This window comes from Cervus elaphus, chromosome 12 (genome assembly GCF_910594005.1).
Source record: "Cervus elaphus chromosome 12, mCerEla1.1, whole genome shotgun sequence".
NCBI lineage: Eukaryota > Metazoa > Chordata > Mammalia > Artiodactyla > Cervidae > Cervus > Cervus elaphus.
In genome coordinates this window covers 76,213,384-76,357,562 of record NC_057826.1, presented here as the reverse complement: position 1 = coordinate 76,357,562, position 144,179 = coordinate 76,213,384, and the positions used below count along the sequence as shown (strand labels likewise).

Genomic DNA, 144,179 nt, shown 5'->3' with positions numbered 1-144,179 from the left:
AAAAACCCTACATGAGTCTTAATATACCCCACATTGAGAGTACAGCAGAAACTGCTATTTGCCTATAGAATGCTCATTTTCTACTACTTCTAATAGAACTACAATTTTTTTTCTCATTTTTATTTTATGTTGGAGTATAGTTGATTGACAGTGTCATGTTAGTTTCAAGTGAGCAGTAAAGTAATTCAGTTACATAAACATGGACCTATTCTTTCTCAAACCTTTTCCCACTTAGTTATTACAGAACATGGAGCAGTCTTCCCTGTGCTCTACAGTGGGTCCTTGTTGATTATATACTTTATCTTTTTATTTTTTTATTGGAGGATAATTACTTTATACTCTAGCGATGGTTTCTGCCATACATCAACATGAATCAGCCACAGGCGTACACATGTCCCCTCCCTCTTAAACCTCACTCCCACCTCCCTCCCGCTTCCACCCCTCTAGGTTGTTAGAAGAGCACCAGCTTTGAGTTCCCTGCGTGATACAGCAAATTCCCACTGGCTCTCTGTTTTACATATAGTAATGTATATATTTCAGTACTACCCTCTCAAGTCTTCCCACCCTCTCCCTTCCTCACTGTGACCAAAAGTCTGTTCTTTATGTCTGTGTCTCCTTTGCTGCCCTGCAAATAGGTCATCATCACCACCTTTCTAGATTCCATATATATGCATTAATACATGATACTTGTCTTTCTCTTTCTGGCTTACTTCACCCTGTGCAATAGGCTTTAAGTTCATCCACCTCATTAGACCTGACTCAAATGTGTTCCTTTTTATAGCTGAGTGATACTCCATTGTGCATATGTACCACAACTTCTTTACCCACTCATCTGTCAATGGACGTCTAGGTTGCTTCCTTGTCCTAGCTATTGTAAATAGTGCTTAAATAAACTGGGGTACATGTGTTTTTTCAATTATGGTAGAATCAAAATTTTTTTGTGAGTGACAGCATGCTGAGATTGAAAAGATCCTGATATCCCAACCTAGACAGCATATTAAAAAGCAGAGACAATACTTTGCCAACAAAAGTCCATATAGTGAAACCTATGATTTTTCCAGTAGTCATGTATGATGTGAGAGTTGGACCACGAAGAAAGCTGAGCACCAAAGAACTGATGCTTTTGAACTGTGGTGTTGGAGAAGACTCTCGAGAGTCTCTTGGACAGCAAGGAGATCAAACCAGTCAATCCTGAAGGAAATCAGTCCTGAATAGTCATTGGAAGGTTGATGCTAAAATTGAAGCTCCAATACTTTGGCCACCTGATGTGAAGAACTCATTCACTGGAAAAGACCCTGATGCTGGGAAAGATTGAAGGCGGAAGGAGAGGGGGATTACAGAGGATGAGATGGTTAGATGGCATCACAGGCTCAATGGACATCAATTTGAGCAAATTTTGGGAACTGGTGATGGACAAGGAAGCCTGGCATGCTGCAGTCCACAGGATCGCAAAGAGTCAGACACAACTGAGTGACTAAACTGAATTGAACTGAGAACAACAATTTTGTTGTGAGCGACAACATGCAGAGACTGAAAAAATCCTGATATCCCAGGCTCCTATGCCGATGGAAGAAATGTGCAGACACGGACTAACACTCGTGAGTGAAATGCAAGTAGGAGCTGCAGGGTGAAGCTTCTGAAAATGGTTGATGTGGCCAGCATGTGCTCAGTTGCCTCTTGACGTTCTTCCTGGAAGGTGGATGAAATGGATAGACTTCTTGCTGTTTTGGCAAAGTATATAAACCAAAGTGACAATTTAAGGACAAGAAACAGCCAGAAAGAAGACCCTTGATTCCTCACAAAATTATGAAGCTAGTATACCAGTCCTGGACTGCACATGGTCCATGCGATAGAGCTTCTTTATATGAGAGGGAAGTGAATTCCAGCTTGTTAAAAACGTTATCTGAGTTTTTTGTGATGTGAAACTGAACCAATATCTGATATAAATGATGTTCATTAAAAATACATCACTGCATCAGTCTGATTGAGTAAGCTCCTAATAACCCAGATCTTCAAAGGTGTTCTAGGTGATTCTGATATAGATGATGGTGGTGGTTTAAGGTCTGGAATGTGGGAACCACAGTCCTACCAACCTTTCCCCTGCCCTCCTACCTTTTCCACCAAGTGTCACATAAATACAAATGCCCTTTGTCCACAAATATATTTTCAGTAGCATCAAAACTGTTTCAAGAAAACTATTCTTACCAGGAACAAGAATACAGTGGGTGGAAAACTGTTATATATGTGATAATAAACAGAAGTATCCACTTTCAAAAAACAATACTTTAGGGGCTGATAGAAGAAAACATACACCTCTCACTTGTAAGAGGAAAAATTCTGACTTTCGGATAAATTCCCATCTCTTTAATGGAGAAATTGAAGCTTAGAAATCATACAAATCATAAATGGCAGAATCAGATGCACATCTTTGTCTCTTTTACTCCAAAGACTGAGATCTTTGTGTCTATTATTACATAACATTTCCCTCCTCAGTTTTAAACTGAAAAGTTTCATTGAAACAGTCCTAAATCCTTTTTATTTCTAATGCCTGATGAATCTACTGTTTCCATACAGGAATTAGAGAAATACTAAAATCATCTCAGGCATCTTAAAGCCCTCCCTAGGTGTTGAGGGGGCTGCACATATAACAGATGAGCCCTTCTATACTGAGAAGTCCTTCTTCATCCTCCAGAGGTGACCTGGTAAAATTAGAACTTGAAGGGTCTTTAGGCTCATCCAGTCTAAATCCTTTGTTTAAACTGAGGAAACTGAAGGCTGCTACACCGATGATACGGCTAAAGACACAGCCAGGATGGGCAGAGCTGAATCTGGCATTTCAGTTTCCTGTTCTAAACCTCACGCCCTTAGCTACAGTCTGACATGCTACCGAAAATATCGAATTTGAGAGGAGCTCCCTTTCGTGTTGCTAGCCGTTTGCAGACTCTCCTTTGTCGGAAGACAAAACCACCAACTCTGCACACTGTTGCGGCTTCTGAGAGACAGCTCTGGCAGGTTTGTGCTGGGGCTGCGGGTGCCCGCGGAGCACTGTGGGTCTGCAGCACAGAGGTAAGTAGCAGCGTCCTCAGCCTGGGAAGCCGTGATGGACAAGGAACTGCTTTTGATGGAGTTGTCAAGTGTGAAGTGTAGTCTCCCACTATATTTCTGTCTCTCATTTGAATGCATTAAAATCAGATGAACAAAGCCTCGCCTTGAATCCTGTCTGTACCACTGTAAGGCAGTTATAGTAATACTTTTATAACTGCAGTTCATGGTGACATTTTCACCCTCCTGGATGCTCAGGGTCTGAAGATTCTGTTCTCCTTGCTGGCTATTCACCTCTAGGCAGAAACACAAGGACAGAGGCCAGGAGTCAGTCACTGCATTTTCACTCCCTAGTGTTTGCATTTCCTTCCATAAAATGAGGGTACATTTCCCAATTAACAGGCTTTCCTGGTGGCACAGTGGTAAAGAATCTGCCTCCAGTGCAGGAGATGTGGGTTTGATCCCTGGGTCAGGATGATCTCCTGGGGCAGGGAATGGCAACCCACTCCAGTATTGTTGCCTGGAAAATTCCACAGACAGAGGAGCCTGGCGGCTACAGTCCATTGGGTCTCAAAGAGTTAGACAGGGCTGAGTGACTAACACTTTCACTTTTCACTTTTCCCAATTAAAGAGATTTTGCGCCTCAGTCTTGTAGGCTCTGAACTTTGGTCACCCTCTTCCCATCACCAAGAGCCCCAACTCACTGGCCAGCTGAAGCCACAGAATCACCAAAGACAGAACCAGAAGCTTCTCCATTCTTCTTCTTTATGGGGGAGAAGACGCAGCTCTCGTCCTGAAATAATGCCAGGTTCCTCAGTCTAGTTCTTTTCTTGGGTGTACTCATCTAGTCCCTCTGAGGCCCAGGGAGAGTCTCAGGTTTCTTACCCAGCCAGTCAAAGGAAGCTTAATCTTCTGCTTTCAATACAAACATGCTGATTTCAAACAAAGTGAGTCTGAGGAGAGAGGCAATGCCATCTTGTGGGGGCAACATCATCCTGCAAAGAGAACCACTCGAGGAAGATGAAGTGTGTTAGGGCTGGGTCAGAGGAAATCGCAAAGCTGTTCTGTTATCTGCCTTTGTCGAACTCCAGTCCCAGCCTAGAGTGAGAACAGCTACAATCTTATGCACTAAAAACTCAATTAAGAAAGAACATTGATGCCCAGTATTTACAGAACACCTCTGAGGAGCACCGTTAGACTTCTTACAGTCACTTCTGATACCATGTCCTTCTTCTTTTTTCCTAACTTGCCTAATGCTGGAATGAGATTGTGTATCAGTCAAGGTTCTTATTTATGAGTAACAGAAACTGACTCTGGCTGAATTAAATAGAAAAGGAATAAGTTAATTAATATTGGGTTTGCCTCAGAATCTCCAATACGGTCAGAGAACTGGACTCCAAAACTATAGAGTCAGTCTACCAAACATTTAAGGAAGAGTTAACACTGATCCTTCTCAAACTACTCTCAAAAGTTGCAGAGATTGCAGGGGAAGGAACACCTCAGTGCAACCTGCTTCATCACTTTGGTCTCATGACTTCATGATCCGGCCTTGCTAGCAGTCTGAAAGTTATGCCTGAGCTCAAAAGCACTGATTTGCAGTTACCAAGTTTGACCTAGCTAATGCTATTGCTCAGGGCCTAGTCTGTCAATGACACGAACTCATACTGAGTCCCTGATGTGGTGTCATTCCCAGAGAGACTCCCCAGATACCTGGTGATGACTGGATTACATTAGATATCGCCTATGATGGAGACGGCTGAGATTTGTTCTCACTGGAATAGACACTTATACCTGCTGTTGTACTCTGCCAGGGTCATCCTTATAAACTCACAGAATGCCTAATTTCAGCAAGATATTCCCCACAGCATTTCTTCTGAGGAAGAAACGATTTTCACAGCAAAAGATTACAGCCATGGACACACGCCCACAGGATTATTTTTCTTACCACATACCCTATCATCCAGAAATGACTGACCTGATTAAATTTAGAATGCTTATTGATTCCATGGGCTTCCCAGGTGGCACAGTGGTAAAGGATGCACCTGCCAATACAGGAAATGCAAGAAACAGGTTTGAACCCTGGGTCAGTAAGATCCCTTGGGGTAGGAAATGGCAACCCACTCCAGTATTCTTGCCTGAAAAATCCCAGGGACAGAGGACCGTGGTGGACCATAGTCCATGGGGTCCCAAAGGGGAATGAATGACTGAGCACTCTCACACACAATGATTTTGTAATAGCACCGGTTGAAAAACAACTCTGAAAAGACGGCACTCTGTCTCATCGGCTGCAATGTGTGCTTTACAGTAGAGATAAGTAATGGTGTTGTCTCCCCCATCGCCAGAATGCGTGATTCCAGAAATCAAGGAGGTGGCACTGGGAGTGGATCCTTCACTGTTATTTTCAGTAACTCACTAGCAAGATTTTTGCATGTAATGTTTGTAACTTTGAGTTGTATTAGTCTTATTCTCTAAAAGAAATAATGCTTTCCCCAGGGAACACAGCAATGGTTTCACTGAACTGGAAGATAAGACTTCCATGTGGCTATTTGGGCTACATACGTCTTACAACCAATGAATAGAAAATGAGGTTACTTTACTGACTAGGGTGGTTGATACAAGTTACCAAGGAGAAATGGGGTTGTTGCTACATATCAAATAAAAAGAGGACTATGTCTGGAACCCAGGAGATTTCCTAGGGGAGCCTCTTGGCACTTCCATGCCCAATACTAAAGGTCCTCTGCAGTCTTCTAGAGGTTAACAAATAAATTTGGACACCTACCTTAGCATCTGTTATTAAATAAATTCTAAATATAGATAATTAATATTTTAAGTAATAGCTATTTTTTGATAAATTTAGGATAGTCATGAATTTTCTAAGCATGAAAGCCAGAAAGAGTATAGGAAAATATTAGCAGATCAGACCTCACAGAAATTTAAGCTTCTGTATAGGTTTGTTAATGAAATGCTTAAGCATTACCATACCGAATTATTTTCCATTCATCATTGATTCTGACCTTCCTCACACCAGGAATGGGCCCTTAGAATTTTAGAACTACATTCTTTTTTTAAATAGTTCATTAACAAAGTAACAAGCATTTGAACTAAAAAGAAGGCAATTCTAGAAACAGTGTAGATTAAAAATGTTCCTGATCCCCTGTGTTTAGCCAAGGAGCTTTCTGTTGAAGCCGGCCAATGCTGTGCCAACAGAGCTCAAGTGAGTTCTTCCACTGGAGCTCGTAATAAATCTGGGGTCAGTAGCAAGGAACTTCAGGATGAAGAGCAGAAAACTATAGGTGGTAAAGAAAGCTTTGCATGCAGAGATCAGTGGACCTCTAAGGAAGCTAGTTCTTTTGAGAAAGTCTTTTCTCTAGCTCCCAAATAGCTGAGAAGGAAGTAGCAGATTGAGTCCCATCTGTCCTAAATGGAGAGGAGTACAACGAAATCAGAGAGCAAAGACATGTCTTTCTAGTTTTTCAGCAAGATACTGGCATTGCTGCTGAGACCAGTGCCCTACTGCCTAAGACATTGCTGATTACAGGTAGAGAAGTATCTAGACATTTCACTGTCATGACGTTGCTTCCACTTAAAGTGCCCCAGCAACCAGACAGGTCAGAAAGGAGTAAAGAAAGGGAAAGGATAGTTCAGAGAAAAATAAGGGCTTCATCTGGGGAAAATAAAGTCTAAAAAATGATCAGGGTCAGTGACCCAATTCCCCTAGCCAAAAATCAGGACACAAAGTTTTCAGTGATTGAGAATTCATTTACAAGGAAGCTCTCACAAAGAAGGAATATCTCACTGAATGCATTGCTTATTTATTGAATCCTCTTGAGGGAATAAGTGCAATTAAATAAAATTAGGATAATTATGTAAACCTCAGATATAATTATCATGAAAAAAATACAGTGTCTCCAACAAGATTTTGATTGATGGAAGGGAAACAGGACATGTACATGATGACCACCTGACCTCAATCCCACCGCCCTTCTGCTCCTATCCAGCACTTTCCCCACGCACCTTGAAAGTGCATCTGACTGATTCTGCTCTGTGACTATGAAGTAGGGGCCACAATTCAAGTAACTGTCTCCTATTTCTTTCTCCCCAATCTCTCTTTTCTCTTTTCTGTGCACTACTTCTCTTCTGTTTCATCTTCTCATCTCCTTTTTACCTTTTTTTTTTTTTTTTTTTTTTTGGTCTCTGAAAGAAATGGATGTGTAATAGAAGGTAGAAATCATTGGAATAATTGTGAAATGACAGCAAGGCTCCTATTTTAGGATTTTTAGTCATGAATATCAAAACTCTAGATAGGTAATGCATGTCTTTTCTTCTTGAACTTTTAGTTTTACCATGGCCCTAATCTGATGCTCAATTCTGTTGGGGAATCATCGATTTACACCACTCAAAGCAACAGATCTTCCTCACAGATGAGTATATGGAGATGCCCCAGTTCCGCATCTGACTAGTTCAGATGTTTTCCTAACTGCCAGAAACCCTCACTCAAATGTTCACCAAGATTCATTTCAAACCTTGAGAAAAAAATTTGTCATTTGGAGTAGCTTAGAGTGCCCCCTAGTGGTCTAAAATTGTAGGGGTCAACTAGCTCATCAGCAGCCACTAGCGGGCTCCCCCCCCCGCCACCCCGATCTCTCCTGAGGATCATCTAGAAATTATCAGGAACAAAAGAACTGTAGGCTTGGGTGGGGATTTTTTAAGTAAACTTATTCCTTCTTCAAAATGTCAGTTAATGGAAACTACTATCTTAAACTATTTTGTCAACTTGCATCTTCAAAGCTGAATGTGATTTTTCCAATCTATTTCAGAGTAAGTCCACAACAAATTATCAAAGGTTTTCTATGAGTGAGATCTTGTTCTAAGTCTTTAAAACTTAAAAACTGAATTCAGCTTTGTATACTTACAAGACATTGCAACATAATAGGAAAGACAAGGACATGTGTGTGTGTGTGTGTGTGTATTCATGTACAAAGTGGCACATGAGATAGTACAAAATGAATCCAGAAATAAGGAGAGATTTCTTATAACAGAGAACAGTCAAACAAAAATTAATGAGAACAAAATTGCCTTGTCTTTTTCCTGGAAATGACGGAAAGGAATGTTATCAGAGGTTAAGTAGAGATATTGGGTTGGGAGTAGACTGAAGACTACCCTTTCTAGATGAAAATGAAAGAGTAGGAGATGGACAGACAGGGGGAAGTAATGTGGGAGATATGAGGTAAAGTGTTCTATTCTATTGTGCATTTCAAAATTTTAAAGGACATATGGATATATTATTAACCTATCTCTCCTCTCTACATGTAATAGTATACAGTTTGCAACTTGAGTTATGGAACTCCGTTATACATCCTGATGATCTATTGATGCTAACACCCCGCTTCATGATAATGAAGTCCCCTATATATGAACCTTCAAGTTTCAAACTTTCAAAGATGCAAACATGCATTCTCATGTCCAGTCATGTAAGTTAGTTCACATATCTGGTGTAATTTTCAAGGTACTATAATTTTATTTTGTTTTCTTTATTTTTGTATTCATCTTTTATGTGTCATTTGTGTGAAAAGTATTATAAGCCTATTACAGTACAGTATTATATAACCAGCTGTGTTAGTAGGACAAAGCTAACATTGTTGGACTTGCAAACAAATTGGAGTTGTGTATACGCTCTCAGAATGAAACTCACTTGTATGTAGGGGGCCTAATGTAGAATAGATTTGTAATACAGCTTTTGAACTCATTTTCTGAGAAACATTTTGTATTTCTTTTTTCCAACTATTACCACTCTCAAGTGCTGCAATAAATGTTTCAAGCATGTCTCAGAGCAGAGGCCAGAATGAAGTGAGAGAGTAAGCTAGGTGGCTACCTGGAGGAAAAGCACTCAGGTCCAGGAAGAAGAGCTGCAGAAACCCCAGGGCAAGAAAGCAGGTATCAGGTCAGAGCAGCATCCAATGTGGTGAAGGGGAGAGAGTGAGGAGGAGACAGTGCCTGATGGCAGAGAGGGGGCAGGGAGCCAGGTGGAACAGTCTTACAGGTTGTAGTAAGAATCTGCTTTTCATCTCAATGGATGAAAAACCACAGCAGAGTTGTGAGCACAGAAGCCACATGATCTGAGTTATGTTCTCAGAAGCTCACTCCCCTGGGTGGAGACCAGACTGAAGAGGGCAAGAAGGAAAGAAGAGATTAGGGAGGGTTATTATTGCCACCCCCAGGCAGAGATGAGAGTGGCTTGGATCAGGTAAGAGCAGAGTAGGGGGTGAAAAGTGATCAATTCTGGGCCTGCTTTGAAGAAAGATCTAATTGACTTTCCTAACAGATCAAATGGTGATATGAGAAAAATTGAGGAGATAAGGGCATCTTCAAGGTTTCTGACCAAGGTGATTAGAGAATTTCAGAGACAGAGCTGCCTTTTGCCTAAATGAGGATGAGTTCACAAAAAGCAGGTGGGAGGTCTGGAGGGTGAAGTAGCTGGAGTGGTGGAAATCAGGAGATCACCTGGAGATACACCAAGAAGAAGATGCCCAAATACGGATGTCAGATAGAGCATTTAATATACAAGTTCAGAAATCAGAGGAGCCATGTGGGTTTCATATATAAATGGTGATATTTAAATAGTTTTTAAAACCAAGAGAATGGATACAATTAGCTGGAAACAAATTGTTGGTAGAAAGTAAAGAGTTCTAAGAATAAAGTCTTGAGGCATTCTAACATTTAGAGGTCAGGGGGATGAAGGAAAAACCCTCAAAAGAGACTGAGAAGGAGCAACTGAAAACAGGATGAGAACCAAGAAAGTGCTCTGGCTCTAAATCTAAATAAAGAATTTCAAGAAGGGAGTGTTCTATAATCCTAAAATGTCATCATTATTTGCTATGAAATTCGTATGTTGAAACTCTAATCCCCCAATGTCATTGCATTTGAAGGTGGGGTCTTTGAGAGGAAATTAGGGTGGAGCCCTCACTGTGGGATTTGTGCCTTTATAAGAGATGCAAGACAGGCTGTTTCCCTCTCTGCTCTCCACGTGAAGATACAATAAGAGGTGAGCAGTCTGTAAACCACAGAAGGGATCTCACCAGCAACTCACCATGCTGGCACCCTGACCTCAGACTTCCAGCCTCCAGAATGGTGAGAAACAAATAAACCCATGTTGTTTATAATCCCCGGCATATTGTACTTTGGTCCAAACAAAGACACTGCTTCAAATAGTTAAAAATACTAGTTGGAACAATAAATGCATGTAAACACAAATATAAATAGGCAAATTCTCCTATTAAGTTACAGAGACAATCTGAATGATATTCAAATCTTGCTTAGGAGACATAAAAATAATGCAATGAAGTGACAGAAATGTTAAAACTCTGTGATTGCGCTCCCTGCTGGACTCAGGTGGTTCAGCAAGCATCATATTCAAAAAAGGAAGGATGGATATGAGTGTCATAGCAGGTGGGGGATGGAGAGAAATTATTCCTTTGTTTGGTGCTAAAAGGGGAAGAGTAAATTAGATCAAAGACTTTTACTTAACATCAGAATGGAACATGTAACGTTAATTATTTAATCAATGCAAATTAATAAAAAAAAAACAACGATTTTCTTTGTCAGTCAGAAAGTCTAAATATGACTCGGTCTCAGGTGAACAACTCTGATATTTGCTAAAGCCATGAAAAAAAAAATGGCGTGGGCACCACATGTTTATGTGCAGAAAGGGAGAGTCCCATTCCAATTGTCGATGGTCAGAACAGACAGGTATACTGCGCCAAATTAAGGGGACCTCACACTAAGGAGAATGTCAAGAGGCGTATCTGCAGAGAAACCTGAGCTACATTCTAGCAGTAAAGAAAATATAGCACACAAATAAATGATTCTGGAAAGAACTGTGAGAAAAAGAAGAGTACACTTACATAAACTCAATAAAGCTGGAAGGAGTGAAACCAGGAGAGCAGAAATGAGAAGAACTTCTGTAGGTACAGAGGACATGGCAGTAAATTGACACAGACACTCAACATAGCAAAGCAATTAGCATCCCATGCGGGTAGGAGAGAGGGTCTGTTCACGGAACACTCCTTCTGTGGTCTAATGATAAGATGCAACTCTAAAGGGAAAAGACTTCCCTACCCAACTTATTTTAGCATAGAGAACACTGAAACCTAATGTTGAAAATATTAAGCAGAGAAATCTCAGCTGAAATGAAAGTCTGGTCAGCGGGGGTCCTTTTGACAAGGTCAAATCAACTTCCTTCTTTCTGAGCACTCCATTGACTTGTACCAGTTTGAAATAAATTCTCCCTTGTGCTTCTATTTACTTCTTGATCCTGTTGATAGATTTTCTTTCACATGTAAGACCAAATCATATGGTCAGTTTGAAATTCTATATGATTCAAAATATCTGATCAAATACATGTACTCTCCTCCTTTCTCACCAAACTTCCCACTGGGATGAAATTTACAAGTATAAATAGGATGATACCAAATCCATAATGTGAAAATAATAAAAAGATGAAAGATATGAACAGTTCCCATAAGACAAAAAATAGATGTGAGCATTCTGATGGGTGAAACAGAGAGGGAGAAAGCACAGCCCAGAATGAACTATGAGAAGATTTTATTGGATATGCAAGTGAAGGAAACTTACTCCCTAGGAACCTATAGAGATTCTGGACTGAGAAAGGATAAGTGTGATGGAGGGCAGGATGGACAGCACGTGGGGACCAATTGAAGGTCAATATGTGGAATAGTTATACTAGTCTCCTTGCTACTGGGCTTGTATGTGAGAAGCATAGGAGGCTAGCCTGTATGTGGGCACCTGATGTTCACTAAAGTTGAAATAAAGCACCTGGAATGCTATTTTTTCCTATGAGCACTTAACAGAGCTAAGCCACCTTCAAACTGATATTAGGTGGAAAGGAGAGGAAGAAACAAGTTAATAACCAGTTCCCTGCTCATTCATCCTAAAAAGAAGCCTTCCAAGTAACACGGTAAGTCCACATGGCCAGAATACTGGCCAAGAATCCCATTCAGGAAGAAACTTTGTGGCGAACAGGGACACGATCACATAAGCAGTCCATTCCACTACCCAGTTCTTCATTCTTAAATATAAAGCAAGAATAAATTAACACTAGTCATTAATAAGTACAGATGGTATCTCTTTCTATATCTTGAAGCATCAAGTCATCAACTGTGAATAGAGAGTCATTATACCTAGGACCAAGGTGGTGGCAGAATGTCATGCTTTACGGTTTCATATGGAAATGCATATTTGGAGAATGACCAAAAGATCTAAGAGAATAATATAATGGTTCCTTGGTCACTACTCTCAAAAAATCTGGAGTCTTAGCTTTAAATAATAATTCTTTACATTTTTAAATTTTTCTCTTTTAAGTTCTTTACCGTACATTATTTTAATTTTTCCAGATTGGTAAGAAATAGAAAGGGCTTCCTGGTCGCTCAGATGGTAAAGAATCCACCTGCAATTTGGAAGACCTGGCTTCAATCCCTGCAATTTAGGAGACCTTGGGAAGATCCCCCAGAGAAGGGAATGGCTACCCACTGCAGTACTCTGACCTGGAGAATTCCATGAGCAGAGGAGCCTGGCAGGCTACAGTTCATGGGGTCGCAAAGAGTTGGACACAACTGAGCAGCTAACACTTTGACTTTTCACTTTTCCCAATTAACTGGAAGATTCTGGCCTGGAGAACTCCATGGGTTGTATAGTCCATGAGGTCACAAAGAGTTGGACATGACTGAGTGACTCGCTTTCACTTTCAAGAAATAGAGAAAGAAATTAACTTTTTAAATACAATAATTTTCAAGTTTACCATTTATTGAATGCACCCACATGACAAGAGAGTTCCATGCTAGTAGTAGACACTGCTGGTGCTCAACCTAAACCCCCTTTTCCAGGCCAGTGGACCCAATTCCCAGCTGCTGCAAGCATTGGCTATGCTTGGGTCATAGCTGCCCTCTTTCCCAGAAAACTGATCTACACCAATTTGCATCACCTTTCTCCAGTAGAGTATACCCATGCTCCAATGAGTGCCTTATTCTAAGATCAGCTGTATGACCCCCTTGGCTCAAGGTGGGAGGGACCAATTCTGTGGGGCATTTCATGCTCCAGAGACCCCCAGGAAGTCAGGCTGGATCAAGAGTTCAGCTCAGCCACATTCATTTTTACCCTCTTCCCCTCCCCACTTGCTTTTCTCAAAATAAGATGGGTGTCAGAAATCCCAACTTTGGCTTTGTTAAGGAAGTCAACCTAAGACAATATGCTACCTCTCTTAACCATAAACATATCCTGAAATATATATGAGTATAGCCTGAAATCAAGTCTCTCATTAGCAACAAAAGATAATCAGACCAGCACCACAAACCAGGTTCTTTCCAGTGGCACCAGAAGTGGAAAGGGAATTAAAGTATCTTGAGCTCAATACATTTCATGCTCTTTCTCACTGCCTTTCAAGTGCTTTTTCCATGATTTGGAACTATTTCTGAGTCATAAGTTTCCAGACTGAGAATTTGAAGCAAATTCCAATTCGATTACATCCTTCTTTGCATGCTAAGTTGCTTCAGTTGTGTCTGATTCTGTGCAACCTCCTGGGTTGTAGCCTTTTATACTTTTACATCCTTTTAGTCAGTGACTATGTGAACAAAACTGAGTAAAAATCTTAACTAGTCATTCCCAGCTTTTCCTGCTCTTTGGACTAAACAAACAATGTCATGTCTAACAGACCACGACTCCAGCTTTGTGACGACTGTGACTTCTAATTTTTCCCTGGATCTATTTGTTGTTGTTCAGTCACTCAGTCATGTCTGGCTCTTTGCAACCCCATGGACTGTAGCATACCAGGCTTCCCTGTCATTCACCATCTCCTGGATCTTGCACAAACTCTTGTCTATTGAGCGATGATGTCATCTGACCATCTCGTCTTCTGCCATCCCTTTCTCCCCTGCCTTCAATCTTTCCCAGCATCAGGGTCTTCCAATGAGTCAACTCTTTGCATCAGGTGACCAAAGTGTTGAAGCTTCAGCATCAGTCCTTCCAGTGAATATTCAGGGTTAATTTCCTTTAGCATTGACTGGTTTAATCTCTTTGGAGTCCAAGGAACTCTCAAGAGTCTTCAACACCACAGTTCAAAAGCATCAATTGATTTCCATCAGATCACAAACATTTTCCCCGGACTTTGGCATAAGTTATAGGACAATTCCACAGCACCAGTGAGTCAGGTGAGGGTGGATATTCATATTCTTGTTGGTATTCCCAGCTCCCCTCACCAACATTTTCTAAAGCATCCTCAATACCATATGGTCTTTGACAACCGATCCATGTAGGTCTTTAATCACCATAACATTGGTTACTCAGAGATCCTTCTCAGGAAATCTATACCCCTACACCCTGCTGTGGGAATGGGACATTCTATGGCTGTAGTTTATTCTCTCTACCATCCCCAGCCACACTCAAATACATAGGAATCAATGCACTCTCCCACAAGGCTCACACCTTGAACTTTGAGTTCTATTCAGCCTTTACTAAAAAATGGTAACATAAACCTCTGATCTGAATTCCTGCAACTGTCTAGGCTTTTTGTTTCAACCAGTTCTCACCTTTTGATGCTAGTCCTTCCATCCATCCATCAAATGTATCCTTATCTAATCCATCAATGTGGTTGCAGTTGAAGGTGACGATGAGGTGGCAGACCTATAACTAAAATAATTCATGACTTACAACATTTTCAAAATAGTTGCTTAAGACTCCTTTCTGGGACTTCCCTGGAGGTCCAGTGGTTAAGACCTGGCCTTCAAATGCAGGGGGACTTTCCAATTCTCATTCCACTTGTGTGCCTTCCAATCCCTGGTCTGGGGACTAAGATCCCACATGCTTCACAGCCAAAAAGCAAAAAACATAAAGTAGAAACAATATTGTAACAAATTCAATAAAAGCTTTAAAAATGGTCCACATTAAAAAAAAAAAAACTTTAAAAAAAGACTTCTGCATTTATGTTTTTCCATTATTTTCTAAAGCAATGCATATCAAACACCTTGAATAACTACATGGGGAAAGATCAAATGTACCAGGAACTATGAGGGAGTATCTCAGTTATCATATTAAAATATTGTTGTCATATATAAAAGCATCATAATACCAATTCCAGTGAGTAAATTTATGGTACAAAACTAGAGTACAATGAGAAGATTGAAAAAATTTCAGTCATTCAGACCAAACTGTGTCTTTAATTTCCCTTCAGAATCAACTGTTTCAGAATTATGAAAATACTTCCCTAATCAATCAAACCTTCTTCACTGTTCAGTTCAGTTCAGTTCAGTTCAGCCACTCAGTCATGTCCGACTCTTTGCGACCCAATGAATCGCAGCACACCAGGCCTCCCTGTCCATCACCAACTCCCGGAGTTTACTCAAACTCATGCCCATCAAGTTGGTGATGCCATCCAGCCATCTCATTTTCTGTTGTCCCCTTCTCCTCCTGCCCCCAATCCCTCCCAGCATCAGGGTGTTTTCCAATGAGTCAACTCGTCGCATGAGGTGGCCAAAGTATTGGAGTTTCAGCTTCAGCATCAGTCCTTCCAATGAACACTCAGGACTGATCTCCTTTAGTTACTCTACTCTTAACCTCATTTACATCTAGAGAGACAACAGGATGTCTGCGCCCTGCAGCCTCAGCTCTCCAAGAGGCCCTGCTGGGGCCCCAGCAGGTTTGGGCACAGGCTGCAGGTGCCTGGGGAGCACTGTGTGCTCGCTGCACAGAGGTAGGTGGCGGAGTCGCTGGGCTCGGAGTCTCTGATAAGCAGGGAGACATGCTTGTTGGCTTTGTTGGCCTGCACTGTAAATTTTCCTTCCTCTTTGTCTTTGTCGGCATATACATACAGCAGAAACTCAGGGCCTTTCCCAGGGTACTGTCTGTACCATGTGAAGTACTGAGAAGCACTGTCAGAGTAAGTGCAGCTGAGAGAGGCGACGGCTCCCTCCGGGACAGGCAGAGATGCAGGACTCTGCTCCACTGTGTTCTCTGGGCTGCTCACCGCTGTGCAGAAAGACAGTGAATGGTCAGTCAAAGAAGATTGGTTAGGTAGTGGATGCTTCCTCTCCAGAATTCAAGTTATCTTTTCACAGACCTCCCACCTCTAGCATCCCTTATTTAAGGGAAATAGTGTTCATGTTTCTCCATGAGTCTAGAAGGGACAATGACTCCAAATACTATATTTTATGGTCCCATAGAAATGCCCCAAACTTACAGATTAACTGAAGCCACAGGATCACTAATAAAACTCTTGAGGATTTCATCATTCTTGCCTCCTCTGGTTCATTGAGGATTCAAATTTTAAGCCCTAAAAAAAAAAAAAAAAAAAAAAAGTCGAGCTCAGACATTTCAATTCTTCTGCTCTAGAAATCATAAAAAGAGCCTGTTCTACCAAAGGAAAAAGAGACTTTTTTCACTATGCATGCAGCACACCACTGAGCTCCCCCTCTCTCCTCCCACTTTCTCCCTCCCTCTCTCGCTCTTGCTCTCTCTCTCAGTCTCTTGCTCTCTCTCTCTCTCTGTCTCTCTCTCACTCTCTCTCTCTCTCACTCTCTCTCTCAGTCTCTTGCTCTCTCCCTCTCTCTTTCCCTCTCTCTCTCTCTCACACACACACACACACACACATAGGAAGGAATACATGAGTAGGGTCCCTGAGAAGACACTGCCATCTTGTGGACTCAAGACCCTGATCAAGGAAATATTCGAAACATAGATCCTTACTATGGGAACTGATGAAAATAAAAATTTGCCAGTTTAGTTAAATTAAAAATTTGAGAAGCATATGGTCCAAGTCTATGTGTGTGGGGATAGATTGATGTGTACATGTGTGTTTTACATCAAATGGCAACACTTGTCTGATTAGAAGCAATTTTATCAAATGGCCACTCTCTCACACTGACAAAAAGGTATTCTAATGATAGAAGTCTGGGTGAGGCTCTCATTATTCAGGGGATCTGTGTAGTTCTTCTTCATATCAGGCCAGACACTTCCTATCTTATTTCCCCACCTCTATTTTTAAAGAAATCTAATCTAACTCAAAAGAATCCTCTTAAAACACAATGGGATAACAAACACAGGGAAAGATGTCCAACATTACTCATTATCAGAGAAATGCAAATCAAAACCACAATGAGGTACCATTACACGCCAATCAGAATGTCTGCTATCCAAAAGTCTACAAGCAATAAATGCTGGAGAGGGTGTGGAGAAAAGGAAACCCTCTTACACTGTTGGTGGGAATGCAAACTAGTACAGCCACTATGTAGAACAGTGTGGAGATTCCTTTTAAAACTGGAAATAGAACTGCCATATGACCCAGCAATCCCACTGCTGGGCATACACACTGAGGAAACCAGAACTGAAACAGACATGTGTACCCCAATGTTCATCACAGCACTGTTTGTAATAGCCAGGACATGGAAGCAACCAAATGCCCATCAGCAGACGAATGGATAAGTAAGCTGTGGTACATATACACAATGGAATATTACTCAGCCATTAAAAGGAATTCATTTGAAACAGTTCTAATGAGATGGATGAAACTGGAGCCCATTATACAGAGTGAAGTAAGCCAGAAAGATAAAGAACATTACAGCATACTAACACATATATATGGAATTTAAAAAGATGGTAATGATAACCCTATATGCAAAACAGAAAAAGAGACACAGATGTACAGAACAGACTTTTGGACTCTGTGGGAGAAGGCGAGGGTGGGATGTTTCGAGAGAACAGCATGTATATTATCTATAGTGAAACAGATCACCAGCCCAGGTGGGATGCATGAGACAAGTGCTCGGGCGTGGTGCACTGGGAAGACCCAGAAGAATCGGGTGGAGAAGGAGGTGGGAGGGGGGATCGGGATGTAACTCCATGGCTGATTCATGTCAATGTATGACAAAACCCACTGCAATGTTGTGAAGTAATTAGCCTCCAACTAATAAAAAGAAAAGAAAAGAAAAAAAAAAAAAGATGTAAAAGAGTGATGTGGCTCTCAGCATGATGGCAAAGGAGGAAGCCATATATCCCTCTCCTGCACAGACATGGATGCAACAACGGTATTAATGACAATATGCCTTGAAGGACAAGGCAGAACCAGCTAAAAGTAAACGTGCTCCCGGAAGAACAAGCTGAGAGCAGTCACATTTACAGGGGGGAGAAGAGCAACTTCACTTCATCCGCATCAGTCCCTCAGATGGGTTCAGCTCAGTACCAAGAAGATAGCCTGTGCCCATCATGTCCCCCATGGGGGAGAGGAGTGATAGTGGAGCTTGCACCCGACCTTCAGTCCTCTCAGGGCACCCTCTGTGGGCTGGTTTTCTATCTCACCTCCCGCCCAGTATGACAGGCAGAGAGCAATCCCTTGGGACAGTGAGCAACAAAGGAAAATGCAGGACGTCTCTTTTGCTGCCAGTCCTGCTCTGTGAACTTGGGAGAGCAGAACTGAGGTTCTTCCACCAAAGGGGAAAAGAGAGCAAATGGTGGGAGGAGAAAGAGCTGGCCTTACTCCTAGCATTTCAGAGTAGGAGTGGTTTCTATCTCCCCCTATTCAGGATGGAGCAGAGCCTGGTCCCTTGGGATAGTAAGGAACAAGGAAAGGGAGAGTGTGGTTCTCCAACTAGCACTGCCCTGCAAGACTGGGAATCAGTGCAGAACTGGTTTTAACCCCACACAGAGTGAAGGGGGCCTTATGCCAGATAATGCAAAGCACCCTCCACGGAGCCAGTTTCTACTTGCTTCAGGTCATACTTGGCACTGAATGACTGACAGGGCTTGGTCACTGGAACAGCTAGCAGCAAAGGGAAAAAGAATGGTGTGGTATTACAGCTAGTACTGATCTGCAAGGTGGAGGAAGGATAGAACTGAGGTGTTTCCTTCAAAGGAAAGGACTGGAAACCAACGGGTCCTTGTCCAAATTTACTCAGGAGTACACTCCCAAAGGGACTGGTCTCTATCTTGCCTCATATTTAGCACTGCTGACTGAGGAAGGTCTCTTCTAGTTAAGACCAGACCATAAATACCAGGAGAGGTACCTGCTGCTTCAAAAGCTCACACAACAAAGCAAATGTACAAGATGCATAAAGAATCAAGAAAACATGATACAATCAAAGGCAGGAAATAAATTTCCAGTAACCAACTGAAAGAAATGGAAATCTGTGAATTACCTTAGAAAGTGCTAAGTGTAGGAGCTTGTGAAAATTTTCTTATTGCTTCTATTTTCTCAGTGAAATAGAAAGCCAACCAACACTTGAGAATGTGGATATCTGAAGATTTATTACAAACTTGAAATATAATGCCCAAAGATTTTGAAAGCAAAAGAATGGCAAAAGATATATCATATAAACACTTACCTTAAAAAGCTAACATATTATGCCCTTGTATAACAAACTAGGCCTTCAGAATAGGATTATTAGAGATGAAGACACATGCACATTGAATTAATCCTATTGATTCTGTTTCTATGGGGAACCCTAATACAGAGAACTTTTAAAATTCATAAAGAAATTTCACAAGCAAAAAACCATAGTCTCAAATTTGTATATACCTAAATAATATATATTGTGGGTTTTACATACTTTTGTGAACATTTGCTATATTTCACAATAAAATTATTTTTAAACATTGATGGCTCAAAGAAATGGTTGATTAGAAATGCTTAATTCAGAGAAGGATGAAAACAGAATCAGTCCAGGAAAATCAAGAGCAGAAGAGCTGAGAGAAGACAAGAGAGGAGAGAGGTGAAGGGAGCAGGAGAGGAAGAAGAGAGAGAAGAGAAGAACCTTAGACCACAGAGCTGCCCATACCTGTTCTGCTTAAACTAGTGGCAAGATGTTTGAAATACAGTAATCAATTTTCAACTACACCCTCAACAGAAGCAAGGATAGTTACTAAAGTAAATTTTTACAAACTTCATCAAAAATCAATGTGGCAACAGAAAAAAAAGTTCAAAAATGTCCTACAAAGCGATGACAGAGTTCAAAACACTGAGGCAGCTGCAGATTTCAAATCATTTCAAGTAGATGTGACTCTAAATCCCAGTCCTCATTATTTAAATCCTCTTCTTCAAGAAGACAGATGACACAAGATTGTTCTTGTTCTCCAGTGTTGATTGTCTACCTCCCAGCCTTGTGTGGACTAATTGTGAACATGTTTTTAGCGACTTTGCCTGGGTCCCCAACTGACAGAGCTGGGAACACAGGTAGATAGTTTCCATTGCCTGAGATGACACTTCATACACATCTTTTGATGCAATGGAGTGGATTTATCTCTCTTTACTTCTCCAATGGCATCTCTCCCAGTCACATTTTTTTCTCTATATTTCTAGCACTGGCTTGAAGTTGACTGGACATGTATTCCTTATGTAACCAGTAAGCAACTGGCAAAAAGCATTGTGAATATTGAAATATAAATATTGAACAGAAAAGAATGCCTAGGTTGAAATTTTTAATAAGGAAAAATGAAAGAGATAGGAAAAAAGACAAATATAACATTTAAAAATCAGAAGAAAAATGAGCCATTTAAGATCAAAGACAAAACTAATCTGAGAGAAATTAAAGAAAATATGAGATAAAATGTTACCAGTTAAGGTGCTACATATTATGAAGCATGAAATATATAGCTCAGAATCCATAAAAGAAATTTTTCAAAAATTTACTACATACTATTTTTAAAATTCTGCATAGCAAACATGAACAAAGTCAAAAAGATTGTATTAAACTTTTTTAAAGACATATATATGACAGTTTTACGACAACTTTCTTAACAGAGAATGTTCTTTCAAATATATATTTAAATGACTCCAACACAGGCGCTGTTTTAGTTGCTAAGTCACATCCGACTCTCAGGCACCCCGTGGACTGCAGCCCACCGGGCTCCTCTGTCCAGGGGTTTCCCAGGCAGGAATGTTGGAGTGGCCGCCATGTCCGTCTCCAGGGCCTCTTCTGGACTCAGAGACTGAGCCCTCATCTCCTTCCCACCTAACCAGCTGGGAAGCCCCATAACCCAGTAGGGAAAGGTAAGACACGTGAATAGAAAATTTACACAAAAACATATAAATGACTTTTAAATGAAATTAAGTTCTGCCTCATTCATAAACTTTAAATAATTTAAAAAAAATTTAAAGCCTAGCTGATAAGCAAAAGTCCAAAACCTCAGTAATACACAAAGTTTAGGAAAATAAGTATTCTGCCTAATCGTGACTATTGGTGGTAAAACTTATCTAGGAGAAAATTTAGTTGAATCATAAAGACTATGGGTATGTTACTATCTTCAATAATATTTTATTTCCCTAAAATGAATACTTAATTATTATATTTTAAATTTTTAATTATTTTGGCTTTCTTACTTACATGTGCCATTGCTCAATTCATCAATGGCTAACTTCCAATTTTCTGCTGGGTTCGGAAAGTGATCACTGCTTATTAAACAGGCACTGGTAGAGAACATATGTAGTCTCTGCTTATATATTTTTAGTCTTCCTATTTTCAACCTTCACTCTCTGAATGACCTCGGAACACACAAACACACACAACGCTTCAATCCACCCTAATTATTCAAATGTAATTGATGTTTCTGGTCTCTAAATTTTTCCACAAGGGTACAGCAGCATCCCAATGCTTCTTGTTCATTTTTTGAATGGCCCCCAAGTATCACTATTTATGTGACTTTACCCTGAAATTACTTTAATCCTGGACAAGGAACTATTGGTGTCATACTCTTTTGCCAAATTCACTAATGAGAGTTGGGTATGGGGAATCTTCACTTCTTGTTCTCATGCCCTAGTTATTTGTATGAGTTTTGTATCAGCCAGAGACAGAGTCAGAACACCACAGAGTGTGCCCAGAGTGGATCAGTCAGGCGCTCCACATCCAAGCCCCGCTGCTGCTCAGAGTGAGCGTCAGCTCCCCCTGCAGTTCCCTTCTCTGTGTCTCTCAGACCACAGTAGTACACAACCGAGTCTGACTCTTGGACTGAGGCTTTCTTCAAGTGGAAGGATGTTGATTTTCTGTGGTATGTGGCTTCAAACTCTTTGCTGATTTCCTTCTCCTTGTCCTTCGTGGCTTTCAGGAGGAGCTGTGGACCTTCTCTTAAATAGTGAACATATCAAAAAAGAGTCGGGTACCCGGTGGCTGAGTAAGTACAACTGATGGTCAGAGCAGCCTTTTCTGGAAGAGTCACTTGGCCGCCTAACTGGGTCACTGAGTCTCCACGGGTTTGTCCTGGGGAAAAATAAAAGAGTTCTGTGTGATCTCAGGCATAAAGCTCTGGAATAAAATTATGATTAAAGGTTTTGTTGACATAACAGAAGAAAGAATCCACATTTTTAGAAGCATTTTGCTTACCCAGCAGGAAGAGTATTATGGTCACTAAGCCTGAAGAAGCATTCATCTCTAGAGTATCTCCTGAATAACGTTCTTGACTCTTAAGATGAAGAAATGTTGAAGTCACAGTGAAATTTAGTTCCACGCAGAAAATGTGTCTGTGTTAGGAATCTGCACCCTCTGGTGGACAGGGACAGAAAAATGATGCATGTATCCTGGTCTCTGCTGCAAATCAGAAAAATGTTATCCTTGACAGTATCCATAAGGCACATGTCAGTCTTCAGGTGAGGCTTGGAAATCTGATCAACAGCTGTCAACACCTGTCAGGTCTGTTTTGTTTTTAGGATACTACCTGACATGGAAGTTCTTTAACAGAGCGTCCCAGGTATTTCTGTAGTTAAGAAGATAATCAATTTTCTTAAGCACTTTAACATAGTGCTTTATAGTCACATGCATCCATGTGGGCCAACCTATAATCCACTGACTGTCAGAAAAGGGTTTTGTGGCTGATGACAGAGAAAGTAATAAGAAGTCAAGTCAGTATTGAATGAATCTCTATTTCTCAGCATTATACCCCAATTTATAGAACAGTGACTTACATTTATTACATGCTCACTAAGTATTTGCTATACCAAACATAAATAATGAATAAAGGGTCTTTGATTGAGGAATCACTACTACTTGAAATATAGTATTTTATCATTCCTAAAATAATACCATTTGTAAGAAATGCTAACTTTTTAATAAATATTTTCAGGGGGGAAACTTCACACTATCCTATCAATAGTCAAATAACCTTGAATTTCAAAACCATTAAAATATGAAAACAAAAGAATTATCATAACTGAATTTATCAAATCCTTATAGAATGATCTGACATCAATATCTTATTCTACTATTTCCCTGATTTCAAGATAAGATGGCTAATCTATCTGAATCAGCCAAGATGAACCCCATACTCTTAATGAAAATCTAGCTTCAGGATTGATTCTCTCAACACCCATCTGCCACATTTTGTTGCCAAACTTTAATCAAATAGTTTTCCTCCATTGGGTTGGGAACCCTAAAAATGTGGATTTCTGTCAAAAGCCTGGAGCATGAGTTAGGACTCTGTTCTTTCCCAGCTTTTCAAATTATTAAAAACATAGCTGATATGTATACAACAGCAAATAATAGAATCAATGTGTGACTGATCTTAAATGACAGATTCAGGAATTCCAACTATAACTTCATGAATTGTACTTTTCAGGATTGAGACCAAGAAGTGTAATTTTTTCCTTGACCCCACTGCACAGCTTGTAGAATCTTAGTTCCCCGCCCAGGGATGGAACCAGGGCCCTTGGCAGTGAAAGAACAGACTCCCAGCTGCTGGACAACCAGAGAATTCCCAGAAATTCATAACTTTTAAAACTCCCAGATGGTTTTGTTGCAGCTAGTTCAATACTGGTTTATAAGATTTCTTTTGTAATCAGTGTCCTAAAGCAAGATGGTCATCAATGATCAGGCAGAAATGCCATTTTTTAAACTGGTCTTTTGCTATGAAGTAAATGGCAACCCACTCCAGTGTTCTTGCCTGGAGAATCCCAGGGATGGGGGAGCCTGGTGGGCTGCTGTCTATGGGGTCGCACAGAGTCGGACACGGCTGAAGAGACTTAGCAGCAGAAGCAGCAGCAAAAACAAGCACTTCTTTAGCTTACTTTTTATGAATATTCATCTTTGAAAAAATAAAATAAACAAAACATCCTCAAGGATGAAGTTCTGGAGTGGAGCGCACCTTTTGTAAAACCCTGTAACCGTGCATCCCTAGACAAACGTGGATGGGTGCTCAGCCGCTTCAGTCATGTCCAATTCTTTGCAATTCTATGAACTGCAGCCTGCCAGGCTCCTCTGTCCATGGCATTCTCCAGGCAAGGGTTGTCATGCACTCCTCCAAGGGACCTTCCTGACCCAGCAATCGAACCCACAACTCCTGAATCTCCTGCATCGCAGGAAGATTCTTTACCACTAAGCCACAGGGGAAGCCCCATGCTAGACTCAAAGATGGAAGTTTAGCTCAGCCTGATTCCTGGAGATCACTCTCCACAGATTTGTATCAAGCAGCTTCATCAGTCCAAAGTAAACATACAGATAATTTCCCTGATCTAGATTTAAGTAATAAAATCAGGCTCAGATTCTCTTTTGGGTTCACATATTCCTTCCTTTCTCCTTTATTTTCCAACTCCGTTGTCAAAAATGGCCTCAAAACTATGCTAGGAAGGAATTCTGAAAAAATTTGACACATTAAACAGAAAGCGAAAAATAAGTTTGGAGGATGCTGGGTTGAAAATAAATGTATAACACATGGACACAGAAAGCTACTATCCACACCTTTAAAAAACTATATAGGACAATGGGAACACAGAGGAGAAATATTTAGAATTGGCGTCACATTAGAAGACTCATGCAACATTGAAGAAATACATTTGCTAAACTTGGATTTTTAATTGTTTTATAAATACACAACATTCACAAAACTATACTGCACTTATTTTAAATAAACAAATTAATAAGATTTGACATGTGTACACATTTGTGAAGCTATTATTCCAAGCAAGATAATGAACAGTGCATCACCCAAAAGAGTTTCCTCACATCTCTTTATAATCTTCTCTCAATCCTCTCCCCCCTCACTCCAATTTTCATGCAGCACTTCCATCAAGAACTAGTTTGCATATTTTATACGATATAAATGGAATCATGTGTACTCTTTGGTCTATTTTCTTTCTCTCAGCATAATTAAGATTCTTTCATGGTTGTAAGTATCAATGGTTCATTCCTTTGTATTGATGAAAAGTCTTCCGTTACATAGATATAAAACAATTTGTTAATCTAGTCACCTATTAGCAAACATTTCTGTTAGTTCTAGTTGGAGGCTGCTACAAACAAAGTTGCTTTGAGCTTTTTTGTGTCACATTTTTAGTAGACATGTGCTTTCATTTTTCTCTTGGGTGAATATCTGAAAGTGGAATCCCTGGAGCATATGGTAGGTGTTTATTTGACTTTAACTTTCTTATTTTTCTAGTGGTTTTTTATAGATTCCCTTGGATTTTATACTAAGATAACTATGCTGTCTGTGACTAAAGACAGGTTCATGTCTTCCTTTTCAAATTATGTTTTTTTGCTTCTTTCTCTTGCCTTTTTACACTGGCTAGAATCCCTAGTAAAACACTAAATACAAACAGTGAGAGCAAAAATTCTTCCCCTAGTGCTGAAATTAGGGGGGAAGCATTCATTCTTTCACCATCAAGTATGATGTTTGATGTAGTTTTTGTAGAGGCTTTTTATTAAGTTGAGGAAATTCCTTAGGTCCTAATTTGCTGGAAGTGTTTAAACACGAATGAATGCTGAATTTTCTCAAATGCTTTTTCTGCATCTATTGAGGTTATTCTCATTAATTAATCAACTGCTACTTGTCAGCCCCTGTAACTACACTATTGATAACTTGCCACAATAAAATATCAAAGAATATATCAGTCTCCCATTTTATATAATGAAACAAGGCTCACAAGTGTCTAGAAAGTTTGTGGCCAAGCTAATAATTTTGAATAGAAATCTCATTGATAGCAAACCTGATTCCCTGTTTTTTATACTATTGATCATTTTCAGGGGCTTCCCTGGTGGCTCAGAGGTAAAGAACCCACCTGCAATGCAGAAGCTGCAGGTTGGATCCCCGAGTTGGGAAGATCCCCTGGAGGAGGAAATGGCAACCCACTGCAGTATTCTTGCCAGGATAATCCCCTGGACAGAGGAGCCTGGCAGGCTACAGTCCACGGGGTCACAGGGGGCTGGACGTGACTGAAGCAGCAGAGCGCACACGCACACAGTACAGTCTGTGAACCGCTTTCTTCTTTATTTCTGCACATTGAGCAATAAAAAGTGACTAAATCATCGCAGATTTGACCCTTTCACCAGAGGAGGACAGCAACACATTGGAAAGAATATCCAAGCTGCAGTTCAGGGGCTGACCACCAGGTAATGGCTTGGCCACTCCTTTCAGATCAATTGTTAGGCACCTGAGGAGCAGTGCACTATGACAAAGATGACAAATTCTTCTAGGTTTAGGTGAACCCCCAGAGTACCACAATTTCCTTCACAGCTCCTGATCACTCGCTTTCTCTAGTCCTTGAAACTGGCTTGTGATAAAGTAGTCTAGAGGATGGCTGTTCAAATTAACTAAGATAAATATTTCTCAAAAATTTAAAAACAGAAGTGTCATATGATTCAAGAATTCCACTTCTAATTATGTCAAAAAATTGAAATTTTGGTATGTGCCCAAAACACTGAGATATTTATATATCTATGTTTCTGTCAAAAAGTGGAAGCAACCCAAATATCACCAAATGAATGGATAGATGAAATGTGATCTATACTTACCCTAGAATATTATTCAATCTTAAAAAGGAAAGAAATTCTAAAACATGTGACAACATAGATGAAACTTGAGTACATCATGATAAATGAAATAAGACACAAAATGACCTGTGGTGCATGATTCCACTTCTACAGGATGTCTAAAGTAGTCAAACTCAGAGAGAGTAGAAGAGTAGTGGTCAGGAGCTAGAGGAACAGGGGAATGGGGAGCTACTCTTTAATGAGTACAAATTTTCAGTTTTTCAACATGAAAAGAGTTCTAGAGATGAATAATGTTTCTGTTTAATGATAATGTAAATATATTTAATATCACTATATTCAGTTCAGTTCAGTTCAGTCACTCAGTCGTATCCGACTCTTTGCGACCCCATGAATTGCAGCACGCCAAGCCTCCCTGTCCATCACCAACTCCCAGAGTTTACTCAAACTCATGTCCATCGAGTCAGTGACACCATCCAGCCATCTCATCCTCTGTCGTCCCCTTCTCCTCCTGCCCCCAATCCCTCCCAGCATCAGGGTCTTTTCCAATGAGTCAACTCTTCGCATGAGGTGGCCAAAGTATTGGAGTTTCAGCTTTAGCATCAGTCCTTCCAATGAACAGCCAGGACTGATCTCCTTTAGAATGGACTGGTTGGACCTCCTTGCAGTCCAAGGGACTCTCAAGAGTCTTCTCCAGCACCACAGTTCAAAAGCATCAATTCTTTGGTGCTCAGCTTTCTTCACAGTCCAACTCTCACATCCATACATGACCACTGAAATGATCACTGTGTTATACACTTAAACTTATTAATATGGAAAAAAAAATATCTGTTAGGATGGTATGATTTTTTGAGTTAAACAAATTTAAGACTTTTTAAAATTAACTTTTACTGGAGTACAGTTGATTTACTGTGTCATTTTCCGCTGTACAGCAAAGTGAATCAGTTGTGCACACACAGCACACCCAGTCTGTTTAGAATTATATTCCCATGTAGGTCCTTACAAAGTATTAAGCAGAGTTCCCTGTGCCCTTCAGTAGGTTTCTTATTAGTTATCTGTCTATATTATATATGTAGTAGTGTGTATATGACAATCCCAGCCTCCTAATTTATCCCTCCCCTACTTCCCCCTTGGTAACCATAAATTTGTTTCCTATATCTGTGGCTCTACTTCTGTTTTGGAATTAGGTTCATTTGTACCATTTTTTAAAATTCCACATATAAGTAATATATGATATTTGTCTTTGTTTGACTTCAGTCAGTGTGACAATCTCCAGGTCCATCCATGTTGCTGCAAATGGCATTACCTCATTGTTTTTATGGCTGAGTAATATTGCATAGTATACATGTACCACACCTTCTTTATCCATTCTTTCCATAGACATATAGGTTGCTTCCATGTCCTTGGTATTGTAAATAGTGCTGCAGTGAACATTAGGGTGCATGTATTTTTTCAAATTATGGTTTTCTCCAGATTTATGCTCAGGAGTGGAATTGCTGGGTCATATGGTAGCACTCTTTTTAGTTTTTTAAGGAGCTTCCATGCTGTTCTCCATAGTGGCTATACCAATTTACATTTCCACCAACAGTGTAGGAGTGTTCCCTTTTCTTCTTTTCTCCACACCTTCTCCAGCATTTATTGCTTGTAGATTCTTTGATGATGGCCATTCTGATCAGTGTGAGTGAAAGTGAAAGTCACTCAGTCATGTCCGACATTTTGTGATCCCATGGACTATACAGTCCATGGAATTTTCCAGGCCAGAGTACTGGAGTGGGTAGCCTTTCACTTCTCCAGGGGATCTTCCCAATCCAGGAATCAAACCCAGGTTTCCCACATTGCAAGCAGATTTTTTGCCAGCTGAGCCACCAGGGAAGCCCAAGATTTTGTACCAACTGAGCCACCAGGGAAGCCCAAAGATCAGTGTGAAGTGACATCTCATTGTAGTTTTGATTTGCATTTGTCTAGTAATTAGTGGTGTTGAGCATCTTTTCATATGCCTCTTGGTCACCTGTACATGTTCTTTGGAGAAGTGTCTATTGGATCGTCCCCTCATTTTTATTTGAATTGTTTTGGTTTTTTTTTAATATGGATCTGCATGAGCTGTTTGTATATTTTGGAGACTAATCCCTTGTCAATTCGGTTGTGAATATTTTCTCTCTCTGTGAATTTTCTTTCTGTTTTGTTTATGATTTCCTTTGCTATCCAAAAGCTTTTAAGTTTAGTTAGGTTCCATTTGTTTCTTTTTATTTTTATTTTCATTACTCTAGGAGGTAGACCAAGGAAAGATTCTAGTGTGATTTATGTCAAAGAGTGTTCTGCCTATGTTATCCTCTAACAGTTTTATAGTATCCAGTCTTACATTTAGGCCTTTAAACCATTTTGAGTCTATTTTTGTGTATGATGTTAGAGAGTGTTCTGATTTCATTCTTTTACATTTAGCTGTCCAGTTTTTCCAGCCTCACTTATTGTAAAGAATGTAAGACATTCCTTTTAAGATTTCTACTCTACACAATTGCTTTCCAAATACAAAAATAAGAAGCAGCTACCATACAAGATCACTTAGCAACCACCCATTACCATTCAACTTTTAAAACACTGACAAAAATGGGATTCAAGTTAGAAGGAAGAAGTTGCAGAGAAGGAATATTTGGGATTGTGTAACAATGATTGAATGAGAGAGCCTAGCAGGGTGCAAAATCAGCCACATGATAGCAAAAATGCTTTTGGAAGAGCGTGCAGTGAAAGGCAAGACCAGAGACAGAACATAATTCATACAGTACTTTGCAAAATGTCCTTCTAAGAGCCACTAATTATTGATCTTTTTGTGGATAAGACTGAAGAGAGGCAGGAAAAACTTACATTATGGAAATTGAGCCATTCAGTGATAGAGGTGTTAATAAGAAGCAATGAGTATTAGCACAAAGTAGGCACCTTAGAATGTAAATAAAGGTACTATTAACTCAGCTAACAAAACTAAAATGAATGAATTTATTAAATGGTGAAAAACAACATGATATTCAAAAGAAGGAAAATCACACAGAGATTTCATGACAAAACAATGCCTGTAACATAACATATAGTCAATTAATATTTAATGATTTGCTAGGAAAATTAAATAACCAGTCTTGTTTAGGCTTCAGAGACAAAGCAGAACAGGCCTCTGACCTTGCTTCTAAACTTCCTGGACAGTGCCCTGACTGTGAGTAACTGCCTGCTGTGAGTGCAAGACTTCCAGCACAATGGATAAAATGGGGAAGGAATCTTGAGATTGTTGAGCTCCTAGAGGGATCCCCTAGCCGGAGCAACATTCCAAGTTTTACATGACTAAATGAACAGCATTAACATGAAACCAGAGCTGCAACTGGGTCACAGATTGATGATGATATCAGTTTGCAACTGCCCTGCGATTGTAAATGAGAGCCCTGAACTGTAATCTTTGAAGTCTTACCCATGGAAAGGACTCTTTTCATAACTGGGACTCCAGAAGTGCTGTGACCTGGGACTTCCCAGTGCTGGAAACTCTCAAGTCTGGATGTTGGTCAAAACCCAATTTGTTGATGTATCATCTACTCTTTCTATTTTCTTTTAATATTAGTGTGTTTAATGCTAATATATTAAAAGTAAACTAGATAATTCTCCAATAAACATCTATATTATTTATTTGTATATAACAAGTGGCTTATTTTGTTAACAAATCCTTTGAACCTGAGACAAAAGTGAAAACTTTTGGTGAAACATGAATAAATTGAAATGAAAATCCAACAATTCACACATATTTTTACTGATTTATAATTCAGACATTTCTGAATTTCCTTAGTCAATTCTTCTAGCTCATATGAATCACTGCATGGCAAGGATTTTATGTGGCTAATTTCTGTCCTCAGTACATAATTTTACATTTTTAATAAATAAATAATTTAAACCTAAATTTTTAGGGATAAGGATTTTTTTTAATGAATGATGGCTCTGAATATGGCCTCTGAACCTAGAGAACTATTTTCGTAGAATGAGTATCTTCTCTCTAACCTTATACCTGTGCAACAGTAATCACTTCCTGTCTGTGCTGGCAACTCCCTGCCCTGGTCCCTACGGCAGGTGGAGCAGGGCCCTGGGTTTTGGTGCAGGTCCCTCCTCCACACGTCTCACTGTGGGCTCTCTCTCAGCGCACAGAAATACACTGCAGAGTCCTCCAGCTGTGAAGCTGAGATGACAAGTGTGATAGATTTTCTTGCTTTCTGGAAATTCAATGAGTAGCGACCTTCTGTGGCATTTTGCTGGTTATGAGAATCCTGACGAATAAGGAGAATCATCCCCCCACTGCTGGGCTGCTTGTACCAGAATAAACTATACTGTGAATCCCTGGTGTCATACTTGCAGTCCAGGGTCACAGCTTCCTTCTCCTGCACTAATACTTGTGGTTGTTGTTCTTGAGTTACCTTCTGGGCAATAATGGATCCTAAAGGAAAAAAAAAAAAGAATCAGAACTTTAGGAATAAGTGGTGTGGAATAAAGAAATCCTATTTTAGACCCTACTACCACCCCTTCTTCCCAGGGTTCCCATAAGACTGCTTGTTCCTCCAGTCCTTAGGTCACAGAGGAGGTACAGTTCCACCGGGACCATCCTTACCTAAACACAGTGAAGCCATGACCACCTTCAGAAGGCTGGAGAGAAGCATGTTTCAGCTCTCCGCTAGATGGAAAATATCTTCTTCTTCAATGTCAAGGCTTTGCAAGGTGAGATGAGCCTGACAGGGTGAGGGAAGGATTGCTGGGTGTGTGCTGCTGCTGCCCCACAACAGGAAACAGGGGTTTCCTGGAGTAGCACGTTGATGCGGCTCATGTCAACATCTCTATGGACCAGGTGAGTGTCTCACTCACCCCAAACTTCCTTTTGCATTAACCAGCTCTTCAGTTCAGTTCGGTTCAGTTCAGTCACTCAGTTGGGTCCAATTCTTTGTGACCCCATGAACCACAGCACGCCCGGCTTCCCTGTCCATCACCAACTCCCGGAGTCCACCCAAACCCATTTTCAGTTGATACCAATTACATCTGAAAATTAACACAAGTCAAATTTGATATTGAAAGGAAGAGTGATAATTTGACTAACTACTGTGTTCAGCTGTTGCATCTATGATGGGACTTGTTTCAAGATACTGCATGTAATGGATTATGGAAACAACATAAGATGTAGTGATCGGTTTCACCCTAGATAATATACATGTTTCAATGCTGTTCTCTTGAAACATCCCACCCTCGCCTTCTCCCACAGAGTCAGGAAAAACAATAAAGAATAATAGTGGTAATAATTCTTCAGAGATCTGAAAGGTGTCCAAGAAGATCAAAACTACTTACAATAGAAATTCCAGAAGAATGATAAAAAAGCAAAAATCAATGAAATCAATCTCCCCAAATTTATTAAATACCTGAGAATATATTAATAGGTTTAAATGCTCAGGATCTCCCCAAAATGAAACAATAGAGAGTAACATTTTTAACACAGTAAGTTTTTTGAATTTCAAGGTGAAAGGAAAATCTCTCCACTTATCTATGTTTGAAATAAAGAGAAGGTTTACCTAAAAAAAAAAAAAAAAAAAAAAAGATGTAGTGATCTTTTATCCTCATACCTACATATGCTTTCTTTCATTTAAGATAGAAATAAATTGCTTTATGAAAAGAAGACAAATCCGTTTGTGTTAATTACTGCAGCTTTCTCAACCTACATATCAATATAGCAATCACTATAATTCTTCACCACCACATCTGCTCAGTTACCTAACTTGGGACCTAATAGTAGGAGAAAAGATAATCCCCCTTTACAGAAAGCTAGAATGAATCTCACAGACATGGAGTCCTGTCACAGTGGTCCCTTTCTCTTCTCTATTTGTTCTGACAGCCCAGGTCTGTTCAGAGAGGTCAAATAGATGCTAGATAATTGGTCATCAGGTTATCAAACCTTTGAATTTATGTTGTTACCATTAATTCAGTTGGAACCCTCTCAGTCAGGTCCAACTCTCTGTGACCCCAGACCTGCCAGGCTCCTCTGTCCATGTCATTCTCCAGGCAAGAATACTGGAGTGGGTAGCCATTCCCTCCTCCAGTGGATCTTTCCAACCCCAGGATTGAACCCAGGTCTCCTGCATTGTAGGCAGGTTCTTGACCATCTGAGCCACCAGGGAAGCCCAAAAGAGCCAGAAAAAGCCTCTATATTCTGTGCACCTAGTTCTAAAGGAATATACCACAAGAGACCTCCATAAGACAGTTGATCATGAAACTACTACTGATTATAATATTTGTGTAAGAATGTAAAAGGAAAGCCATGCCTAAGGTTAAACAACATGGTGTCAACTACAAATTGGCACTTGCCAAGAGTATTTGTCAGCAACTGAACAACAGCAAGGGCATTTGTCTTCCACCTCGACAGAGACTGAACCCTGCACTGCTGTAGCTGCTGACCTTCAAAACCCTCTGAGGGTAATGCAGGTTGGACAGTGAGGCACTCTGTGCTCCCGGGAAACTGGTGAAACATGTCTTTACATAGTTAGATATTTTCAGGAACTGATTTCATGATCCCAATCCTTGCATCTCTTCATATCTAGAAAAGCACTAAATCCTTTCATGGTGACATGAGCTCCTTGGGACTAGCAGAAAATCTTTCATAAAGTAAACACTTGATTGTGTTGAATTCCCCCTTTGCCAAAATCTTATATGTTGACATTCCCCCACTACCTCTTTGGAGCAGTCTCTCCGGGCTATCTGAGCTTCGGTCTCCCCGGCTGCAGTCCTCATTTTGCCCCAAGTAAAACTTAGCTCACAGCTCTCACATTGTGCATCTTTTTAGTCAACAAGGACAAACAGCAGAGAGCTGTTACCTACAATGGCCTACCTCTTAAAGTTGAACAGAATTTACCTTCTTATCTAGAAGTAATTACAGCCTCAGCTAAACTGATTGAAGTTTCAGATCCTGCCCTGGCATCTCCATTAAATCTGATGGTACCACACATAGCACAAATTGTTCTCCAACCTAAAGCACCCACCTTTTTCTACCAATCAATTTACTAATATAAAACATTAATTTCCCCTCAGGTTATTCAACTTTGTTACCCTTCTCAGTGAAAAGTTCTCCTGATAGTACCTTTGCTATTCAAAATGCCTTCATGTCCAGAGCAGATTTTTTTAACACTCTCATACCAAATGTGAATTAATGTGTTTTAAATTAATCTTATCTTAAATATTGAAAAGAAACAATACCAGGCTGTCTATGCAATAACTATTCTAAACTCCTTTTTAAACCAATCATTAGCAAAAACAAAATTAACTGAGTATCTGAACATGTGAATCTATCTTGGATACATTAAATTACAAAAAGTATACATACAGTGGTAGTTATAGGTTTTTAACACAGTTCACATACCATGTATGCCTGTTAAAATGAAAGTGAAAGTTGCTCATTGTGTCTGATTCTTTGTAACCACATGGACTATACAGCCCATGGAATTCTCCAGGCCACAATACTGGAGTGGGTAGCCTTTCCCTTCTCCAGGGAATCTTCTCAACCCAGGGGTTGATTCCAACTCTCCCACATTGCAGGCAGATTCTTTACCAGCTGAGCCACAAGGGAAGCCCAAGAATACTGGAGTGGGTAACCTACTCCTTCTCCAGCAGATCTTCCCAACCCAGGAATCAAACCAGAGTCTCCTGCATTGCAGGATTCACCCTTTCTTATTTCTTTAACAAACATCTACTGATAATTAACTATGTGAATGGGGAATGCTCAATTCAACATATAATAGTAAGTGAAAAACATTATAAGCCTACTGTAACAATAATTTATTGAAAAGGTAAGCTGAATATTCACAATATTATGTGATTGCAGAATTATCAATATCATATTTATTGGATATCACACATTTCCCTATAATTGGCATGCAATATATAATCAGAAAAATAATAAATGTTGTTTTCAAAACACAGTATTAAAAAAAATCCATTCATGATAAGGATTATAAATTGATACCAAGGGGTTATTTAGAGAAAAGGAGTCTGAGTAGCAAATGTAAAGGCAATCTTACAATTTTGAAACAAAACAATGCTAACTCCCTTCAAGAAATCAATAAGCAGCAATTATCCATCAAATGTGTCATACTTTCTGGGTCATCTTGAACCTAACCTTCTTATTCTATGCTTGTCTAACACATCAGTTTCCACTTGCAGACAAACAATATGACAAATGCTACTTTGAAGGTTGCACCAGAGAAGGGGGCTGCCCGTTACAAGTATGAGTACAGGTAGTGGCTGCCTGGGCAGCACTGTGTCCTTGCTGCACAGAAGTAGGCAGCTGAGTCTCCAGGCTGGATGGTTGCAATGTGCAGGGAGAGACGTTTGGAGGTCTTATTCAAGAAAACAGTCAGTCTCTGGTCTTTTTTTTCACCCATATTTGAATGAATAGCTACAAGGAGCTGGGGACCTTTTCCAGGTTCTTGCTTATACCAAGGGAAATACTCTGAAGCAGTGTCTGTATAAGTGCAGGTGATAACAGCGGTGTTTCCCTCCTGCACACTCAGGGTAGAAGGACTCTGCTCCACCTCGTTTCCAAGACTGACACCTATGGAGAAAGTAGAAGTCAGAGAAAGGAGAAGGTTGTCAGATTATTAAGTTCCACAATTTACTTTCCCTTTTCTACAATAACTAGAAGAAACCTGAATAAAGTCAGTCTCGGTGTCTAACAAATATCTACTAATACACTGTTTCTCTTTTTTTTTTTTTTAATTTATTTATTTATTTTACTGTTTCCCTTAAACCCTCAACTCACAGTCCAGCTGTAGCCATAAGAATGTGATTAAAGCTCCAATGGGTGTCTTCATTGTTTTTCCCATTTAAGATCAATTGTGGACCTGCAGTCTCCAGCCAGGAGACCTGCTTCTGTTACCAAGTGTCCCCTTCTTTTCTCTAGTGGTTTCTTTCACTGCCTACCCAGCCAATAAGAAAAAGGCTCTGCTTCTGCCCTAAGCCTATTCATTCAGAATCCACTCAAAGGAGCCCTCCACATATTCTGATCAGCAGAGGTGCACCCCCATCTGGTGGTCACATCTCTAACTACTGAATTCTGGTTAAATGTCCTTTTCATGGCTATGCCTACGAGGGACATGCATAAAAGCAGCAAAGGTCAAACAAATTATGTCTCAGATTGAAGTAATCTAATGCACAGTAAGAATATAGAGATAGAGAATTTGACTGTTTATAAGCTGAAAAGAGGTAGATGCGGTTGCTCTTTATTCAATGATGGGCCTGATATATAATTTTTAAATTATAAAAGCACCATGATTCACTCTCCTAAACAAACAAGCAAACATATATATATATATATATATGAAACTATCAAGTTCAGCCAATATACCATTTTCATTTGCCTGTTATGGAGGAAAACTCTGTAAAAGAAACTTGTAAGCCAATGATCAGAGTAACAGAGAGAAGATCATTTGACATTTCAACTGCCTGTTATCTCAGACTGTCTCCTCTAACCTGGTTTTCAGTGGGCCCTTGCTTTCTCAGAGAATTGACAGTAGAAACAGTTGAAATGTATCCTAAAATGTAATTACTAAATGGCAGAGATCTAATGTTGCAGTTTGCATTAGACAGCTTTTCTTTGCTCAGCAACAAGGGTCTGGAATAAGGAGATAGGAAAAGAACATTAAGGGGGAGGTGAGGATATCCAGCTTATCCTCTACTTTCTGCTGCTAGCTCATTTGATATATTTTTTAATTATATAATTTTTCATTCTGCCATCTTGGATCTAATTTCTGTTTTGTAAAATGAGGTGAACTAAACCCTGTCTAAGGGCTCATCTAGCTCTAAATTCTTTTATACTATTTAGCAGAACAAATCTTTATTGAGGCCTGCTCATATACAATGTAGAGTGATGAGAGAGAGTGGGGAGAGACCCCTTGCACTCTGGAACCCCAACACCATTTGTGCATTTCATGCAGTCTTCGAGGGCTGTGGTTGCCACTAATTAACCCTAGGTCTTCTTCTGAAGCAGAGGTAGGGTCCGTGGAGTGAATCCCTATCTGTGATTTCATTTCTCCTATAAGATCAAGGAGAATATAAATCCAGAGTAAAATGGCATAAAATGGGGCAGGGCTCACTGAATGTGAGCGTCATCACAGACAGTGAGGTCAAAGGGGCTTTGTGACTGAATCGGTAAGGAGATGTTCTTCTGGTGATTCATTCTGTAAGTCTTATTTCATCTTGTAGGAATAAAAGAAAAACCATCTGCACGACTGGAGGACCCGGAGGAAGTCGCTGAGTTGCCAACAGGTAAAGCAAGAGACTCTTTCTAAAGCTACCAAATTGCTTTCTGGCTTCTGTCTCTCCGTGCAAGTGTAGGTGGGGATCACCTGTCATTTTTAGAACCAGTGCAAAATGGAAATTTGGCATCTTCTTTGCAAGAAGCAGGGTAAAGTCTCATTAAGTAATGTTTCTAGTGGCTTCCCTGGTGGCTCAGATGGTAAAGAACTTGCCTGCAATGCGGGAGACCTGAGTTCGATCCCTGGGTCTGACCCCTGGGTCGGGAAGATCCCTTGGAGTAGGAAATGGCAACCCACTCCAGTATTCTTGCCCAGAGAATTCCGTGGAACGAGGAGCCTGACAGGCTGTAGTCCATGGGCTCGCATAGAGTAGGACAGGATGGAGCGACTAACACTTTCACTTTCAACGTTTCTAGTGGCACCATTTTTCTAAAATGCTTTAACTCTTCATACAAATTAGTTTCATGTATCTGAATCTAATTTTTTGAGACTTTCGATCATTTTAGGTTCACAGAAAAATTAAAGAGAAGATGCAGAGGTTTCCAATATACCTCTCACTCCCACACTTGCATAACCTCTCTTGCTATCAACTTCCACACGAGACTGGTCTATTTCTCACAACTGATGAGCCCATATTAACACATTATAATCGCCCAAAGTCTATAGTTTACTAGGATTCACTCTTGGTGTTGTACATTCTATGGGTTTACACAAATGTACAGTGGCACGTGTTCATCATCATAGTATCACAGAGAGTAGTTTCACTCCTAAACATCCTTTGTGCTCTGCCCATTCATCCCTCCACTCCCCTCAATCCCTGCAATCAGTGGTTTTCACTCTCTTTATAATTTTGCCTTTCCCAGAATGTCACATAGTTGGAATCATATAGTAGGCGGCCTTTTAGATTGACTTCTTTCACTTAGTATTATGCATTTAAGTTTCCTTTGTATTTTTATGGCTTGACAGCCCATTTCTTTTTAACACTGAATAATATTCCATTGTTTGGATGTACCACAATTTACTTATCCATCCACTTGCTGAAGGACATCTTGGTTAGTCCCAAATGTCGGTACCTGTGGATGAGCCGCTGTAGACCCGTGCCTTTCTCTCAGCCTGTGGCAGCTGCCCTCAGTGTTTGGTGCTCCTTGGCTTTCAGACACAGCGCTCCAGTCTCTGCCTTGTCTTCACATAAAAAATTATTTTTCTTATATTTGTTATTACCAGGACTCAAAACTCTGAATACAAACTTTAAAAACATTGCACACATTTAATTCCCTTTTCACTTTGAAGGAACACACACGTGCAGTTAACCAAAAAATTGAGTCATCTCTTTCTGTTTGTTGATCACCATATATTTTTTCAAGCATTTTCCATCAGAGAAATTTATATATAGCTTATATTTTGTCTGTCAGGAGCAGTAGACTTTTTTAGCAGGACATTGAATATTGGCATCTACATCAGTTATGACAATGGCTCCATATTAGAGCTTTATATACACGGGAGATTTCTGGGATAAGAAGGGCAAAAAAAAAAAAAAGTGAAATGACAGTCCTAAAGGATCTGATCTTCGGAAGAAAAAAGTGCTGAACTATGAATCTGGACTCCCAAAGAGGTAACAAGGTACTTGCATGGTGTAGCCCTGCGGAGGGGCGGGGCTGAGGCAGCTGCAGTTTGGGCACAGGCTGCAGATCACCGGGGAGCACTGTGCCTCCACCGCACAGAGGTAGGTGGCTGCGTCTTCCAGCTGGGAGGCTGCGATGTGTAGGGTGCTATACCGTTCCTTAAAATTCACTGTGGAACTCAGCCTTTCTTTCTGCTTCGTCCCTGAAGTTACGGAAAACAGCGTGGTGAGGCTGCCTCCGGGATTCTGCTGGAACCACTGCACACTGCTCACTGTGTCAGAAAAATTGCACCTCAGAGTAGAGTTGGCTCCTTCCTGGAGCTTCAAGACTGAAGGGCTCTGCTCCACCTTCACTCCTCTCACCCCTGCTCGGAAAGAGAAAAGCAAACACATATGATGTCACTGAGGGGTCGCGGATGGGGTTTCCAGACCAGGAAACCCTCTCAGGAAGCACCTGAGGATGAAGGAGCATCTAGGATCCCCAGGTCATCTCTCCCCCTCCTGCCCACTGACGGCTGTGGACTCTCCTCAGCCCCCTCTCTGGGGTGACCCCGACTCACAGCAAATCTGGACCCACAGAAGCCCCAGCAGGGCTCCCCATTGTCTCTTCATGATCCCTTGCCCAGATACTGAGGTGCCTTTGCCCCTACTCTGAAGGATATAGAGTCCTGGGGCCAGAGAAATGTTGTTCTTACTATCAGTGTGTTCCACCAGAATCGCTGAGTACCATTCATATCTGAGGTATGTCAGTTCACTTAACAGGAAACTCCACCCAGAGTGGCCTAGTGAGACTGCAGTAAGGTCAGCAATTTCTCCAAAATTGAGGTTTGGGGGGACACTGCAGAGAGGTAAAAGCAATATTTCTGATGTATATAGTCATAAAGAATTTTTTTTTCTTAAAAGACTATATGTAAGAGAAGATTGTGGGATAGTGTGTGAGGAAAAGTAGATGATATTTCTAGAAGAATTGTGTCATGATGGATTACATAGAACCTTTAGGAATTATAGGGAAGAATGACCCACTTTTCAAATTGCATAGTTTGGCAGAGATTTTGATAATTCAGTTATGTGAAAATTCTCATCAAGGAAAACTATCTGATACATGCATTGTTTATTGCAGAAGTAAATACAATTCTTGAAATCGTTTAGAAGCCAAGATATATAGTCAGCCTCTGCACAAAAATGATTCCAATAAGAATTTCGTTGTTGAAAATCAGGACATGTGTATAATGTTCATCTGCCTTAATTTCCACCTCTCCCTTCCTACTGTCCAGCTCTTGGGCACCCTCTTGACCCACAGCTGATTCTGATCTGAGCCACACTTTGAGCCACACTTTTTTGCTCAAATTCAATGTTGTCTTTCTCCTTTCCTTCTATTTTTGTTCCTTATTTTTTCCTCTTTTTATTCTTGTTCTTTCTACTCTCAAGGAAATATATGAAAAGGTAGGAGGTCTGGGGTATTGGAATCATTTCTGGGTCAGTGGGTTTAGGGAATTCAGTCATAACAATTTTAAAAATGAATACAGGTAACGCAGGTGTTTTCTGTTGAGCTTCCATGCTCTCAGAACTCAGTAGTATCCCTATGTCGCTACCTCTGCTCAGAGAATCATCCTCACCATGGATATACAGAGGTAAGGGCTACAGCTTTCCAAACCTTATATAGAATGACAAAGCTGAAATCTGAGATGAACTTCACACAAACACTGTTCCCCTCTCCCCACCTTTGCTGTCTCTAATTTGACTGTTCCCCATGCTCTCTAGGCTCCTCTCTTAACTGTTCCATCTTTGGAATCATCAGAAAATGTCTTCATGTCTTGTAAAGCCTACAGTGCCCCCTAGTGGACTGAAACCATCAACAAAGACCCCTTCAGACCAACAACTGCAGCATCACAGAACCCCAGTCCCATTCACTGCATGCTTTCTGATGAAGAAAGTCGCCAGAAAAAAAAAAAAAAGTCACTGCCTAGATTGAATGGAGACTAAAAATAAACTCTTACTCTTAAAATGCCATTTCATGGAAATTTATGCCTTAAAAAATTGACAAGTTTCATTTTGTGCTTTCTTTTCATTACTTTAGTTCAAAATAAATCCTTATTTATAGAAGTTGTGCTGTAAATATGCTAATTTATTAGAAAGAACAAAATTTTGCCATTTGCAACAACAGGGATGGACTTGGAGGGCATTATGCTAAGTAAAATATGTCAGAGAAAGACAAATACTGTATGATATCATCTGTGTATAGAATCTAACAAACACAATAAACTAGTGAATATAACAATAAAAGCAGACTCACAGATATAGAGAACAAACTGGTGGTTTTTAGCGGGGGCAGGGCCAGTAGAGGGGTGTGGGTGTGGGAGACCCAAACAGTTGGGTATAAGAGAGGCTTAAGGATGTATTGTTATAACATGGAGAAGATAGCCAATATTTTGTAATAACTGCAAATGGAAAGTAACCTTTAAAAGTGTTACATAGCCATTGTTATGGCTACAGTCCATAGGGTCACAAAGAGTCAGACAGGACTGAAGTAACTGAGCACACATATACACAAGTGAAAGAAACCAGTCTGAGAAAGCCACACACCATATGATCCCGACTATATAATGTTCTGGACGAAGCAAAACTATGGAGACAGTAAAAAGATCAGTGTTTGCAAGGGGTTACAGGGAAGAAGGGAAAAATTTTTACAGAACATTTTTAAGAAAAGAAAGGCTAACCAATGAGTAAAAGTCAAAAGCTTAATAGTATACAACCTTGGGTAGCTCAGCTGGTAAAGAATCCCCCTGCAATGCAGAAGACCCCCGTTTGATTCCTCAGTCGGAAAGTTCCCCTCTAGAAGGGACAGGCTACCCTCTCCAATATTATTGGTCTTCCCTGTGGCTCATACAGTAAAGAATCTACCTGACCTGGGCTCGATTCCTGAGTTGGGAAGGTCCCCTGGAGAAGGAAATGGCAACCCACTCCAGTATTCGTGCCTGGAGAATCCCAAGGACTGAGGAGCCTGGGGCAGAGGAGCTATGGACAGAGGAGTCCACGGGGTTGCAAAGAGAAGGACACAGCTGAAGTGACGAAGCCCAGCACGGCACATACAAAGTCTGGGGGAATTTTTTGTGTTGTTCTCAGTTCATTAAAGACTAACTTCCACTTTTATGCTGAGTTTGCTGCTGCTGCTGCTGCTGCTAAGTCACTTCAGTCGTGTCCAGCTCTGTGTGACCCCATAGGCTGCGGCCTACCAGGCTCCTCCATCCCTGGGATTCTCCAGGCAGGAATGCTGGAGTGGGTTGCCATTTCCTTCTCCAATGCATGAAACTGAAGTCGCTCAGGCATGTCCGACTCTTCGCAACCCCATAGACTGTAGCCTACCAGGCTCCTCCATCCATGGGGGTCTCCAGGTAAGAGGACTGGAGTGGGTTGCCATTGCCTTCTCTGTATGCTGTATAGAAAGTCATCACTGCTTGTCATAAAGAACTGTGGAGAGCACGGCTATTCTTTGCTTACAAATGACCTCACTCGGGCCTCCTGTTTTAGTGCTCCCCAAAACCCTCAACACTCACACATGTGCACTTATGAGGGCAACACCATCTTTCCCAATTATTCAATGATGATTGGTGCCGTGTTTTCTTAACCTTTGCACAGGTGCTCAGGACACATTCTGATGCGTCTCACACGAGGTCTAGGTTCCTTCTTCAACTATTCTACGAGACGAGTCTTCGTTCTTCCTTACACTTCTCATCCTCTGAAATCTGTTGATAGCACTCTGCGCTGCTAACTCCTTTTCTGTTCTCTCTGTATTTTCAAGCGTATACCCTTTCTAATTTCTTAGACTTCCAGGGGGATAAAGAGATAAATGTGAATAAAATCCTTTCCTCTCTTTCCACTGTTTCATTATGTATGAGATTCTGTTCCTCCTCCTTTCATCCCTTCTTTCTCTATTAAGAATGATAATTTCTGGAGGCTGTGGCTCTCCTATCACCTCTCATGCCCTGCTCTGTCAGGAAGACATTGTGCAGACCACACCTCATCTGGCACACTTTGGTTCTTTGAAAGTATAGTGAGGCATAGCAATACCCACCTGGGTGACTTGGAACAACTTGTGGAAGCAGGACTTTGCAAGAATATGCAAAACACCACTTCTTTGCTTATGTGGTTTTACCTTGAAATTACTTTGACCCTGGAAAAGGAACTCTTGGTGTCAGAGAGTTTTCAGTTTCACTAGTAAAGAGCTGGGTATGGGGAATATTCTCTTCTTACTCTTATGCTTTAACCATTTGTACGTTTTTAGTATCAACCAGAGACTAAGAGACAAACAACCACAGGCTCTGTGGGAACCACAGTGCATCCAGGCCCCGCTGCTGCTCAGAGTTTGTGTTCAGCTCCCCCTGCAGTTTCCGTCACTGTGTCACCCAGAGCGCAGTAGTACACAGCCGAGTCTGACTCCTGGACCGAGGCTTTCTCCAAGTGGAAGGAGGTGGTTTTTGCATTGTATGTGGCTTCAAAACCTTTGTTGGTCCTCTTGTCGTTGACCTTCGTGGCTTTCAGGAGGAGTTCTGGACCTTCTCCAGGATACTGGACATACCAGAAAAGAGTGGGGTACCCAGTGGCTGAATAAGTACAGTTCACAGTCAAGGTAGCCCCTTGCAAAAGGGTCACTTGGCCGTCCATCTGGCTCACTGAGTCTCCACGGGTTTGTCCTAGGGGAAAACAAGAGAGTTCTCTGTGATCTTGGGCATAAAACTCTGGGATAAAATCACGCTTAAAGTTTTTGTTGACATAACAGAAGAACGGATCCAAATTTTTACAGGCGCTTTGCTTACCCTGCAGGAAGAGTATCACAGCCACTAATCCTGGAGAAGAGATCATCTCTAGAGTGTCTCCTGAAGAACGTTCTTGACTCTTAACATGAAGAAATGTTGAAGTCACAGTGAGGTTTAGTTTCAGTGAAGTTTAGACTCACAGGAAATGTGTCTGCGTTAGGAAACTGCATCCTCTGGTGGACAGGGAAAAAAATGCGATGCATGTATGAAATAAAGTGAAAGTGAAAGTGAAGTCGTGTCCAACTCTTTGCGACCCTGTGAACTATAGCCTGCCAGCCTCCTCTGTCTATGGGATTCTCCAGGCAAGAACACTGGAGTTGGTTGCCATTTCCTTCTCCAGGGGATCTTCCTGACCCAGGGATCGAACACAGGTCTTCCGCATTGCAGACAGACGTTTTACCCTCTGAGCCACCAGGCAGCTTGATGCATGTATACTGGAAAGAAAGTGAAGTCGCTCAGTCGTGTCCAGCTCTTTGCAACCCCATGGACTATAGCCTGCCAGGCTCCTCCATCCATGGGATTTTCCAGGTAAGAGTACTGGAGTGTGTTGCCATTTCCTTCTCCAATGCATGAAACTTTCCTTCTCAAATGCATGAAACATGCATAAAAAGTGAAAGTGAAATCCCTCAGTCATGCCCAACCCCATGGACTGCAGCCCACCAGGCTCCTCGGTCCATGGGATTTTCCAGGCAAGAGTACTGGAGTAGGTTGCCATTGCCTTCTCTGGTATCCATTGTGGGCCAACCTATAATCCACTGACTGTCAGAAGAGTTTGTGGCTGTTTACAGAGGAAGTAATAAGAAGCAGGTCATTACTGAGTGAATCTCTGTTTTTCAGCATTGTGCCCCAATTTATAGAAGAGCAACTGACAACTATTTGTTGTTTAGTCACTGAATCAGTCATGTCTGACTCTTTTGCAACCCTAAGGACTGTAGCCTGCTAGACTCCTTTGTCTGTGGGATTTCCCAGTCAAGAATGCTGAAGTGAGTTGCCATTTTCTTCCCCAGGGGATGGAATCGAACCTGAGTCTCCTGCACTGGCAGGTAGATTCTTTACCACTGAGTCACCAGGGAAGCCCTGACCGATGTTTATTACATGCTCACTGAATATTTACTATACCAAAAAAAAGTAATGAATAAAGGGTCTTTGATTGTGGAATCACTGCTGCTTGAAATAAAATATTTTCTCAGTCCTAAAATAATATCATTTGTAAGAAATGATATCTTTCTAATAAAATTTTTTTCAAGGAAAAAAGTCACAGTGTCTCATCAATAGTCAAATAATCCTGAATTTCAGAATCATTAAAATGTGAAAACAAAAGATATATCATAATTGAAATTATCAAATCCTTGTAGAATTATCTAAGAGCAATATCTTATTTTCCTACTTCTTCCTTGACTCTAAGATAAAAGGGTTGGCCTATGTATATCAGACAAGTACTAATCCCATTGTATATTCTTAGTTGATATCTAGCCTCAAAGATACTTTCTATTCTATCTGCCACATTTTGTTGCCAAGCTTTAACAAAATAATTTTCCCCCAGTGTTTGAAACCCTGAAGATGTGGATTTGTGTCAAAAGCTCAGAGCATGAGTTAGGTCACTCTTTCCCAGCTTTTGAAATTGTTAAAGACCTCTCAGCCAATATTCACATGACAGCTGAAAGTAGAATTAATGAGTGAATGACTTAAAATTACAGATTCTGGGCCCACCAATAACTTCATGAATCACATTATCCAGAGTTGAGACCCATGAACCTGTAATTTTTGAAAGCTCCTCAAGAAGTTGGGTCGCAGGTTGGATGCATGAGACAAGTGCTCAGGGCTGGTGCACTGGGAAGATCCAGAGGGATGGGATGGGGAGGGAGGCGGGAGGGGGGATCGGGATGGGGAACACATGTAAATCCATGGCTGATTCATGTCAATGTATGGCAAAAACCACTACAATATTGTAAAGTAATTAGCCTCCAACTAATAAAAATAAATTAAAAAAAAAAAAAAGAAGTTGGGTTGCAGCTAGTCTGATGTTGGTTTACAAGTTTTCATTTGGGACAGATGTCCTAGATCAAGGTAGTTGTCAAAGATCAGTGGGCAACAGGATGTTCCCAGGACTACGTACATACTCAAAACTTCTCTTCTTGAGTGAAGGCAATGGCAACCCACTCCAGTACTCTTGCCTGGAGGATCCCATGGACGGAGGAGCCTGGTGGGCTACAGTCCATGGGGTCTCGAAGAGTCGGACACGACTGAGTGACTTCACTTTCACTTTTCACTTTCATGCATTGGAGAAGGAAATGGCAACCCACTCCAGTGTTCTTGCCTGGAGAATCCCAGGGACGGGGGAGCCTGGTGGGCTGCCATCTCAGGGGTCTTGAAGAGTCGGACATGACTAAAGTAACTTAGTGCAGCAGCAAAAACAAGCACTTCTTTAGCTCTCTCTTTATGACCGTTCATTTTATAAAACAAAACCTCTGAGGAGTATCAAGATGAAGTTCTAATAGGCATTCACCTTCTGTAAAGCCCTGTAACCATAGATCCCTAAACACACAGATGGAAGCTTAGCCCATTCTGTTTCTGGGAGTTCACTCTTCTCAGATTCACATCAAGGAATTTCATGAGTCCAGAGTCAGCACATGAATCGTTTCCTAAATCCAGATTTAAATTTAAAAAACCAGGCTCAGATACTGCTTGGATTCACATATCCTTTCCTTTCTTCTCCACCTTCCAAATCACATAGTAAGAAACTGCCTCAAAAATACGCCAGAAAGAAATTCTGGAAAATCAGTTACAAACTCCTTCTCTGGTAGGTGGGTTTCCCTGGTGGCTCAGATGGTAAAGAATCCGCTGGCAATTCTGGTGTATAGAAAGGATGCAAAATAGGTTGTAATGGTGTAGGACTGAAAATAAACGTATAGCACATGGAGACAGATAGTTGTTATCTCTATTTTCAAAAAACATAGTTTAAGGCTAATGAGTACATATAGGAGAAGTATTTTTGCATTTCGGGGTCATAAAAGAAGACTTGTACAACACTGAAGAAAAGTATTTGCTATATTTGGATTTTAATGGCTTTATTAATACATAGTTCTCTTTAAAATAAATTGCACCTCCTTAACTTAATAAGATTGACATATGTATATACTCGTGAAACCATCTCCACAATCAAGATAATGAATAATGCATCACCCCAAAAGTTTCCTCTTGTCTCTTTTTAGTCCTTTCAGCCCTCTCTTCACTTTTTACTCCCATTTTCAAGCAACATTTCTCTCATAGTTTGCATATTCAGTAATTTCAAATAAATAGTATGATATGTGCCTTTGATAGGTTCTTTCATTCAGCATAATTATATATATTCCATGGTTATTATAATCATGTTTTATTCCTTTGTATTGCTGAGTAGTATTCCATCATATAGATGTGATTTATCTATAGATATGTTTATCTATTCACTTACTGATGGACATTTAGGTTAGTCCTAGTTTGTGGCTGTTACAAACAAAGCTGCTATGAACATGTGTGAATAAGATTTTTTATAGTTATACTTTCATTTCTCTTGTGTCAATATCTGGGAGTAGAATGACTGGAGCCTATGTTAGGTATATATTTGACTTTATTTAACTTTCTTCTTTTTTCTAGTAGCTTTTTTGTTAATTCCCTTGGATTTGACGCTCAGATAATTATGCTGTCTGTGACTAAAGATAGATTCACTTATTCTTTTCTAAAATGTATGATTTTTGTTTCTTTCTCCTGCTTTATTGCACTGGCTATAGTACAATATTCAATAGGACAACTATAGGACCCATAGTACAATATTCAATACAAAAGGTAAGAGTCAAAATTCTTCCCTTATTCCTGAAATTTGAAGGAAAGCATTCAGTCTTTTGCTATCAAGTGTATTTGATGTAGATTTGTTGTAGAGAACCTTTATTAACTTAATGAATTCCCTTAAGTCTTAATTAATTTGCTGGGAGTTCTTAATCAAGAATAGATACTGAGTTTTGTCCAATGGTTTTTCTGTAGCTATAGAGGTTACTGTCATTAATCTTCTATGACTTGTTAATCTCTGTGGATACATTACTAATAAATCGTCTTACAAATAGTAAAACAAAGCTATCTGGAAACTTAATTTTAGAGTTAATAGTTTTGAACACAGACCTATCTAATAGCAAAAATCTGTTTCCTTTTTTCCCCTATAGATTATTTTCAGAGAAACTTTGAGAGAGAAAGGGCAGCAAAATTACTACTCAAATCTTTGAAATATTTTAAGACAGTCTTTTAATAGGTTCTTTACTTATTCAAATTGGACTAATTAAATAATTATAGATTTGGCCCTTTAGCCAAAAGAGGAAAGAAACATGAAGAATACTCATGAACTTGTTTACAAAACAGAAACAGACTCACAGACATAGAGAACGAACTCATGGTTGCCAAAGGGGAAGGATGGGGGGGAGAGATCGATAGGGAGTTTGGGATGGACATGTACACACTGCTCTATTTAAAATGGATAACCAACAAGGACCTATGTCTAGCACAGGAAACTCTGCCTAATGATACGTGGCACCTTGGATGGGATGGGAGCTTGGGGGAGAATGGATACAAGTACCTGTATGGCTGAATTCCTTTGCTGTCCCCCTGAAACTATCACAACATTGTTAATCAGCTATACTCCAATATAACATAAAATTAAAAAAAAAAAAAAAAAAATTCAAGCTGCAATTCAGGAGATGACCACCAGGTAGTGCTTTGACCATCCCCTTCAGACTCCTACTTACTAGGCACCCGAGGAGCGATGCTTCATACCAGTGCACCAAACTCTTCTAGGTTTCTGTAAATCACTAGAATCCTGAAACCTCGTTCATGACTACTGGTCACTATTTCTCTTTCCCTTTAAATTGGCATGTGATAAAGTAGTCTAGAGCATAGTTTTTCAGACTAACCAGGATAAATGTTTCTCAAAAATTTAAAAACTGTACTGCCATGTGATCCAGCAATTCTACTTCTGATTATATTATATTCAAAACACTTGAAAGAATTTGGATATATACCCCAAATACTGAGATATTCATATATCCATGTTTCTACCAAAAGATGGAAGGAACCCAAATGTTCATCAACAGATGAATGAGTAGACAAAAAATAGTGTATGTGTACAATGGAATATTATTCACCTTTAGAAAGGTATAAAAAAAATCTACAACATGGATGAAATTTGAGGACATTATAATCAAAGAAATGTCACAAAATGAACAATATTTTGTAATTTGACTTATATGAGTTATCTAAAGTAGTCAAACTCATAGAAAGAGAAAGTAGAACAGTAGTGGCCATGGGTTGGAGGGACAAGGGAATGAGGAGTTAGTCTTTTTTTTTTTTTTAATTTACATTTTTGTCTGCACGTTGAGGCATGGGGAATATCAGTTCCTTGACCAGGGATCAAACCTGTGTCCCCTGCATTGTAAGCATGGAGTCTTAATCACTGGACTACTAGGGAAGTCCTGAGGAGTTTGTCTTTAATGAGTATAAATTTTCAATTTTTCAAGATGCAAAGAGTACTAGAGATGGATGGTGCTTGCTGAACAACAAGGCAAATGTATTTAGTATCACTGTACTGAACACTTAAAATAGTTAAAATAGTAAAAATGAATGTCAAAATGATAAAAATTTAATTTAAAAAATTTAAGGGAGTATTTTAAGAATTCTACTTTACACATCTGCTTTCAAATGCAAATATAAGAGGGAGTCATAATACAAGACCGCTTATCAATCATCCATTACCATTCAGATTTTAAGGCACTGAGAAAATGAGGTTAGAGGTAGGAGGAAATTGGAGACAAGGAGTATTTTGGACTGTGTTAACACTGATTGAAAAACAGGCCCTACAGGGTTGCAAAATCAGTCACATGATGGTAAAAATGCTTTTTGAAGAGTGGTACAGCAAAGGGCAAAAGCAGAGAAAGAAGACAATTCATACTCTTCTCCTTCACAATGTCCTTCTAAGAGCAGCTAATTATTAATCACTTTGTGAATAAGATTGATGGGAGGCAGTTAAACTATATTATAGAAATTGAACTATTTCATGCTAGAGGTGTTAATAATGCAGAATGAGTATTAGCATAAAGTTTGTGACATATTAAACATTTTGGAAAGTAAATGAGAGTACATTGATTCCATTAATAAATCTAAAATAAATTTATTCATTAAATGGTATAAAACTGTATTCAAACAGATATTCAAAAAGAGGACTACCACAGAGAGATTTCACCACCTTCCTCATTCCAAGTAATGTTGGTAATATAATATAAATACAATAAATATTTATTGAACAAATTGATCTGTGGAAAATTCTTAAAGAGATGGGAATACCAGACCACCTGACCCACCTCTTGAGAAATCTGTTTGCAGGTCAGGAAGCAACAGTTAGAACTGGACATGGAACAACAGACTGGTTCCAAATCGGGAAAGGAGTATGTCAAGGCTATATATTGTCATCCTGCTTATTTAACTTATATGCAGAGTACATCATGAGAAATGCTGGGCCAGATGAAGCACAAGCAGGAATCAAGATTGCTGGGAGAAATATCAATAACCTCAGATACCCAGATGACACCACCCTTATGGAAGAAAGTGAAGAACTAAAGAGCCTCTTGAAGAAAGTGAAAGAAGAGAGTGAAAAAGTTGACTTAAAGCTCAACATTCAGAAAACTAAGATCAGGGCATCTGGTCCCATTACTTCATGACAAATAGATGGGGGAACAGTGGAAACATTGTCAGACTTTATTTTGGGGGGCTCGAAAATCACTACAGATGGTGACTGCAGCCATGAAATTAAAGGACACTTACTCCTTGGAAGAAAAGTTTCTACCAACCTAGACAACATATTAAAAAGCAGAGACATTACTCTGCCAACAAAGGTCCATCTAGTCAAGGCTATGGTTTTTCCAGCAGTCATGTATGGATGTGAGTGTTGGATTATAAAGAAAGCTGAGTGCCGAAGAATTGATGCTTTTGAACAGTGGTGTTGGAGAAGACTCTTGAGGGTCTCTTGGACTGCAAGGAGATCCAACCAGTCCATCCTAAAGGAAATCGGTCCTGAATATTCACTGGAAGGACTGATGTTGAAGCTGAAACTCCAATACTTTGGCCACCTGATGTGAAGAACTGACTCATTGGAAAAGACTCTGATTCTGGGAAAGACAGAAGGTGGGAGAAGAAGGGGACAACAGAAGATGAGATGCTTGGATGGCATCACCGACTCAGTGGACATGAATTTGAGTAGACTCTGGGAGTTGATGATAGACAGGGAGGCCTGGTGTGCTGCAGTCTGTGGGCTCGCAAAGAGCTGGACATGGGTGAGCAACTGAACTGAACTGAACTGATCTGAAAGACCAATAATTCACACATATTTTTAACTGATTTTTAATTCAGACATTTTTGAATTTCCTTAGTCAATTCTTCTAGTTTTATCTAATCACCATACGGTAAAGATTTTGGTGGTTATATTTGTCTTCGATAAGAAATTTAAATCCAAATTTTCAGGGATAAGAATGTTTTTGATGAGTGATAGCTCTAGACATGGTCTATGAACCTAGAGAAATACTTTCTTAGAGTGAGTGTTTCCCCTCTAAACCTACACCTGTGCTGCCACAGTACTAACCACTCCTGTCTGTGAAGGCAATTCCCCACCCTGGTCCTACCGCAGGTGGGTGTATCATTAGAACTCTGGGTTTTGGTGCAGGTCCCTCCTGCACGCCTCTCACTGTGGGCTCCCTCGGTGCACAGAAATACACTGCAGAGTCCTCCAGCTGTGAGGCTGAGATGGTAAGTTTGATGAATCTGCTTGCCTCCTGGAAATTCAATGAGCAGCAGCCTTCCGTGGCATTTTGCTTGTTATGAGAGTCCTGGCGAATGAGGAAGGTCATTGCCCCACTGCTGGGCTTCTTGTACCAGAACAGACTGTGAGCTGTACCACTGGTGTCGTATGTGCAATCCAGGGTCACAGTTTCTTTCTCCTGCACTGACATTGGTGGTTGGTCTTGAGTTACTTTCTGGGCAATACTGGATCCTAGAGGGAAAAAACAGATAGAAGTAGACTGCAGCCATGAAATTAAAATTTGGAAGGAAAGCTACGAATAACCTAGACAGTGTATTAAAAAACAGAGACATCACTTTGCCAGTAAAGATCTGTATAGTCAAAGCTATGGGTCTTCCAATAGTCATGTTTGGATGTGAGAGTTGGACCACAAAGGAGGCGGAGTGCTGAAGAATTGATGCTTTCAAATTGTGGTGCTGGAGCAGACTCTTGAGAGTCCCTTGGACTGTAAGGAGATCAAACTAGTCAATCCTAAAGGAAATAAACCCTGAATATTCACTGAAAGGACTGATGCTGAAGCTGAAGCTCCAATAATTTGGCCACCGGAGGCAAAGAGCAGACATATTGGAAAAGACCCTGATAGTGGGAAAGATTGAAGAGAAAAGAAGGGTGCAGCAGAAGATTGGGTGAGTAGATAGTATCACTGACTCAATGGACGTGAATTTGAGGAAACTCTGAGAGATAGAGAGGAGCAGGGGAACCTGGCGTTCTGCAGTCCATGGGGTTGCAAAGAGTCAGACACAACTTAGCTACTGAACAAAAACAACAGAGATTTAGGAATAAATGGTGTAGAATAAAGAAATTCTACTTTACACTCGGCTAGGCTTCCTTCCCAGGGTACCCTTAAGACTGCCTGTTCCCTTGGTCCTTAGGTCACAGAGGAGGCACAGTCCCACTGGGGCCGTCCTTACTGAAACACAGTGAAGCCACGACCACCTTCAGAAGGCTGGAGAGAAGCATGTTTCAGCTCATCCACTAGATGGAAAATATCTTCTTCTTCAATGTCAAGGCTTTGCAAGGTGAGGTGAGCCTGAGAGGGTGAGGGAAGAACTGCTGGGTATGTGCTGCTGCTGCCCCACAACAGGAAACAGGGGTTAGTGATGTAGCAAGTTGATGTAGTTAGTTGAGTAGCAAGTTGATGTGGGTTACATCAACTTCTCTATAAACCAGTTGAGAGTCCTACTCACCCCAAACTTCCTTTTGTATTAACCAGCTCTTCGACTGGTAGCAATTACATCTTAAAATAAACACAAGTTAAATTTGATATTGCAAGGAAGACCCCCACACAGACAAACACACAATGCTGTGTTGGGTCATTGCTTCTGTGAAGGAAATGAGTGAGCAGCTCTTATTTAAAACTATTATCGGTAATGTATTATGGAAATAATATAAGACACACTAACCATGCAATCTCACATCCGTGTTCTGTTCTTCTACCTAAGGTAGAAATAAATCACTTTATGGTAAGAAGACAAAGCACTTTAGCTCTTCTATTCTGCCTCAGTTCAGTTCAGTTCAGTTGCTCAGTCATGTCCAACTCTTTGCGACCCCATGAATCACAGCACGCCAGACCTCCCTGTCCATCACAAACACCCGGAGTTTACTCAAACCCATGTCCATCAAGTTGGTGGTACCATCCAGCCATTTCATCCTCTGTCATCCCCTTCTCCTCCTGCCCCCAATCCCTCCCAGAATCAGGGTCTTTTCCAATGAGTCAACTCTTTGCATGAGGTGGCCAAAGTATTGGAGTTTCAGCTTCAACATCAATCCTTCCAATGAACACCCAGGACTGATCTCCTTTAGGATGGACTGGTTGGATCTCCTTGCAGTCCAAGGGACTCTCAAGAGTCTTCTCCAACACCACAGTTCAAAAGCATCAATTCTTCAGCGCTCGGTTTTCTTCATAGTCCAACTCTTACATCTGCACATGACCACTGGAAAAACCAAAGCCTTGACTAGACAGACCTTTGTTGGCAAAGTAATGTCTCTGCTTTTTAATATGCTATCTAGGTTGGTCATAACTTTCCTTCCAAGCAGTAAGCATTTCATGGCTGCAATCACCATCTGCAGTGATTTTGGAGCCCCCCAAAATAAAGCCAGCCACTGTTTCCACTGTTTCCCCATGTATTTCCCATGAAGTGATGGGACCAGATGCCATGATGTTAGTTTTCTGAATGTTGAGCTTTAAGCCAACTTTTTCACTCTCCTCTTTCACTAAGAGGCTTTTTAGTGCCTCTTCACTTTCTGCCTATTGTTACCATAATGCTTCTCCTCACTATCAATATTTTCAGTTGCCCATCTTGGGGCCAAAGCAGGAAAATCTAATCACCCTTTGCTAAAGAGTTTAGGCTGAGGTTGCAGAGACCGACTCCTGTCACAGCAATCCCCTTTTATTCTCTACTAATTTTGACAGTCCAGCTCTGTTCATGAAAGCCAGATTAGATACCTTAGTTTTGTCATTAGGTTATCAAGCCTTTGAACTTATATTCATCCCATTAACTCAACTGGGACCATAAACAAGCCATACCAAACTGTTATATATCCTGTATGCCCAGCTCTAAAGGAAATACATAGCAGGTGATCTCATACACCTCCATAAGACAGCTAACCATAAGATCAACACTGATTCCACCCCCAACCCTACACCTGTGCTACCACAGCCCTAACCACTTCCTGTCTGTAATAAATCTTTGTTTGTATATGAATATAACAGGAAAGCCATGCCTAGGGATATGACTCAACACCATGGCAAACAACAGAGACCCACTGCCTATCACAGCCTATTTCTTGATACACTAGTCAAAACTTATCTTCCCCTGATAGCTCAGTTGGTAAAGAATCCACTTGCAATGCAGGAGAGCCCAATTAGATTCCTGGGTTGGGAAGATCCGCTAAAAAAGGGATAGACTACCCACTCCAGTATTCTTGGGCTTCTCCTGTGGCTCAGCTGGTAAAGAATATGCCTGCAATGCGGGATCCCTGGGTTGGGAAGATCCCCTGGAGAAGGGAAAGGTTACCCACTCCAGTATTCTGGCCTGGAGAAATCCATGGACAGTATAGTCCACGGGGTTGCAAGGAGTCAGACATGACTGAGTGACTTTCACTTCACTATTCACTTCACATCTTCCTCTCACAGTAATGACAGCCTCAGCGAAATTGTTTGAAGCATCTTTAGATCTTGCAGTGGAATCTCCATTAAGTTTAATGGAACTACATAGAGTAGGAATTGTTCTCTAATTTAAAAACAACTTTTTTCTAACAACTGGTTGACTAAATATGAAGTATCATTAATTTCTCTTCATATTATTTAAGTCCTTTAAACTTCTCAATTTAAGGATCTCATGATTGTACTCTGTTACTCAAAGTACATCCATACCCAGAACAATTTTTTGGACAGTCTCACATCAAACTCTGAATTTATATATATATATTTTTATTTTTGAAATGAGTTAGGCATGGGCAGGGGGTGCTTCCCTTGTAGCTCAGCTGGTAAAGAATCTGCCTGCAATGCTGGGGACCCCAGTTCAATTCCTGGGTTGGGAAGATGCCCTGGAGAAGGGATAGGCTACCCTTTCCAGTATTCATGGGCTTCCCTGGTAGTTCAGTCAATAAAGAATCTGCCTGCAATGTGGGAAATCTGAATTTGATCCCTAGGTTGGAAAGATCCCCTTTAGGAGGGCATGACAACCCTCTCCAATATTCTTGCCTGGAGAATCCCTGTGGACAGAGGAGCCTGGGTAGGCTACGGTCAGTGGAGTCAAGAAGAGTCGGACACAGCTGAGTGACTAAGCACAGCACAGCACAGGAATCGGGCAGTTTGTCTTCACAAAAGGGGAGCACGGGGCGTTCTGGGGAGCAGTGAGGCTGTTCTGTGTCAGGAACTTGTGATGGCTACATCATCTCCACAGTGGATTAAAATTCAAAATAAACAGAAATATAAATAAAAAATAGTCCATTTTTCTATGTAATTACTTAGGAATTAAGATTTCAAATACTGAATTCAAAATAGCAAAAGAGGAATCTTCTACCATCTTTTCACCCCGCCAAAAAACGCCAATTTTCACAGTTATACTCCAAGGGAGCTCTGAGAAGTCCAGAAATCCAGCAGAGAAGTTCCAGCACACCGTCTGATGTCAGACACACTGCAGAGGGTTAGGGGAACAATTTCCCATTACCTTCATCACCCCTCCCCTCACAGCACACAGCTGGGCTCCAGGAGAAACATTCTTGACCTGCGATTTCTCCACAGAGGAAAGTGAGAGCCTGTGAGTGAGCATCTGCTCTCCAGCTTTGGGAGAACCTACAGAGAAGACTCGCCCCTTTCTCTCCTCACCCAGAACACTTAGGTGTGCTGCTCAGCTGGAGAGTGGGGAGCCCCTGGGAACGGCAGCCAGGTCTCCAGGAGGGCATTAAAGTGGACAAGTTTCCTACTACCAGGGCACTGGCTCCCTCAGGACTGCCCACCAGTCGCCGGGGATGCCTTGCCTGCCAATCATCAAAAGTGGCCCAGGGGTACCAGCCATCCCACAACGTCTGACTCAAACACCACCCCACCCTGTCGCTGCTCCAGGGGCGCAAAGAGCAGCCAGAGTGAGGCTCTGCAGATGCCTCCTGAGCATGGGCAGTGGCGGCCCCACCCTGCTGGCCTGGAGGAAACAAGACAGATGTGAGCAGCCAGCCTCCCCCTAAGGAAAGGAAGAAACATGGGGGCTATCAACACCCAGACTGGCCTCCTAACAGCAAGAGAAGGCCATGAAGTTCGCAGTAAATTGTCCAGAGACAGGAGAAGGCAAATACACCATTTGATTTGCAATCATTTGAACATGACATTTTCAAATCACTTTCTATCTTACTTTTCCTCAAACACACAAAAAATATATACTGTTACTGGACACTAAAGGAAAACACAAGTCACATTTTCTCAATAAGAAGGTGGTCAATGCACATAAAAGGGATGTCAGACAATGTAAAATTGTAATTTATTAATATTTCTCATAGAGCTATTTTAAAGCTGATGTTTGGGAACAAGAAAATGAAATGAGGAATGCTCAGTTCAATATTTAATATTAAGTGGAAAAAGATACTAATTAAGATAGGAATTTATAAAAAGAGTAAACAATATTAGCGACATTGTGTGATCATAGAATTGTCAATATCATATTAATTATATAAAGCATTTTGTTATATTTGGCATGCAATTTGTATAATCAGAAAAATATGCTGTTTTCAAAGCACAATATTTTAAAAACTCATTCATAATAAGGATTGTGATATGGATAACAGGGGGAGTATTTATAGAACAGTAGTCTGAATGGCAAAATGTAAAGTCGGTCTTACAATTTCAAAATAAATCAGTAAATTACTAACTCTCTTCAAGAATTCAGTAAGCAACAGGTATCCAACAACATGTTTTAACCCTTTCTAGCTGCTCTTGAGCCTAATATTCTTATCCAATGCTTTTTATGGCTTCCCTGATAGCTCAGTTGGTAAAGAATCACCTGCAATGCTGGAGACCCCGGGTTGATTCCTGGGTCTGGAAGGTCCCCTGGAGAAGGGATAGGCTACCCATTCCAGTATTCTTGGGCTTCCTCTGTGGCTCAGCTGGTAAAGAATCTGCCTGCAATGCAGGAGACCTGGGTTTGGTCCCTGGATTGGGAAGATCCCCTTGAGAAGGGAAAGGCTACCCATTCCAGTATCCTGGCCTGGAGAATCCCATGGACTGTATAGTCCATAGTGTAGCAAAGAGTTGGACACAACTGAGTGACTTTCACTTTCTTTCACATGCTTTTTATGACTAGCACATCAGTTTCCACCTGCAGACAAACAATATAACATTTGTCATATTTGAAGTTTGCACCAAAGGAAGGGGGCTGCCCCAGTCACAGGTTTGAGTACAGACAGAAGATGCCTGGGGAGCACTGTGTGCTTGCTGCACAGAAGTAGACAGCTGAGTCTCCAGGTTCAGTGGTTGCGATGTGCAGGGAGAGATGTTTGGCTGTAGTATTCAATAAAACAGTCAGTCTCTGGTCTTCCTTTTTGTCCTTATTTGAACGAATAGCTATAAGGAGCTGGGGCCCTTTCCCAGGTTCTTGCTTATACCAAGGGAAATACTCTGAGTTACCATCTGTATAAGTGCAGGTGATAACAGAGCTGTTTCCCTCCTGGACACTCAGGGTAGAAGGACTCTGCTCCACCTTGTTTCCCAGGCTGACACCTATGGAGAAAGAAGTCAGAGAAAGGAAAAGGGTTGTCAGATTATTTAGCTCTAGACTTTACTTTTCCTTTTCTACAATAACTAGAAGAAACCTGAATAAAGCCAGTCTTGGCATCTAAAGAATATCTACAAATACACTCTATTTCCCTTAAACCCTCAACTCACAGTCCAGCCACAGCCACAAGAATGTGATTAAAGCTCCAATGGGTGCCTTCATTGTTTTCCCCATTTAGGATCAATTGTGGACCGGCAGTCTCCGGCCAGGAGAGTGGCTTCTGTTACCAAGTGATCCCTTCTTTTCTCTAGTGGTTTCTTTCATTGTCTACCCAGCCAATAAGGAAAAGGTTCTGCCTCTGCCCCAAGTCTACCTATCCATTCAGAATCCACTCAAATGAACCCTCCACAGGCTCTGATCAGCAGAGGTGCACCACCCTCTGGTGGTTACATCTCTCACTACTGAACTCTCTGGTTAAATGTCCTTCTCATACCTGTGCCTATGAGGGACTCTGATGCATAGAAACAGCAAAGATTAAGCAAATTACATCTTAGGTTGTAAATTTAAATGCACAGTAAGGATGTAGAGATTAAGATTTACACCTCTGCACAAAACTGAGTCATTTTTAGTAAGTTAGAAGGAGGTAGATGCTGTTGCTCTTTATCCAATGATGGGCCTGATATTAGTTTTGAAATTAGAAAAGCACCATGATTCACTCTTAAACATAAAAGTATAAAACCTTCCTTTTCAGCCTATTTACCATGCTCTTTCTACCATGGGGAGAAAATCTTTCTAAAAGGAACATGTAAGCCAAATAAGAGTAAAAGAGAAAAAAGATCACTTGATATCCCAAATGCCTATTATCTTAGATTGTGTTCCTCTAAGCTGGTCTTGCCTGTTAACTGTGACTATTGTTAACAATACGGTACTTTTCATTTGAGAGTGGCTGGGAGTACAGACCTTAAATATACTCACCATAATAACAACAAGACAAAAACCCTGGTAATTATGTGCAGTGAAAGATGTGTTCACTAACCTTATCAGTGTTATCACTTCAAAATATATACATATATCAAATCATTATATTAGACACCTTAAACTCACACATGTCTTAAAAGCAGTGAATGACTCAGAGCCTTAGTGGAATTTCCTCCAGAGGATGAGTCAGTTCTACTGGCATGCCTCTGCTGCCTTGGCCATCGCTGGCTCGGAGTCTATATTCGATTATTTTTCTTCCAAACTCCACTACAGTGTTCTTTGCCCAAGACTGACATTGACATTTCCCCAATAAAATGTTCTTTACCCAAGACACTTCCCCTTAACTGCTGTGAGTTTCCAGAATTATCTTCCTCTGCCAAAACCACTTTTATTACTTAGAATTTTCTGTTTACCTCTGTGAGGATAAACCTAAGAAAGCCTCAATATTGCCTGTGTCTTCTAGAGAAATAGTGCAAATAGAAGATTAACCCTAAAGAACCTGTTGTAAGAAATGGTCCCTGGGCAACCAAGACTACTTCATTTCCAGAGGTAGAAGCCCCTCTCCTGTGATTTGGATTCTCTGGCCCTGTGGATTACAAATCTCATTACCATATCTCATATCTTTAAAAATTTACACAGCTATGGTGAAGAATATCTACTCAATATATAAATATGTATATTTATTAAAATGTTCTGGTTTCATGTGTGTTAAACTTCTTGCATTGCAGGCAGATTATTTACCATCTGAGCCACCAGGGAAGCCCAGGTAATACACAAAGTTTGGAACAATTTTGTATGTGAAGTTCTTAATTCATCAAAGACTAACTTCCAATTTTCTTCTGGATTTAGAAAGCAATTATTGCTTGTTATAAATCCCCTGGTGGCTCAAACAGTAAAGAATCTGCCTGCAATGCAGCAGACCCAGGTTTGAGCCCTGGGTCAGAAAGATCCCCTGGAGAAGGGAATGGCAACCCACTCCAGTATTCTTGCCTGGAAAAATCCCATGGACAGAGGAGCCTGGCAGGCTACAGTCCATGGGATAGCAAAGAGTCAGACACGACTGAACGACTAACACTCCTATAAAGAACTATGGAGAGCATTGGTGTTCTTTACTTACAAGTAATCTCACTCAGGCCTCCTATTTTAGCACCCGTCACAAACCTTCAACCCACACATACACAGGCACTCGCGAGAGCAACACCATCTTTCTCAACTATTCAAAGGTAACTGGTCCTTCTTTTTTAAAGTCTTCTGCAGCTCACATTGTGACACCTCTCGCACTGAACCTAGGTTTCTTCTTTGTCTAGTCTGTAACACAAGCTTTAATTCTTCCTTACACTTCTCACCTTCTGACATTTTGTTGACATCACTATGTGCTGTGATCTCCTTATCTATTCTTTTTGTGTTTGCAGGTTTATACCCTTTCTGATTTCTTTACTATCTTAGAGATAAATGTGTATTATTAATCTACTATGTTTATACAAATTTCAGAGAAAACATTTTATTGCACAACATTTTGTATTATTTAAAGTATACTTTGACATGCATTTTATTTACAGAACTTTAAAAATAAAATTGGCATTTAAACCAATCTAATAAAAAATTTAACTAGATTTAAATCAATAATGCATAGCTAATACATACTAGATTTAAACCAACAGTGCATAACAAAAATATATTAATGTTATGACTATAGCTCATTCACAAATCCTACAAATATAGCCTTTGAAAAAAGTAGAAGAAAATTTTCATGAAGGTGGAAGAATGAAGCCAAGAAAAATATTTTAGAAGCAGCAGGTATTTCAAGGGCAATAATATTTTTAGTCATTGTTACCATAATAGCCACTGCAGAACCAGAAAACATATGTTGTTCACGTCTGTGCTTAAAACTTTCTCCCAAGCAGCGAAAGTACTCCTAGTGTGCCAATAAAAGATGTTGATTAAATAGGATTGCACCAATATTTGCGAAGACCAGCAGTATATTTGCAGTGCAATACAGAGATTGATTGCTCTATTATTCTTTTCAATACACCATCTTCTCTTACTTCCTTATCTCTCACAGTTTCAAGATTATGACAAAATCCTCAATATTTTGCAGTAACCTATAAGGGAGAATCTGAGAAAGAACCCATACACCACGTGTGTCACACACTACACTCGTGCACGTGACGGTGACTCTGCTGTGCACCTGACACTGACACAACGCTGTGTGTCAGCTCTACTTCAATCTAAAAATAACAGTTTTTCAAAGTCATCGTTTTTGGAGGCTGTAGCTCTCCTATTACTTCTCCTGCATGCTCTGTCAGGAAGACACTATGCAAATGACACCTTCTCTGGTGCACTCTGGCTCTCTAAAAGTATATTGTATACTAAAAGTATGATAAAACTCAGTAAAGCAAAACCCATCAAGTTGGCCTGGAACAACCTGCAGGGCATGGATTTGACTGCAAGGATGAGCAAGGGACTATTGCATTGTTTATGTGGTTTAACCTTGAAATTACTTTGGTCTTTGATAAGGAACCATTGGTGTCAGACAGTTTTTAGCTTCACTAATAAGAGGCTGGGTAAAGGAAAAGTTTCCCAGTGATACAGTAGTAAAGAATCCGCCTGCAATGCAGCAGACCCAGGTTCGATCCCTGGGTCGGGAAGATCCCCTGGAGGAGGGTATGGCAAACCACTCCACTATTCTTGCCTGAAGAATTCCATGGACAGAGGAGCCTGGCAGGCTACAGTCCATGGGATGCCAAAGAGTCGGACACGACTGAAGTGACTGAGCACTCACACAAGGGGATGTTTACTTCTTGTTCTTATGCTCTAGACGTTGGTATCATGTTTGTATCAACCAGAGACTGAGCGACAAACCACCATCAACTCTGCTGGGACCAGAGGGGATCAGAGACACTCAGCATCCAGGCCCCGCTGCTGCTCAGAGTTTGTGCTCAGCTCCCCCTGCAGTTTTGGTCACTGTGTCACTCAGAGCACAGTAGTACACAGCTGAGTCTGACTCTTGGACTGAGGCTTTCTCCAAGTGGAAGGAGGTGGTTTTTGCATTGTATCTGGCTTCAAAACCTTTGTGGCTTTGCTTCTCGTTGGCCTTCGTGGCTTTTAGGAGGAGCTGTGGACCTTCTCCAGGATACTGGACATACCAGAAAAGAGCAGGGTACCCAGAGTTGAATAAGTGCAGTTTATAGTCACAGAAGTCCCTTCTGAAAGAGTCACTTGGCCATCCATCTGGGTCACTGAGTTTCCATGGGTTTGTCCTGGGCAAATTATAAATAAAAATTCTGTGTCACCTTGGGCATATGTTTCTGGGATAAAATTATGGTTAAAGATTTTGCTGACAGAAGGAAGAATCCGTGTTTTTTTTTTTCTTTTTTTCTTTTTTTTTTTTTATTAGTTGGAGGCTAATTACTTCACAACATTTCAGTGGGTTTTGTCATACATTGATATGAATCAGCCATAGATTTACACATATTCCCCATCCCGATCACCCCTCCCACCTCCCTCTCCACCCGATTCCTCTGGGTCTTCCCAGTGCACCGGGCCGGAGCACTTGTCTCATGCATCCCACCTGGGCTGGTGATCTGTTTCACCATAGATAGTATACATGCTGTTCTTTTGAAATATCCCACCCTCACATTCTCCCACAGAGTTCAAAAGTCTGTTCTGTATTTCTGTGTCTCTTTTTCTGTTTTGCATATATCGTTACCATCTTTCTAAATTCCATATATATGTGTTAGTATGCTGTAATGTTCTTTATCTTTCTGGCTTACTTCACTCTGTATAAGGGGCTCCAGTTTCATCCATCTCATTAGGACTGATTCAAATGAATTCTTTTTAATGGCTGAGTAATATTCCATGGTGTATATGTACCACAGCTTCCTTATCCATTCGTCTGCTGATGGGCATCTAGGTTGCTTCCATGTCCTGGCTATTATAAACAGTGCTGCAATGAACATTGGGGTGCACGTGTCTCTTTCAGATCTGGTTTCCTCAGTGTGTATGCCCAGAAGTGGGATTGCTGGGTCATATGGCAGTTCTATTTCCAGTTTTTTAAGAAATCTCCACACTGTTCTCCATAGCAGCTGTACTAGTTTGCATTCCCACCAACAGTGTAAGAGGGTTCCCTTTTCTCCACACCCTCTCCAGCATTTATTGCTTGTAGACTTTTGGATAGCAGCCATCCTGACTGACGTGCAATGGTACCTCATTGTGGTTTTGATTTGCATTTCTCTAATAATGAGTGATGTTGAGCATCTTTTCATGTGTTTGTTAGCCATCTGTATGTCTTCTTTGGAGAAATGTCTGTTTAGTTCTTTGGCCCATTTTCCGATTGGGTCATTTATTTTTCTGGAATTGAGCTGTAGGAGTTGCTTGTATATTTTTGAGATTAATCCTTTGTCTGTTTCTTCATTTGCTATTATTTTCTCCCAATCTGAGGGCTGTCTTTTCACCTTACTTATAGTTTCCTTTGTAGTGCAAAAGCTTTTAAGTTTCATTAGGTCCCATTTGTTTAGTTTTGCTTTTATTTCCAATATTCTGGGAGGTGGGTCATAGAGGATCTTGCTGTGATTTATGTCAGAGAGTGTTTTGCCTATGTTCTCCTCTAGGAGTTTTATAGTTTCTGGTCTTACATTTAGATCTTTAATCCATTTTGAGTTTATTTTTGTGTATGGTGTTAGAAAGTGTTCTAGTTTCATTCTTTTACAAGTGGTTGACCAGTTTTCCCAGCACCACTTGTTAAAGAGGTTGTCTTTTCCATTGTATATCCTTGCCTCCTTTATCAAAAATAAGGTGTCCATAGGTTCGTGGATTTATCTCTGGGCTTTCTATTCTGTTCCATTGATCTATATTTCTGTCTTTGTGCCAGTACCATACTGTCTTGATGACTGTGGCTTTGTAGTAGAGTCTGAAGTCAGGCAGGTTGATTCCTCCAGTTCCATTCTTCTTTCTCAAGATACTTTGGCTATTCGAGGTTTTTTGTATTTCCATACAAATTGTGAAATTCTTTGGTCTAGTTCTGTGAAAAATACCGTTGGTAGCTTGATAGAGATTGCATTGAATCTATAGATTGCTTTGGGTAGAATAGCCATTTTGACAATATTGATTCTTCCAATCCATGAACACGGTATGTTTCTCCATCTGTTTGTGTCCTCTTTGATTTCTTTCATCAGTGTTTTATAGTTTTCTATGTATAGGTCTTTTGTTTCTTTAGGTAGGTATACTCCTAAGTATTTTATTCTTTTTGTTGCAATGGTGAATGGTATTGTTTCCTTAATTTCTCTTTCTGTTTTTTCATTGTTAGTATATAGGAATGCAAGGAATTTCTGTGTGTTAATTTTATATCCTGCAACTTTACTATATTCATTGATTAGCTCTAGCAATTTTCTGGTAGAGTCTTAAAGGGTTTTCTATGTAGAGGATCATGTCATCTGCAAACAGTGAGAGTTTCACTTCTTCTTTTCCTATCTGGATTCCTTTTACTTCTTTTTCTGCTCTGATTGCTGTGGCCAAAACTTCCAACACTATGTTGAATAATAGTGGTGAGAATGGGCACCCTTGTCTTGTTCCTGATTTCAGGGGAAAGGCTTTCAATTTTTCACCATTGAGGGTGATGCTTGCTATGGGTTTGTCATATATAGCTTTAATTATGTTGAGGTATGTTCCTTCTATGCCTGCTTTCTGGAGAGTTTTAATCATAAATGAGTGTTGAATTTTGTCAAAGGCTTCCTCTGCATCTATTGAGATAATCATATGGTTTTTATCTTTCAATTTGTTAATGTGGTGTATTACATTGATTGATTTGCGGATATTGAAGAATCCTTGCATTCCTGGGATAAAGCCCACTTGGTCGTGGTGTATGATTTTTTTTAATATGTTGTTGGATTCTGTTTGCTAGAATTTTGTTAAGGATTTTGGCATCTATGTTCATCAGTGATATTGGCCTGTAGTTTTCTTTTTTTGTGGCATCTTTGTCTGGTTTTGGAATTAGGGTGATGGTGGCCTCATAGAATGAGTTTGGAAGCTTACCTTCATCTGCAATTTTCTGGAAGAGTTTGAGTAAGATAGGTGTTAGCTCTTCTCTAAAATTTTGGTAGAATTCAGCTGTGAAGCCATCTGGTCCTGGGCTTTTGTTTGCTGGAAGATTTTTGATTACAGCTTCGACTTCCTTGCTTGTGATGGGTCTGTTAAGATCTTCTATTTCTTCCTGGTTCAGTTTTGGAAAGTTATACTTTTCTAAGAATTTGTCCATTTCTTCCAAGTTGTCCATTTTATTGGCATAGAGCTGCTGGTAGTAATCTCTTATGATCCTTTGTATTTCAGTGTTGTCTGTTGTGATCTCTCCATTTTCATTTCTAATTTTGTTAATTTGGTTCTTCTCTCTTTGTTTCTTAATGAGTCTTGCTAATGGTTTGTCAATTTTGTTTATTTTTTCAAAAAACCAGCTTTTAGCTTTGTTGATTTTTGCTATGGTCTCTTTAGTTTCTTTTGCATTTATTTCTGCCCTGATTTTTAAGATTTCTTTCCTTCTTCTAACCCTGGGGTTCTTCATTTCTTCCTTCTCTAATTGCTTTAGGTGTAGAGTTAGGTTATTTATTTGGCTTTTTTCTTGTTTCTTGATGTAAGCCTGTAATGCTATGAACCTTCCCCTTAGCACTGCTTTTACAGTGTCCCATAGGTTTTGGGTTGTTGTGTTTTCATTTTCATTCATTTCTATACATATTCTGATTTCTTTTTTGATTTCTTCTATGATTTGTTGGTTATTCAGAAGCGTGTTATTTAGCCTCCATATGTTCGAATTTTTAACAATTTTTTTCCTGTAATTGAGCTCTAATCTTACTGCACTGTGGTCAGAAAAGATGACTGGAATGATTTCAATTTTTTTGAATTTTCCAAGACCAGATTTATGGCCCAGGATGTGATCTATTCTGGAGAAGGTTCCGTGTGAACTTGAGGAAAAGGTGAAGTTGATTGTTTTGGGGTGAAATGTCCTATAGATATCAATTAGGTCTAGCTGGTCCATTGTGTCATTTAAGATTTGTGTTTCCTTGTTAATTTTCTGTTTAGTTGATCTATCCATAGTTGTGAGTGGGGTATTAAAGTCTCCCACTATTATTGTGTTACTATTAATTTCCTCTTTCATACTCGTTAGTGTTTGCCGTACATATTGTGGTGCTCCTATGTTGGGTGCATATATATTTATAATTGTTATATCTTCTTCTTGGATTGATCCTTTGATCATTATGTAGTGTCCTTCTTTGTCTCTTTTCACATCTTTTATTTTAAAGTCTATTTTATCTGATATGAGTATTGCGACTCCTGCTTTCTTTTGGTCTCCATTTGCGTGAAATATTTTTTTCCAGCCCTTCATTTTAGTCTGTATGTGTCTCTTGTTTTGAGGTGGGTCTCTTGTAGACAGCATATAGAGGGGTCTTGTTTTTGTATCCATTCAGCCAATCTTTGTCTTTTGGTTGGGGCATTCAACCCATTTACATTTAGGGTAATTATTGATAGGTGTGGTCCCGTTGCCATTTACTTTGTTGTTTTGGGTTCACATTTATACAACCTTTCTGCATTTCCTGTCTAGAGAAGATCCTTTAGCATTTGTTGAAGAGCTGGTTTGGTGGTGCTGAATTCTCTCAGCTTTTGCTTATCTGTAAAGCTTTTGAATTCTCCTTCATATCTGAATGAGATCCTTGCTGGGTACAGTCATCTGGGTTGTAGGTTGTTCTCTTTCATTACTTTCAGTATGTCCTGCCATTCCCTTCTGGCCTGGAGGGTTTCTATTGATAGATCAGCTGTTATCCTTATGGGAATCCCTTTGTGTGTTATTTGTTGTTTCTCCCTTGCTGCTTTTAATATTTGTTCTTTGTGTTTGATCTTTGTTAGTTTGATTAATATGTGTCTTGGGGTGTTTCGCCTTGGGTTTATCCTGTTTGGGACTCTCTGGGTTTCTTGGATTTGGGTGGCTATTTCCTTCCCCATTTTAGGGAAGTTTTTAGCTATTATCTCCTCGAGTATTTTCTCATGGCCTTTCTTTTTGTCTTCTTCTGGAACTCCTATGATTCGAATGTTGGGGCATTTCACATTGTCCCAGAGGTCCCTGAGGTTGTCCTCATTTCTTTTGATCCTTTTTTCTTTTTTCCTCTCTGCTTCATTTATTTCCACCATTTTATCTTCTACCTCACTTATCCTATCTTCTGCCTCCGTTATTCTACTCTTGGTTCCCTCCAAAGTGTTTTTGATCTCATTCACTGCATTATTCATTTTTAATTGACTCTTTTTTATTTCTTCTAGGTCTTTATTAAACATTTCTTGTATCTTTTCAATCTTTGTTTCCAGGTTATTTACCTGTAACTCCATTTTGTTTTCAAGATTTTGGATCATTTTTGTTATCATTATTCTAAATTCTTTTTCAGGTAGATTCCCTATCTCCTCCTCTTTTGTTTGACTTGGTGGGCATTTTTAATGTTCCTTTACCTGTTGGGTATTTCTTTGCCTTTTCATATTGTTTAGATTGCTGTGTCTGGAGTGGGCTTTCTGTATTCTGGAGGTCTGTGGTTCCGTTTTATTGTGGAGGATTTACCCAGTGGGTGGGGTTAGACAATTGGCTTGTCAAGGTTTCCTGGTTAGGGAAGCTTGCGTCAGTGTTCTGGTGCGTGGAACTTGATTTCTTCTCTTTGGAGAGCAATGGAGTGCCCAGTAATGAGTTTTGAGATGGGTCTATGTGTTAGGTGTGACCTTGGGCAGCCTGTATGTTGATGTTCAGGGCTATGTTCCTGCGTTGCTGGAGAATTTGCGTGGTATGTCTTGCTCTAAAACTTATTGGCTCTTGGGTGGTGGTTGGTTTCAGTGTAGGTATGGAGGCTTTTGGACGGTCACTTATTACTTAAAGTTCCATGTAGTCAGGAGTTTTCTGGTGTTCTCAGGTTTTGGGCTTAAGTCTCCTGCCTCTGGATTTCAGTTTTATTCTTCCTGTAGTCTCAGGACTTCTCCAACTATACAGCACTGATAATAAAACTTCTAGGTTAATGGCGAAAAGATTCTCCCCCGTTAGGGACACCCAGAGAGGTTCACAGAGTTACATGAAGGAGAGGAGAGGGAGGAGGGAGATAGAGATGAGCAGGAGGAGAAAAAGGGGGACTCAAGAGGAGAGAGACAGATCTACGCAGCTGTCTGTTCCCAGAGTGTTCTCCGTAGCCCAGTCACCTACAAAGATTCACAGAATTGGATTGGGAAGAGAAGGGGAAAGGAGGAAATAGAGGTGTTCTGAGGTAGAAAACAGAGAGTCAAGATTGGGAGAAAATAATCTTTGGTTTAAAAATAGGGCTTCTCTTCTTTTTTTTTTTGTAAGGTTATAGTGTATTGAAAATGAAAATTAAGGAGTAGTAGAGGAGTACTAGAGGACTTTAAAAGAAATAAGAGAAAAAGAAAAATAGAAAATAGAAGAGAAAAAGGAAAGAAAAAAAAAGAAGAAAAAAGAAAAAAAAAAAGAAAAAAAGAGAAAAAAAATTTTTTTTTCCCTAATTAAAAAAATCATGAAAATCTATGAAAATGAAAGTTAAGGAGTAATGGGGGAGTAATAGGGAATTTTAAAGGAAAATAAAAGAGAAAAAATAAAAAAGAAAAAATAAAAATAAAAATATATCTGGGAGTTTCTCTGGAGCTGTTGCGGTCCGTGTGGGTTCGGCTCAGTTTCAGATAGCTCCTCATTCCAGCTTACACTTCTCGATATCTACAGGCCCCTTCCGGTGTAGTCGGTGTTTTCTACAGGGATTTTAATCTGTTGCACCAGTCCCTTCTGAAGCGGTTGCCTTTGTTTATTTGGCTTCTGTTTGCCAGTCTCTTAAGAGCCTCATTTCCACCCTGACACAGGCGGGCGGAGGTGGACTCTTATTCAGGTAGCTAGTTCAGTCACTCTGCGGGGAGGGGCTGGCACTGCAGGGAGGGGCTGGCGCTGCGGGGAGGGGCTGGCGCTGCGGGGAGGGGCTGACGCTGCGGGGAGGGGCTGGCGCTGCTGGGAGGGGCTGACGCTGATTTCTCTGTCTGCGCTGCTCAGGCTCCTGGCTGTTCTATATGGAGCCCGCCCAGCGCTGCGCGAGGTTCCAGCCCTCGGGTGTTACACAACAGCACTGAACGAAAAGCTGCGCCTGCTCTCTGTGCCTTCCCCGTCAGAGCGGTCCAGGCAGCCAGGGGCTTGGTGGGCGCACTCTCCCCAGGTGTGGCGCACCCACTCCCTTCCGCGGACCCAGTCTCAGTTTCTGCTGGCGCCAGTCGGGTGCGTGCGCCTTCTGCCCTCCGCGTCCCCAGCCCCAGTCCCTGCCTGCGCCGGTCGGGTGCCTGTGCCCTGTGTCTCGCCGTGACCTTCCCCTCCCCCCTGCCTCCTGCCTCCGGCGGGGCTGGGCCGGTCCGCAGCCTGCGAGCTCTTCTCTGGACTTTCTCGGTCTCTTTGTTCTGCCAACGGCCGGCAGTGTGTTCCGGCAGGTTAATTTTCTCTCTTTTGGTCTCCCACAGTTCAAGTTGCAACTCACAGAAGCTCCCTCCGATTGTCCTCAGGGCACTCAGTCCCGGACCCTACCCCAAGCAATGCCGCCTAAGACTCCCTTCCTGGGACGGATCTCCGTCCTTAGCTCTTTTGTCTTACTTTTTATCTTTTATATTTTGTCCTACCTCCTTTCGAAGACAATGGGCTGCTTTTCTGGGCTCCTGATGACCTCAGCTAGCGATCAGAAGTTGTTTTGTGAAGTTTGCTCTGCGTTCAGTTATTCTTTTGATGAATTTGTAGGAGAGAAAGTGGTCTCCCCGTCCTACTCCTCCGCCATCTTGGCTCCTCCCCGAATCCGTGTTTTAAGAGGCATTTTACTTACCAAGCATTAGGAGTATCACAGTCACTAAACCTGGAGAGGAGCTCATCTCTGGAGTGTCACCCGAATAAAGAGGCGACACCTGACACTTCTTCTTTTAAGAGGAAGAAAGGTTGAAATCACAGTGAAGTGACAAGTCGCAGCCTGCTTTTCACACAGGAAATGCGTTGGTGTCAGGAAGCTGCATCCCCTTGTGGACAGAGAGAGGAATGGGATGCTGGTAACCTAGTCTCCCAAACATGTTCACATCCCCAGCTTTATTTTTGAGATATATAGCAGTCTTCAGATGGCACTTGGAATCTGACCAAGTTGCTCTAACCTCTTAGGTCTATTCTGTCATTAGGTCTCTACCTGACAGAAGTCCTTTAACAGAACATCCTTAGGGTAAGTCTAACTGAAAAGATACCAGTTTCCTTGAGCATGTTAAAACAGTCCTTTACATCCTCATGTATTCAGTGTGAGCTAGCCATAATTCATCAAATACCAGAAAAGCGTTTGGTGTTGAACTTAGAAGTAATAAAAAATCAAGTCATTACTGAGTGATTCTTTTTTTCAACACTGTACCCTAATATGTAGAGTAGTAAACTGAGATTTATTACATCACAAATATCTGTCCAATTAAACAAACATGATGAATAAACAATCTTTGAGGAATCACTACCTTTTGAAATGCACTGTTTCCTTGGTTGGTTGGTTTAGTCGCCAAGTCTTGTCCAACTCTTGCAACACCATGGACTGTAGCCTGCAAGGTTCCTCTGCCCATGGGACTCTCCAGGCAAGAATACTAGAGTGGTTGGCCATTTCCTTCTCCAGGGGATCTTCCTGACCCAGGAATCAAACCTGGATCTCCTGCTTTATAGGCTGATTCTTTACCAACTGAGCTTTGAGGGACTAGTCCTAAATTATATCAGTTGTAAGGAATTCTATCTTTTAATAAAAGCTTTTAAGGAGGAAAAATCACATATCTTACTAATAGTCATATATTTCTGAATATAAAAATCATTTGAAAACCCAAATATGAATCCTAGCTAGAAAGAAACACCATAATTGAATTTATGAAATTCTACTTGATGTTCTGATATGAATATCTTATTCTCTCACAGTTTCAACCTGGCTAAGTATTAGTCATTTAGTCGTATCTGATTCTCTGTGAACCCATTGACTGTAGCCCGCCAGGTTCCTCTGTCCATGGAATTCTCCAGGCAAGAATACCAGAGTGGGTTGCCATTCTCTTCTGCAGGGGAACTTCCCAATCTGGGGGTTGAACCTGTGTCTCCCTCATTGCAGGCAGATTCTTTACTATGTGACCAACAAATACTAATCTTATTAAATCCTACTAACAATACACTTAGTAGATATCTAATCTCAAGTACACTTTTTATCACTTAATGTAATAAGTAATAAGCAAAATGTTATACCAACATTTTGATGCCAAACTTTAACCAAATAATTTTCCTCCACCGTGTCTGGAACCCTAAAGATGTGAATTTCTGTCAAAAGCTTGGAGCTTGGGTTAGGACTGTTCTTTCCCAGCTTTTCAAATCATTAAAGACTTATAAATTGACATTTATACAGCAGCTGATGATAGAATCAATATGTGCATGATTTAAAATTACAGATTCCGGACACACCACAAATTTCATGAATCATTTTTTCCAGAATTGAGACTTGTGAACTTGTAATTTTGAAAGCTTCATAAGAGGTTTTTTTGAAAACAGTCCAACAAAATTTTATTTGTGATCATTGTCTAGACAAAGGTGGTTGCCAAGGTTTAGGGAGAAAGCTCTGGGCTCAGAATGGAAAAATGTTTCCATGCCTATACTGTGCTAAGTCACTTCAGTTGTGTTGGACTCTTTGCGACCCTATAGACTGTAGCCCACCAGGCTCCTCTGTCTATGGGATCCTCCAGGCAGGAATACTGGAGTGCATTGCCATAGCCTCCTCCAGAGGACCTTCCTGACCCAGGAATTGAACCCACGTCTCTTATGTCTTCTGCACTGGCAGGTTGGTTCTTTACTAGTGCCACCTGGGAAGCCCATGACTCTACAGGTTGTGTTAAACGATCCTTCTCTGTGAAGTACCAACAGCAAAAAGAAGTCTTCTTTAGGTCACTTTTTTTTTTAATCTGGCTTTTCATGAATGTTCATTTTATTTAAAAAAAATTAAAAGAAACCAAAAATCCTAAGGGCTCTCAGGATAAAGTTCTGGAGAAGGAAACAGTCAGTAAAGCCCCTGGAATCATTAGTCCCTAGACACATAGATGGGAGCTTAGCTCAGTTTCCTTCAGAGAGTTGACTCTCCACAGTTTCAGATCGGGGAGTTCCATGAGTCCAAAGTCAACGTGTGACTGGTTTTCCAGATTCCGATTAAGTAGGAAAAGCAGACTCATACTGGTTGGCCTCACATATTTCTTCCTTTCTCCTTTGCCTTCCAAATCACATTGTCAGAACCTGCCTCAAAATTATGCTAGAAAGGAATTCAGGAAAAGCAGCTAAAAACTTTTATTCTGATATAAAGGGGGAAAACAATACAGGTTTGACGACGCTGAGTCAAAAAAATAAGTATAGAATGCACGGATGCAGAAAGTTGTTATCCATGCTTTAAAAAAAAATTATTTTAAGGCCAGTAAGAATGTAGAAGACAAATATTTGCATTTGAGTCACGGGGCTGCCGTCTATGGGGTCTCACAGAGTTGGACATGACTGAAGGGACTTAGCAGCAGTAGCAGCAGCAGCAGCAGAAGTCTTGTACAACAATGAAGAAAGATATTTCTTAAATTTGGATTTTAATGCCATTATTAAAGCATAATTTTCATAAAAATATACTGCACTTATTTAAAGTAAACTTTCATAAGATTAGACAAATACGTATGTACATATATATGCATAATTGTGAAACCATCATCACAATCAAGATAATGAACTGTGCATCACCACCAGAAGTTTCCTCACATCTGTTTGTGGTCCTCTCAACCCTCTCCCCACCTCCTACTCCCGTTTTCATGCAAAACTTGTTATTAATTAGTTTGCATATTTTATAACATGATATAAATGGGATAATATATACTTTTTGTCTGGCTTCATTCATCATAATTATTTTAAGATTCTTTCATGGTTATAAGTATCAATGGCTTATTCTTTTGTGTTGCTGAGTAGTATTCCATTATATGGATACGAAACAATTTTCTTATCTATTCACATGTTGATGTACATTTAGGTTAGTCCCAGTTTAGGACTGTTACAAATAAAATTGCTCTGAATATGTGTGAATACTTTTTTTTTATAGACATGCTTTCATTTCTCTTAGGTCAATACCTGGGATGAAATGCTCGATCATATGGAAGGTGTATATTGACTGTAACTTTCTTATTTTTTCTGGTAGATTTCTTTCATAAATCCCAGTGGATTTTATACTCAGACAATTATACCATCTGTGACTAAAGATAGGTTCACTTTTCCTTTCAAAACTCTTTGTCTTCTGTTTCTTCCTCTTGCCTTATTGCACTGACTAGAACCCCTGGTACAATATTAAAGACAAGTGGTAAAAGCCAAAATTCTTCCCTTTTTCTCTGCCTTTATTCATGAAGTCCAGTCCTTCCTATATACCTACTTTATTTAAACCATGGTTTGACCTGTACAGAATCATCATTGTTGTGAGACTTCCAGAAGATTTATGAGTGGTTTATGGACAGAAAGGAGAATAATTTTCAGATGCAATCCAGAAATCTGAAGCATCTATACATCTCATAAATTTGAACCACAGTTACTACTCCAGCACCTTCTAAAGTAAAACTTGGAGCTCCTCACAATAAAAGACAAATACACAAGCAGTAAGTGGAAGCCAAGATTTCAATGTAAATATGGTTGAGAAAAACTCCTCATTTTTTTCTTATACACCACAGAAATAACCTAAGTGCAACAAGGAGATTAAAGACAAGGAATAAATGCTAAATCTATAATTTCTGTCAAATTAGAGAGGAATCGAAATATTTGTAAGAGCTACCAAAATCAGATAAGCTTGCAAAAATACATATGTTCTGAACAGCTATAGTGAGTGAATCATGCCAGGTCGCAAGGAAATCTTTCCAGATCAAATCCATCTGTTAATACACTTCCAAGTATTAAAATAATCTTTTTCAAAATGTCAGATTATGGTTTTATTATTGATTTTATTATTTTCCCTTGATCAGTCAATTTCTGCTTTATCTTTAATTCCTTCACTTTGATTTCTTTCATTTTATTTTATTGTTCATACTAATTTCTTGAGTTACATACTATAGCTATTTAATCTAAATAACATTTTTGTACTTGGAAGAAAATTGAAAATAAATATAAAAAAGAAAGTTAATTATGTATAGAGATATGAACATGTAGGAATATATAGAGGGAAATTTGTTTGAAGATAAGGTAAAAACCAAAATATAAAGAGAAATATTAAAAGTCCTTTACAAACTGAGAAAAATTGCATAATAGTCACCTTAAAAAGTAAATATGAGTACCATGGACTCACACCAAACAGGCCTAAATCAAACTAATTCAGATATAGTATAAAGCAGCGTGGTCTACAAAAAGAGACATCATTCTGAGAGGACCTTCATTATTGAAAACAATGCCTATAACATAATTGAAGGAATCCAGAATATGTCAACCCAAATGATGCCTCTTTGACATAAAAATTATTTTGAGTAAATGCAGGAAGGGATCCCTTTTTCTCTGCCTAAAAGCATTAAATAAATTCTTTTTTTGAAGAGAGATTCTATAATGGCACCAAGGACTCTTTGTATTCAAGAAAGATGAGGATACACAGAGGGTAAGTGGACTATCACTAGCCCATGGTCTTGTCAGTTCTTCACAGATTTGTTGTTTCTTCATTCACAAGTATAAAAACTATCCCTGCTCTGGGTGCTTCTTCAGATCTTCATTTTCTTGTGAAGGCTCCCATGTACATGTACAAATTTAACAAAATTTGCATGCTTTTCTCCTCTAATCTGTCTTAGGTCAGTTTAATTCTTAGGCCTAACCAGGGACACAAAGAGGGTAGAGGAGAATTTTTCTTCATCCACACAATATATAATCCATAAATATTTATTGAAAAATTGATCTGAAAAACCAACAATTCACACATACTTTTACTGATTTTTTCATCATGTGTTTCTGAACTTCCTTAGCCAATTCTTCTAGCTCAATCTGATCACCAAATGGCAAATATTTTATGTGGCTTTTCTTTCTTTCTGATCTTTGGCTAAAAATGCTATACGTCTACCTTCAAGACAATGAGTCAGGGATAAAGGTGCTTTTGATGATAGCTCTGAACATGGTCTATGAACTGAGAGAGATATTTTCTCAGGGTGAGTGTCTTCCCTCCAACCCTACACCTGTACTGTCGTCCTAGCCACTTCCATCTGTGCTGCCAATTCCCTGCCCTGGTCCCTACAGCAGGTGGAGCAGAGCCCTAGGTTTTGGTACAAGTCCCTCCTATGTGCGTCTCACTGTGGGCTCTCTCAGTGCACAGAAATACACTGCAGAGTCCTCCAGCTGTGAAGCTGAGATGACAAGTGTGATGGATTTGCTTGCTTTCTGGAAATTCAATGAGTAGCGACCTTCTGTGGCATTTTGCTTGCTATGAGAATCCTGACGAAGGAGAAAAATCACTGCCCCACTGCTGGGCTGCTTGTACCAGAATAGACTATAACTTAAATCACTGGTGTCATATGCGCAGTCCAGGGTCACAGCCTCCTTCTCCTGTACTAACATTGGTTCTGGGTCTTGAGTTACCTTCTGGGCCATAATGGGTCCTAAAGGAAAAAAATAGAATCAGAACTTTAGGAATAAGTGGTGTGGAATAAAGAAATCCTATTTTAGATCCTACTACCCCTTCTTCCCAGGGTACCCATAAGACTGTCTGTTCCCCTAGTCCTTAGGTCACAGAGGAGTCACAATCCCACTGAGTCCATCCTTACCTAAACACAGTGAAGCCATGACCACCTTCAGAAGGCTGGAGAGAAGCATGTTTCAACTCTTCCACTAGATGGAAAATATCTTCTTCTTCTTCAATGTCAAGGGTGCGCAAGGTGAGATGAGCCTGACAGGGTTAGGGAAGAATTGCTGGGTATGTGCTGCTGCAGCTCCACAACAGGAAACAGGGGTTTCCTAGAGTAGCAAGTTGATGTGGGCATGTCAACTTCTCTGTGGACCAGGTGAGAGTCTCACTCAACCCAAACTTCCTTTTGCAGTAACCAGCTCTTCAGTTGATATCAATTACATCTGAAAATAAAAACGAGTTAAATCTAATATTGCAGTGAAGATTGATGACCCCACCAATGTTGTGTTCAGTCATTGCATCTGTGAAGGAACTGAGTAGGTAGCTCTTATTTTAAAATATTATGTGTAATACATTATGGAATCAGTGTAAGATATAATAAGCATGCGTCCTCACAGTTATGTATGCTATCTTCCACCTAACGTAGAAATAAACCATTTATTAATGAGAAGGGAAAGCTGTTTGGGCTAATTATTGTAACTTTTTTGTTCTTCTTGCTGTTAAGGCATTATTTCTTTTCACTGTCAATGTTCAGTTGCCTGTCTTGGGTCAAAAGCAAAAATATCTAATCACAGTTGGCTGAAGAATTTAGACTGAAACTGCTCAAATTAAGGGGCTTCCTGATGGCTCAGATAGTAAAGAAACTGCCTGAAATGCAGGAGACCCAAATTTCATCCCTGGGTTGAGAAGATCCCCTGGAGGAGGGCACAGCAATCTGCTTTAGTATTCTTTCCTGGAGAATTCCTTGGACATAGAAGCCTAACAGGCTACAGTCCATGGGATTGCAAAGAGTTGAACAAGACTCAGCAATTGGCTTCCCAGGTGGTGCTGGGGGAAAGAACCCATCTGCCAATGTAGGAGACTGGCAGGCTACAGTCCATAGGGTCACAGAGTCAGACACGACTGAAGTGACTCAGCACACCCGCACACTCACACTGAGTCCTATCACAGAGGTCCCCTACTCTTCTCTGTTAGATTTTACAGCCCAGCTCTACTCATTCATAAAGGCCATTTAGACACCAGAGTTATCTCACCTGGTTATCAAATCTTTGAAATTACACGTTTCCCTTTATTTCAGTTGAGACCCTAAATGAACCACAGTAAGTTTCTATATTCTGTATGCCCATTTCTATGGAGACGATATCATGCTGCTGCTGCTAAGTCACTTCAGTCGTGTCCAACTCTGTGTGACCCCGTAGAAGGCAGCCCACCAGGCTCCCCCGTCCATGGGATTTTCCAGACAAGAGTAGTGGAGTGGGTTGCCATTTCCTTTCCTAGGTGACCCCATACCTACAAAGGACTGTGATTGCAGTATTATTGACGGTAATGAAAACTTTTCTCTGCATATGTTTGTTAAAAGTAAGGCCATGCTCTGGGAATACTATTCAACATCATGGCAAATAACAAAGACCTCTGGCCTATTATTCTACCTCATGATACAGTATCCAAAGTTTATCAGCCCTGTCTCAAAATAACAGCAGCCTCAACTAAACTGGTTGAAGTGTTATTACATCTTGCTCTAAAATCTCCATTAAATCTGATGGTACCACATGCAGTACAAACAGCTCTGCTCTCTGAGTTATACACTATAACTCTCTGAAAACACCCAACGTTTTCGTGTCAGTTGGCTGAATAAATATTGTTAATTTCTCCTCCCATTATTCAACTGTAATCTATCTCTCAATCAAAGGACTCTCATGATTGCACTTCTGTCATTCAAGAAGTGTCCGTGTCCAGAACAGATCTTTCAGACATTCTCATACAAAATTCTTCATTAATAAGTATTTAATCTTAAAAATTGAAAGGGACAATACCAGGCTGTTTATGCAATAATTACTCCAGACCCTTTGTAAAACTTAATCCTTAGGGGAAGTATAATTAATTCAAGTAGCTGAACTTGTGCATCTCTCTTGGACAAGTCAATTTACAAAAAAAAAAAATTATATTCAATGTTGGTAGGTTTTGAATGCGGTTCATAGCTTCCAAATACAATGGAGACAATGAGATTTCCTAAATCTCTGACTTTTCTTAGTTTTGGCATATGTCTTATGTACTCCAATTAAAATGAACACTAAATACATGAATTATTTGATGTCATCATACTACTCAAAGAAATTTTGTCATAAAGACAAAGTCTCTCAGCATGAAAGATTCTGCAGAGTATGGGGAAAAAATGATCGAGCAGATTATCATATTAAACGTAACTTTCTGAGTAAAGTCCTTATGCAAGAACCTCTTCTAGAACATAAAGGCAAATCCCCGGAAAGGCACAAAAATTCCATCTTAGATTCAGAATGCCAGACCCTGATTTTGTAAGGAATGACTAGGAATGATTGATTTGTTTGATCCATGAGGGCAATTTATAACAAAGCCAAGACAGCTGTCTGGTGAAGCCAAATGATCTCCATTGAACTCTTATTCAAATTCTTGAGATATGGCATTGGAGAAAATATTGGCTGCAACATTTAAGAAAATATTGCGGGAAAACTTTTCTAGACTGGTAGATATTGGGGTCAGCTCATGCATTTCTTGGAACCCACAAGATCCCATAAAACTTGTAAAAGTCAATTATAAACTAGAATACTATACCAAGGAAATATTTGTGTATTTCCAAAAGAAATTTAAACAATTTCACATCTCCATACGTTATGAGTATGTACTAGTAATAGCATTTTTATTCTTCACATGGGTTGAAGCAACATTTTGATAAACCACAGCACTCACCATAATTAAAAATGAACTTGATGTGGTGTGTACTACCTGTGTCATTTCTAATTGTATCTATATAAGGAAGCAAGTTTCTCTGAGATAGTTATATAAAGTTTTGCCCTCACTCAGAAATTTTACTACTCTTATTGTACCTCTATCTTCTGAAGAAGTGGAAAGAACAAATGAAATATTAGAACTTAAATGAATTACAGTATCAGACACCCTTGAACTACTGTGGCCTAATACATTATTAATTAGTCTTGGCCCCCATGGCCCTGCTTTCTTCCCCCACAAAGTCACAAGTTGTCTCACTACCAGCTGGTCCCAGATATGCCCAGGTAATTCACAAGGGCCCAAATCACACATATTCCAATCTTTCACCAAATGAACTAAATAAATAAACCCACTATAATCAGTCCTTTCATCACAGGCACAGGTTGATTTCCTAGCCTTTCATTTAATCAGTTTTTTTTGACAACCTGGGTGACTGAGTGCTGGCAAAATACCCAGAGAAAAACTGCCATTGAACTTGTGGAAATGACTTTAATATGTTCCATTTGTTATCAGTTCAGCAGGTAAAGTACAAGAAGTTGATTCTTTATCGCATGTGTACCAACTACTATAACATCATGCATCCCTAATTGACAAGAATTGTAAAGTTACTTACATTAGAGATATTAAACCGAGGTTCTCCAGAGAATGATCAGAAGCAGATAGTCCAGAGAAGATGGGGTTGACCCACGGTCCTTGAAACAAATATACAACTGCCTAAAGTGGATATCTCCATCCAAGACCACTAGAGAATTCTCTAAGATGTCTGGAACCACTGTTTGTCACACTACCCTTTGCATTCTTCTATTTTTCATCTTTTTAGTGGTACTTGCCCACTTTAACACTAGTGTGTTATATATTTATGATTTCCCCTACTTTATGATTTTCTCCTACCAATAAAATAATTTACTAACATATTGGCTTCACTTGAAGCAGTAACCATCCTAATGCTATAATTTGGTTCAACAAGCCCATTGATTGTGCAACAGTGTTAAAGAATTGTTGGAGATGTTATTTAGTGTCAACTCCTGTAAACACCAAATAATAAACATACCCCAACTGGTACTGCTAAAGTGAAATTTGACCAATAAAATTTGCCTTAAAAATATTAGAAAAATTCATAATGGAGTTGGTACAGTTAGCTTTGCATGAAGAATGTGTCTTAACTTTATCATGAGTTGGTCCAACACTGCAGTGAACCTGCTCATTATCAGCTGCCATAATGTTTCTTTTGTAGAAATACAAATAAAATTTCTCAAGGAATTCAAACACTTGAAATGATGAATTATTTATGTAAAATAACTTAAAAGTTCAAAACATCTGGGTTAAAAAATAGTGAGAGCGGTGGCAGGGAAAGTGATCATACACATGCCTAGTACCATGTGCTCCACCTGACAAAGATGCAGGCTTCTCAAAAGGTTTTTTATTGTATGACTTTATTCGTACGGGGCTTCCCTCATAGCTCAGTTGGTAAAGAATCCTCCTGCAGTGCAGGAGACCTTGGTTTGATTCCTGGGTCGAAAAGATCCGCTGGAGAAGGGATAGGCTACCCACTCCAGTGTTCTTGGGCTTCCCTTGTGGCTCAGCTAGTAAAGAATCTGCCTGCAATGCTGGAGACCTGGGTTCAATCCCCAGGTTGGGAAGGTCCCCTGGAGAAAGGAAAGTCTACCCACTCCAGGATTCTGGCCTGGAGAGTTGGACACAACTGAGCAACTTTCACTTATTCATATAAAATTCCTGAAAAGATAAAAGTATAAAATCAAGGTTTGCATGAAATTAATTTAGGTCACAGTGTGATTACAGAATTATACCTCAAGGGAATTTGGTTAAAAGACACAACTCTCCCTTCTAACTTACATGAGAGTAAATGTGAACACTAACAACATTTTGAAAAGAAGAATAGATTTGCGAGCCTATTCCTCAAATTATATTCTTGAATAAATCACTTTCTATTTTGATTTCCCTCAAACATACAAAAATATATATGCTCCATCACTGGGCTCTAAAGAAAACCAAGGTCACATTTTCAACAAGAAAGTAGTCAGAATATATAGAAAGGACAGTCCAATTTTGCCAGAAATATAGAAAGAAAAATTTAAATATAACTGTGAGAAAAATCTCTCATGAAGCCATTAAAAAGTAGGTGTTAGATATGAAGATAATGAAACTGAAAATGCTCATTTCAAGATATAATATTAAGTGGAAAAAATCAGAATTCTAATCATACTAGAACTTAAACAGAGAGTAAATCAAATATTAGCAATAAATTATCTGGATGCAGAAATATAAATTTTACATTTTTGTATTAGACACATTTTCTACATTTAGAATATAATTTTTACAATAAGTGAAAAATAACATACATAATTTTTGAAACACAAGCATTAAGAACCCACCCATAATAGGAATGTAGTATTGTTCCCAAGCATTCATTTATAGAAGAGGAGTCTGATAGCAAATATAAAGTCATTTTTAGAGCCTGAATTTTAAAATAAAACCTAACTCCCTTCAAGAATTCAGTAAGCAATAGTCATCCAACAGAATGTGTTTTAACACTTTCTGCATCATATCAAACCTAATCTTCTTCTTCTATGTTTTTCATGTCTGATACATTGGTTTCCACTTGTAGACAAACACTATGACAAATGCTATAACTTGAAGGTTGTGCCACAGGAAGCGGGCTGCCCCAGTCGCAGGTTTTAGTACAGATAGCAGGTGCCTGGGAAGCACTGTGTCCTTGCTGCACAGAAGTAGACAGCTGAGTCTCCGGGTTCAGTGGTTTCGATGTGCAGGGACAGATGTTTGGCTGTCTTATTCAATAAAACAGTCAGTCTCTGGCCTTCATTTTTACCCATATTTGAACGAATGTCTATAAGGAGCTGGGGACCTTTTCCAGGTTCTTGCTTATACCAAGGGAAGTAGTTTGACATAACATCTGTATAAATGCAGGTGATAAAACAGCTGTTTCCCTCCTGGACACTCAGGGTAGAAGGACTCTGCTCCACCTCATTTCCCAGGCTGACACCTATGGAGAAAGGAGAAGTTAGAGAAAGGAGAAGGGTTGTCAAATTATTTAGCTCTAGAGCTTACTTTTCCTTTTCTACAATAACTAGAAGAAACCTGAATAAAGCCAGTCTTGGCATCTAAAGAATATCTACTAATACACTCTATTTCCCTTAAACCCTCAACTCACAGTCCAGCCACAGCCACAAGAATGTGATTAAAGCTCCAATGGATGTCTTCATTGTTTTCCCCATTTAGGATCAATTGTGGATCTGCAGTCTCCAGCCAGAAGAGCTGCTTCTATTATCAAGTGCCCCCTTCTTTCCTAGCAGTCACAGTGGTTTCTTTCATTGTCTACCCAGCCAATAATAAAAAGGCACTGCTTCTGCTCTAAGCCTATTCATTCAGAACCCTTTCAAATGAACCCTCCACATGTTCTGATCAGCAGAGGCGCACCACCATTTGGTGGTCACATCTCTAGCTACTGAACTCTCTGGTTAAACATTCTTCTCATACCCTGTGATTATGAGGGACTCAGATGCATAAAAACAGCATGAGATTAAACAAATTAAGTGTATATCAGAGAGTTAATGCACAGTAAGAATGCAGAGATTAAGATTTAAATCTCTGCACAGGATTGAGTCACTGTTAATAAATTGGAAGAAGGTAAATGCTGTTGCCATTTATTCAGGTTTAAAATCAGGAAAGCACCATGATTTACTCTCTCAAACAAAGAAAATGTAAAATCTTCCTTTTCAGCTAAATCTAACATCTCCATTTGTCTGTAATGGAGAAAAAAGTCTTTGTGAAAGGAACATGAAAATCAAAGAGCAGAGAAGATCATTTGATATTTCAAAGATCTTTCAAACTCAACCTCTGCTCCTCTAAGCTGGTCTTGCCCATGACCTTGCTATTCCCAGAGAATTGACAGTACCATCAGGCAAAATGTGGAAACTTCCTTCAACAAAGATCGTGATGAGGTAAACGACCAAATCTCAAAGATAAAGGAGTAGGAAGAAGTTCTATGAGTTAGGAAACAGTTCAACCTGTAGATTGTATTGATCTACAATGAGAAATCGGACATTCTTTAAGAAATCTATTCCTATCACTTATGTGGATTATATTCTGCAAAGTATTGAGAGAAAGTAAAAATCCTCATAAAACATCAGGTTGCAGATTCAGAAAGTAACCATATGTAAATTTATGTTATAGCTATTTTTACTCTCTGGTATCAAAAGGTATGAAAGTGAAAGTTGCTCAGTCGTGTCCTACTCTTGCAACCCCATGGACTATACAGTCCATAGAATTCTCCAGGCCAGAATACTGGAGTGGGTAGCCATTCCCTTCCGCAGGGGATCTTCCCAACCCAGGGATCAAACCCAGGTCTCCTACATTGCAGGCAGATTCTTTACCAGCTGAGATACCAGAGAAGCCCACCAAAAGGCATGGCCTAGCCTAAATGCAATGACTAACTCACATCTTATTGAAATTTCCTGTAAAATATATACCAACTCTCAGGGCATGAATCTCTGCTGCCTTGGCTATTGCTGGCTCAGTTTCCAGACTCCATCATTTTTCTCCCAAACTCCACTACAGTTTTCTTTCCCCAAGACCTTAATAAAGTTCTTCAGTTCTGTAAACTTCCAGAATTATCTCCCTCTCCTTTGTCATCAACTTTAATAACTTGGCATTTTCCAATTACCTCTGTAAGAAAACAAAGAAACAAAAAAACTAAGGAACCCTAAATATTGCCTGTGTTTACTATGGGAGTATTACAAATAGGTAACTGATCCAAATAGATTTGGTAAAAATAACTGACCATGAAAAGTGAAAGCAAGATTAACTCATTTATAGAAGAGTGAAGGCCCTTTTTTGTGATCTGTACTCACTGGTCTTCTGGAGGTGTGAAGAATAAATATAATCTCTCATTCACATTTGCACCCTTTAAGATTTAAGGACAGCTAAGATAAAGAATTTAACTTATATGCAGAGTACATCATGAGAAATGCTGGGCTGGAAGAAGCACAAGCTGGAATCAAGATTGCCGGGAGAAATATCAATAATCTCAGAAATGCAGATGACACCACCCTTATGGCAGAAAGTGAAGAGGAACTAAAAAGCCTCTTGATGAAAGTGAAAGAAGAGTGAAAAAGTTGGCTTAAAGCTCAACATTCAGAAAACTAAGATCATGGCATCTGGTCCCATCACTTCATGGGAAACAGATGGGGAGACAGTGGAAACAATGTCAGACTTTATTTTTTGGGGCTCCAAATTCACTGCAGATGGTGATTGCAGCCATGAAATTAAAAGACACTCACTCCTTGGAAGGGAAGTTATGACCAACCTAGATAGCATATTAAAAAGCAGAAACATTACTTTGCCAACAATGTTCCATCTGGTCAAGGCTATGGTTTTTCCAGTGGTCATGTATGGATGTGAGAGTTGGACTGTGAGGAAAGCTGAGCGCTGAAGAATTGATGCTTTTGAACTGTGGTGTTGGAGAAGACTCTTGAGAGTCCCTTGGACTGCAAGGATATTTAACTAGTCCATCCTAAAGAAGATCAGCCCTGGGTGCTCTTTGGAAGGACTGATGCTGAAGCTGAAACTCCAATACTTTGGCCACCTCATGTGAAGAGTTGACTCATTGGAAAAGACCCTGATTCTGGGAGGGATTGGGGGCAGGAGGAGAAGGGGACGACAGAGGATGAGATGGCTGAATGGCATCACTGAATCGATGGACATGAGTTTGAGTAAACTCCGGGAGTTTGTGATGGACAGGGAGGCCTGGCATGCTGCGATCCATGGGGTCACAAAGAGTCAGACACGACTGAGTGACTGAACTGAAGATAAAGAATCAGAAATCAACACCTAAAGTTGTATGTAAATGTAAAATGTATGTTTTTACATACATAAACTGTTTCCATTCCTAAGTGAAAGTAGCTGAGTCATGTGTGACTCTTTGTGACCCCCATGGACTGTAGCCCACCAGGTTTCTCTGTCCATGGGATTCTCCAGATGAGAATACTGGAGTGGGTAGCTGTTCCCTTCTCCAGGGGATCTTCCCCACCCAGGTTTCAAACCAGGGTCTCCTGCGCTGTAGGCAGATTCTTACCATCTGAGCCACCAGACATCCTCTATTCTTTCTACCATTCTCCATAGGATATAATTCCCTAATAATTTATAGGGAGATTTGTCCTCTTCTAAGAGACAGAGAGACTTTAGGTCAGCGTTTCCGCTTTCAAGTTATGGTATCCAGGACAGAATAGTATAGTTTGAATATGCTCTGCTTAGCACAGTGTTCCACATATTAAAGTTTATTACAGGCACAGCCATCCCCTGGGCAAAATTTACTGCCCCCAAAATATTTCATTGAACATTGCCTGACTTACCATAAAAAGATGTTGATCTGAGAAGGCTTTTCCTAGTATCTTCATGGACTGTCAAACTGAATGATGACAATATTCTCCCATAGTCTTCGGATCCAATAATCATTTTTATAACAATGTATTAGTGATGCTCTAGAGTTATATCTTGCCTTCAAGAAATCCCCCTGAAATAATGAATATAGCTGCTCTTTCTAGGAACATTCTTAAACTATATCTGAGTGTTGAGATGGCACATTTACTTTCAGCTTTATTACTACAGAAGCCTGTGAAGGATGGACTGGTCTGCTGGTAACAACAAAGGCTCAACCTGAGGCTCCTTTCCTGCCCTAAGTGTCAAATATTCACATAAATTGGGATTCTTTATTCAGGTGGTCAAATAGATTCCCACATCCAAACCTACGGTGACCTAAATGGCTGGCCTTACATTAGTTTCTCTTTGCTCAGAAATAAGGCCCTACAGGTAGAAAACAGGGGAAAAGATGCTAAAGAAGAAGTGAGAAAATCCAATTTCTTTCTCCTCCCAAATCAGTTATTATCTAATAGTTTTCTATTGTCATCTTGGATTAGTTTCTGTTTTGTAAAATGAAGTTGGATTAAAGAACTTCCAAAAGCTCTTCTTTTATACTATTTAATAAAGCAAATATTTATTGAGGACCGGTTATGTGCAATGTAGAGTGACATGAGAGTGGGGAGAAATCGCCTGCATCATGGAACCTGAAGACCATTTTTACATCCCCATGTGGTCTCGGGGGACTGAGGTTGTCACAAAGCAATATGGGGGTCTCTTCAGAAGCAGAGGCAGGGTCCTGGGACCAGATCAGATCTGGGTTTTCACTTATAAGATTAATGTCAGATCAAGGTGAACCTAAGTCTGAAGTAAAATGGAATAAAATGGGACTTCACTCACTGAGTATCAAGATCACCACATGGATGAGCCATAGGTAAGCAGGGAACTTGTTTCCAGAGACATATTTTTAATTTTTTATCTATAACATATATTTCTTATTGAAAAAAAGAAAGAAATAAAGAAGCTCAGTGACTTATGGAACCTGAAGGAGGTGGATGAACTCCCTCACAAGTAAAGAAAAAAATTATTTCTCAATCAGCCTAACTGCATTCTGGCTTATATCTCCCTCATCCCAAGTCTGTCTTGGGTACTCAAGATTCCCAGACAAGGATGACTATAGAATTTGTGGGACTCCATGCAAAATGAAAATCTGAGGCCCCTTGTTCAGAGAAACAGAAAAAAGTGACACTAAGAAAATACAAATATCTTCAAAAATATTTTCTTACTTAAAAATGGCAATAGAGTTTATGCATGCATGAGTGTTGAGTGGCTTTATTCATGTCTGACTCTTTGTGGCCTTATGTAATGTAACCCACCAGGCTCTTCTGTCCATGGGATTCTCCAGAGAAGAATACTGGAGTGGGTTGCCCTGCCGTTCTCCAGGGGATCTTTCTCACCCAGGGACTGAATCCATGTGTCTTACATCTCCTGCATTGGTAGGCAGGTTTTTTTTTATCCCTAGCACCATCTGGGAAGCCCAGTAGAGTTTATAATGATATATTAAATAACAACATAAATTTACAACTTGCAAAAAATATTTTGGATCTTAATTCTATATAAATTAATAACAAATACTTATTAATGTCATATCTTGCTAATAAGATTTGCCTGGCTTGCTTTTCTGCAAATTAATTAACTAGAATATAAAAATTATAACTTTAACAATTTAATTTCAATTAATGTAATTAATAGAAAGCAATGTCAGTTGCTATTAGTAAATGCAAGATTGTAAACAAATTTTTGATAATTTTTAACTTTGAGAATATTTCTGTTGATATAACTGATACTAGAGCTCTTGAGTATTTTGTATGCTATAACAACATAATATAAATATATGATAAATTAGTTTGAAATATAAATTCTAGTAAATCCAGAGTTGATGTGTCTAGTGGAACAATTTTTGTAGAAATGACTTAACTCTTCAAACCAATCATCTTCATGTAATTCTGAATTTAATGCCAAATATAACTTTGTACAGGGACATTTTAGTGTTTTCACCGACATTCTCTGTAACTTGCAGAAGGCATATAAGACTAAAAGTGGCTTCATGACTTATTTATAATTAAGTGCTTATTTATACATCATATCAGTGTTTAATTACAGGAGAAGTGAGTATAAATTATTTTTCTATGTTAGTAATTGTTTCATTGGGTTAACTCAAATATGAAAATACTATTCTTTTTCATTGAAACTATTATCACATGCAATTTCAATTTCTACACTTATGAAAATTTGCTTTCCAATGTAACAGCAATTTTCAAAACCAAAACCACAGTTTCTCATTTTCAGAGAATTCTAATATCTCTCCCACAAGCATTATTATGATGTTGACATATAAACTTTTATTTTGTAATAATTGACCGACAAAGTTTACTGCTACGCACTTTAGGATCCTGCAGAGTCAGAGATTGATTCAACCTTCTATCAAAGGCTACTGTGGGGACACATGCCAGCCCACGGAGGGGCGGGGCTGAGGCAGCTGCAGTTTGGGCACAGGCTGCAGGCCGCCTGGGAGCACTGTGCCTCCACCGCACAGAGGTAGGTGGCTGCGTCTTCCAGCTGGGAGGCTGTGATGTGTAGGGTACTGTACCGTTCCTTAGAATTCACTGTGGAACTCAGTCTTTCATTCTGCTTCATCCCTGAAGCTATGAAAAACAGCCTGGTGAGGCTGCCTCCAGGATTCTGCTGGAACCACTGCACACTGCTCACTGTGGCAGAAAAATTGCACCTCAGCGTACAGTTAGCTCCCTCCTGCAGATTCAGGACTGAAGTGCTCTGCTCCACCTTCACCGCTCTCACCCCTGCTTGGGAAGAGAAAAACAAACACATATGATGTCTCAGGGGAGTCATGAATGCAGTTTCCAGAACTGTAAACTATCTCAGGAAACACCCACGAGGATGTAGGACCATCTAGGAGCTCTCTCTGCGTCAGCTCACCTTCCGTCCCTCCCCAGCTGCACTCTAGGACAACCCAGACTCACAGCAAAGCTGGACCCACAGGAGCCCCAGCAAGGCTTCCCACCACCGCTTCATGACTCCTTGCTCAGTTACTGGGGTACCTCTGCCCCCACTCTGGAGGGTGGAGAGTCTTGGGTCCAGAGAAGTTCTCTTCTTACTGTCAAAATGTTCCAGTTTTACTGGAACTCACCCGTATTAATGAGAACCAGTCACATCCGAACTGTCATTCACTTAACAGGAAGCTCCACCCACAGCCACCCAGGGAGATTGTGCAGTAATCTCTCCAAAACTGTGGTTGCAAACAGTGCAGGAGGGTAGGAACAATATTTGTAGTATATGAAGATATAAGGCATTTAAAAAGCACTTTATGTAAGAAAAGTTTGTGCAAGAGTGTGTGAGAAAGGGATGGTGGATGTTACTTCTGAGAAGATCAGTGTCTCAACTGTGTTAAATGGAGCCTTAAAGAACCATAGAAAGAGTGAGCTCACTCCCAAATTACTTAGAATGACTGAGCATTTAGGAATTCAGTTGTATGACAGTTCAGCCTTTAAAAGGAATAAAACATTGTCATTTGCTACAATATGGATGGCCCTGAGGGCATTACGCTAAGTGAAGTAGGTCAGACAGAGACAAATATATAAATACTCCATTCCATGTGGAGTATTTTTTTTTAAAAAATCAGGCTCATAGATACAGAGAACGAATTAGTGGTTGCCAAAGGCAGGGATGAGGGGTGGAAATGAAATAGATGAATGGGGTCAAAAGGTACAAACTCTAAAGATATAAAATAAATGTTGTGGGAGTGTAATGTATGGGAAGATGACTATAGTTAATAATATTGTGTTACATATTTGGAAGTTGCTAAGAGAGTAGATCTTGAAAGCCCTCATCATAAGAAAATAAAATTACAATTCTGTATGATACATGTTGCTAGACTTGTTGTAATGATCATTCCACAATATACATAAATATCAAATCATTGTGTCATATACCTGAAACTAATACCATGCTATATGTTCATTTTACCTCATTTTTAAAAAAGAATTCAGTTATATGTAAATTCTAATAAAAGAAAACTGATACAAGCAGTATGTATGAAGACAGTGATACATTTTCTTGAAATTGAGAGCTCTAGAAACCCAGAAGGTACAGCTGTCATCTGCACAGAATATTATTCTAGTAAGATTTCAGTGGATTAAAAGAAACGCAGGATATATGTATAATGTCCATTCTGACTTAACTTCCACCTCCCTCCTTCTCCTGCCCAACAGGCAGACAGACGCGCTACACAGCTGATTCTGAAAAGGATACACATTGCTGATCAAATTAAATATTGTCCTTTTCTTTCCTCTTTCTATCTGTTTCTTACTTTTTAATCCTTTCTTCTTTGCTCCTGAGTACTCTTGCCTCTTCTAGTCTCAGGGGAGATATATGAAAACTTCCTAGGGAATTGGGAGAATTTAATCACAAAATTTAAATATTGACAACAGGTAACAGAGATATTTCCTGTTGGGCTTCCACGCTCACAGAGCTCGGTAACATTACTATCCCCATTCCTCTACCTCTGCTCAGAGAATCATCGTCATAATGGATTTAGAGAGGTAGGGACTCCAGCTTTCCTAAGTCTGTAGAGAAAGACAAAGCTGAAAATTTAGATAAACTTTACATGAGCACTGCTCCCCTCTCCCCACCTCTGCTGTGCATCATCTGACTGGTCTGTGCTCTCTGGTTGCTGTTCAGTCACTGTCTTGTCTGACTCTTTGCGGCCCCATGGACTGCAGCACAGAGGCTTCCCTGTCCTTTACTGTCTCCCAGAGCTTGCTCAAACTCATGTCCATTGAGTGGATGATGCCATCCAACCATTTCACCCTCTGTCATCCCCTTCTCCTCCTGCCTTCAATCTTTCCCAGCATCAGGGTCTTTTCCTTTGAGTCAGCTCTTCACATCAGGTGGCCAAAGTACTGGAGCTTCAGCTTCAGCATCAATCCTTCCAATGAATATTCAGGACTGATTTCCTTCAGGATTGATTGGTTGATCTCCTTGTAGTTCAAGGAACTCTCAAGAGTCCTCTCCAACACCACAGTTCAAAGACATCAATTCTTTGGTGCTCAGCCTTCGTTATGATCCACCTCTCACATCCATACATGAATACTGGAAAAACCATAGCTTTAACTAGACAGACCTTTGTTGGTAAAGTAATGTCTCTGCTTTTTTTTTTTTTTCCCCCATACAAGTAGGTTGACTTTATCTGTATCAATTTCCTTTTATGGTACACGCCCAAGTTTTGACAACTTGTTTAGCACAATTTAGCTGCAAGCACTTACAATAGTCTTTTTTTTCCCTTTTCTTTTCTTTTTATTTTTTTACTGGAGGATAATTGCTTTACAGAATTTTGTTGTTTTCTGTCAAACCTCAACATGAATCAGCCTTAGGTATACATACATGCCTTCCCTTTTGAACCTCCCTCCCATCTCCCTCCCCCTCCCACCCCTCTAGATTGATACAGAGCCCCTGTTTGAGTTTCCTGAGCCATACAGCAAATTCCCATTGGCTGTCTATTTTATATATGGTAATGTAAGTTTCCATGTTATACTCTTTCCATACATCTCACCCTCTCCTCCCCTCTCCCCATGTCCATAGGTCTATTCTCTGTGGCTGTTTCTCCATTGCTGCCCTGAAAATAAATTCTTCAGTACCATTTTTCTAGATTCTGTATACATGCGTTAGAATGTGATGTTTATCTTTCTCTTTCTGACTCATTTCACTCAGTATAATAGGTTCTAGGTTCATCCACCTCAACAGAACTGACTCAAATGTGTTGTTTTATGGCTGAGTAATATTCCATTGTGTATATGTACCACAACTTCTTTATCCATTCATCTGTCAAAGGACATCTCAGTTGCTTCCATGTTCTAGCTATTGTAAATGGTGCTGCAATGAACAATGGGATAAATGTGTCTTTTTCCACTTTGGTTTCCTCAGGGTATATGCCTATGAGTGGGATTGCTGAGTCATACGGTGGTTTTATTCCTAGTTTTTTAAGAAATCTCCATACCATCTTCCATAGTGGCTGTATCAGTTTACATTCCCACCAATAGTGCAAGTGCATTTACTTTTCTCCACACCCTCTCCAGCATTTATTGTTTGTAGACTTGTTGATGATGGCCATTCTGACTGGTGTGAGGTGATATTTGTAGTTTTGATTTGCATTTCTGTCTCTGCTTTTTAATATGCTGTCTAGGTTTGTCATAGCTTTTCTTCCAAGGAGCAAGTGCATTTTAATTTCATGGCTGCAGTCACCATCTGCAGTGATGTGGGAGCCCAAGAAAATAAAATCTGTCACTATTTCCATTGTTTGCCCATCTATTTTCCATGAAGTGATGGGACTGAATGCCATGATCTTAGCTTTTTGAATGCTGGGTTTTAAGCCAGTTTTTTCACTCTCCTCTTTCACCTTCATCAAGAAGCTCTTTAGTTCCTCTTCATTTTCTGCCATAAGGGTGTTGTCCTCTACATTCCTGAGGTTATTGATTTTTCTCCTGGCAATCTTGATTCCAACTTGTGCCTCACCCAGCCTGCCATTTCACATGATGTACTCTGCATATAAGTTAAATAAGCAGGGTGCCAATATACAGTCTTGACATACTCCTTTCCCAATTTGGAACCAGCCTGTTGTTCCATGTCTGATTCTGACTGTTGCTTCTTAACCTGCATACAGATTTCTCAGGAGATAGGTAAGGTGGTCTGGTATTCCCATCTCTTTAAGAATGTTCCACAGTTTGTTGTGATCCACACAGTTAAAGGCTTTAATATAATCAATAAAGTAGAAGTAGATGTTTTTCTGGAATTCTCTTGCTTTTTCTATGATGCAACAGATGTTGGCAATTTGATCTCTAATTCCTCTGCCTTTTCTAAATCCAGCTTGACCATCTCGAAATTCTCAGTTCACATACTGTTGAAGTCTCGCTTGGAGAATTTTGAGCATTACCTTGCTAGCGTGTGAAAAAAGTGCAATTGTGTTTGAACATTCGCTCTCTAGGCTCCTCTCTTTGGAACATCTGGAACAGTCTTTACTTCTTGCAAAGCCTACAGCGCCCCCTAGTGTGCAGAAACAAAGCTCACTTTAGACCAACTAGTTGGTGATGGACAGGGGGGCCTGGCATGCTGAAGTCCACGGAGTCGCAAAGAGTCGGACATGACTGAGCGACTGAACTCATTCACTCAACTCAACATTACATAACCCCAACTCCATTCACTTCCTGTTTCTTGGTCAAAGAAATGCTGAAGGTCAGAAAACAATATAACTGCCTGGATTAAATGGGGATTAAAAATGAACCAATTCTACTTTTAAGATGGAATTTCATGAAAATTAATACCATGAAATAATTTGACAATTTTCATCTACTGCTATTTGATTTTTTTTTTTACTTAGTTCAAAATAAGTGCATAAATGTTTACTAAAATTCTACTGTAAATGAGGTAATTTATGAAATCTTAAGAATATGTAAAAGGGATGAGACAGCATTTTACAGTCCACTGAGTAAAACAAAAGTAAACATAACTATACAAGAATCAAAGAGTAGGACGGTAAGAGGAAAGTAGTGAAAGCTATATGATCCCAGAGGAGAGAGAAATATTTCACTTGAGCCAGGTGAACAAAATCTTATTAAAAGGAGATTGCTTTCTCTTTCCCCCATTCTTATGTGAATATAGCAGAATATGGATACAATTTTAGGAAAGCTTTTATAATTATATTAAGTGTAACATTAAGAGGAATTCATGAATCTATGGAGGATTAAAATAATATAAATAATTATAAATATATAAATAAATTTATATATAAATATATTTATATTAAATATAAATATATTTAATAATTATACAATAACATAAATTAAAATTCTCTTTGACTCTTCACTTCCAAATTTGACCGTTTTGATCATTCGTAGATTTGGAATCGATGCCTGCAGGCTTACTATAGGTTTATATACAGTAAGTCTCCTACATATGAACCTACAAGTTGAGAGCTTTCAAAGATGCAAACATGGGGCTTACTAATGAAGATCTGAACTGAAGGCCCAGAGTAAGGATGAAGATAGACGAGAGGAAGAAGTAACTAAAGAACCAAAGAGATTCACAAAGCAGGAAATGGCAAGGGGATTTTCTTTGTTGGAGGAGGCACTGTTAGTTTCTGAGGCAGAGGACCGGAACGTAGAACAGTACACAAAGTTTGCAGCAGTTGTTCAGAATGCAGTCCAGTGATATTGTGTCTTTTATGATGAGAAAAAGAGTTACCACCCAGACAAGCCCTGGATCATTTTTTTCAAGAGGGTAGATAGAATTGAATCCAGCAGGGAAGCAGAACGTATGCCATCAACATCAGGTGTGAATGAAATCACAGTCTGCCCTCCGTCTCCTATTGCTGATGACCCTTCAGCTGTACCATCTCCCACCTCCTCTCCCTCCTCCATCAGTAACTCTTCCTGCCTCTTCACTCGATGCTAATCCCTGTATGTCAGCTGTTGTATTGTGCTGCTGTACTTTTCAAGGCACTGTACTGTGAGATTAAAGGGGTTTTCTTTACTTTTTGTGTTTGCTTGTTTGTTATATATTATTGTGTGACAAAGTATTATAAACCTACTACAGTACAGTACTATATACTCAGTTGTGTCAGTTGGGTACCTAGGCTAACTTTGTTGGACTTACGAACATACTGGACTTAACAAACATGCTCTCAGAACAGAACTCATTCCTATGTAGGGCACTTACTGTAGGTATACTAAATATACAAACCAATAGAAAATATATAGCATTTTTAGTATTTTATTTAGTTTTTATTTAATATAAAATGATACATATTGTGATACATTTCTGTAACTTGCTTTATGGACTCAATAATAAATCTTGTAGATCTTATTAAATTAACATAGGTTATTATATATATGTATATACATATTAACACAGGCTCTTCTGCTGTACTGTATTCCATACTATGCATATACTACCCTCTATACGGCCCTTCCCCTATTGATGGTTGTTCCTACTGCCCTGTGTGTAAGGACTGAAGCCCCCTGCCTTACCCAGTGAACCCACCAGACCCATCAAAGAGACACTCCAAAGGAATGTCAATTCTGCTTAAGGGGCAGTGAAGGAGTCCAAGAGGACACCAAGTTAGTGGACAAAACTAGTTTCTGCAAGGTAAGACCAAATTTTTAAAAAAGACATAAGTTCAAAAAGATTAATTTTCAAACAGAAAAAAAGAGTGGAGGAAAGTTAGCAGAGATGAAACACAAATTAAGATTTACTTACAGAAAAGGATGAAACTAAAAATGAGGACATTTCATAATCTGACACAGCAAAAGGTCAGAGACAGCTATGACTAACAGCTTTAGGGAAACATTTTTAAATGTATCATTTAAAAGGAACCACTTTTCAAGTTTCTTTAAAAACACATCAAGAGAAAGTGGGAAACCTCATCCTCAAATTATACATAATCATTCTGTGTACCAGAAATTAGGGAAAATTTTAATCAAGGAAGGCCTCAGCTGTCTTATTTATGAACTTTACATTTATTTACTAGAGGGTTGTTACTGACAATCATATCCCCCACTCAATTTCATATGTTGAAGACTAACTCCCAGTACTCAGAATCTGACTGTATCTGGCCTTTAAAGCAGTCTTAAGATAAAATGAAGTCATATGGGTACTAATCCATGTAAGTAGTGTCCTTAGAAGAAGAGGAAATTTGGACAGAGACATGCAAGAAACAGAAGGAAGACTTGGCAAAAGCAGTGAGAAAAGAGTCATCTACAAACAAAGGCAAGAGGCCTCCAAGAAACTAACCCTGCCAGTACCCAAATCTTAGATTTATAGCATCTAGAACTGTGAGAAAACAAATGTTTGCTACTTAAGCCACCCAGACTAAGGTATTCTATTATGGCAGCCTTAGAAAACTAACACAAGGGTCAATTTTAATATCCTATCATATGAAATATCACAAAAAAAGCAACTTGAAGTCATAACCTTCCAGGTCTTTGTTCTTTGCCTGTTTGAGTGACCCAAACCTTTATTCCAGAAAGATCTCAGTTTTCAATGGTCCTGTATTAGTTTTGATTGCTGATGTTTTCCATTAAGCTTAGCCACTGGACATGAAAGTAGTAAGAGGCTCCAAATATATTATTCCTTGCTTCCACTGTATGAAAGCAATCCAATATTCTCTTGTTATTCAAGATCAATCACTCCAGCTAATAGGTTCTTTATTCTGCCATGTTGAGTTGATGGCTAGAGAGCCCAAAATATCCAGTCTCATTGTCCATTGACTGGAGCCATTGTTTTGCGCTCTGGTGAAAGAATTCTTCCCTTAGGGACTAAGATCTCCAGATCTACATGCATAAAGTTGCCAGCTTGGAAATCTATTGAAGTTTGTTAATGGATTATTAGGTGTAACAGTGAGAGGAGCCACTCCCTTCTTTCGATTCCAGGTCCCATGTCTTCTGGCTACATGGAGACAATAACATACAATGGTCTCTGATTCAAAGCACAAGCTGAACCCTGTTACACACAGCGCCATCCTATCATGTTGTCTTCCAACTGGTACTATCTAGAACGTGAAAGTCACTCAGCCGTGTCCAACTCTTTGCAAACCTATGGACTATACAGTCCATGGAATTCTCCAGGCCAGAATACTGGAGTGGGTAGCCATTCCTTTCTCCAGGGGATCTTCCCAACCCAGGGATTGAACCCAGGACTCCCGCATTGTCGGCAGATTCTTTACCAGTTGAGCCACCAGGAAGCCCAAGAATACCAGAGTGGGCAGCCTATCCCTTCTCCAGCAGATCTTCCTGACGAGGAATCGAACCAGGGTCTCCTGCATTGTATGTGGATTCTTTACCAGCTGAGCTACCAGGGAAGCCCTGATTAATTACTGGAAAAGTCCAAATTGTTAATTTCATAGATAAAGTAGTTCAAGATTTTCATTTTATTCCTAATATAATTTATTATTGTAGAAAACTTCTAAAAAATCATACCCAATTATATAAATAACAATGAATTATTAATAAAAAGAAAGAAGGGAGAGACCCAGGGAGGAAGACCACTTTGATTTCACAGGCAGAGTTAGGGTTGGGAGGTTGGATTATGGTCTCCCAGCTGCTTGGAGTCCTTGGTATAAGACTTATTTTTCTTCAAACTCAGCTTGAGTTCAGAATCAAAAGAAAGACTTCAAATAAAAAACTTCTCCTAGATAAAGTGCCCCCTGTAGTCCTTCAGGGTGTGTGGTTTAACCAATGACAGTGAGTCACCTGCAAAGAGAGGTAGAAGAGAGTGTGATCCAAAAAACAGAAAGGAAGGGAGGAAGGGAAAGAGATATTAAATGAGCATACATTTCTTATTCTTAATTGTGTTTCTCCAATAGCCCATTTACTTTCCTTATACCTACCCAGCAACCACTGAAACACATTTATTACAAACCATATCAGTAGGTACTAAAATTATTGTTATTTTCAGACTCACCATTTCACTAAGATAAACCATGGTCACACACTACTTACTCTGCGTTTTGAGAGCTCCTATGCACGTATCTCCTTATACATTCTGCTGTTGCTGCTCTTTAATCATTGAGTCACGTCCAGCTCTTTGCGACCCAGTGGACTGTAGCCCACCAGGCTCCTCTGTCCATGGGACTTTCCAGGCAAGAATACTGGAGTGGGTTGCCATTTCCTTCTCCAGGGGATTTTCCCAACTCAGGGACTGAACCAGCATCTCCTGAATTGGCAGGTGGATTTTTTACCACTGAGCCACCTGGGAAAAGCCCCTTATACATTATAGTGTAGGCCAGATAGGCAACCAGAAAACTCCCTCCTCCTCCTTCTCTGCTTTCTCTAGAGTACTCATTATGTTCCAAGTCCTTAAGAACACAAGGACTAGAAAAGCTTCTTATGCAATTCTTCCCATCCTAGACAAAAAGTTTATATGCATCACAAATTTATGCTGGTTCCAGTATCATCCTAGTATTCATTAAAATTCTTATCAATATTCTAACAGAATTTGAACTGCTAAACTTACTACCTGATTAATTACCACAATTTTAACATATAAGAATCAAACTCTAACATTCTAACAGTGAAATCATACAAGAACAGGGTGAAAGCAAGGCAGGGGGAAAAATGTCCATAGCTGGAAGAAAGTACAAAGGAGTTATATTCACAAATTACTGGTGTAGATTTATAGAATTTAAGAGAATACCAAAAGAATGAGAAGCTACTTTTATAACTGAGAAAAACTCTTTAGATGAATGAATTATAAATGAATTATAAATCTCCATTCTCCTTAGGTACTATTCTTAAATAGTTGCCAGAACTAACATGATTATAACAGTTTTCTAAGCCCCATAAGATTCTAATCAATCTCTTTAGTGTTAACCAACTTCGGAATTCCTCCTAAGTGAAATAAATATTCAGAGAAAATATTCTAACACTTTGTGACCAACACAGTGAGACCCACGGGGAAAAAAATTCAAGAAAATTTTCTGTGAATGACCAAGTTAAGGAGGCAAATTTTCAGGGAGAGAACATGAGCAGTTCATCTTTTGTTTTCTGTCTTGAGCAAGATACAAAGTGGTAAATGAAAACCCATACAGTCAATCCCTTAAAACAGTCAACCTAAAGGCAAGTCCTTAAGCATCTGATTAGTACATGATAAGAACATCATTCTAGGATCTTAACTATTTATTGTTATGTGGTTTCTAAACGAAGTAAAAAGTTCCCGAAATAAAATTTACCAGACATGGAACTGTAGGCTTATATAAAAGTACCTCTGTCTGCTCAGCTCTCTTTGCCTCATTTGCAATCATATAGCAAAAGATCGCTTAAAATAAAACAAGAAGCGATCTTGAGTGTCTGAAAACTCCACCACCGCCAGTGGTTTCTGTTCAACTCCTCCTGCGCTCCCAGGCACTGTGCCACTCAGTGCACAGAAGTACTCAGCCGAGTCACTCCAATGGGCTGAGAATTTCCTCAGGTTGAAGGAAAATTCACTGCTCTTAAATTCAGCCACGAAGCCTCTAATGCCTTGAACCACGGTGTTGCCTGAAAAGTACTTGAGGAGCAGCTGGGGTCTTTGCCTGGGGTGCTGGACATACCAGAAGAGATAGGGAGTTGCACCGTAGGAATAGTTACACTTCAGCTCCAATGAGGTTCCTTCAGAGACCAAAAGAGGATCATTAGGCTGGGTCACTGACTGGCCTCTGGATTCTCCTGCAAAATCAATGTCACGTCACTAAAAGCAATGCAGACATCACTATGAAAAGAACTGTATTTGTAGTAAGAGTCTGTAGAACGACAGACCACTAAGAAATTTTACTCACTCAGGGCAAATATCCCCAGTATTGAGATGAGCAACAGTAGCATGGCTGAGCAGTGGAAACGCTGTGAAGTCTTCTCTGAATGATCTCCCCTGAGCAGACAGGAAAGTGGCAGGAAAAAGAAGGTTAAGGCTGGACAAGTTCCCTGCTAAGATACAAATACAAAAGCTGCTGAGATGAGCCTGCAGCTTTCTGATGTTTGATGTCTGATTCTTCTCTCTTGCCTCTGCAAAGAACTCAGCAAGCTGCAGAACTGAACAGAGGAAGCTGAACAAGATCTTTAGTTTGTGCAACATCGCCCTCTGAAGGCCAAATGTAGAACCAAAGATTCCAAGGCCCCACGGAGAGCTAATCAGTGTCTTCGTTTTACTTTCTGAGCTATATCAAAAACTTCTGTCTTCCCAATATGTTTTTACCATCCCAAATCTATGATGATGTGTTAGTCTTAGAGTCTACAGAAATTAAAGAAAAATAAAAGAAAGTGAAGTCACTCAGTTGTGTCTGACTCTTTGCAACCCTGTGGACTGTAGCCTACCAGGTTCCTCTGTCCATGGAATTTTCCAGGCAAGAGTACTAGAGTGGGTTACCATTTCCTTCTCCAGATGATCTTCCTGACCCAGGGATCGAACCTGGGTCTCCTGCACTGCAGGCAGATGTTTTACCATCTGAGCCATCAGGGAAGCCTATAGAAATTAGATGTCATATGAAAGTAGAGTAACAAGTTACTTCACTGAGAAATCAGTTTTTAAAAGGTATCTCAGAGTTGGAATTTGAGTCTATGAGAATCTTTGGAATCAGACTAAATGCCTCAGACAGCTCTGTCACGGCGGTGATGGAAGATGGCAGAGATGTTTTCTTTGACTAATACTCATGAGTCCACATGATGCTTGTGAAATCTTTTAGACATAAAGACAAAACTATAAGACATTGGTGAAGAAAATTGAAGGAGACACAAATAAATGGAAAGATATATTGTTCCCATGTATTGGAAGAATTAATATTGCTAAAATATTCACAGTACCCAAAGCAATCTATAGGTTCAACGCATGTGGGCATGTTCAGTGGTGTCCAAATCTTTGCAACCTCACGGATTGTAGCCTGCCAGGCTCCTTTGTCCATGGAATTTTCCAGGCAAGAATAATGGAGCAGGTAGTTATTTCCTGCTCCAGGGGATCTTGCTGACCCAGGGATTGAACCCACATCTCCTGAATTGGCAGGCAGATTCTTTACCACTGAATCACCTGGGAAGCCCATAGTTTCAATGTAATCTGTATCAAAATGCCAATGGCACTTTTCATAGAAATAGAAAAAATAATCTTAAAATTTTTATAGAAGTAAAAATGATCCTGAATATCCAAAGCAATCTTGAGAAAGAATAGCAAAGTAGGAGGCATCACACTTCCTGACTTCAAGCTATATTACAAGCTAGAGCAATAAAACTGTTGGATGTTGACATAAAAACAATCACACTGATCAATGGAATGGAGAGCCCAGAAAAAATTCGCATATATATGACCAGTTAATTTACAATAAAAGAATATACAATGGATCAAGGACAATGTTTTCAATAAATGGTGAGGAGAAAACTGCACAGCCACATGCAGAGGAATGAAAGAGCACCCTATTATACCCTATAAAAAATCAACTCAAATGGTTTAAAGACTTGATCATAAGACCTGAAAACATAAAACTCATAGAAGAAAACATCAAGCTATTTTCAATAACATATATGCATCATGAAAGCATTAAAGTAGTGAAATAAGTGAGATACAGACAAATATTTAATGATATTACTTATATATGGAATCTTAAAAAAGAAAAAAAATAAGCTTATGGAGAACAGATTGGAGATTGCCAGAGGTAGTGGTCAGTACTTCGGTGCAATCTCAAAAACTGTGGAATGATCTCTGTTCGTTTCCAAGGCAAACCATTCAATATCACAGTAATGCAAGTCTATGCCCCAACCATCAATGCCGAAGAAGCTGAAGTTGAATGGTTCTAAGAAGACCCACAAGACCTTTTAGAACTAAGGCAAAAAAAGATGTTCTTTTCATCATAGGGAACTGGAATGCAAAAGTGAGCAGCCAAGAGATACCTGGAGTAACAGGCAAGTTTGGCCTTGGAGTACAAAATGAGGCAGGGCAAAGGCTAACAAGAGTTTTGCCAAGAGAACACACTGGTCATAGCAAACACCCTCTTCCAACAACACAAGAGAGACTCTACACATGAATATCACCAGATGGTCAATAGCAAAATCAGATTGCTTATATTCTTTGCAGCCAAAGATGGAGAATCTCGATACAGTCAACAAAAACAAGACCAGATCTAGTACTTTGGGTCTAGAATTTTGGTTTTCTCCTCTCCCCACTCTACCTTCTAGAGGATTCTGTCACCTAATTAGGTAGGAAAGGTGGTTCTGTCATGATAACATTATTGCATTTTCCTCAAATGAACCTAAGTTAATTAGGGTACACTGTAGTAACTAAGATCTCCCTTCTTCCACCCCAAAATGCACTGGCTTAAAGAATGTGACTGCTCTCTCAAATAAATACCTCTATCTAAGTGAGAGATCAGGTTGACAGGGCAACTCTGCTGGGTGCAGTGATTCAGGGGTGCAGGCTCCTCCTTTGTGGTGCTCTTTCATCCCCTAGGGTATTCCTTGACTCTACACATGGACATCACCAGATGGTCAATACCAAAATCAGATTGATTATATTTTTTGCGGCCAAGGTGGAGAAGCTCTATATACAGTCAGCAAAAAAAAAAGACCGAGAGCTGATTGTGGCTCAGATCATGAACTCCTTACTGCAAAATTCAGACTTAAAGAAAGTAGGGAAAACCACTAGGCCATTCAGGTATGAGCTAAATCAAATCCCTTGCAATTATACAGTGGAAGTGACAGATAGATTTGAAGGATTAGATTTGATAGACAGAGTGCCTGAAGAATTATGGACGGAGGTTTGTAACATTGTACAGGAAGCAGCGATCAAAATCATCCCCAAGAAAAAGAAATGCAAAAGGCAAAATGGTTACCAAGGAAGCTTTACAAATAGTTGACAAAAGAAGAGAAATGAAAGGCAAAGGAGAAAAGGGAAGATATATCCATCTGAATGGAGAGTTCCAAAGAATAGCAAGGAGAGATAAGAAAGCCTTCTTAAGTGAACAGTGCAAAGAAGTAGAGAAAAACAGTTGAATGGGAAGGACTAGAGGTCTCCTCAAGAAAATCAGAGATACCAAGGGAACATTTCATGCAAAGACAGGCACAATAAACAGAAATGGTATGGACCTAACAGAAGCAGAAGATCTTAAGACGTGGCAAAAATACACAGAAAAACTATACAAAAAAGATCTTAATGACATAGAAGACCAGGATGGTGTGATCACTCACCTAAAGCCAGACACCTTGGAGAGTGAAGTCAAGTGGGCTTTAGGAAGTGTCACTACAAACAGAGCTAGAGGAGGTGATGGAATTCCAGGTGAGTTATTTTGAATCCTACAAGATGATGCTGTGAAAGTGCTGCACTCAATATGCCAGCAAATTTGGAAAACTCAGCAGTCACCACAGGACTGGAAAAGGTCAGTTTTCACTCCAATCCCAAAGAAGAGCAATGCCAAAGAATGTTTAAACTACCATACAATTGCACTCATTTCACATGCTAGCAAAAGAATGCTCAAAATTCTCCAAGCCAGGCTTCAACAATATGTGACCTGAGAACTTCCAGATGCTCAAGCTCAATTTAGAAAAGGCAGAGGATCCAGAGATCAAATTGCCAATATCCACTGGACCACAGAAAAAGCAAGAGAATTCCAGAAAAACATCTACTTCTGCTGCACTGACTAAGCTAAAGCCTTTAACTGTGTGGATCACAACAAACTATGGAAAATTCTTAGAGATGGGAATCCCAGATCACCTTGCCTGCCTCCTGCAAAACCTGTATGCAGGTCAAGAAGCAACAGTTAGAACCGGACAAGGAACAATGGACTGGTTTCAAATTGGGAAAGGAGTATGTCAAGGCTGTATATTGTCACCCTGCTTATTTAACTTCTATGCAGAGTACACCATCAGAAATGCTGGGCTAGATGAAGCACAAGCTGGAATCAAGATTGCAGGGAGAAATATCGATACCCTCAGATATGCAGATGACACCACCCTTATGGCAGAAAGTGAAGAAGAACTAAAGAGCTTCTTGATGAAGGTGAAAGAGAAGAGTGAAAAAGCTGGCTTAAAACTCAACATTCAGAAAACTAAGATCATGGCATCTGGTCCCATCAGTTCATAGCAAATAGATGGGGAAACAATGGAAACATTGTCAGACTTTATTTTCTTGAGCTCCAAAAACTGAGGGTTGTGACAGCATCCATGAAATTAAAGATGCTAGCTCCTTGGAAGAAAAGCTATGACAAACTTTGACAACATATTAAAAAGCAGAATCATTACTTTGCCAACAAAGGTCCATCTAGTTAAAGCTATGGTTTTTCCACTATTCATGTATGGATGTGAGAGTGGGACCAGAAAGAAGGCTGAGCACTGAGAAATTGATGCTTTTGAACTGTGGTGTTGGAGAAGACTCTTGAGAGTCCCTTGGACTGCGAGGAGATCAAACCAGTCAATCCTAAAGGAAATTAACCCTGAATGTTCATTGGGAGTACTGACGCTGGAGCTCCAATACTTTGGCTACCTGATGTGAAGAACTGACTCATTAGAAAAGACCCTGATGCTGGGAAAGATTGTAGGAAGGAGGAGAAGGGGACGACAGAACTTGAGATGGTTGAATGGCATCACCCACTCAATGGACATAAGTTTAAGCAAGCTCCAGGAGATGGTAAAGGACAGGGAAGCCTAGCATGCTGCAGTCCATGGGGTCGCAAAGAGCCAGACATAACTGAACAACAACAACAAAGTGGTCAGGGATGTTGAGGGAAATGAATGAAAGTGGCAAAAAATAAGACAGAGTCCATATTGATGAGAGTAGTGCTGCCGTGTTGAAAGAAGTAACTCTGGTTGGGAAGGCTTTGCCTTAGGGCCAAAGGATATACAATTACAGAAACCTCTGTGGCCAGAGGAAATACAACCACACCAAAAGACCAGTCTCTGGGGCTTCCCTGGGGGTCCAGTGTTTGACTCCACACTACCAGTGCAGGGGGCACTGGTTTGATCCTTGGTCAGGGAAGATCCTGCATGTCACAAAGCCAAAAAAAAAAAAAAAAAAGAATGATCTCTGAAAACATGGGAATGGAGACATTCTCTGTTTTCTCTATGACTAATGAGGCCCTATGACAAAAGTCAGAAAGCGTATTTTCTTTGATTCCAGGAGAATGAGCCCAGTCCTCTCCTGGGGTTTTTCATTCATGTGTTCCTTCCTGTCAAGACTAACTTTCATGTAAACGATGTAGTAATCTGTCAGTTTGTAAATTTGTAGTCTGTAATTGTGGACTTCTGATTCCTAGTCCTGCATAGTTACCTCTCATCTCTTCCAAATTTCCTCTTAGCTAAAAGAGTAGAAATACAAAGAGAATAAGCCAAAATCCTTAAGAGTAAAAATATTAGGGATCATCAAGAGATGAGAGATTTACACATATTTCCAAAATAGTAAGAGTAAATGGCATGATATTGAGGATGAAAGTTAGGTTAAGGAAAAAAAAATAGTAAAAATTAAGCTATGAGGAGGAATTCTTGCTGGCTGTCAGGCTAGCAGTCATTCTATCTCCTCTCAGTGTCGCCGGGTATTGGCAAAATCCAGCATGCGTAAATTCAATGTCCACAGGACTGTTTGAAGCCTTGGAAAAGTGCTATTTCCTCTGCACTGGAAGAATGTAAGGAAATTCTCCAATTGTCTATGGTGGTAGAAGAAACATCTCATAGTTGAAGAAAAGAGGAGAAATAGAATATTCTCCTTTAAAGATGATGACAGGACTCTAAGACATATATTGATTGCCAGAAAGACTAATGAGTCTTCACAGACAGCTCAGAACACCAAAAACCATAGTTCATTAAAAACGAGCAAAAATAAAGTCATTGAAAAATAAGGAAAGAGAAACTTGAAAACAAAACCGCTCTGAAAAGACCTAGCCTTTCAGTTGCCATATGGTTTATCATGCTCGTGTGAAGTGATGGAAAATTCATAGTTTTTAAATTTTAGAAAAAGAAAAATTGTAAGTTGAAGAACAACTGAAAAATATAGTTGTCAGCAGACCTAGCCTAGAAGAAATGCTTTAAAAGTTTTTCAAGATTGAAGGGAAATACATCATGTCAGACATATTATCAGAGGAAAACTCCACGGTATCAGAGGAAACTGCATCTTCAAGAATTAAGGAAGAATACTAGAAAAGGTAAACAGCTGATAAATATAAGATCTCTTACTTATTCTTTCATTAAACCTTAAAACGCATACAACTATTTAAAGCAAAAGTTATAACACTCTGCTGTAAGGTTTTCAGAGTCTGTAAATGTAATATATATGGACAATTATTAAAAAAAAAACCTCAGTACTGATGGATAAAGTTACATTTTGTACAAGATTTCAACATTTTCCATGAAACAGAACAATATTAACTCTAACTGGGCTTCCCAGGTGGCTCAGTAGTGAAGACTCTGTCTGCAGTGCAGGAAATGAAGTTTCGATCCCTGGGTCAGGGAGATCCCCTGGAGAAGTATCTCTATCCCTCGATTTCTTAGGAATTGCAGCTGAGTCAGGTTTTCTTGAATGGGCTTTCCTAGAAGAGGTCATTTTAGCTCAGGGATGAAGACTCTTCTGAGAGACCTCATTTGTTCAGGAGACTGAATCAATCAGAGATCAGACCTAGTTTCTTGTTTGTCCATCGCCCAAGGAGGGCATGGCAACCCACTCCAGTATTCTTGCCTGGAGAATCCCATGGACAGAAGAGCCTGATGGGCTACAGTTCATAAGGTCACAGAGAGTTGGACAGGATCAATAACCTCAGATATGCAGATGACACCACCCTTATGGCAGAAAGTGAAGAAGAACTAAAGAGCCTCTTGATGAAAGTGAAAGAAGAGAGTGAAAAAGTTGGCTTAAAGCTCAACATTCAGAAAACTAACATCATGGCATCTGGTCCCATCACTTCAAGGCAAACAGATGGGGAAACAGTGGAAACAGTGGCTAACTTAATTTTTCTGGGCTCCAAAATCACTGCAGATGGTGACCGAAGCCATGAAATTAAAAGACGCTTACTCCTTGCAAGGAAAGTTATGACCAACCTAGACAGCATATTAAAAAGCAGAGACATTACTTTGCCAACAAATTTCTTTCTAGTCAAGGCTATGGTTTTTCCAGTGGTCATGTATGGATGTGAGTTGGACTATAAAGAAAGCTGAGTGCTGAAAAATTGATGCTTTTGAACTGCAGTGTTGGAGAAGACTCTTGAGAGTCCCTTGGACTGCAAGGAAATCCAACCAGTCCATCCTAAAGGAAATCAGTCCTGGGTGTTCAATGGAAAGACTGATGCTAAAACTGAAACTCCAATACTTTGGCCACCTGATGCAAAGAGTTGACTCATTGAAAAAGACCCTGATGTGGGGAAAGATTGAGGGCAGGAGGAGAAGGGGACGACACCGGATGAGATGGTTGGATGGCATCACTGACTCTATGGACATGTGTTTGGGTGGACTCTGGCAGTTGGTGATGGACAGGGAGGCCTGGTGTGTTGTGATTCATGGGGTTGCAAAGAGTCAGACACGACTGAGCCACTGAACTGAGGATGTAAGCACAGTACAACAAATTGTGACAGAGTATGTTATTTTATGAGATTTAGAAAAATGCACTGTTACCCTTGCCTGCTTGAAATCGTTTCCCCTTTGTAAATTTAAAAAAGTGAAAAATTCTGCTCTCTGTAGAATTGTTTCTTAACATTGGGTCTGTTTTTTATTTCATTCTTTTAAAACCTGTTTTATTGAGGCATACTTGACATCAAATAAGTTGCATATACTTAAAATGTACAATTTGATCATTTTTTACAAGGTGTACAAGTGTGAAATCATTATTATAATACAGGTAAAAGCACATGCAGGACCCCAAAGGTCCCTGGTGGCCTTATTCTTTGTGCTCCTTTTTAACCCCTCCTGTATATCTTCCTACCACATCCCCCCTCCAACCCCTGTTCAGTCCGAAGCAATCACTAGTCTGCTCTTTCTTTCTGTAGATCAGTGTGCAATTTCTCTAGTTTTATGTAAATAGAATCCTAGAGTATATACTGTCTCCTGTCTAGTTTCTTTCGGCATATTTATTTTGAGATTCACCCATGTTGTTACATTTATCATAGTTCATTCCTTTGAATTGCTGAATCATATTCCATTGTGTAGTTATACCTCCAACAGTTTTCTCTTGCCCTCTTTATATTTAAATTTTTATTTACTTGCTGTGATTGTGTTGTCATTGTTCTTCAGTCTCTAAGTTGCATCCAACTCTTTGCTACCCCATGAACTTAGTATGCCAGGTTCCTCGGTCCTCCACTATCCTTCAGAGTTTGCTCAAATTCATATCCATTGAGTCAGTGATTCTGCCTAACCATCTCAATCCTCTGCCACTCCCTTTTCCTTTTGTCTCCAATTTTTCCCAGCATCAGTCTTTTTCAATGCGCTGACTCTTCACATCAAGTGGCCAAAGTATTGGAGCTTCAAACTTCAGCAACAGTACTTTGTTGTGATAGGAATACTTAAACTATGCCCTCTTAGTAGTTTTTAAAGTGTTCAGTACAATATTGTTAACTAAGGATATGCCTATCACATGTTTTCACGGGTGTAGTAAGGTTGCCTTCCAAACTGGCTCTAACAAGGCACACCGCTGCTGCTTCCCTTCCCCAGCAAGGACACACTGCACAGGCGCAGCCCCGCCTGTCCCAGTGTGTGTCTCTCAGGACGCAGTAGTACACAGCGGTGTCTCTCATGGTGACCTGGGGCAGAACCAAGATGCTGGACTTTCTGTCTTTGGCGATGCTCAGAGAGGCCATCCTATTTGTCACATTGTTGTTCAGACCGTGAATCAAGTACTCTGGACCCTGGTGGGGAATCTGTCGATACCAGTATATGTGCTCACGTCCACTGATTGTGGAGTGATTACAGGGCAAGTGCACAGGTCCTTCTTCAGCGCCCTCCGCTGAGTTTGGCTGTGTGGTCTTAGAATCTCCCAATTTACCTGGGGTATTGAGAAACAGTTGATCAGCTCTGGATTGTCAAATCAGGGTGTGCCTAAAGGGCAGATTCACAAATATTCCCATAAACATTCTCTGGCCTTGCCCCATCCTTGAGTATTTTCATGAGATTTCATGTCCTGTGTGTTGCACAGGACAGGAGAATTACTACTCGTATTTATTACTGAGCTAGTCAGAGCCACAAGGCCAAAGATAAGTTGCTGTTTTCCATGATCCTTGGATTCCCTGAACCCCAAAACTTCTTACAGCCAGAAAGCAGTGAGATTCATGGGGGCTCTGTGAGTAGTGGATCTGATAACTTCTGATAATGATGCTCAGACTCTCTAGAAAACACACAGACACATAGAAACACGCAGATGCACATTCTTCCCAGCAGTTTGGTAAAGCACAGTGGGAGAAGTGAAAGCAGCAGACATTTGCTCTTTGACTTTACCCACGAAAGCTGTTCTTTCTTAGGCCCAGATCACTTACCCAAAGCTAGGAGAAGAGTTATTCCTGTCACCAGTCTCATAGTTGAAGTCCCAGGCCCCTCAGAGCTCAGGATCTGTGTCTGAGCTTAAGTCAGGGGAGGTCCCAAGTGCCAAATCAGCCGCCACTTGCACAGCCCCACACCAGGCAGCTCATTGGGGTGTTCCCCAGCCAAGCATCAGCTGTCTCTTGGTTGGGTCTACTCACACCCCCAAACTAAACATAAATCTAAACAGAGTGTAACACTATTTTCCCAATGTTTAGCCCTAATTCAGAGAGCCTACAGTATGATTACTTTCAAGGTTCAAACTCAAATCAGCTATGTCTGAATGAGTCTGAATGAATCATTTTTTCCACAAGGAGGTTATCCATCTATTTGTATGACAAGGAAAAACCAACCACTATTGGTGATTTGATGCTCCTTTGAGCTGGCATGAAATGTCATTTAATCCAGGAAACCTATGTTGAGCCGTGGGGTATAGGGGGTAGAAGGGAATTCTTATTTATATTCCCAGGCAGGGGAAAGAAGTCTCAGGAACAGCAATATATATATACAGTTTAACTTCAAGAGCTAGAAATTTCTTTTTGGTGTAAAAAAAATTACCATAAGTTAAAAATCAAATGGCACAGTGGAAGAAAATATTTGTAACATTTATGACAAAAATAACTTCATAGTTATATAATACTGCTGTTCTCAGTCTGTTTGGAAAAGAAAATTAGAATCCTGTCTAAAAAGGCAAGTCACCTGGTAAGCGGGTCTCCTTACTGACTCCTGGAAAGATGTCTTGAGCATCTTCTAAGTGGATTTTATTGGATCCCTCAGGTTTGATCCAGGAACAGATGACTTGAATTTTACTTATTCCTATTCCACCTGAGCCTTCTTTAATGCATACTTTCTCCTCTCCCTGCCCATGCTTAGGGATGGAATGCATTGAGGACACTAAGGAGAAGGTAAGAGAGGAGGAGACGGGAAAAGAAAATATGGAAAAGAGAATGAAATGAAACCATCTTATAAGAGAGTTGAAAATAAGCATAAGGCATTTTCTTTTGTTATCCTCAAAGCGGTTATTAACAAAATGTGAAAGAAATTGAAAGTCGCTCAGTCATGTCCAGCTCTTTGCGACCCTATGGACTGCAGGCTGCCAGGCTCCTCTGTCCACGGAATTCTCCAGGCAAGAATACTAGAGAGAGTGCCGCTCCTTTCTCCAAGAGATCTTCCCACTCCAGGGATCAAATCCAAGTCTCCCACGTTGCAGGCAGATTCTTTACTATCTGAGCCACCAGGGAAGCCCATGGATAGAAAAATAATTAAGATTACTCATCCTATTTAGCTGTAGTAACTAAGCTTATTGCTCTACTCTAGGAACAGATATTTGGCCACTAAAATTTCAACTAGTAATCATCTCTCTTCATTTTTTCCCTGTGAGTGGGTCAGCTCTTTGCTCTGCATTTAGGAAGGGGGTTACCCAGGCCCTTGAAGCTCAATGTGAGATTATGAAGTACAAGGTGGTGAAGAGGAGGGAAGTAGATTCTTTGTATAAGTCACTGATAGCTTCTCCCTCACCCTGTTTGGAGCTTTGGTTTTCCAGAGTAACAGCCCCATCTTGTGACTGCATACATGAATTCCTTTCCTAAGAAATGGAACTTAAGTCAGTCAGCAGCCACTGGGGCTTTGTGTTTCAACTCTAAGAATAATTATGACATAGGAGCTCCCTCTGACCCTCTAGTGGCAAGGTTTCCTAATAGTTTTCTAAAGATTGAATTATTTTCAGTCACTTGGGAATTTTAGAACACATTCTGTAACATTTTTTTCCTTACAGAAATAATTCTAAATCCCCTCAATCAAATGCCTTTTACTTCCCTTGTTGTATTGAACTTTCCATGTTGGAGCACAGTTTCCAAAGGCCCCATAATTCATCTCTGGCATGGGATTTAGTACAGGCTAAGCACTTAATACTAATTTGTTGGGTGAATGTATTAATCAATATATACTAGGAAAAGTTATGTGGAGTGACTCTAAAAATTATTCCAAACCAAATCTTCTAATTTTGTGGTAAATAAATAGAACACAAGTATCCAGCTGTGAAGATAAACTCAAGAACAAACCTAAGAGGAAAATTAAAATAGACAGCACACCAGTTCTTAATTTTTATCCTACAAAAAAGGGCAAATTCACATATATAGGAAAGGGAAACTTGGTTTTGAAAATGTGGCAGTTTATGGCATGGTGGTTGTGTAGTCAATGTTAATTTAATCACCATTCAATGTATATCTACTGCTGGTCAGGTTATAAACTAACAATTAAAATTTAAGGCTGGTGTAATATATAGATGATAGAAATATATATGTTTATAAATTATTATGCTATATTATATATTATTATGTTATATTATATATAGAGTATATATAATATATACAATAACATATAATAGTAGAAATAAATAAATGAGAGAAATAATGGGAGTGCTGAAGGAAACATGAAAGTTAAGAGTCATTATATCATTTAGGTACATGATACAAAAGTCAAGCTCAAGTTACAACTTTTTATCTAGTGTTTCTTACTGCAATGGTCAGATGGTATGGACAATCCAGACCAAGCACAGAGAACCGTAAATATTGTGGCACTTTTTATTGTTGTTGATTTGTTTTTACATAATAACTTATTTGTGATACAATTCATATAAGATTCAATTCACCCATTTAAATTGTACAATTTAATTTTTTTTTTTTTTTTGTATATTCACAGAATTGCACAGCCATCACTAAAGTCAATTTTAGAATATTTCATGATCTCTTAAAGGAACCTATAGCATTAGCAGACACTCACCATTTCTCCCCATGAAATTACATCTAAGCAATGACTAATCTACTCTCTTTCTGGCTTAGTCCATTTAGACTTGTCAGGCAAGTGTATGCTCCTCGGCTCTTTGTCTTGTCGCAACAGGATTTGGAGTGATGGACTTTGAAGCCCTCGGTGCATCACAGCTGTTGGGTCTTGGACAGACCATGTTATAGCTCTTAGACAAATCAGTGTTACAGCTCTATTTTATTTAGATGATAATAGCAGGAGAATCCATCCTCGAAGTGTGAGGGCATGTGAACCCAAAAACGCGAAGACAAGAGAGTGGAGGAGCACGCCAGCTTGCGGGAGAGAGAGAGAGAAAAAAAAAAACGTGCACGCACATGTGGGAGAGAGAGAAAGAGAGAGAGCCCTTTAGCCCCTCTTTTTATATGTTTTTTTCTTCCTCCTGGGCCTGCTGTATGCAAATTGGGCTTAGGCAGGAGTGCTGTTCAACCTGAAGTCCTCACTCCCATCCTCGGACCTTCCTTTGACCTTCCTCTGTTCTATTTTCATGGACTTTTCCCTTCCTTGTCTTTTAGCCACCGCCATTTTGGACTCCTTTTCCCCATTCTATCTACCTAACAGACTGCCTTAACAAATTACCACAGACTGAGTAGTTTAGAAACAACAGAGATTTTTTCCCTCATACAGTTCTGGAGGCTGGAAGTTCAAGAACAAGGCACTGGCAGATTGGGTGTCTAGTGAGGACCGGCTTCCTGGCTCACAGGTGATGCCTTCTTGCTGTCTCCTCATGTGGTAGAAGGGGCAAAGGCTCTCTTTTAGTTCAGTTCAGTTGCTCAGTCCTGTCTGACTGTGACCCCATGAACCACAGCATGCCAGGCCTCCCTGTCCATCACCAACTCCCAGAGTTTACTCAAAGTCATGTCCATTGAGTCAGTGATACCATCCAGCCATCTCATCCTTCATCTGTCCCCTTCTCCTCCTGCCTTGAATCTTTCCCAGCATCAGGGTCATTTCAAATGAGTCAGTTCTTCTCAGCAGGTGGCCAAATTATTGTGAGAGGGTAGCAGGCAGGAAGGCCAGGGGTCTCCAAATGGAGGAAATAGGCTACAAGTGTCAGACATTTTCATCTCTCTTAAGCGGCAGGAGGAAACAAACTAGCGATATTTTTTTCCTTCTCTATAGAAACTTAAAAGGAGGTTTCTCTTAAAATACTGTGTTGCCATGACACCTGGTTTCACCTGAAGCTAACTATTCTCAAACCTTGAGTTAACCAATTCATTTTTCTTATGCAAATGTTTGTCTTAAGCTACGTTAATGTACTATGCATTTACCCCAGGCTCTGTCTTCAAGTCGGTTCTGCCTAATGGCTCAGAACCTACTTGACAAACCAGTATGTTATACTCAGATATTGTTCCCCTAATCTATGTAAATGAAACTATTTGTATGGTAATCTGCCCTTCTACAAGATTCAAGTCAATCATTTTATGGCCGGGGATGAATCATCTGGTGCCAAGATTATCTCAAAATGCATCTTATGGATGAGGGGCCTGGTGCCATTCTGAGTTTTAAGACATTCCTTTCTTTTCATTAACAGACTGTTAGTGACTATATAACATCCAGCTGAAGACTAGCAGGGTGGTACTCCTTCTGCCCCCTTCTGATGCCTATATCAGAAGCTTTCTCTACCTCCTTTATACTTTAATAAAACTTTATTACACAAAAGCTCTGAGCAACCTAGTCTTGTCTCTGGCCCTGGGTTGAATTTGTCTTTTCCAGAGGCCAAGAATCCCAGTGCCTTATTGTTCAGCAACAACCTTTCAGTATTGGAGCTTCAGCTTCAACATCAGTCCTTCCAATGAATATTCAGGACTGATTTCCTTTAGGATGGACTGGTTGGATCTCCTTGCAGTCCAAGGGACTCTCAAGAATCTTCTTCAACACCACAGTTCAAAAGCATCAGTTCTTCAGCACTCAGCTTTCTTTATAGTCCAACTCTCTCATCTACACATGACTACTGGAAAAACCATAATTTTGACTAGACAGACCTTTGCTGTTCCATGTCCAGTTCTAACTGTTGCTTCCTGACCTACATACCGATTTCTTTGGAGCTTCTGTTATAAGAGTATTCATTTCAAAGGAGCTATATTGATGTGGTCCACTCAGATCAGCCTCCTGAGGCAGAGAGCAAGGAGAAAGATTGGCGATTGTATGTGAGAGGCAAATGTAATACTTTGAGCTGACAATCTGTATCCAGTTGTCTATTCTTTCACTCATACCATAGTTTTAACTTCATAGTCTTAATATTTAAGGTAGACGAAGCACTTGTTTTGCTTTTTAAATTTCAGAGTGCTTTAAATAATCTTGACCTCTTAAAAATTACAACATTTTGAATTAACTTTTCCACTTACACACACATACACAGAGATGAGACTGATGGGGACTTCACTGAATGTATTTATAAAATGTGAGAAGATTGACATTTTTGCCTCATCTTTTAATTCATGAACATGGTATATTCTCCCATTTATATGTGTTTGTTAGTCACTCAGTCATGTCCAACGCTTTGTGATCCCACGGATGGTAGCTTCCAGGCTCCTCTGCCCATGGAATTCTCCAGGGAAGAATACTGGAGTAGGTTGCATTCCCTTTTCCAGGGGATCTTCCTGACCCAGGGATCAAACCTAGGTCTCCTGCATTGCAGGCAGATTCTATACCAACTGAGCCACCAGGGACTCATTTATATGCAACTATAAATTATTTTTTATAGTTTTATATGCTGTGGTATTGTAACTATATTTTACAAATTGAATCCTAAGTATATTGATTCTTATTTTTAGTACATTGATTCTTATGTGTTTTTGATAATATAAAAATTTCATTTCTAATTTTAGTTAGTTGCATATAAAATATAATTTTAAATATTGTATTACTAAACTGCTTTAGTAATTTGTATATTATTTTGTATTGTTTATATCACAATCATATTTGTGATATGATAGTCCTTGATTTCTAATTATTAAAACTTTTGTTTCTTTTTCTTTCCTTTCTACACTAGCTAGGATCCAGTACACTGTTTAACAGAAATAGTTCTATTTGGCTTCCTTGAAAGGATTTAACATTTCACCATTAAGTTGGGTATTTGCTTGATGTTTATAACATATACCCTTTACCAAAGTGAAGAAGGTTTTCTTTTATTCATAAGTTGCTGGGAATTTCTTTCTTTATAACGAGAGAACACTGATTACACATTTAATACTTTTGTGTATTTTTTATTGATTGTGTATTGATGTTTTCATTAATGTGAATTATTACTTTTATTGATTTAAAGTGTTGAATAAGCATACATAGAGCCCAACTTGGTTGTGGGTGCTTTTATATAAAATGTTAATTCCTTTTGCTAATATTTAATTTAAAAGTTTTGAATTTCTGTTCATTGAAAGACTCTATCTTATACCTTGTAAAAAATTTATTCATTCAAGTTTTAATGTCAAGACTGTGGTGTCCTTTTACAGTGCCTACTCCTTTTTTTCTATATTTAGGTAAGTTTGGTACACAAGTTATGATAGGTTACACTGTTATAATAAGCAACTCCAAATACCCATGGCTCAATGAAACAGTGATAATTCATTTTGAATCAAAGTGATTCTCTAGGTCAGCTATACTACATGTGATGACCAATGTTTTCACATTTGAACCTCTGTAAATATTGTATCAACACACAATTCAACAATCACCACAGTCTGTGAAAGTAAAGGTTGAAATTTAAACTAGACAGTTAAATGCAACTATCATGAAGTGACACATGTCATTTCTATTCACATTTCTTTGGCTGAAGGAAGTCCTATGGCCCTGTGAGTCTTCAGGAGGCAATTCTTCTGCCTGGCTGGAGGAGAGGGAACTGGATAGAGTACTGATGAATAGGCATCGTGTGCTCCATAGTTGAGCCTCCCACTTGTAACCAAGAACTCAGGTATTTCTTCTCCAAGGAAGATAGCTTAGAACCCCTGTTCAGTCACCCCTTTTGAGCAAAAGCAGGGTCTCTAATTGAGACCCTGTAGTTTTCGTCAGATGCCTCTTGGTGTGAAGATCTATGAAAAAACAAATAAGCAGAAAACAAACAAGTGAAGAAAGACAAGTAAGCTCCACATACTAAGTATACCATTACGGAGAAGACATTGGATTATATCATTTCAAGTTCTCTTGGGAATAGAAGAGACACAGCGCTGATCTGAAGCAAGTCTATGGTCTCAGGAGGAATTGCTTGGGGCATTTCTTGCCTTATTTTGATGAGACTCTGTGTTTCATGTGAGGAGCTAGCTTGCTCATTGCTTTTCACATTCTCCGACTTAGCGCTCAAGGATATTCTTCTCCAGTATCTCCTTTGGCCGCATCCTAAAGACCGTGACTTCCTTACTGGTAAACAGGCTTCTCAGTCTTCTCTACCTGGGTTTGTTAAGAGCTGAATAAATGCAGTTGACTTTCAAACGTCGCAGGAGTCCAGGGTTGGGGGATAACCCTTCACAGAGTTGAAAAACTGTGTGTAACTTGTAGTAGGTCCTCCTTACACATGATTCCTCCATTATCTGAGGTTTTGTGCCCACAGTTCAGTCAGTCGAGGATCATGTAGTACTGTTGTATTTATTTTTGAAAAAAAAGCTGTGTATAAGTGGACCCCCAAGGTTCAAATCCACGTGATTTGTTCACGGTTTAACTGTATTGTGAATCCATAATAACCACAGTTTGTTTTAGGCAAAACTGATTTTGACCATCCAGGTCTTTCAAAAGATTGGTAACTTATCTATTTGATTCCAAAAAAGTCTAATATTTATGTGTTTAATTTTTTAAATAAAATACACATATATACTATACAAGGTAATCAGATGCATTAATATATTTGTGACAAGTATTAAAATCAGGATGATATTGGAAGAGAAAGTGAATTTTTTTTAGAATACTTTTTAATTTTTTGGCTGTGCTGGATCTTCATTGTCTTGTGCAGGCTTCTCTAGTTGTGCGAAGGGGCCACTCTGGTCGCGATGCCTAGACTTCTCACTGCAAGGGTTTCTCTTGGTGTGAAGCACGGGCTCTAGGGCGATGCTCAGTAGTTGTGTTGAACAGGATTAGCTATCCTGCTCCACGTGGGGTCCTCCGAGCCAGGGAGCGAACCTGTCACCTGCATTGGCAGGTGGACTCTTTACCATGGAGCCACCAGGAAAGCCCACGGATGGTTTTTACTACAGCTTCAGATCTGAATATCCAACAATTCAAGACTTAGAAACTACTGATTTCCCCAGAAAAAGTGGGTGCATTCAATCTGGTTGTTTAGAATTTTGTGATTTATTTTAACCCAAGGAACAAACATAGTATGTGGGCATCTCAGGAAATAGTGCAGTTTCATACACTGAGTTCAAATAAGGGAACATATTTTATAGAAGAAAAGTTTACATTAGAAGGTCTCAACTGTGCTACCACAGTGCCTGCCTTCTTCCTGTCTGTGGTTCATGGGATTTTCCTAACCCTCTGAGCAGGTGGCTGCCTTAATGCAGCTCTAAGGTTTTTGATTATCCTCTACTATCATTTCTATCACTGTGGTATTCCCAGAGAGCACAGAAATACTTCGCGGAGTCAGCCAGGTACAAGGAAGAGATGGTGAGGCTGATCAATTTTTTTCCCTTTTGAAAGTTTACAGAGTAGCGATCCCTCCTTGCATTTGCTTTATAACTATCCTGATAAATAAGGAATTCCATTCTTCCACCGGGAAACTGTCTGTACCAGTACAAAGTATACCAAGCCCTAGAGGTTTGATATGTGCAGTCTATGGTCGCAGCTTCTCCTTCCCGCGCTGTTACTGTAATCTGAGCTTGAGTTACTGTGTCAGCCATGCTGGATCCTGTGGAAAAAGGAGAAGACAGGGTTGGTCCTCTGAAATGACTCAGGGATCATGAGGGCTCGGTTAAGTTACGACACAGGGACAAGACAAGGGTCACCTAGTTGTTCATTTCCCCACCTCTTTTCCCTCTGACCCCCCTGCCGGTCACAGCTTGCACAGGGCCACCCTTCAGCTCTAAGAGGACGCTGAGGGTCCAGGCTCAGGGCCACACGTACTGAAGCCAAAGGCGGCCATGAACGCCCACAGCAGGCCCGGGCGGAGCATGACGGACGCGCTTCTCTGGTGGGAACTGCTCCTGTTCTTAGTGCGGCACAGACCCGCCCTTCTCTGAGCAGCTGAGTGCAGAGTCCGAGTGGCTTTCAGAGGATTCTACCGCAAACAGGAAGTGATTTGCATAATAAGGGCGTTCCATTCAATGTATGCAGAGATGAAACATCTACCCCACCACCAAACACTATTTTGCTTTGATGTTTCCTGGGGGAATACCTTTAAAAAAATGGCTATTGTAACTAGCAAGTTACAGGAATGAAGTTTAATTATCTTTTTGTGATTGAATTCTTGCTTAATACTATTGTGATCAGAGACTGTATTCTGAATGACTAAAATCTTTTGAAATAATTAAGCCTTGCTTGAAGATCCAGAGTAGAGTCAACTTTGATAAATATTCCATATGCATTTGAAAATAATCTGTATTATGTTGTTCTGGATTAAAGTATTCTATATATGTAAACTAGGTAAAAAATAGGTAATTGTCTTTGATAAGTAGAGAATATTTTCTCTCTACTTGAGGGAATATTGAGAGGTGTGTGTTAATGTCCTGCCACAGGGGTTGTATATTTGCTTATTGATTATTTTCGAATCAATAAATTCTACAAGTTTAATTTTGCTGATTAACTCTATTGATTAATGTTGGATGTAGTTTGAAGCTATGCTATTATGTGCATGCACATAAACATAGAATTGTTTCTATCTTCCTGGTAGAGTGTGTACTGAATCATTTTGAAGTGCTATTCTGTTTTCTTTGTAACGATTTCCATTTTAATGTCCACTTTATCTGATATTAGCATAGCTACTCAGTTTTCTTTTGGTTAGGGACTCCAGATCAAATGTCTCATTATTCATATGCAAAAGAATGAAGTTGTATCTCTCTATCACCTACTATATTAAAGAGTTAACCTGAAATGAATCAATGACTTCTATATACAATTTTAAATTATCAAACTCCTAGGAGAAATCATAGATGTAAATTGTTGTGATCTTGAATTAAACAATGGTTTTTAAAATATTACAGCAATGCACAAGTAACTAAAAATGTAGATAAATTAGGCTTCATCAAAATTGCAAACCTTCTGTTTCAAAGAACGGTATCAAGAAAGTGAGAAAGACAACACACAGAGTGGGGAAAACTATTTGCAAATTATGTCTATTAAGGCCTGAGTATTCAGAATACATAAAGAACACATATAACTCAAGAATAAAAGTACAAATAACTCAAGGACATTTTTTATTTTAATCATATATATATTTTTTTTAACTAGGGTTCTGAGGACAGTGGGAATACATGTAAGAAGTATTATTACTTTCCTGTACACACAATAGATGGGCTTCCCTGGTGGTTCAGGTGGTAAAGAATCTGCTGGCAGTGCAGGATTCAATCCCTGGGTTGGGAAGATCCCTTGGAGAAGGGAATGGCAACCAACTCCAGTGTTCTTGCCTGGGAAATCCCATGAATCCAGGCTATGGTCCATGGGGTTGAAAAGAGTCAGATATGACTGAGTGATTAACACAGTGTTTTCTTTTTTAATACACTATAGATACATTCAGTATATGCCCTTTTGTATAATTTAAAAATTTTATACCGTATGCATTTATTTATTCAAAAATCAAAGAATAATTTGTATTAAAATTGTTTCACTACCAACCTACTGATGGGATGGTAGCGAAAGGTCATACAAATAGATAGTAGAAGTTAGAATATAAAGTGTCAAGATATCTTTTATTAGCTAACAGACTCATTTCATTACTACTCAGTTGTAGGAAAGGAGATTTTCATGTAGGTAAATTTTCACCATGTAGATCAATAAGTTTGAAGTTGTAAACTACTTGCAGTTTTGATTAACTGACAACCTACTGAAGACCTCTGATTTACTAAACCTTTGGGATGTTTTCCACATCCTTTAAATTCATATGGATCATATAGTCATCCTAGAATGACCTTGGCCTCCGTTCTTCCCGCTCACATTGAACTGCATCCTGAATGTTCAATGCCCTATATCCATCTCAGCAGAGAGTAAGAATGGCTACCAATAATAAGGTCTTTGCAGCTGACAAGCTTCATGAGATGCTTGTATTTATTGTTATGATTCACAGGACATCAACATTTACTTGTGGACAATATGTCAAATATTGAATGTCATTCAGGGAAAGAGTACACAGCAAATGATTTGCTGAGGCATTGCCCAGAAGTACTTATAAGTGAAGAAGAGAGTAAACAAATGTGATTTGCAATATACACATTCTCAAATACTTTACATGGAAAAGTTCATTTACCTGAGGGCTTCGCAGGTGGTGACAGTGGCAAAGAACCCACCTGCCAATGCAGGAGACATATAAGAAACACAGTTTTGATCCCTGGGTTGGGAAGATCCCCTGGAAGAGGGCATGGAATCCACTCCAGTATTCCTGCCTGGAGAATCCCATGGACAGAGGAGCCTGGAGGCCTACAGTACACAGGGTTACAAAGAGTCAGACACAACTGAGTGAGTAACACACACACAGTTACCCAGAAACAATAATCATGTATTATATTGCCCATTTTATATAAAACTGAAGCACATGGCTACTGATACTCAAAGGCACACCAGCATCCACTGGTGAAACTTGCAGTGGGATCTGGGTCCCTATCCTGAACACACTTTTCCCTGGAATACAAGCATAACAAGGTACCTCATTCCAGGAGCAAGTCAGAACAAAGCATCATTGGTGACTGGAGTTCAGCTGACCCACTGCCTCTCTCTGAAAGTAAAAAAGGAAAATGGTTAGATTCCTGGACATCCAGGAGCCCATGGAATGTGCTTAACTCATTTGTGGAACTTGCCACCTATTGGTCTTCTTTGAAGCTCAGCTGCCTCACCCACTTTAAGGCACAGCTTCTCACGCTGCCGTGTATAATGGGGAACAAGCGTGTGTGCCTCTGAGTCTGAGTCCCCAGAGCACGTTTGCGTACAGGCTGCAGGTGCCTGGGGAGCACCGTGTGCCGGCTGTGCAGAGGTACAAGGCTGAGTCTCCAGGCTGGGAGGCTGAGATGTGCAGAGAGAGGTGTTTGGCACTTCTGTTGTGGAAGACTGTGAACCTTCCATCCTCATTTTTCTCCAAAACGGAACCTATTGACATCAGGAATGTGGGACGTTTTGCTGGGTAGACTCTGTACCAACGGAAGTAATTAAACATAATGTCATCATAGTCACAGTTCAAAATAGAAATCCCTCCTTCTGTCACACTCAGGGATGGAGGATTTTGCTTAACCTGCTGCTGGTCACCATTCTTCTGTTGACTCTTCACCCCTGTTTGGAAAGAGAGTAACAGATTTCAAATTTTATTCTTAAAATTTCCACAGAAAACCATTGTGAGGCAGAAGATACATTGAAATAAGAGTCCCCAATTATCTCATCTCCCAGCCTTGCGTTATTCTTGGAGTTTTTCTACTATATTTAAACTTCCTGCCCACAACTCACAGTCAGACTGGAGCCACAGAATCAACAATGTTCCTAGGAGTTTACTCATTTCTCCTACAAAGACTCAGGTCGTCCTCTTTCCTGCCCAAGCAAACATAAATCTGACTGCCACTTCCTCCACTTCATTTATTTCCTTCCACAGAGCCTTCACATATGAACAGCCCTGTTTTTAACCAAATTTATGTTTATGAAAGGAAGCACTGCCCCCTTTTGACCACATGCATAAAATTCCTAAAAATACATTTCTGTGTTTCTTAAAGATCAGTTTGCAATCCCTTCCCTATAAAAACATTAAAATCAGAGTTTGTAAGAGAAAGAAAGGTTTTCAGAGATCATATTTTATATATATGTACATATATGTGTATAGAAAGAAAGAAAGAAGTCACTCAGTCATGTTCGACTCTTTGCAATCCCATGGATTATAGCCTACCAGGCTTCTCCATCCATGGGATTTTCCAGGCAAGAGTACTGGAGTGGGTTCCCATTTCTTTCTCCAGGAGATCTGCCCGACCCAGGGATTGAACCCTGGTCTCCCGCATTGTAGACAGATGCTTTTACCGTCTGAGCTACCAGGGAAGATATATATATGTAGAGAGAAAGCAAGTAGAAAATAACTGAGAATATAGAGAATTAGTGAAAGAAAGTGAAGTCACTCAGTTGTGTCTGACTCTCTGTGATCCCATGGACAGTAACTTTCCAGGTTCCTCTGTCCATGGTATTTTCCAGCAAGAATACTGGAGTGGATTGCCATTTCCTTTTCCAATATAGAGAATTATGTTAGGTCAAATGAGCGGCACTTTGCCAACTGGTGTATTTAGACAGGCACCTTATTTAAAATACTAAGAAGACTTGGTGTCTTGGGGGACAAGAAACATATGATGGTCTATCTAATACAATGGTTACAAATATATAACAATGGCAGTTTGAAATCTTTGTCTTCAATGCAGTTGCATTCTACATGGTCTTCAGAGGTTCAGTATTTGTTCTGGTTAAATAAATGCCACAAGGCAATTCAATCTGATGTAAATTCTGGGCATCTCTCTTAAAAACACAAACCCCCGCAATAAAATTTACCATCTGCATTAAATCATCCTTTGAACTAAATTATCTCTCTTAGAATTTGGATGGGATCATTTAATGTATTCCATATTCTCAAATGACAAAAAAGACACAATCCTGTAAAGCCTATAGAAAGAATGAGGCAATAATGTTGAAAGTTACCAGAAGATGCCACAAAGGTAGCATATTTGTCTTCAGTCTCGCTTCACATCTGGTTGTCTTCACAGCTTAATCCAATGTGAGAGGCAAGGAGACACTACTGTGCTCTCACACCTAAATCAGTTGGGCCAGTGATGATCGCAGGTGAGGATAATTCCCAGAAGAGCTGTTCTATTGTGTGTTCTATGATGCAGGTAATAACATACAGAACTCTGGATTATTTTATCTTCTTCTGAAAGAATGCTAGATTTGTTAAATTATTCCTTAGAATCTGTTGAGGCTTACTTTAATCTCTTTTAGAGCAGAGTTTTTGTTTTTTTCCCCAGATTTCTTTTAAATTAGAATTTAGCTCTTATCCCTAGCCTGCAGTCCTTGTTCTGGTGACTCCATTGAAAGTTCAAAGCGTTTGCCAATGTTCTTTACCCTGGAAAGGCCAGAGCTCTTACATCTTCCCAGCACTGTATGGTCCCTGAAATCTCCTCGGGGTCTTTAGACCCTCAAAGGCTGTTTCCTGCCAGCTCTATCCATGTCTCTCTGCACGTGCAGCTTGTGTGTAGGCTCAGAAGACCCCCTCTACACATTTTAAGATTCTTTATACGAGGCTCACTTCTCTCTAATACCTTTTCCCTCAGATTCCAGTGATGTTACCAGCCCTAACTCTGATCTCTGTTTCCTGCAAACAGCAAGCTGTCACTCTTCCGGGGCTCCAGGTCCTTGTGCTGAAGGTTTAGAAAATCCCCCTAGGAGATGCCTTGTGAATGTGGGGGTCGTTCTGCAGGTTTTCTTTCTCCTACGAACTATAAACTTTCACTGTCTATGGTCCTTGGAAACAGTTGTTTCATACTTTTCCCAGTTTTAGAGTGCTTTACACTTAGAAGATAATTCCAGTATCAGCTATATATAAGAACCAAAAGTAGATTTTTCTCTTAAGATAGCATGTTTTTATGCATTTCTTCCATTTTTTCCCTCTAGTTTTATTGAAAGAATTTACATACTGCTCTGCATCAGGGTGTACAATATACTGATTTGACTTTTGTCATGAAATCATTGCCAGAATAATTTTAGTGAACATCCATTATCTTGTATAGCTACCAAATTAAATTAACAAAAGCTTTCATAATTAGAAATCAAGGACTATCATATCACAAATATGATTGTGATATAAACAATGCAAAATAATCTACAAATATATTACATTACTAAAGCAGTTTAGTCATATAATATTAAAATATTTATAAATTTTAAATTTTTATATGCAAATAACTAAAAATTAGAAATAAAATTTTAAAAAATGTTAATTTAATTCCCCTCTCATTCTCCCTTATAATGAGAATTCATAGGATTTACTCTCTTAACTTTCATGTAAAACAAACAGCAGTGTTAATTATATTTATGTTGTATATTACATTCCTAGTGCTTATTTATTTATAGCTGGAACTTTGTACCTTTTGACTGCCTTCATCCAATTATCTCTCCCTCCAGCCCCTGCCCCTACTAACTATAAATCTGATCTCTTTTTCTATGAGTTTGATTGTTTGTTTGTGAAGTATATAACTGATCTATAATGCCAAGCTAGTTCCTTTTATACAACATAGTGATTCAGTATTTCAAAATGATCACAAGTCTCATCACCATCCAAAGATATTATACATAATAATTGATTATATTCCCTCCACTATTCATTTCATATCTGTGACTCATTTATATTGCTGCTGGAAGTTTGTACCTCTTAATCTCCCTCATCTACTCCCTTCCTCCTCCTCATTCCCATCCCTCTGGCAATGCCTATTTGTTCTCTGCATCCATAACACTGTTTGTTTTGTTACATTTGTTCATTTGCTCTGTGGTTTGCATGTAAGTGAAATCACAGAGTATTTGTCTCTCTGTCTGGCTTATTTCACTATTTCCTCACTTTTCAAGGCAACTGTCATTTTTATTTCAGTCAAATAAATATACTTTGCGTATGTATCATATTTATGATATTTTGTGCAGCTTATTTAAAAATGTTCTCTGCATTTAAAAGGAATAGGGTCTCCAGAGAATTAATACTCCTTATCATTAATTACTTTCGTGATTTTTTTTCATGGCTCTCAATGCAATTACCGCCTGTCTGTACACCCTGAGTATGTAGATGTGCTTAGTGAATTTTGTTCCCCATATCCTTCACTTTATCACATTGTAATATTAAAACTATTCACTCCAAGAACTATTAGATTTTATTTTAAGTCTCCCACCACATAAAGAGTCACCCATGCAGTGTTTTGTCACTTGAAAATTACATTTTAGGTCTTAAATTAGCCATGATCTGCCTTGTTTCACACATACATATGCTTTTCCTCAAATTGTAGCACTTTCCACCCCCCAACCCTGTTTTGTCCTTTAGCCTGATCAACTTCTGTTAATCTATTAGTTTTCAAGCTGAGACTCCATATAATTCAAGAAGCTGTCTTCGACTGATATCTATTTGTATTTATAACACTTACTTTGGAACTCTATGATAACAAAAATGGGTTCCCCACTGGATACATATTCAAAAAGGGAAGGAACTCATTATTTATTGGGAGCTCCTTATCTAGTACCTAACACATATTAAGTGCATATTTGTTGAATGATTGAATATATGAACTCTGTGAGTAATGGTGTGTGGAGAATACGTCTGCAGCTGAGGATTCTTGAAAGATGTACAAAGATGGTGACTCATTTTCTAAAGAGGAAATAGCATACTATTGACTGGAAATTAGCTTTTTTCTAATGGTCTTCCAAAACATAAAAGAAGATAATGATATAAATGATGTTAGTAAATACTATTGAATATGAACAAAATTAACAATTAAATGCACTGTAAGAAGTTGAAACAAAAATAAGTGAAGGATTACAGACCCTTAACTGCTCTTTCTTTGACACTTTCAGTTCAGTTCAGTTGCTCAGTTATGTCTGACTCTTTGTGAGTCCCATGGGCTGCAGCATACTAGTCCTCCCTGATTAACACCATCTCCCAGAGCTTGCTCAAACTCATGTCCATCAAATTGGTGATGCCATCCAACCATCTCATTCTCTGTCTTCCCCTTCTCCTGCCCTCATTCTTTCCCAGCATCAAGGTCTTTTCCAATGAGTCAGTTCTTCGCAGCAAGTGGCCAAAGTATTGGAGCTTCAGCTTCAGCATCAGTCCTTCCAATGAATATTCAAGACTGATTTTCTTTAGGATTGACTGGTTTAAGGTTTGACTTTCTATGATTTTCCTTCATACATGAGAATAATATGGGTTATGAATAAACAGCCTTCAGGCTGAATATACCCATTTTAACACAAAGCTTTATAACTAGCTTTAAGATTTGTGAACTGGAATGACTGTGTCACTGATTCTCTGATTTAGGGATTAGGATGTTAGAAATAGTTCTGTTTAGGAAATGAAAGAGAGAGTTACTAGGTTGAATATTCTTCAGCATTTCCATTTTTTTTTTTTGAAAGTGAAATCACTTAGATTTATCCAGAGTCACTTCTTAATACCATGTTAGGTGTGAGTAAAAACATTTAGACACCTCTACCTCATGTTGGGTTTGGGGACTGCAGACACACATCTGGGTTCGGACTTCAGGTGCTTGGGAAGCACTGTGTCCCCACAACAGAAGATATGTGGCTGAGTCTCTGGTCTGGTGTGCAGAAAGTTCTGCCCAACCTTCATAGTAAGAGTGGCTCTTGGCTTCTTTTGCTCCTTTTATTCCCCACTTAAGTGTATTTAAAAAGGAAAATAGAGCTTTTCGCAGGATTCTGTCTATACCAGTGTAAGCTATAAAAAGATGTTGAAGAGAAGGTGAGACTGGTGCTTTCTTGCCCTTAGAGACGGAGGGATCAAGGGTTCTGCTCTACACTGAACCAGCTGCTCACTTCTGTCCAGAAAGACAGAATCAGATAGGAAAGAGTTGATCAATATATAGATTTTACCTAGTTACAGAGATCTCCAGAAGACCTGCTTATGTGCCTACTCTGCAGTGTCAAGTTGTAGTTCTATAGAAATGCTTTCTGCAGGAATCAGGAGATGCATGACAATGAGATTTCAATTTTAATCCCATTGGGCATCTGCTCCCACTCAGGGGGTTGGGTTAAGTCCTCAGCTCTGGTTTTGCATACAGGCTGCAGGTGTCTGCAGAGCACTGTGCATCCACAGCACAGAAGTAAGTGGCTGAGTCCTCAGGCTGGGAGTCTCTGATGTAGAGTTGACTGTAACGCTCCTTGCTATTGATGGTGGATTTCAGCCTTCCTTTCTGCTGCATTCCTGAAGCTATGTAAAACAAGGAGATGAGGCGTCTATCAGAATTTTGTTGGAACCACTGCACACTGGTCATGGAAGTAGAATAATTGCATATCAAAGAGGAATTTCTGCCCTCTTGGAGAGTCAGAACCCCAGGACTCTGCTCCACCTTCATCTGCACTCTGAGCCCTGTTGAGAAAGAGAGAAATAGGCACAGGTGAGGGTCTCTGAACAATGACTGTGGCTGTTTGCAAATGGAGGGCATTTTTCTCTAGTTTCCATCCTCATGGTGGAGGATACAACCCAACAGACTTATGTTCTCACTTCCTCCCTCTTCCCCTCCACTTTGTTCCTTTCTAAATTCAAGTGTGATGTTTCTTCATGTTCCCCCAGGATGTTCTTAACTCACAGCAAATCTGTATCCACAGGAGACTCAGCAAGACTCTTCTTTGTGTCTTCATGATTCTTTACTCTTTTGATACAAGGACCCACTTTGATGTCAAGTTCCTTTAAATATTGGTATTCATCATATCTTGAAAATGGGACTGATTCTGTTCCTGTGCCTGATTGCTTTCATGAGAGATTCAACAGAAGCCAACCCTAAATATCATCACTCAGCTGTGTAGTGGGAGCTCCACCCACCTATGGTTTAGTCCTTCTACACACTGTGGTCTGTGAGCTTTTATGTGTGTTTGTTGGGTGTAATGGAAGTGCTATTTTTTCAGGGTTTAAAAGTCTTTTTTTTCCCTGTAGACTCTGGGTATATGTAAAATAATTTATGTTACGATTAAGGAGACAGTATATTACAGGGGGGATAAAGAAATGATTTCTATGTCTATAAAGAGCCATAGGTAAAATATATTGATCAAGCTGAAATCTGAGACATGATCAGATTGGGGAACTCTTCTGGGTTGTGATAACATATATATGGAATATTGTTGTTGTTCAGTTGCTAAGTCATGTCTGACACTTTGCGACCCCATGGACTGCAGCACGCCAGGCTTCCCTGTCCTAAACTATCTCACAGAATTTGCTCAGACCCATGTCCATTAAGTCAATGATACTATCCAACTGTCTCATTCTCTGTTGCCCCCTTCTCCTCCTGCCCTCAATCTTTCCCAACATCAGGGTCTTTTCCAATGAGTCTGCTCTTTGCTTTAGGTGGCCAAGTATTCGAGCTTCACCTTCAGTATCAGTCCTTCCAATGACTATTCAGGGTATATTTCCTTTAGGATTGGCTGTTTTGGTCTCCTTGCCGTCCAAGGGATTCTCAAGAGTCTTCTCCAACATCACATTTCAAAAGCATCTATTCTTCCATATTCAGCCTTCTTTAGTGTTCAACTCTCGTATCCAAACATGACTACTGGAAAAACCATAGTTTTGACTATATGAACCTTGGTCAGCAAAGTCATGTCTCTACTTTTCAATACACTGTCTACGTTTGTCATAGTTTTTTTTTTTTTTTTTTTTTTTCCCCAAGGAGCAAACATCTTTTAATTTCATGGCTGCAGTCATCATCTGCAGTGATTTTGGAGTCCAAGAAAATAAAGTCTGTTACTGTTTCCATTGTTTCCCCATCTATTTACCAAAAAGTGGTGGGATCTCAGATGCCATGATCTTAGTTTCTTGAATGTTAAGTTTTAAGCCAGTATTTACTTTTGAAAAGGATCCTGTAAAAGTAAACCCACACAGTTCACACCCATGTGGTTTGTTCAAGGTTCAACTCTATTGTGAATTTCTAATGAACATTGTTTTAGCCAACGCTGTTTTTTTTGGCCATCCGGGTTTTGAAAAAGATTAGATGCCTTCTTATCTATTTGATTCTAGTAAAAATCATATATTTACATATTTATAATTTTTTACAAAATGTACACATATACAAAGCAATAGAACACATTATATTTGTGAGAACTGTTAAAATCAGCATACTATTGGAAGATAAAGTGATTTTTCCTGCAACTTCAGATCTGAAAATCCAACAACTCAAGAATTAGGAAACTACTTCTGATTTTCCTGAATAAGTAGATTCACTCAATCTAGCTGTTTAGGAACAATCTGAAAAGCACTTTGAGATTTATTTTCACCCCAGATACAAACACAATACCTGGGAGTTTCAGGAAGCAGTGTTGTTTCATACACTGAGTTCAAAGGGAAAATGTTTTATAGAAGGAAAGTTTACATTAGAAAGTCTCAACTGTGCTACCACAGCGCCTGCCTTCTTCCTGTCTGTGATCATGGGATTTTCCTAAGCTCTGAGCAGGTGGCTGTCTTAATTGAAGTCATGTTTTGATTATTCTCTACTGTCATTTCTGTCACTCTGGTATTCCCAGAGAGTACAGAAATACTTTGCTGAGTCATCCATTTATAAGGAAGAGACAGTAAGGCTGATGGATTTTTTTGCCATTTGGAGGTTCTGGTAGTAGTGATACTGCTTTGCATTTGGCATGTTGTCAAGCTGATGAATAAAGAAAACCATCCAGCCACTGGGCTGTTTGCATCAGTACAAAGTGTATCTCCTCTGAATGGTTTCATACGTGCAGTCCACGGTCAAAGCTCCTCCTTCCCGACTGTTGCTGTGGTTTGCGCTTGGGTTACTTTGTCAGCCATGCTGGATCCGGGGAGAAAAGAAGGCAGGGCTGGTTTTCCAAAATGTCTCAAGGGTCATGAGGGTTAGAGGAAGTTATGACACAAGGACCAAGAAGAGGATCATCAGGTTTTCATTTGCCCACTTTTCTTCCCTCTAACACCCCTGCTGCTCACAACTTACACAGGGTCACCCCTGAGCTCTAAGAGAAGCTGAGGCCCCATGTTTAGGGCCACACATACTGAAGCCAAAGACGGCCATGAACACCCACAGCAGACCAGGAAGATCATGACAGACATTCTTCTCTGGTTGAAATTGCTCTTGTTCTTACTGCTGCAGAGACCAGTCCTCCCTGAGTAGCTGAGTGCAGAGTTCCTCCAGCTTTTAGACATTTCTGCCCCAAACAGGAAGTATTGTTCATAAGGAAGATGTTCCATTCAGTCTATTCAGAATGAACCACCTCAAACCACTGTTTTGCATTGATGTTTTTCTGGAGGAATATCTTTGAAAAATGGCTATTGTATCTAGCAAGGTACAGGAATGAAGTTTCATTATCTTTTTGTTATTGAATTCTTGTTTATTGCCATTGTGATCAGAGACTACATTCTGAATGACTGAAAATTATTTGAAATTGATTAAGCCTTTTTTTAAGAGCTAGAGTCAACTTTTATAAATATTATGTGTGGGTGTGAATATAATCTATATTCTGTTTTTTGGGGGTAAAGCATTTTATTAATATATACTTAAGTAAATAATAGTAATTGTGCACTATTAATAAAGAAAAGATAAACATAAATAAAAACAGAAACATCTTCATTTAGATAAAAACAAATTTGCATTAATCTTATACTATCTTAATGGAATGTGGGAGGTTCAAAGATGACGAGATGAGAGGTTTATCACCAGGTCTATTACCCCCCATTGTGATCACAATGATTGTTGTTGTAACAGCAATGAGAAGCTCTTGTTCCAGTTCTTCATGAGATCTGCAGTCTCAGCCTTGCTTGTATTTTCGTTTCCTTGAGAATTCCTTCAATATAGTTGTATCCCCTAAGGGAGAATAGGCCAGCAAACAGTGTATGAGGGTGACACTAACCACTGGGGTAAACATGGTGTGCAATTCTGGATCACCAATTTGACATTGTGTTGGTATACTGAAATAAATAAGGTTATAGTACAGAATAGAGTGTAACACATGAGGTTGATTAACATGAGATTTCAAAGAAATTTTATACATATGGAGGACCATATCTCTCAGGCCTCTAAGAATACATCTTACTCTCTCAGATTGTTAATGGCAATTTGTAGGGAAATTTTAAAAAACACTGAGTTTCTTAAGATATATGTCATATATGTCTAAACTGTTCTAACTGGAACAACCTAAGTAATACCACTTCTGTGTGTTCTAATTTATTTGTTCAAATGATTGGCATTGCTAAGCCAGAAAATCAGGAGTAGCAAATGCATGTAGTGAGCTTTTAAGGAAGAAAATTGTGCCATAAAGGTGGATTATTTTTATTTTAAGTTATAAAGGAGGAATCATATCAAACAGAAATCCCAGTAAAATAAAACGAAGTAACTATCAGTTCAGTTCAGTCACTCAGTCGTGTCCGACTCTTTGCGACCCCATGAATCACAGCACGCCAGGCCTCCCTGTCCATCACCAACTCCCGGAGTTTACTCAAACTCATGTCCATCGAGTTGGTGATGCCATCCGGCCCTCTCCTCCTCTGTCGTCCCCTTCTCCTCCTGCCCCGCAATCCCTCCCAGCATCAGGGTCTTTTCCAATGAATCAGCTCTTCACATCAGGTGGCCAAAGTATTGGAGTTTCAGCTTCAACATCAGTCTTTCCAATGAACACCCAAGACTGATCTCCTTTAGGATGGACTGGTTGGATCTCCTTGTAGTCCAAGCGACTCTCAAGAGTCTTCAGCAACACAGTTCAAAAGCATCAATTCTTCGGCGCTCAGCTTTCTTCACAGTCCAACTCTCACATCCATACATTACCACTGGAAAAACCATAGCCTTGACTAGATGGGCCTTTGTTGGCAAAGTAATGCCTCTGCTTTTTAATATGCTATCTAGGTTGGTCATAACTTTCCTTCCAAGGAGCAGGCATCTTTTAATTTCATGGCTGCAATCACCATCTGCAGTGATTTTGGAGCTCCCCCCCCCAAAAAAAAAAGTCTGACACTGTTTCTACTGTTTCCCCATCCATTTCCCATGAAGTGATGGGACCAGATGCCATGATCTTAATTTTCTGAATGTATTCAGAAGTAACTTTAGGGCCCTCCCTGCTTTCGATTGCAGGAAACTGACAGTTCCAGGACTGCATACATTGTCCCTGGGGAGAGATTTTTGGAATCAAAGATCTAGCTCATTTACCTGATAGGATCAGGAGCAAAATGACCCAGTTTTCACCATTTTCTGATATGCCTTTTGGGGAAATGGGTACAAAGTGTGACCTACCTCCAGGCCCCAGGTCAGTGAGCGATGACCATGAGAAAATTTGGTCAGTGGCACTTAATGAAAGGAAGAGGGTGGAGGCTAGGACTGACTACATAATGGGCGAGTGGCTTCAGTGTCTCTGGAGTGGCCGTGGATCTCCTGTGCTTCCGCAGAATTCATGTTCTCAGAAGCATTACTTAATGGGAATTTTTCTGCCTCTCAGTTTTCTTATCAGCAAAATGAAGATAATGATATCTCCATCTGATGCCTTCTACTATATTAAATCTAAATGAATATGGTTCTTTAAATGTGTATTGTACACTGTTATTTCCATGATTGTTATGAAAATGAAATCCATCTTACATAACAGATGCTGCCAATTATTGTGTGTAGTGTCAAGCAAAAGAATCTTTATCCTTTTTCCTTCTTGTAGTATATTTTCCTTCTGAACAAATTGTTGGTATTCTAAAAAATACCAACACTGGTGCTGGCACCCTTGCTCAGGGGATCTGCCCTACACACAGGCACATGACCTACACTATGGTTTGGAAATGTGGGAAACTGTTTTACCATGAAACATTCTTCCTACCCAACTGTTATAACAACTGAAAACGCACATTTGAGGTGACTTCTTTTCAATCTCCTGTATCATTCCCTTTGCAAATACAATCTGAGTACAGTTAATCCAGCATGTTGAACTGAATGTAATTTAGGATATAAATCATTCAATTTTAAAGACTGATTTGGGAAATGGATATGGAAACCATAAAGTGAGAAAAGATTTCAAAAAGTAGTTCAGTGACTAGAAACATTAGACTTTGGGTCTGCAAAAGGGGTAGTAAAGGGTCACAGGGTACATGAGGGGCTGGATATGAAGCAGGAACAGAGATGGGAGGGAGGCAGATAAAGTAACATGATTGTGAAGGACTAAAGACAAAAGATTTACATGTCCCAGTTCTGGTCCTAAGTTCTGATATTTTTATCAGATCAATAAGACAAGTGAAACAACACACAATTGTTTCACACAAGTGAAACAAGACAACAACAGTAAGACAAGTGAAAAAAGTCTACAAATTGAGCTCTGCGCAGGACTGAGTATGGCTTGTTTCTTTGTGAAGCTATATCAAAGGTGAGAGGCCAACTGGGTGTGACTGCAGCCCATGGGCAGTGAGAACAGGTGAGGTCCAATGTTGGAGTAGTGAAGGCCAGTAGGAGACCAGATTAGATGCTGAACTATGTCTCTTCTCTTTCTCTCTGCCTCTATCCTACCCACTCTCACATATATCTATTGGTCTACCTCTATATTTATAATATACACTTAGAAAAAAGTACTCCCCATGAGTCTTCCCAGTATGTCAATATTGTTGTACCAGTACTCATGTTGCATCTTAATATGCCACAAGGAACCTGATAAATGACTCAGAATTTCTTTCTATTAACAAGGTATGTGAATAACAGATGGGAAAGAGTTTCCCAGGGACAATTAAGGCACAAGATTTGTGCATAGTTATTGCAGCAATCATTGACATTCATGCTATTCTCACCCCTGTTTCAGGTTTTATCTACTAAAAAGTAACAGTTACCAGGACAAAAAGCCAAATTAAATTTTGGAATGAAGGCATAGCTTCTTCTGCTCTGACCTCTTTCCCTTTCTTTTGGCAATGGGACAATAGCATCTTTCTTAGGCTCCTCATCTCAGCAAGTGTCTCAGCCACCCCTCAGGAGTCCTGTGTCAGGGAGCATCTGTGGTCCAGCTGTATATTTCAGGACAGCCTGGAGAGGTCTGGAGATCACTATATATCTTCTCTACAGAGTTGATGCCCAAGTGGCTGGACTGTGAGGTTGTAATATTCAGGGAACTTTTCTGCTTTTTCTCATTCGACTTGGCACTTATTTTTCATTGACTTTTTCCTTCTTTAATTTTCCACAACACCATCTAGAAGATCAGACCTTCACTATGCCCTTGCCTGCATCAGTATAAGGCATGTGAGTTCTCTGATGAATTACAGTTTATGGTGAAATCTTCTCTCTCTTGGACGATGAGGGACTGTGATCAGTGGTCCTGTTTTTGGCTGAGACCTGTTCAAAAGTAAAGAGAATACAGGAGACCCACATAAGATCTTCTGTTCATACTAGAGATGGTTTTTTCTTTCCCTGCCTCACTCTCCCAGGCAACAAGGTTATTACATCAACACAGAAGACTGTCTACTTTTACTTCTGTATCTGGGTCTCAAAAGGGCTTTCCCAGGATTAAAGGTGACTCAGTTCCTGCCTTCAGGAAGTTGGCATTGTCTCCTGACTCCCCTACATTTAACTACATCCTCACAGGCTGTCTGCAACTCCAATGTCCCTTCCAGTACTTGCAGAAGAGTCTCCACCCATGATTCCTTAGGAAACAGAGCCCAAGCCGGTTTTCTTGAATGCGCTTCCCCAGCAGAGGTCACTTTAGCTCAGTGGTCTCCCATTGGTGCAGGAAACTACACCAATCAGAAACCAGGTTTCTGGTTTCTTCTTTGTCCAGCACTGCACAAACCTAACTCAAATATTTTTTAGACACTGCCGTCCCTTGGCTAGACTGAGAAATGTTGAATAATTCATGACTTTTGGGAATTAATTTATATATGGATTATATCCCTTTTTACAACAGAGTATGCTATTTATTACGAGATACATAAAATGTCCTGTGATATGCACATGTTTGAAACAGTTCCCCCTTTGTAATTATGAGAAAGTGAAAAATTCTGTTTTTGTAGCCTGTTTTTCATCATTAGGTTTTATCTGCTTTTGGTTTTATTCTTTAAAAAAAACTGCTTTATTGAGACATACTTGACCACTGAATAATTGCATATACTTAAAATATACAATTTGATCATTTTTTACATGGGCATACAAAGATGAAATTATGACAGTGAAGGTAAAGAGCAAATGTACGATCCTAAAGTTCCCTAGTGGCCCTATTCTCTGCTCATTTTTAATCCCTCCTATATATCTTCCTACTATGTCCCTCCAACCCCTATTCATCCCAAAGCAGTCACTACTCTGCTTTTTCTTACTATACACTGGTGTGCATTTTCTCTAATGTTATGTAAATAATATCATAGATTATATAATTTCTCTTGGTTTGTTTGGGCATATTTATTTTGGGATTCATCTATGTTGTTATATTTATTAGTAGTTCATCCTTTGAATTGCTAAGTAGTGTTCCACTGTGCAGCTGTATATCAACTTATTTATTTATTCACCAATTGATGGACTTTAAGGTTATTTTCAATTACTCTTTTATAAGCTATTATGAACATTCATGTCTAAGTGTTTTTTGTATGACATAAGGTTTTATTTCTTTTGGATTATAAGTAGGCAAGGAGATGCTAGGTTATGTGATATGTGTATGCTTAACTTTGGAAGAAATAGTGAAACTGTGTTTTGGGCAGTTGGACCATCTACATTCTTAGCAGCACTGTATGAGAGCTCCAATTGCTCCAAAACCTCATTAACACTTGGAATCGCCAGTCATGTTTATTTCAGCCATTCTATTAGGTATGTTGTGGTATCTTATTCTTTTTATTTGCATCTCCCATACTATAATGATTCTGAGCATTTTTTCATGTACTTATTTACCATACATAGGCATACTTTGGTAAAGAGTTCAAATTTTTGGCCCATGTAAAAACAATAAATTTTTGTTTTATTAAATTGTAAGAGTTTATATGTATAGTATACATATTATATATAATATATATATTCTAGATATGGATCTTTTGTTAAATATTTTGCGAAGACTTTCTGCTAGTCTGTGGCTTTTGTATTTTTCTTGTATTTTTCTAACAGTGTCTTTTAAGAAGCAAACAAGTTTAATATTATGAAGGTCAGTGTGTTGAAATTTTTCAAAAATAACTTTTTTGACATATGAGTGATGTACAAAAACCAGTATGCATTTAATGTATAAAGCTTGATAAGTTTGGGGGAAAAATATAGTCTTGAAACCATCACCATAATCCATGTCATAAACATACTGGTTATGTCCAAAAGTTTTCTCTTGCTCTCCTTATTTTTAAAATTTTATTTATTTGTTTTTTTGTGATAGGAATACTTTAAATATATTCCCTTAGTAATTTTTAAAGTGCTCACTACAACATTGTTAACTAAGGATATGCCTATCACATGTTTTCACGGGTATACTAAGGTTGCCTTCCAAACTGGCTCTAACAAGGTACTCTGCTGCTGCTTCCCTTCCCCACCAAAGACATACTGCACAGATGCAGCCCCACCTGTCCCAGTGTGTGTCTCTCAGGACACAGTAGTACACAGCGGTGTCTCTCACGGTGACCTGGGGCAGAACCAAGATGCTGGACTTTCTGTCTTTGGCAATGCTCAGAGAGGCCATCTTATTTGTCACATTGTTGTTCAGACCATGAATCAAATACTCTGGACCCTGGTGGCAAATCTGTCGATACCAATATACATACTCACGTCCACTGATTGTGGAGTGATTACAGGGCAAGTGCACAGGTTCTTCTTCAGCGCCCTCCGCTGAGTTTGGCTGTGTGGTCTTAGAATCTCCCAACATACCTGGGGTATTGAGAAACAATCGATTAGCTCCGGATTGTCAAATCAGGGTGTGCATAAAGCTCAGATTCATAAACACTGCAAGAATTCCCCACTCTGGCTTTCTTTGCCCTGTCCATGAGGATTTTCATATTTGTTGCACAAGACAAGTATTACTAGTATGTATTACTGAGCTACTTAGAGCCACAAAGCCAAAGATAAATTGTTTTCCATGACCCTTGGATTCAATGAAGCCCCAGACTCCTTACAGTCTGAAAACTGAGACTCAGGAGATCTGTGAGTAGAGGATGTGATAGCCTCTTACAGTGATGATCAGGGTCTCTAGACAAACACACAGACACATAGAAACACAGAGATGCACATTCTTCCCTGTAGTTTGGTAAAGCACAGTGGGAGAAGTGAAAGCAGCAGACATCTGTCTTTGTCTTTAGCCATGAAAGTCATTCTTTCTTAGGTCCAGATCACTTACCCAAAGCTAGGAGAAGAGTTATTCCTGTCACCAGTCTCATAGTTGAAGTCCCAGGCCCCTCAGAGCTCAGGATCTGTGTCTGAGCTTAAGTCGGGGGAGGTCCCAAGTGCCAAATCAGCAGCCACATGCACAGCCCACACCAGGCAGCTCCCTGGGGTGTTCCCCAGCCAAGCATCAGCTGTCTCTTGATTGGGGCTACTCCCATGCCCAGGACTAAACACAAATCTCAAAAGAGACTAATAATATTTCCCCAATGTTAAGCCATATTTCAGAAAGTTTACATTAAGCTTATTTTCAAAGTTCAAACATAAATAGTCTATGTCTGTGTGAGCATATTTCAGATGAACATTGTTGAATTCCTCTGGTCTTGGCCCAGGAACCAATGACTTGTATGGTACTTACTCCTATTTCACTTGGGTCCTTTATAATGCATAGTTACTAGTCTCGTTGCTCATGACTTGGGGTGAAATGAATTGAGAATAGTAGGAGAAAAGAAGAGAGGAAAAGAGGGGAAAATAAAATTTGGAAAGGGAAATGAAATGAAGCCATCTTATAAGAGAGACAAAAATAACCATAAAGCTATTTCTGTTATCCCCCAAAATGGTTATTATTAAAGAAAGGGGATAGAATAAAATTTAAGATTACTCATCCTTCTCTGTTACAACATCTAAGCTTATTACTCCACTCTAGCAACAAATATTTGGCCATTTAAAATTAAACTGTTAATCACTTCTCTCTTTTTTTCCTGTGGAGGGTCACCTCTTTGCTCTGCATTTGGAAAATGGCTTACTCATGTCCTTAAAACTGCGCACACACTCAATGTGAAATTTTGAAGTACAGGTGATAAAGGGGATAAGAGTCAATTCTTTGTAGAACTCAGTGATCACTTCTCTGTCACCCTGGATGGAGCTTTGGTTTGCAGAAGTAACAGCCCCCCCTTGTGACTGCATATATGAACTCCTTTCCTCAGAACCTGGAATCAGCAGCCTTTCAAGCTTTGTGTTTCAACTCTGTGAACAGCTGTCTCACAGGTGCTCCCTCTGGCCCTCTAGTGGCAAGGTTTCCTAACATAGTACTCTAAAGACAGAATCATTTTCAGTCACTTGGGAATTTTAGGACATATACAATTTTAGAAATTTTATTTTTCTGTGAGATATTTCCCACAGAAATAGTTTTAAATATCTCTCAATCAAACGCCTTTTACTTCCCTTATTATCTTGAACTTCCCATGTTGGAGGGAAGTTTCCAAAGGCCAGTTTATTCATTGTTTAGCATGGGATTTGACACAGGTTTTGCTTACATTTAATACTAATTTGTTGAGTGAATGTATTAATTAATATAGACTAGGAGAAGTTATATAGAATTATACGGAGTGACTCTCAAAATTATTCCAAACCAAAGATTCTGATTTTCTGGAAAACAAACTGAACAAAAGTATACAGCTTCCCTGGTGGCTCAGGTGGTAAAGAATGTGCCTGCAGTATAGGAGACCCGTGTTCAATCCTGAGTTGGGACAATCACCTGGAAGAGGGAATGGCTACCCACTCCTATACTCTTGCCTGGAGAATTCCATGGACAAAGGAGCCTGGTGGGCTACAATTCATGGAGTGGCAAAGAATCAGACACAACTGAGCAACTAACACTTTATTCATCCAGCAGTGAAGATAAATGCAAAATTCAGATAGACAGCACACCAGTTCTTACTCCCCATCCTCCAAAAATGGGAGAATTCAAAAATTTAGGAAAGGGAAAGCTTGGTTTTGAGAATGTGGTAGTCCATGGCATGGTGGTCATATAGTCACTGTTAATTTAATCTACATGTGCACCTACTATGCACCAGGTTATAAACTAACAATAGTGTTTTAAGGTTGATGTCAATATATAAATGAGAGAAATATTGGGATTGCGGAAGGAAATATGAAGGATAAGAGTCATTATATCATCTAGTTATATAACACAAAAGTCATGCTCAGGTACAGCTTTTTATCTGGCGTTTATTACTGCAGAGGTCAGGTGATATGGACAATCCAGATCAAGCACAGAGAACTATAAGTATTGTGGTACTTTTTATTTTTGTTGATTTGTTTTTATATAACAACTTCTTTGAGATACAACTTATATGTCATATAATTCACCCATTTAAATTGTATAGTTCAATGTTTTTAGTATATTCATAGAGTTGTGCAACTGTCACCACACTCAATTTTAGATCACATTTTGTGATCTCTCTTTTTTTTTTTTTTTTTTCATTTTGTGATCTCTAAAAGGAACCTATACCCATTTGCAGTCACCCATCATTTCTCCCCATGAAACTCCATCTGGGCAACCACTCTCCTACTCTGTTTCTGCCCTAATCCATTTGGACTTCCTTATCAAATGAGGATTGAGTAGCTTCAAAACAAGAGAAATTTTTTTCCCGTACAATTCTGCATGCTGGAGGTACAAGAGCGAGGCACTGGCAGATTGGGTGTCTAGTGAGGGTATGCTTCCTGGCTCACAGGTGATGTCTTCTTGCTGTCCCTCATGTGGTAGAAGGGGCAAAGGCTCTCTTTGGAACCTCTTTTATAAGAGCACTCATTTCAAAGGAGCCATATTGATGTGGTTTACTCATATCAACCTCCTGATGCAGACAGCAAGAAGGGGAAAGATAGATATGTGAAAAGCAAATGAAGTACTTTGAGCTGATGGTCTATATCTAGTTGTCTATTCTTTCACTCATTCCACAGTTTTAACTTAATGGGCTTAATATTTAAGGTAGAGGAAGTCCTCCTACTTGCTTTTTAAATTTCAGTATGTTTTAAAGATTCTTGGCCTTTTAAAATATACAAATTTTAGAACTGATTTTCACATTTACATACATACAGAGAGTTGAATCTATTTAAGAAATGTGAAAGACTATGACATTTTTTATTTCATGAATCTTTTAATCCATGAACATAGTATATCCTCCCATTTATTTACAACTGAAATTAATTTCTTTGTGTTTTGTAATTTTCTGTGCTGTGGTCTTATAAATATATTTAAAAATTTTATTCCTAAGGATTTTGACTCTTATGCTATTTTAAGAATTTTTAAAAAATTTTCATCTCATTTCTAGTTACTTGCATATAAAATATATTTTATATTTTATATTGCTCAACTGCATTAGTAATGTAATATATTTGTAGATTATTTTGGATTGTTTATCTCACAATAATATATATGTGTGACTATCATATAGTCCTTGATTTCTAGTTATTAAAACTTTATTTATTTTTCTTTCCTTTCTACAACTGGCTAGGGCCCGGTACACACTTTAATAGGGATAGTGCTATTTGACTTCAATGAAAGAAAACACTTAACATTTCAACATTAAGTTTAGTATTTGCTTTATGTTTGTAGCATATACACTTTACCAGAATGAAGAAGCTTTTCTTTCAATCCTAATTTGTTGGGAATTAATTTCTTTACTTTGAGTGACTGTTGATTACACTTTTGTGTAACTGTTGGGATGATATTTTTATTAATGGGGATTATTACTTTGATTGCTTTATTTTTTTTCCCCCAATTATTTTTATTAGTTGGAGGCTAATTACTTTACAATATTGTAGTGGTTTTTGCCATACATTGACATGAATCAGCCATGGATTTACATGTGTTCCCCATCCTGAACCCCCTTCCCACCGCCCTCCCCATCCCATCCCTCTGGGTCATCCCAGTGCACCAGCCCTGAGCACTTGTCTTATGCATCCAACCTGGACTGGTGATCTGTTTCACACTTGATAATATACATGTTTCAATGCTGTTCTCTCAGATCATCCCACCGTCGCCTTCTCCCATAGACTCGAAAAGTTTGTTCTATACATCTGTGTCTCTTTTTCTGTCTTGCATATAGGGTTATCGTTACCTTCTTTCTAAATTCCATATATATGTGTTAGTATACTGTATTGGCATTTATCTTTCTGGCTTACTTCACTCTGTATAATGGGCTCCAGTTTTATCCATCTCATTAGAACTGATTCAAATGTATTCATTTTAATGGCTGAGTAATATTCCATTGTGTATATGTACCACAGATTTCTTATCCATTCGTCTGCTGGTGGGTATCTAGGTTTTTTCCATGTCCTGGCTATTATAAACAGTGCTGTGATGAACATTGGGATACACGTGTCGCTTTCAGTTCTTGTTTCCTCAGTGTGTATGCCCAGAAGTGGGATTGCTGGGTCATATGGCAGTTCTATTTCCAGTTTTTAAAGGACTCTCAACACTGTTCTGCATAGCGACTGTACTAGCTTGCATTCCCACCAACAGTGTAAGAGGGTTCCCTTTTCTCCACACCCTCTCCAGCATTTATTGCTTGTAGTCTTTTGAATGGCAGCCATTCTGACTGGCGAGAAATGGTACCTCACTGTGGTTTTGATTTGCATTTCTCTGATAGTGAGTGATGTTGAGCATCTTTTCATGTGTTTGTTAGCCGCTTTTTGATTGGGTTTTTTATTTTTCTGGAATTGAGCTGCAGGAGTTGCTTGTATATTTTTGAGATTAATTCTTTGTTGCTTCATTTGCTATTATTTTCTCCCATTCTGAAGGCTGTCTTTTCACCTTGCTTATAGTTTCCTTTGTTGTGCAAAAGCTTCTAAGTTTAATTAGGTGCAATTTGTTTATTTTTGCTTTTATTTCCAATATTCTGGGAGGTGGGTCATAGAGGATCCTGCTGTGATTTATGTCAGAGAGTGTTTTGCCTATGTTCTCCTCTAGGAGTTTTATAGTTTCTGGTCTAACATTTAGATTTTTAATCCATTTTGAATTTACTTTTGTATATGGTGTTAGAAAGTGTTCTAGTTTCATTCTTTTACAAGAGGTTGACCAGTTTTCCCAGCACCACTTGTTAAAGAGGTTGTCTTTTTTCCATTGTATATTCTTGCCTCCTTTGTCGATGATAAGGTGTCCATATCATGGATTTATCTCTGGGCTTTCTATTTTGTTCTATTGATCTATATTTCTGTCTTTGTGCCAGTACCACACTGTCTTGATGACTGTGGCTTTGTAGTAGAGCCTGAAGTCAGGCAGGTTGATTCCTCCAGTTTCACTCTTCTTTCTCAAGATTGCTTTGGCTATTCGAGGTTTTTGTATTTCCACACAAATTGTGAAATTATTTGTTCTAGTTGTGAAGAATACCGTTGGTAGCTTGATAGGGATTGCATTGAATCTATAGATTGCTTTGGGTAGTATACTCATTTTCACATATTGATTCTTCCAATCCATGAACATGGTATATTTCTCCATCTATTTGTGTCCTCTGTGATTTCTTTCATCAGTGTTTTATAGTTTTCTATGTATAGGTCTTTTGTTTCTTTAGGTAGATATACTCCTCAGTATTTTATTCTTTTCGTTGCAGTGGTGAATGTTATTGTTTCCTTAATTTCTCTTTCTGTTTTCTCATTGTTAGTGTATAGGAATGCAAGGGATTTCTGTGTGTTAATTTTATATCCTGCAACTTTACTATATTCATTGATTAGCTCTAGCAATTTTCTGGTAGAGTCTTAAAGGGTTTTCTATGTAGAGGATCATGTCATCTGCAAACAGTGAGAGTTTCACTTCTTCTTTTCCTATCTGGATTCCTTTTATTTCTTTTTCTGCTCTGATTGCTGTGGCCAAAACTTCCAAACCTATGTTGAAAAGTAGTGGTGAGAGTGGACACCTTTGTCTTGTTCCTGACATTAAGGGAAATGCTTTCAATTTTTCACCATTGAGGGTAATGCTTGCTGTGGGTTTGTCATATATAGCTTTTATTATGTTGAGGTATGTTCCTTCTATGCCTGCTTTCTGGAGAGTTTTTATCATAAATGGATGTTCAATTTTTTCAAAGGCTTTTTCTGCATCTATTGAGATAATCATATGGTTTTTATCTTTCAATTTGTTAATGTGGTGTATTACATTGACTGATTTGTAGATATTAAAAAATCCTTGCATTCCTGGGATAAAGCCCACTTGGTCATGATGTATGATCTTTTTAATATGTTGTTGGATTCTGTTTGCTAGAATTTTGTTAAGGATTTTGGCATCTATGTTCATCAGTGATATTGGCCTGTAGTTTTCTTTTTTTGTGGCATCCTTGTCTGGTTTTGGTATTAGAGTGATGGTGGCCTCATAGAATAAGTTTGGAAGTTTACCTTTTTCTGCAATTTTCTGGAAGAGTTTGAGTAAGATAGGTGTTAGCTCTTCTCTAAAATTTTGGTAGAATTCAGCTGTAAAGCCATCTGGTCCTGGGCTTTTGTTTGTTGGAAGATTTCTGATTACAATTTTGATTTCCGTGCGTGTGATGGGTCTGTTAAGATCTTCCATTTCTTTCTGGTTCAGTTTTGGAAAGTTATACTTTTCTAAGAATTTGTCCATTTCTTCCAAGTTGTTCATTTTATTGGCATAGAGCTGCTGGTAGTAGTCTCTTATGATCCTTTGTATTTCAGTGTTGTCTGTTGTGACCTCTCCATTTTCATTTCTAATTTTGTTGATTTGGTTCTTCTCCCTTTGTTTCTTAATGAGTCTTGCTAACGGTTTGTCAATGTTGTTTATCTTTTCAGAAAACCAACTTTTACCTTTGTTGATTTTTGCTATGGTCTCTTTTGTTTCTTTGCATTTACTTCTGCCCTAATTTTTAAGATTTCTTTCCTTCTACTAACCCTGGGGTTCTTCATTTCTTCCTTCTCTAGTTGCTTTAGGTGTAGAGTTAGGTTATTTATTTGACTTTTTTCTTGTTTCTTGAGGTAAGCCTGTAATGCTATGAACCTTCCCCTTAGCACTGCTATTACAGTGTCCCATAGGTTTTAGGTTGTTGTGTTTTCATTTTCATTCGTTTCTATGCATGTTTTGATTTCTTTTTTGATTTCTTCTATGATTTCTTGGTTATTCAGAAGCGTGTTATTTAGCCTCCATATGGTGGAATTTTTAACAGTTTTTTTTCCCTGTAATTGAGATCTAATCTTACTGCATTGTGGTCAGAAAGATAACTGGAGTGATTTCATTTTTTTTGAATTTACCAAGGCTAGTTTTATGGCCCAGTATGTGATCTATTCTGGAGAAGGTTCTGTGTGCACTTGAGAAAAGGTGAAATTGATTGTTTTGGGGTGAAATGTCCTATAGATATCAATTAGGTCTAGCTGGACCATTGTGTCATTTAAAGTTTGTGTTTCCTTGTTAATTTTCTCTTTAGTTGATCTATCCATAGGTGTGTGGGGTATTTAAAGTCTCCCACTATTATTGTGTTATTGTTGATTTCCCCTTTCATACTCATTAGCATTTGCCTTACATATTGTGGTGCTCCTATGTTGGGTGCATATATATTTATAATTGTTATATCTTCTTCTTGGATTGATCCTTTGATCATTATGCAGTGTCCTTCTTTGTCTCTTTTCACAGCCTTTATTTGAAAGTCTATTTTATCTGATATGGGTATTGCGACTCCTGCTTTCTTTTGGTCTCCGTTTGCGTGAAATATTTTTTTCCAGCCCTTCACTTCCAGTCTGTATGTGTCCCTTGTGTTGAGGTGGGTCTCTTGTAGACAGCATATATAGGGGTCTTTTTTTGTTTCCATTCAGTCAGTCTTTGTCTTTTGGTTGGGGCATTCAACCCATTTACATTTAAGGTAATTATTGATAGGTATGGTCCCGTTGCCATTTACTTTGTTGTTTTGGGTTCACGTTTGTACAACCTTTCTGTGCTTCCTGTCTAGAGAAGATCCTTTAGCATTTGTTGAAGAGCTGATTTGGTGGTGCTGAATTCTCTCAGCTTTTGCTTGTCTGTAAAGCTTTTGAATTCTCCTTCATATCTGAATGAGATCCTTGCTGGGTACAGTAATCTGGGCTGTAGGTTATTCTCTTTCATTACTTTAAGTATGTCCTGCCATTCCCTTCTGGCCTGAAGAGCTTCTATTGATAGATCAGCTGTTATCCTTATGGGAATCCCTTTGTGTGTTATTTGTTGTTTCTCCCTTGCTGCTTTTAATATTTGTTCTTTGTGTTTGATCTTTGTTAATTTGATTAATATGTGTCTTGGGGTGTTTTGCCTTGGGTTTATCCTGTTTGGGACTCTCTGGGTTTCTTGGACCTGTGTAACTATTTCCTTCCCCATTTTAGGGAAGTTTTCAGCCATTATCTCCTCGAGTATTTTCTCATGGCCTTTCGTTTTGTCTTTTTCTTCTGGGACTCCTATGAGTTGAATGTTGGGGCGTTTCACATTGTCCCAGAGGTCCCTGAGGTTGTCCTCATTTCTTTTGGTTCTTTTTTCTTTTTTCCTCTCTGCTTCATTTATTTCCACCATTTTATCTTCTACCTCAATTATCCTATCTTCTGCCTCCATTATTCTACTGTTGGTTCCCTCCAGAGTGTTTTTGATCTCATTTATTGCATTATTCACTTTTAATTGACTCTTTTTTATTTCTTCTAGGTCCTTGTTAAACATTTCTTGCATCTTTTCAATCCTTGTCTCCAGGCTATTTATCTGTAACTCCATTTTGTTTTCAAGATTTTGGATCATTTTTATTGTAATTATTCCAAATTCTTTTTCAGGTAGCTTCCTTATCTCCTCCTCTTT

General features: G+C 39.6%; 1 pseudogene and 7 gene segments (V, D, J or C); all 8 read right to left on the bottom strand.

Annotated features, from left to right (window-relative positions):
* Positions 1-15,709: 15,709 nt before the first annotated feature.
* LOC122705763 lies at positions 15,710-16,630 on the bottom strand. The segment is given in 3 exon segments: positions 15,710-16,074; positions 16,286-16,378; positions 16,621-16,630. Coding segments are annotated over 2 exon segments (417 nt in total).
* A 14,292-nt stretch (positions 16,631-30,922) lies between these two features.
* Positions 30,923-31,527, bottom strand: LOC122705762. The segment is given in 2 exon segments: positions 30,923-31,236; positions 31,408-31,527. Coding segments are annotated over 2 exon segments (363 nt in total).
* A 7,145-nt stretch (positions 31,528-38,672) lies between these two features.
* Positions 38,673-39,384, bottom strand: LOC122705761. The segment is given in 2 exon segments: positions 38,673-39,070; positions 39,266-39,384. Coding segments are annotated over 2 exon segments (450 nt in total).
* A 3,677-nt stretch (positions 39,385-43,061) lies between these two features.
* Positions 43,062-43,601, bottom strand: LOC122705759. The segment is given in 2 exon segments: positions 43,062-43,396; positions 43,520-43,601. Coding segments are annotated over 2 exon segments (381 nt in total).
* Positions 43,602-51,165: 7,564 nt separating this feature from the next.
* Positions 51,166-75,473, bottom strand: LOC122705758. The segment is given in 2 exon segments: positions 51,166-51,578; positions 75,398-75,473. Coding segments are annotated over 2 exon segments (462 nt in total).
* Positions 75,474-87,117: 11,644 nt separating this feature from the next.
* On the bottom strand, positions 87,118-87,799 carry LOC122705757. The segment is given in 2 exon segments: positions 87,118-87,494; positions 87,675-87,799. Coding segments are annotated over 2 exon segments (429 nt in total).
* A 9,611-nt stretch (positions 87,800-97,410) lies between these two features.
* On the bottom strand, positions 97,411-98,181 carry LOC122704619. The segment is given in 2 exon segments: positions 97,411-97,904; positions 98,015-98,181. Coding segments are annotated over 2 exon segments (450 nt in total).
* An 8,580-nt stretch (positions 98,182-106,761) lies between these two features.
* On the bottom strand, positions 106,762-107,692 carry LOC122705756 (annotated as a pseudogene).
* Between the last annotated feature and the right edge of the window lie 36,487 nt (positions 107,693-144,179).